At 42.0% G+C, this 134507-nt stretch overlaps 2 protein-coding genes across 3 annotated transcripts; both read right to left on the bottom strand.

Annotated features, from left to right (window-relative positions):
• Positions 1–30503: 30503 nt before the first annotated feature.
• Positions 30504–78332, bottom strand: TRAF3IP1 (TRAF3 interacting protein 1). 2 transcript variants are annotated; one of them, XM_082483565.1, is made up of 15 exons: positions 78195–78332; positions 77295–77363; positions 71844–72005; positions 69796–69933; positions 69165–69635; positions 68159–68236; positions 60933–61008; positions 53836–53934; positions 47547–47637; positions 46713–46796; positions 45964–46081; positions 45788–45824; positions 44834–44910; positions 33619–33842; positions 30504–30936 (listed from the first exon to the last, which is right to left on the bottom strand). In XM_082483565.1, the coding sequence occupies exons 1-15, from the start codon at positions 78315–78317 to the stop codon at positions 30771–30773; spliced, it is 2013 nt and encodes a 670-aa protein (XP_082339691.1). In that variant the 5' UTR covers positions 78318–78332; the 3' UTR covers positions 30504–30770. The 2 variants fall into 2 exon arrangements, with proteins under 2 accessions (XP_082339691.1, XP_082339692.1); XM_082483566.1 differs by lacking the exon at positions 69796–69933.
• Positions 78333–93788: 15456 nt separating this feature from the next.
• On the bottom strand, positions 93789–130288 carry USP40 (ubiquitin specific peptidase 40). The gene is made up of 31 exons (XM_082483498.1): positions 130078–130288; positions 129539–129606; positions 128446–128559; positions 127649–127813; positions 126938–127084; positions 124370–124513; positions 123294–123422; positions 122679–122780; positions 122236–122343; positions 120950–121271; positions 120365–120446; positions 119134–119305; positions 118026–118110; positions 116895–116965; positions 115414–115733; positions 113482–113608; positions 112646–112703; positions 111976–112029; positions 110211–110299; positions 109899–109985; positions 109058–109094; positions 108004–108068; positions 107333–107407; positions 101040–101166; positions 99818–99912; positions 98460–98578; positions 98035–98100; positions 97581–97791; positions 97351–97446; positions 96387–96481; positions 93789–95968 (listed from the first exon to the last, which is right to left on the bottom strand). The coding sequence occupies exons 1-31, from the start codon at positions 130274–130276 to the stop codon at positions 95860–95862; spliced, it is 3738 nt and encodes a 1245-aa protein (XP_082339624.1). The 5' UTR covers positions 130277–130288; the 3' UTR covers positions 93789–95859.
• Between the last annotated feature and the right edge of the window lie 4219 nt (positions 130289–134507).

Below are 134507 nucleotides of genomic sequence, written 5' to 3'. Positions count from 1 at the left end.
CCCCGAGCCCGAGCACTGAGCCCGGCGGAGCTCGGTCGCTGTTAAAGGGGGCTGGGGGCTCCCTCTTCCAGCAGCGGGCAAATACGGGGCCGACAATTTACAGTGCTGTCCCCATTCGCTGGAGCAGCCTCACGGCCACCACCTGCACCTCAGCAGGAGGTACGTCAAGTCTCTGAAAGCTGGTATAGCGGACAGCTTTGCTTTTCTTAGGCTAGACAAGGTTTCCCACAGCTAAAAGCTGCAGAGGAGGTTTTATGTGTTCATACTGTCCTGTTTTCCCCTGCAGCACGGCTCCCGGGGTCTCAGGTGCACACCCCGTTTGCTGTCTGGTTGCCGCTAGTCTGGGGGAGAAGAGGGTCCCTGTGAGGATGGACAGCCCTGCAGTGGGCAGGGAGCGAGCGGAAAGGCAAGGTGGTCATGAAGATGCCACCAAGAAACAGCCAGGCCTGCAGAGTCTGTGCAAAAAGCCACTGCTTTGCTTAAACACCACCAGGCAGCCTCAAATACAGTGCCCGAAGCTGCACCTTTAAAAAGGAGCAGAGGATGTGTTAGGTGCCTGCATGGGCACAGCGCTTTGGGAGTGCAAAGGAAAAACACGCAAAAGGTCTGCGGGGAAAGTGATGTGCACCGAATCCAACCTCCTCCCAGGGCAATGCTCACAGGCGAGCTGCTGCTGTAGCTCCTCGTCATGTTGGCGCCCTGGTGCGGAGTCACTCTCCAAGCGTTTGAAACACACCCTCAGCTTCTGAGTGCACGTTTTTGAGTCACCAGTGCCAGAGGGGAATGGTGGTAATCCATCTAGCTTTCCTGCAGCTCCACTCCTGCTGCTCCGTGGCAGGATGTCAGTCCACAGACGCCAGACTCTGGCTGCAAACACGGTTTCCTGTAACTGTTATTACTTGGGCTCGAGCAATCCGGAGGAGAGAGGCGCGATCTGCAAATTGAACCCATTCGCCTTGCCTGGTGGAAGATCAAACAGGGAATGGAGTCGATGGGATTTTCAGAAGCCATTGGTGCTGGCTAGCACTGCCACCTTCCCCTGCCTGCAGTCCTTATGCCATTAGATGAGGCAGACCTGGGGCCAAGAAACGTCCCCTGGAATGAATTGGCTGCCGATCTGGAAACCTGACTTAGTGTCTGTTTGGCCTTCCTTGAGTCAAAAGGACCAGATCTGGAAAACAGACAACGGGGCTAGGTGGAGCTTTAGCCCTCAGCTTGGCCTGTGCTCCCCCACGTTTGTGAAAGGCTTTCTAGGATTGCTATAGGCTCAGGCAGGGCTTTCTGAGGTGGGCTTGCCTACCCATCTCCCACTCTTTAGGAGATACCTTTGCTGAGTTTACAAGCATCCCGTGTTCCCTGAGACAACAGAGCAGACCCACCACCCTTCAATGGGCTCCTGCGCGAGCAGCACATTCCTGCCTTGGTTTCTAATCCCAATCTACAACTGCATCCAGCTACAGAGGCTCTGTGTGATGCCCTCTGCGTCTGCTCACAGGCAGGGAAGCAGCCATTTACATCTCGGTTCTCTGTTGCTGTGTCTGATGATAGCACAAAACATAGCAGAGCAGCTTTCTAGGTATTGCATCGTCTGCAGCTCTTACAGATTTAATAGGACTAGATTTAATGAGCTCCTCCAGCTGCAAAGCGTTCTGTTGGACTGCTGGCCAGCAATGAGGTCTCATCCAGAGGAAAAAGGCATGTTAGTCCGTGGGCTTTCATACACCTGGCCCCTGACCAAAAGCCATAATGCCTGTGCTCACGAGGGGATAGTTACTGCAAGGGACAGAAACCGTTGTACTTTAGTGCCTTCCCAGCAAGAATGCAATGCCGTTTTTCAAAGATCTTAGGAATAGGCCACTCCTGCTCAGCATAATTTTTCTTTAAAATAGATTTGTTTACTTACTCTGTCATTTGGAGCTGACTCTTCTCTCTTCTCCCATGGGTAAAGTGTAGACAGGCAGGAAAGGGGAGCAGAGGACGCAGCAGTGTTTACTTGCAATATGGTAGTTGTCCTCATGGAAAAAGCAGAGCCCCAGAGAGGGGCAAAGTGGCTGGTAAACAGGACAGATGAGGCTGGAATGCCAGTGTCTGGATCGCTTGTGATTCAAGGTTCATTCAGTTCTTCTTGCAGAAAAAGCCTCTGTTTAACCACTCACTTCTCTCTCATCCACATATTTATACGTATTTATGTACTTACAGACATGCTGCAATGAAAGGCAGAAAGTTTTTACATACCATATCCCATTATGCTTTCTAGCAGAAGTTTATCTCCTGAACCAGGCTTTTTTCCTCTCTTTTTTGTTTTGTTTTGGTTTTTGTTTTCCTTAAATGCACGTGAAATCCAACCCATCCCAAGTTGACCTGACAAGTTCTTGTACAGGGGTAGTGGAAAGGGAGTGACTGTGCTGTCTAAGCCTTGGAGATGGCCAACCCTGGAAATCCATAGGTGTTTAAGAGAAATCCCATGGAGAAATATGCTAGGATGTGCATCTGTATCACTCTGAGCGCAATGGGAAAATGTAAATTTGCAAACAGGTTAACATTTGGCCAAGTCCTTGGAAATGCTTTTTCCAAGTCTGGAGAAATAATTTTATGTCCAGCATACCTGACTGTTCCTACCAGACATATCTTTTACAAGCTGAGGGCATAGGCTGTGAGCAGCCCTGGCTGCTGTTCCAGCCTGCCCCACCAGGAGGTTGGACTAGATCACCTCCTCAGGTTCTTTTCAGCCTGAATTATCCCATAATCCTAATAATAATCAGAAAATGCTTCCTCTAACTGGAACAGTGCTGCAGTTCATGAACTGTTTCTAAAGACTTCAAAAGGCAGTTGCTGCTTGTTTGAGGTACATCAGGCAGATCCTCCACTGGCACAAGACAGCAGAGTTCCAGAGGAATTGGGATCTGCTGGCTCACTGTCTTGGGCATATTACCTCTAGAAACTTGCCCTGGCCAGGCCCACCACCAGAAGGGAGAAGCAGCCAGGGCAGGTGAGCTCCCTTGGCTCCTCTTCCCTCCATGGTCAGCAGTTCATTATCTGTGGGTGGTCTTTCAGACAACCGCACTGATCCCATCCCACTTGAAAACCAATCCACCCAGCTACTGGGGCCCATGACTCGCTCAAGGAGAGCTTCCAGTATCTAAAAATACCCAGTAACCGAACACACACTGACTCACTCATTAGGCAAGACCTTTTCTCCAGCTCCTAACACTGAAGCAATGAAAAAGAAAAAAGTGAAAAAAGCTAAGAAAACTCCTTCTGATTCTCTGGAGGAGCCCTCAGCCATGGGCAGCTAGCTCAACCACGCCTCCACATTCACTAACATTTCCCACTGCCTCTCCTGAGCAGACATCCTCCCATTTGCCATCCTCTCCCAACCATGCTCCTCATTCTCCAAGTGAAACAGGGAGTTCACCCATCCTGGCTCCATGCCGCTCCTGAAAACGGGGTGCTGGATCCCCATCAAGCACCACTCAGATCAGAAAGGGATCAGCCCATCTATTGGGGCACCGCTAGAGTGTCCCTGCCCTGCGGGACCTGGGCGTATGCCCTCCAACCTGTTCCTCTCTGCATAGCCCACCTTCCCACGTCCCTTGCCACCAGCCCGCACAGCCCAGCAGTGGTCTCCCTTCTGCAGGGTGGCAGCCCCTGTGAGCAGCATGCCCTTGTAAAGCTAACAGCACGACGCGAGGACATACGAAGACCTGCAGCTTAACCCTTCTTTTTGCACTTTGTGACTGGCATTATGGCAAGCAAGAGTTTCCAGTTTCAGGGCTGTGAAAGCCCCCTCTGTGGACCTAGAAGGTCTGTCTCACCTGAACATGTTGGAAGAGAAGAGAGGGGGAAGGAGTGAACTCCTGTTAACCCACTGCTTTTACTTCCTCAAATTAAGCCAGCGGTTGCATTTAGTGCCAAACTGCACAACACAAGACTGAGAAACGCACCTCCTTCTCTCTCATTTGTGGATTAACAAGGACATCTTGAGAGTCTTGCAGCCAGGCAGGGCACTCTCTTCTGTGATTGAAAAGGACAATTATTTATACCTGGTGCTAAAACGAGTGGCTAGCCCCACCAACACCTCCAAAACCCTTTCCAGAGTCACCACCTTTTAAATCCCCCAGGGTTCCTCCCAGACCTGCCAAGCAGCACAAGAAAGCTGCATTATGAAATACTTAGCAATTGTAACTACTTCAGTGCCAGAGTAACTGTCAAGCTGTTCTTTAAAAAAAAAAAAAAGAGGAAGAAAGAAAAGAAAGAATGAAAGAGTGAAAGAGAGAGAGAAAGAAAGAAAGAGAAAGAAAAAAGAAAGAAAGAAACAAACAAAGAAACAAAGAAACAAAGATGCCGTAACCATAACTGTAATTCACGCTTAGCTCAGTCTATAAAACTTCTCCCTTCCTGGATCTAAGCCAACAGCTTGAATTTTTAGTGAACTCTAAAGTTAAGTTGTCCTGTTGATAAATGCATCTGTGAAGAAAGGGGGGAGGGGGGGAGGGGGAATCCCCCATCCCCCCATTTTTAGCACAGCACAGCATTTTTCTGTGGAATTTGTATAGTTTCTAAAGTGGACACGAAGACGTACATTAACAACAGGCTGCAACAGAAAACAGGAATGAGAGATGGGAGGAGAACTTAATTCCAGCATCCAGGACTGTCATTATGACTGGGGCTGTAATCACAAAGATGACAACAGATCAACAGTCAATAGTCCGGTAAGTTAATTATGCTGCAAATGTGCCTTGACATGCATAAATATGACTTTCTTTAGGGAAAAGAGGCAGGACTGATGCATCAGCTAGCTGTATTTTGACCTTCCATCAAGCGTCCAGGACTTTGCTCCTTCAATCTTGATCATAAGAAAGTGGAGGACCTGGAGTGGCAGGTAACACCTGTATATACTGTAACACCACAGAAAAACAGAGACTAGAAAATCCCACTCATCTGTCATCTTCAGCATGGCACAAAATGAGACAGAGATGAACAGTAACCCTGCTGCTCCCAGAAGACCGGTACAATCAGTCCTGTAAGTGATGAAAGAGGGTTAAAATTGAGTAAAGAACCACCAGGATAAACACAGCTAAAATCAGTAGCCTGGATGTGAATTCTGGCAGGTCATGAACATCTCTGCATGGGGGATTACAGTCCCAATGTGGTCCCAAAGGAAAGTTTACACTGCCTTCACCATGCAACAACACCATCAAGGAAAAATGGCCAAAAAAAAAAGGTTGTATTTCATACTGGTTATTCCCAGAGAGGTGTGGGTCACACCGCATCTCTGATCTTGGATGCTTATTATTTAGTACTTTTAGCCTTGACCAGAGGATGCCTGTTTATAAGAAAAGAGGACAATAATTGTCCTACGTGCCCCTTTCATTGCTCCAAATAAAATTATGGGACCACTTGAGAAATAGCAGGATTTCATGCTTTTTTCTCATTCTTTTCCTAGCATTTACTTTTGTTAAGGGTGTGAAAGGCTCCATCTCTGGAAATCCTTTCTCAGTAGCCCAGTACTGTCCTGCAGGAATTCCTCAGGAAAGCCTAGCTCAAAGCACGAAGGACCCAAGGGAAGACTTGCATCAGTCCAATCTCTCAGACGTGCCCAGCACATGAGAGAGGATGCAGCCCATACCTTGGCCACAGGTCCCCAGTTCATGGAGCAAGTGTGCTTGTGGGTATTTACTCTCCCGGGTACATTACTGTAATAGGGCCATTATCATCAACAGTTTGAGGCAGCATCAGAGACATCCCCAGCATGAAGCAGGGGAGGAAAAAAACAGTGGAGTTTTTATCGCCGTTTTCCAGGAGAAATGGCCATGTGGAGCTGCCTTCTGATGGCAGATGTGGGAATATCAAAGGAGAAGCAGGCGCCTTCTTTACCTCAGTCAACAAACGGAACACCTCCTTGCAGGCAGGTTAGAAAATAACATTAAATCTGCTGAGGACAAGTTTCCATTGACGGCAAAGAGCTGCCCAGAAATGAGTCACTCAGGAACATTTCGGTCAAGCCTCCCCCACTCCCACCAGGGGATTTGCAGACAAAGGGATTTATTTATATTTTTTGCTATTTTTTCTCTTCAGAAAACATTCAGATTTTGATGGGAAAATAAAACTGGAAAGCTTTTTTTCCCCTTCGTTTTTGCCCTTTGAACAGTTTCTTTCACCACTTGTGTGGAATTGTCAGAAGAAATACCTCAAGGAAAAGCAAGAGCATGAAAAAAAGAAAGGAACTGTAAGAGCTGAGGAGGAGAAAAGTTCATTTCCAACATACACAATGAATGTGCAAAATGCTTCTCTGCAGCTTTCCGTGTCCCTCCCTCTTCCTCTGATTCTGGCCATTGGCCACTTCATCCCACTGTCCTGAGCAAAGCCATCTTCAACCCCAGTGTAGTGAGATGTGCACCCTCTCCCCAGGGCTGGACCCTATCTCTGGCAGAAAAGAGGTAGAAAGGGTCCACAAAGCAATAAGATGGGGCAGGTTTTGCCCTCAGGCAGGTGGTCTCTCTTGCGTTTACTCTCAATGTTGAAAAATGCCAAAGACATTGTGCTGAAGAGTAAACCAAATGGCTAAAGCCCCCCCCCGAGGGTTTTCCATTTATACCGTCAAGTACGCAAAGGGAATGTTAGGAGCAGTATCCTGGCTGTTAAATAATCAGAGGAAAATAAATCAGTTAGGGAAAGTATATCTGTGTGGAAATGGGGAGGAAAACTGCTGTCACCAGTGAGAACTATCCAGCAGCACGGGTTATTGATTAAAGCAATAAGCAGAGATGATGTGGGCTGGTGTCGTGGTTTTGGCTGAGATAGATTTAACTTTCTTACTAGCAGTTGGTATAGTGCTATGTTTTGGATTTAGGATGAGAATAATGTTGATAATGCACCAGTATTTTCAGTTGTTGCTAATCAGTCAAGGCCTTTTCCGCTCCTCACACCACTCCACCAGCGGGTAGGCTGGGAGTGCACAAGAAGCTGGGAGGGGACACAGCTGTGACAGCTGACCCCAACTGACCAAAGGGATATTCCATACCATATGATGTCATGCTCAGCATATAAAGCTGGAGGAAGAAGAAGGAAGAGGGGGGACGTTCAGAGTTACAGCATTTTGTCTTCCCAAGTAACTTACGCATGATGGAGCCCTGCTTTCCTGGAGATGGCTGAACATTGAACACCTGTCTACTGATGGGAAGTAGTTAATGAATTTCTTGTTTTGCTTTGCTCATGTGTGTGGCTTTTTCTTTACTTATTAAATTGTCTTTATCTCAACCCACAAGTTTTCTCATTTTTATTCTTCTGATTCTCTCCTCCGTCCCACCAGGGAGTGGTGAGTGAGCAGCTGTGTGGTCCTAGTTGCCAGCTGGGATTAAACCATGAGAGATGGGAGACCCAGCTCCATCAAGTGCCTGATGCCCAGCCTCTGGTGTTTTTTACCTCAACTGTTGGACCCACAGCTCTGATTCCTTTCACCAAGCAGATGCATCCCTATGTAAACCTGACAATGGAAATCCTTCCCTGTTTCGTACATTTCCTTCAACAAGCCAGATCAACTACTTGTAGTCTTAGGAACAATTTTTAAAATGGGTATTTCAGTTAGGCTTAAAGAAGATTCTGGCTCTAGTGGGACCAAAATTAATCCTCAAATAGGGAAAAGAAAAGAGACCATGACACAAATTGCTGGATAATATGGATGTTTGTCCTTCACTTTGCTAGCACCATTGCTGAGGGCATTGGAAATGTAATCTCCTACACAAAAATGTCAAATGCAAGGCAACTCCAATGCTTTCATATAAGCCACAGCAAAGCTGTAGACTCTGTGTGTAGCAAAGGAAAAGTCCAGTACAGATCTGAGGCTTTCTGTATCACAAGAGGAGTGTTAATGCAGAGGAGACAAGTCTCATCTGAAGAGCTTTCCTTTTATTAAAATGATAAACAGCAACAGACAGGATCAGAATTTTTGTTCAAAGTTATAGTTAGTCAGTTGGTTTCACCCTCTCTTTTTCTGGACCAGAACCTCCTGTACTCCAGGGTGTACCCACCAGAGGGCTAACACCAATTTACCCAACAGCTCATAGCAATCTGTCAATGGATTAACACTCTTTCCAACCTGCATCATACTGTCTCTGTCCTTGGCTGAAGGGAGAAACAGCTGCCATAATGGAAAGACTTGGTTGGGTTTTGCAGATCAAAATGAAGGAGAACCATATCTGAAAGAAGTCGCTTCCATTTTTTTATAACCATCAAACATTTCCATCAGGAGCAAAGTGGGAAGCAAATCTAACTCAAAGCAGCAAGACCAACTCATCTCAAACCAAGGCTTCAGTTTAAGAAGCTGGGGGCAAGACAAGTAGGAAGAAAGCAGATTACCATTCATAGGATCAGGGTTCCCACCCCTGACTCTTGCTTTGTGATCTTTGGCAGGTCTCTGATGCTTCCCGAGCAACCGTCCCCCCCTCAATGGGAAGATGGATATTTCCTAACCTCCAGGTCATGGAAAGCAGAGCCAGGAGACAGAGATGCTGAAAAAGTCTCTCAGCTATAATTCAGAAGTATGTTGTGGGCTTCATCACTAGGTAGAAAACTTTGAAGGTGTGAATGGGAAGGCAAAAATGAAAGAACTAAATACATGGGTTGTTTTTAATCTAATGGTTTGCAAAATCAATTTCAGATCAGGAACTAAGGGTCATGAGAGACCTGACTCCTTATGTCCCAATGCTTATTGCTGGCAATGCTGGCATGACATTTCCTCTGTGTTATGGCTTTGGCTGAAGGTCTCTCAGGCAAAGGACATAGTTTATTCTGTGAATGTTCAGTGCCAAGCCCAAAGGGAACAGGAATCACCCTGAACTACTGGCATTTGAATGCATCTGGCTTTTCTGCAGTAGTCCATCCACACTGCACATTGCGAGGCTTTCATACTTCACTGCAAAGATGCAAAATGTCCCAAACCAGCATTTGTCTCCTGACACACAGAGAAGTCAAACCGTGAATATTTCATAGAATTGTAGAAATTTTTGGGTTGAAAGAGACCTTTAAAGATCATCTAGTCCAACCCATCAAGACATTTCAGGCAGTGCAGAACCAGGACCAAGGGTGCAGCTCCCAGTTACTTGGAATAGGACTGCTCTCTCAGATGAGGTCTGCCACGAAATTTGGTCTCACCAGCATTGAGCAACAAACTCATGAACCTGCATTAGTGATAAAATGCTCACTGAGTCCCTCATGGCAGTGTCTATGCCTTCACCTTCCTTCAGAGACTGTGCTTTTGGAGATGCCTAACCTCACCACTGCATCCAGCTAGGAACAGGCATCAGGATCTCGATGGTGTTGGACTTCTATGGAGAAAGCACATTGTGAAAGTGGCAAGTTCTGGCAAAAGCTAGAAAATGCCATTAACTCAAAAACAAGCACTGGACTATGCAAAAATAGGAGACCGTTTCATAATGTGCTCACATAAACAGATGAATTAAGCCAGCTCTCCAGACAGCTGTAGCTATATCTGCCTTGCAAGTGCTTGACTTTCCCACCTTAACACTGTGCTCTTAGCATGCTTTTTTTTCACCATGCGTTGTATATAGAAAATACAGCCACCCGCCCGCACCCCGGCTCTGTAGTAAGAGAATCCCAGTGTTGAGTGAGTGCAGGCACTTACTGGCTGACACAGCGTCCACGCTGCAATCACAAGGGTCTCTTTATAGAGCGGCTATCCGGGCACACAAGACCTGGACCAGCCTAACCGAATCAGCAGAGAAAAATAAACATCCTTCTCTTGGAAGTGCCTAGCACAATTTCATTAAGCCAGACTACGACCGCGAAGGAGCCGGATGTATATTTATTGAATTGAGCCCTAGGAGAATAAAAGGGGAAAAGAAGCCCTCGGCTGTTATGGTGAGGGGGGATTTAAGGAAACTAAACAAAGCAAGGACTACTCCCCTACTCAAATCCCACTGCTAAAAAAAGAAACTACAAAGTCATTTTCAGATGTGATTGCTGCGGAGGGTAATGTGAACATGCTGCGGTTTTAAAACAATTAAATGAAGAAAGGTGTCTTTTGGAAAGAGGGGCACAAGAATTACGAGCGTGTTTCCAACCAGCGGCATTCCTGCCTGTTTTATAGCACGCTCTGGACGCCGGCCTACCTCCGAGGTGGAGTGTGAACATAAAACATTTCCCCAATTGTTTTCCCCGCTCAGATGCGGCGATGATGAACAGCTGCTAAGCGACATGCGGGCAGCGTTCCCTGGTCTGGCTTTCACTTGTGGTGGCAGGGCGCAGGGGGTTAGAGCTAATTAAGAAATGAAAATTGACTCTCGACTCCACACATTTAACCACCTCCCCTTGCTCCCAGTCCTTCCCAGGGAAGGTGTTTCTGTTTCGAGGTATTTCAGATCAACCACTGTTCATTTTTCTCTGTTTCTTTTGTCTTTTTTTTTTCTTATTGGAAGTGGCTCTGGAGAGGCTATTTAAAATGTTTTTGTTACCAAAAATCAGCTTCCAATAAAGAAACAACATTGACAGTTCTGACAATCCTCACAGAATCTCCCTCAAGTATTAACAGCAATGCAACAGTTCTTTTAACAAATGACTCCAAGTTCTTACCTCTTCCCTCAAAAAGAGGTCCCAGACTGGAGATGCATTAGAAATGTCACCCTGCTGTGCTTGAGAGGGATACAGAAAATATGACCAGTTGTGCCTGAAGGACATTGAAATTTTTTATTGGTGATCAGAGCAGCAAGATAGCTACAGCATTAATAGCAATAAAAAACATTTTGTAGTTATAAAGGTGTAATTTTGACTTTTATCTTATATCCCTACTAAGAAAGAATAAAAGGTGAAGTGAACTAATCAAATAAAAAATAAAAGGTACCCAGTCAGATATGATAAATGACAAAGCAAGAGATGGCCTGCTTAAGGAGCACGCAGAGAAGAGATGCAGGTGGAGATATTTCTTTGCTGCTGCGCTGATTCCCTCCTGCAAGAGCCCAGCAAACACTTCCCCTGGGCCCTCCAAATTACTCCCTGAAATGACAGAGCAATGACCGTCTGCCCAGCTTCACCGAGTCTGCAAGGGCTGCAAGAGCTGATGGGCAACATCGCAAGATGCCACAACATGAGCAGCATCTCTAGCACGTCAGGCTATCTCAGCCCACTTTTAATAACACCAGCATCCCTTTCTCAGGTCAGGAGTATCACATTACACAATCCTTCTGGTGTGAGAAGTGGGAAGGAAAGACAGAATAGCGTTTCAAGAATATTTTAGCTGGGCTAGAAATACTGATGAAGTAGGCTGCCTTCCGTTCCTGCTGCTTCACAAAGCTTCTCCAAAAACAGGAAAACACACGAGGAAAAAGCTACCCCCCACTTGGCATCAGGCTGCAGCATCTCAGCATCCTTGAGGATTTTTTTCCAGGCAGAAAAGGGGTCTTGTAGCCTAGGCACTTTGTAAAGCTGGGTGAGTAGATTTGCCACACATTGCTAGACTGGGGCAGTGGGCCCTGGGGTGTCCAGGTGGGTGGGCAGAGATAATTATTATCCCTAATTATCTGAGCAGATTTGGGAGCACCAATGCGCCCTGCTCAATGCAGAGATGGATCAATACAAGCCTCTTAACGCTTGTTCCTGAAAGCGTGGAAGTTAAACTCTAATACAATGCAGTTGCCTCTTTCTTTTTTTCTTTAAACAAAAGCTAAAAACAAAGAAAATGGCAAGAAAGGCAGAAAAAAATACAGTCATCAGCACCTGGTTATTACCAGAATCCATGGGGTATGGAATCTGATACCCATTGACTTTATCGGGTCAGGGTTTGACAAGTAAAAGAAGTAGATTATGGTAGATTTTCAAAGCCCTTTTAACAGTGCAGACAACTGAAAAAGCTGAGTACTCCAGTCTCAGCCTTATTAAAAGCTATTTTCATAACCATAAACTAACAGAACAATGTCTCATTTTATAATTAATACATATTGTTATTAATAGATTTAAACAAAGCTGGCTTTCATTCCTTTATTTAGTGGTGCATTTGGTGAAGCACTTAAAGGGTGCCATTCCAGTGTACACATATAACTGTTTTAATTACATCCTGTGAATTTATTTTTCCAGGGAGAAATATTTCTCAGGGAAAACGTCTATAAAAGTAACTTTAGAAGCAATGTAATTTTGTGTGTGTTTCCTATAGGAAATCTGTTTAGTTTAAGTCCCAGGTTCTAACACTCTCTTTTATGCAGCATTGCGACCTGAAGAATGCTGCTGACAGCCGTGTTAAATCCTTGTATCTCTTCTGAAATGAAATTGCTGATGGATTTGTGAGTCATATCTTGATGGGACTCTGCCTTCTCCCCCTCGACTGGATTTCACTTGCAGGACGACTCCTTCACAGACAGCCCCCGCAAAAGGAGGCACCTTACCTTAACAGGCACTCCAGGCATTGATTTACGTGCCCATGTTGGTGTTGCATTTGTGAGTTATTTTTACCATCACTTATTTAACCAAGGACAGCCCCAGAGGAGCTTGACTGTAGTTTCCCAGATATAAGAAAAACTTTATGGATTTCACAGCCATCAAAGTGAGAGTTCCCAGGAAATGTATCCTCCAGGAGGGGCTCTGTTCAGGCTTGAGCGTTTATTTCTTTTCCCTAGGAAGCAACAAAGACAGCTGGAACCTCTAGCCCGCGGCCACTTTGTCACGCTTAAACTCCTCATTTCTGGGGCTTGCACCTATCATTTCACCTTCTGACTTCATCCTGACCTTGTAGAGTTAGCAATTAGTGGCGTTTCATTCCTCTGCCAAGAAAGAGTCCATGTTCCTCTGGGTGACCGAACACAGACTACAGTGACAGGCACGCTCTGGGCCCTAGGCCCTGCCTGTCTCTTCTCTGCAGACCACAGGCTGCTCCCTATTTGGCACAAGTCTGTCTCTGTCTGGAGACTTTGCTTGGGTTCTGCTTGTGGTTCTGGTCTTGGGCAGATCTTCAGCAGCTTTGACTTCTAACACAAGGTGATGGAAAAGATGTTAGCTCCCTACTGATGGAGCCTGCAAATCAGCTTTTTCTTCTCTGATAATTTACTCTATAGCACTTAGCTCATCTTCCTCAGGTTTTGCCCTATGCCTCATCATCATGGAAAAGCAGGCATACACCAGCACCCCAGTGAAAAGACTTTGTGATGTAGCAGCACTGGGATGTCCCGCTTGGAAAGCCTTTCTCTGCCTTACATCTACTGGGCACTGGTGAAAGGAGTTGTACCAGGTCACCTTGGAGAAGAGACCACCTTTCCTCACCTGAGGAAAAGGGCCCAGCATCTAAGAAAGCCAAAGGAAGACAAAAGCAGCTTTTCCTCTAGGTAATGACAAAGAATTGGACACTCCAGAGTGGCCCCATGCCAGTAAGGGATTTCTAACACAGAACAAGTGTGACCCTGCCTGACCTTCAAGTGCAGTTTTGCACTTGGTTTACTTCTAGGAGGCTTGAAACAAGGGCTGCTGCTGGGCACCCAGATCCCAGTGCTGCAGCACAGGAAGTTAATTAGGATGTGCAACAGCGACAGGTGGCGTCCAAATAGGCTCGGGTTAAACAAGGGAAGAGCCAATTGTCCTTCCCAGACTCTGGGCTCCAGAAGAGTGGCCAGCTGTACGGCTGGAAACAGTCCAGGTTTGTGCATGGTCCTTAAAGGAAAGCCCACGTGGCTGGAAGTTTCTGATGGTAACAGCTGTCCTAAAAAAAGATAGTCCTTCAGCTTAAGAGAAGACAGTGTCTTCAAGATTAGTTACATTCTGCTGCATCTTTAGTGCTAATTGCCTTAGGCTGATTGGCCTTCAAATCAGCCCTACCTTACATGCTGTGTTGCCAGATCCTTTGTCAGAAATGTCCTCTTCCTTCCTCTCCACCATTAAACCAGGAGAAGTAAATGTAGCATGGGTTCTTGCAAGTAGGTGTGATCAGCTCTCTGCAAACTTATTCAGCTCCTGCTGCTCTGAGGTTTCACGACCTTGAAAATTACATCCTTCCAGAACACGGAGGAAAGGGGTTGAATCATTTTAGACATAGGAAAAATAAAATAAAATACAGAGAAATTAGCTTTCCCGTATGCAGAGTATGGTGGATCAGCTTTGCCAGCTATAAAAACCTATCCTGGTTACTTATTGCGGTGACAGGATATTTCACTTGAGGTAGTGCATTAGCGGTACCACGAATTAGTCTGTAAGGACCATTCTTTAACTCTGAGAAAGCGAGTCTTTCAATGCCACAAAATGTGGCGTGCCATTTCACACTTCCAAATACGCTTATGAAATACGCAGAAAGTGCTGTAGGCCAATAACACAGGAGGAGAAAGACAGTTGTACCTGATCATATAAGAAAGCAAGTCTCCAACAGATGGAGAAATAGTTATTATTAGCCCCTATTAATTCTTCTCTATCATTACTATTTATCTCTCTTGGCACTATTGCAAGCCCTAGCTTGCAAGCCCTTGTTGAAAAAAATGCACAAAGATGGTGCTGTGAGACATTTAAATCAAAGTGATGGAAGGGAGATGCCTGCCCCAGACTGACAGAGATCTGTTGCAGAACTGGACAGGAAGCCAATGTAGTAAATGCTATTGTGTTCCCATGCCAGTACTCTTATTACTTTGATCTGCAAGTCTTTGGCAGGGCTTGATGTGTGATCTAAATTTATCTGGATTTTGGACTGGTCTGGATCAAGCTGTGTAATCCAGCAGCCCAGCTGAGCGGCATCATGTAAAAAAGTCTCATCTGCTCCTACTTACCTCTAAGAAAACCTGGATGGTGGACTTGAAGTCATCTCGAAATGCTGCACCTTCACCACAGCAAGTGATCAGAAAGTATCAACTCACCTAATTAACTCCTAAAACTCAAAAAGAATGGAAGATACTGTGTTGAACAGATGAAATGCGGAACAGCAAGGCTAGCAGTTCCTAAATACTTTCCATTTGGATAAGTTTAAAGGAGACAGCCAAGCTTGGAGCCAAGGCATGAATAAATGGCCTGGATCTCTGCAGAGGGATGTGAGGTCTGAGGCTGAAATGGAGCTTCCCATCCCCCTGCAGCCGGCTTCATACTGACCTCAAAGGGATACTTCAGGCTCACTCTTTCTGGGATTTTTTTTTGCCAGGCTTGGACACACAAAGAGAAATCCCAAGTGGTTGGACAGTTACTTGCACATCGGGTGCTGTACTATGTCTGTCTGGGCTTGGAATGAGATGCTACTCTGAGTCAAAACTAGGTGGCAGAACAAGACCCTCCTTGGAGAGGCTGGTGGAGAAACCTCAAGACTCACTTTGCTTCACAGAGACTGAAAACAAAGCTGTGAGGGGTCAAAGCATGGGGTCCTGCATTTCAGTCAAGGACATGTGAAGAAAGAGTAAGACAATAGGGCAAAACCAGATTATTTTTGTCTCCTGAGTGCATAGGAAAACAATCTGCTTTTGTGAGAAAATGGCAACCTTACAACTTCTTTCTTGCTAGTAAAGCTCCAGCTTTTGTCCTGATGAGTGCCATGCTTATTTATTATTTTTTTCATGGTTTGACTGTGAGAGGTCCAAAAGAACCCCTAAATCTCAAACCTTCTTTCCACTGCTACTCAACCATGCAAACTATACTTTACAGCCCAGACACTTGATTACCCTACCTACACCCAGGACCCAGAGGAAGCCCTCTCATGGAGCCCATCATCTCTCGGTCACTGGAATTTCCAGAAAGATGCCAGCACACAGTTCTTTACCAAGGCAAAAAGCACAGAGCCTGCACCCGTGCTCTCATGAGGTGAGAACCACAGAGAAACACTTTTAACCAACTTCCTCTGTGGATGATTAAAAGATTTATTGTCTAATGTGAAAAGAAATAGTGGAAATGCTTAGGACAAAGTGCTGCAGGCTGCAACTCTTTGCCTTGGTTGAGTTCTTCTTTAATGGATTCCATGCACCAAAGAGTTCAGGCAACAGGCAGATTCTCCATGACTGGTATGCCCCTCCTGGCTCTCCTGACAAGGCAAGGATGCCCACCTGCTCTGCGACAGGGGAGAGAGGAGAAATTAAGGCTTCATCTCCCATTGTCCATGCTAGTCTCTCCAGCCTCTGGTTCGCCTCTCCCTTGTTTTATCCCTGGGCAATAACCATCCTGTGACAGTGGTGGGAGTTAGGTCATTTCCTTCCCTCTCTTCTCTCCAAGGGGTTTTAATTAGTATTGCCATTGTACTCCTAAATTGAACTATACTCCTGGCTTCCAGTTTAAGCTCCCCTTTTTTTTTCTTGTTATGAGCCCTTTAAGACACAGCTGTAAAACTCTGCAGACCATATATCATAACACTTCATAATCACACTTACATTTTAGTAACATGACAGAAATCAGCTCATTCCTAGCGACACAGGGATCCTAAAAGCAGTAAGCCAGTGTGCATTAATAACGAAGCTGGGAGCGAGGCATCGAGCTGGAGCACCATTGCCCCCACACACACACTGTCCTCAGTGGTCCTCTGGGGGGACCTCAGTGGGACGAGACTGAACCCAAGGGAGTCAGGGGACTGGGAGCAGCATCTCATTCCCTGGCATGTCCTTGCTGAGCTGCATCAGGTCTGCATGAAAGTGAATGCTTCCTGGTGTGTCTTTTCTTGGTGGGGCTCTGAGGCTAACCCTTGGGATGAACTGGGCTCCCAAAGGCACGCTGGGGAGGTCCTGCATTTCTGTGAGGAAATGTGAAGAAAGGATAAGACAATAGGGCAAAAATAGATTCTTTTAATCTCATGAGTGCATAGGAAAACAATCTGGACACGTGAGGACAATGTTCAGTCTCCTAGTACAGAAAATGGAGTCAAGCATCCTTTACAGGGTATATACACACGTGTAGGCATGTTCATCCACAGAAAAGGAACTTTCACTCACAGATAATTCCATTAATTGAACAAGCAAATGTATTTTCTTACTTATTTTAACTTAATCCACCCAGAAGACACATTTCTGAGGCCCCAGGCTCCAGCAGGAACACAGTTCATCACACAGAGGACAATGACAGCTACACATTGTGCTCATTGAAAACCATCCAGGTAGCGGAAAAGCACTGCTACTTCTTTTCTGTGCTGACAACCAAGATCAGCGCAGGATGGGATCCCTCTCCTGTCATGTGTTTATACAGCACCTTGCACGCAAAGCCTTGATGTAATTAGCTCCTTTAGCTGCAATGATACCAATAACAGCTGTAAAGCCTTCCCTCCTGATCGCTCATAGCTGCAGACCTCCAAATCACTGTGACTTTCTTCTCCCCGGGACCCTATTTCCACCTTCAGCCGTACGTCCATTGGTTTTCATGGCAAAGGGCAGTGCAGTTCTGGCTGTCACACAGTGCCAGCCCTTCCTCCACCATGCAACGTGCTGCAGCACAGTCCTTGCATGTTTTTCCTCCTGGCTGCATGTTTAAGGCCCTGATCCAAGACTCAGAGAAGTTCACAGAGCACTCGCTGTTGACTCAAGCAGGTTTTGGATCAGGTGCTGCAAGTAAAATTTGTCCCAGCTAGATACCAGTCACTAGGGTGTAGTTTTTGAGACCGAGTTTAAATACCAAAGCCCGGGCCTGTACTTGGCTCTCTTGCTGACCTTTCAGAAAGCCTCTTCTCATTTTGCTTGGCTTCTTTACCAGTTATGGAGCTGCCTGTGGGTTTGGTAGTGGTTCAGGTTACTTGCTGATGGCCTGTTCTTCTACCTCTGCCTTTCAAGAAGAGTTCACTCCAGGATTTATAACAGCTTTTTGGTAGCACCCTCTGTACTTAAATCTGTAAAACTATTTCAGTTTAACCACCTGTTTTCACACGCTCATAATTTCACAAAGCATCCACCTTTTGGGATAAAGTTTTCCATGCTTCAGTTCTTGCCCAAGGCGCTATATTTTTTTCTCTTTAAATAAAATTCCAAAAGGAAAAAAAAAAGGTTTGATCCAAATCCATTCCACATTTCTGTGCTTGGCCTGAGGCATTCAAAACAAATTCTAACCACACTTCTTGTTGTGGAGCTCAAAGGAAAGAGCTGATGCTTGGGAGCTGCCATAAACACTTGAGGAAGACAACTGGAGCCAAAAACCCTGAAAGACTTGAATAGGAGGTGCCTCTCCTTCCCTTGCTGCCAGGCAGTGGCAAGTACATAGCTGATGCAGCTTCACTGGCTTGCGGTGCAGCCAGCAGTGATGGCATTATGAAGGTGGCTCCTCCATCACCAGATCCCATGGTCAGGCTGTGACCCAGCCTCTCCTGGAGCCAGTGGAGCTTTTCCATCAAAATGGACTTTTGGTTACCCTTACTAATTAGAGGTGGGTGCAAAGCCCCCTGAAGTCAGTAGGAGCCCTTCCAGTGACCTCAGCTATCTGAGCAGCTGTGGTTCAAAGGTCTGATGGGGTCTGTGGAAGCCGGCACAGCTTCTAAAATACATACCAGGTCTTTATTTTATTTTTCACTCCCTGCTTTTCAGGACGTCCTAGGAAATGAAATGCAAAGAAATAACACCAGGCAATACACAGGCTGTAAGATCATGCAGTCAAAGTAATCAGGAAATTGTTTAGAAAAACCTTATGTTGCTCCAGAAATGTCTCAGCTTCCTCGAGCCGTTTCTGTTTCCCCAGTGTTAAAGGTAACATATCACTTGTCTTATTTGAATCTGTCCTTATTCCTGTTACTGCAGCACACTAGTCCCAAGCCACCCCCAGTTCCCCAGACACGGCAGAAAGAACAGTCCTGACCCCGAAGCCTAGCTGCCTCCAACAACATTCTGCTCTTCCTGCCCTGTAAGGGCTGCCCTGGAGAGTTGTCCAACTCATCACCCCCACAGATTAATTTCTAGTGACGCAAGTCTTTCTTTCACTCTGAGCCCTGGCTTGGAAACCCAGATGTCCAACTTGCAGCTGCCAGAAGACAGGAGAAAAGGATATGGGAGCAAGAGATCCCTGGTACCACCATTGGACCAGAAGAACTGTGAGGCGGGAACATTCATGGATCATGAACTAAGGCTGGGGTGCGGCAAAGAGCTACCTGAAAAGCTCCTGTGTCCCTGGCCATCCTATCAGACTGTCCTTCCTCCAAACCTAAGGCTTGCTGGGGCAGCCAGCTTTCCTCCGATGTGCTTACAAGATGCACAAGGTCCCTGCCCCACTATGAAAGCTGCTCTCAGCAATCAGGAGGCAGCTTAGCCACTCTCCTAGAAGATGTGTTGACACAGTCCTTTGACTCAACAGCAGCTGTATCACCATCCCTCTTTAAAGCAACGTTGCTGGTTTGGACGCCTTTTCTGTCAGGCAAGGCAGTGTCCATTGAACAGCCTCTTCTGCACTTTTCTAAGGATGGCTTAGTCCCTCTCCAGGATTCCCTCCTTGTGAGTCCAATAATAAGCTGCTCTTCCAAAGACTGAGACTTTGGCTTTCTGCTTTTGGATGTCTGCAGAGATGTTGTTCTTGGCCAGATAAAGCCTAGCGCCATACCTAACACCTTGTTTCCTGTTACAGAAAAACTAAACAAAACAAAACAAAAACCTTCAAGACCCCGAAGACAACCATCCCAGAAGAGTCAGAGCCAATCACATATAAATGTACATGTCAATGTTGATTAATCCCTGCTTTTGAGCCCTAGGAACACTCTTGGAATGCTCCATTTTCATCTCCCAAGGCTTTGGAGAAGATATAGCTCAAAAGAGGACAATTTTTTAAACTGCTACAGCAGTATCACAGTACTGTAGCAAGTCTTTACCAGCCAGGGACTTCAGAGCAAGCAACAGGACCATCACGGAGTGGAAGCATCAGTGGTCAACCTGCTTGACCTTGTAGCTTTCCAGTCAAGTGTGTCTACAGCCTTGACAATGAGTGCAAATGTGTAAAAAGAGAGCCAAACTCCAGGAGACAGTCAAAGCAAGTACTGCGAGTATATGAAGGTGTGGGGGTCCACAGTAGAAGAGGCAAAGGAATGGTAGGAAAGCAAACTACATCTTTGACATGAGAAAAGGCACTTTGCCCTTGCACAAAATAATTGAGGACAATTTTTTTGGCCAGGCCCCTGGGAGTGAGCTGGAAGAGAACTCCAGTGGACATTAGACACCTGACGCAACCCCCCCCCTCCCTTCTCAGCAAATTTTAACTTTAATTGGGCATGGAAATCTGCACTTAGTAATCCAACACTTTCCAAATATGTTGTTGTTTCCTTTAACAGTGCAACGAAGCCTCCTGCTTCCCCAACTCCTTTTCTGCCGAAGCACCAGCAGGTGACTGGGACTCAGGTCTGCATGGCCATCATGGCCCCCATGGAGGGGCTTTCTGGAGGGGTTCCTTCCCTCTCTAAGCACACTTTTCTCCCACTGGGGAGGCATCGTCTCCCCTGCATCATAGTGTGACTTTCCCACAAAGCCCAGTCACCAGCAGAGCCAGCCCGGGTGGCAACAGATGCAGATGCTGAGACCAGCAGTGGAAGTTCACACGTCTTCCACCATGGGCTATGACCCCTCTGTGGGATGTGACCCCTCTGCGGCACTGCACTGGAAGCAGCTGGATGCCTTCGGGTGGTCCTGTGCTCCAGTTGCTCTCTGCAGTTGCATACTGAGAGCCCGCAAGCCCCGTGCAAATACAGCACATGATACTTGAGAAAGTGACATTTTAACGAAATAACACATTTAACGCGCATTCCCACACAGCTCCTGGTCGCTCCTACCAGCAGATATAAAGCACAACACAATAGAACAGTATTTAGCTGTGAGAGACCCTGGGGTCTCACCCTCCATTTTGGCTCTGAAAGACAAGTATCCTATTAACATGGGCTCTGAGTTTACAGCCCTCTGTCTAACAGAGTTAAACATAAAACCAGCCCTTTCTTGACACTTCTGTGGACAGGAATGGAAAGCTGAGAGCCAGGGAGCACTAAAATTGGAGGACAACACCTTTCCTTCCTCCCAGGCTACCTGATCAGCACAGGGCTACCTACAAACCGCAGCTGTTGGGTGGCCCGTGAATTCCTCCTGGCTCCAGGGCTGGTCTCCACCACGAGGTGCTCCTCAGCTGAGCTGCCCCTGCAGCCACCAGGACCCCACCAGGGATGCTGTGGCCATCAAGAGGGCTTTTCTTGCTCTCCTCTGCCTTGTTCAACTCCACCCGTGCATGGGGACAGCCACAGTTTCATCACACTGAAAACCTGTCCCTATTGGAAAATCTGCTCCGTCTCTTCTCTGCTCAGCAGCTTCCCTGCAACCAGGTTGCTCAGGATCACTTTAAATCAAGGTGTCTTGGTGCATCCTCCAAAACAGGTATCCCTTTCCTCTCTTGTCAGGACGTTTTTGTGTAGACCTGTGGCTGGTTGCTGAAGAACCAAAGTGTTGGGACAGAGAGGTACTTTTATTCAGCTCCTGCCCTGCCAGGAGCAACAAGAAGCATGAATAAAACTCTTAGTGTAACTAGAACAAATAAAGCTTCCTGCTACATCAAGCTGCACGCCCCAGGAAGTACTATGCATCTTTGTCCAACCTAAATAACAACTATCCCTCCTTGCAGTCCTCTTCTCCTCCCACCTCCAAGTGTAACTCTCAGTGACCTGCAAGAGGTGAGCACAACAGAGTGAGATCTGCAGAGGATGCTAAACAGGGGGCAGGAAGAAAATCCCTCCTGCAAGTACTGTAGAGGAAAATCCAAGCACAGTTGGATTTTACAGCTAAATACAACACAGCAAGGGTCATCCTGAAAGACAGACAAACTCCACATCAGCTGCAAAGGATTTCTAGATCTTAAGTGTTATGTAAAAAGGAGCCGTTTTTTCCTCTCATGTCCTATCTCTTTCTTCCAAGTCTCTGCAGAAACAATACCCAAAGAGCCAGGTAAGAGTCTGCAGTTACAACAACCTGAAGAGATTTGGTAGTGCAGATGTACGTGTTGCACTATACAGTGAATCGGTGATGATGGGGTCATGGGTGGCCATGAACCAACATGGCTATAAAACCAGTGTGAAAAGAAATGAGGTCTCAGCTTGCTCCAGTAGAGACTGGAGTGAGATATGCCAGGTGAGCGCTCACCAAGCTCACTTTTGCCTAGCTTTACATCTTTCTAAAGTCAGAGCCACCATTTCCCAGTACCTCCTAGGACTTTCCAGATACAAGCACCAGTGGGGCGAGGACATCTTTAGCTATTTCTGTCAGTATTGATGCAAAGTCAAAATGCTCTATTACAGTGATTATTCTCAGGTTAACATATATGTTGAAACACTTACTTTTACAAGCATTTTGTTCCAGTTGCTCAAATTTACAGACTTTAATACCTGTGCAAATGAAGGCCAGGAGAAAGGAGTTCACCGTGGCTTTTTTATACTCACTATTTGTTGTCAGGCTGTTTACTTTCACCTTTGTCCCCATGATACAATTTATGTACACTTTTGTATATGCATTTAACTATAAGTGCTTTGTTGACACTGTCTGTTTCAAACATACTTGATTCTAATGCCAGTTTTCTGATGCGAGTCTGATGACTGGACAAGACGCTTCAAGATGTTGGAGAAGCCATTCTTTGTTCTGTGCATCATCAGACATTATAGTAGCTCAGAACTATGAAAACAGCTCTCATTTCTTTCCCATCTGTCCTTGCAATGTAGCATAGAAATCTGTGATGGTCAATGGAGTAACTTGGGTATTGTAGAGAGGAACATCTGGGGCTTTTTCTCTTCCCACTGCCATCTCACCAGTAAAAAAAGCATCATGCAAATGGTTAAAGGTTGCTTGTCTGCCTTTAGGAGAATGTGATGAACCAAAGCCCAGCATCTCTGTGTTCTGGCTACTCATTCACAATCTATCAGTGTCACTTCTGGTTCTTACCTGTGCATGCCTACTCTCCATGCACTGATAATGACCCAGGACCTACCTCAGGTTGATTCCAGTTTCCAGCTTTGTAACGTGCACTGGAAGTACTGCTGAGATTATTTGAATTGGACTGAAACACTTCCTCTCTCCCTCTTGAGGTTAAAGCCAGACCAGCTTGGAACCTCCTGCTCAGAGCAACTGCTTCTTATCCAAACAGCTTCTCCTTCCCAGATGTCTCTGCAATATGCCATGTATCCCCAGCTCCTCCCAAGCAGAGGACTCCAGCACTTGGAGTCCTTGGAGAGAACTAAGCACTTGGTCTCCAGCATCAGCAGATGCTGTTCCAAAAAGCAGAGAAACCTGAAAGCACAGAAGAAATTAAGCACCTCTTGCCACCAAGCTAATCCAATGTAAAGCTGTTAGCCAGAAAACGGTCCTTGTGGCTAGGCTGCCAGCCCAGGAATTGAGAGATGCTGTGCAGCTCCTCCACACTGCTCGCCTGTACCACTTCCCATCTATTTCCTTGTAGACCGAGTCAGTCTTCCGAAACAAAAAGACCTCTGTTAAAATATGCCTTTTCCATTAAATCAATAGAAGTCCTTTTGGTTTATGTCCTGGTCATCTGGAACAGGCTTTTCTGGCCTTTTGGGGAGGGAGGAATTTACATCCATAATTAGCCTTCCAAACCAAAGCAGTTACACCAGATGGAAACCAAGGGCCATTCCCTTCCACAGCATTGCAACATGAGGCTTCCCTAAATGTGGTTCAGCAGGAGACAGAGAGAAGACAGGTCCTGGTATACCCTGGTCATGCAGTCTATATCTGCTGTTGTTCTCAGAAAAAAATGATATTCCTTCTGTTTGTCTCAGTTTTCGGTTGTATCAGTCATTTTAGGTATTTAAGTAGTTTTTCCTGTGTAGATTCCTTCTCTGTATTATTTATGCTATTAAACTTTAACAAACTTTGCTGTAATGATGGGCACATGGGTCCCCCACGGTAGACTTGTTTCGGTCGTTGTCTCTACGACATCCTCTTGTGAGGAAGGAGAGAGCAGGGTGCCTCCCCAGCCTCACATCCTACAGGACGGTCAGTGCTCGGGTCCCCACGCTCATCCTGCTCCCCTGCTCCAGCAGCCGAGCCCCTCGCCCTACTCCTGCATGCCTCCGTGTCCCTCAGAAGAGCATCGTGCCTCAGCATGCAACTGTGAGCCCATGGAGTTGTAGCTGCCCTGATTTGCAGAAGGGTGTTATCTAAGTGATGCCCCACACACAGGGATACCACATCCTCTGCCATCTCTGGAAGCCTGTCACCTGCAGGGTGTGAGACCGGCAGCAGTTAACACCAGCCCTGTCCTGTCCCTCTGCAGAGCCAGCACACGTGGCGGTACTTCCAGTACTAAAAAGGACAGAAATCATCTGGCTTTTTCACATACAGGAAAAAAAAGTTGTAAAAAGAGAAAAAGTAAAAGAGATCCACTAACATTTTTCTTTAAAATAAATGTCTCCTTCTTCACTAGCTTGAAAAATACATTCCTTTTCCTTGAAGAGGGAGACTCATTTGCAGAACATGTCCATTTTTTTCCTGGTTTCAAGGAGAAGGCTGTCACCATGCATGTTCAGGTGCTGCTTTCCCTGTAAGGTCAAAGATGGCATTTCCACATCACCTTTGCCTCCTCTACCTGGCCCAGTGCAGGGCAGAGTAAGACTAAAACAATGCAGCAGGTGGAGTCCCTGTTCTCCAGGGCTGAATGCATTTTCAAAGGTGGCATCTACACTTCATTGCATGTCCCATGGTCTGTTTCCAAGTGCTTCACTTTGGGTGAAGTACAGGGCCTGGAAATAGCTGGGCACCCTTCCCCATGTGTCCCGGCTGCTTCTTGTGGAACATCTGGGAAGAATGCCTTGAGCACATTTGCCACCAAATGTCAATGCTACGGTAGGATTAAAGGCTTTCTAGGATCACTGGGTCATTTGATCTGGCCTCACATGCCTCCTGGCCAACCCATTTAGATCCTGCAACATTGCTTCCCAAACTTCCAGTAAATGGAGGCAAACTTCATCCCAGTTTCAGCTCTGGTGATCAGCTTACCCCTTGGTGCAGAAAGAAGGCATGACTGTGTGACAGGAGAAGGATTCCCTGCGCCACCTCAGAGCAGGGCTCCCATCCCCACTTCTTGCCTTTGAGTAAAATAAACAGCACAACCAAAGATAGTCAGCACAACTATGCTTTTACCATAAGTCTTCCTGGTTCTGCTGAAGTCCCGAGATGTGCAAAGATTCCCCAGAGATCATTTTGGGGCAAAACCACTGGGGCTGGGAGGGTGCAGAAAGCTCCCTTGCATCAGGCTGTGCCACAAGCCTGACAGATCCTGAAGGAAGAAGCCACATCTGGGTTCTTCCCCTGAACAGTGGATGTCTGCTTTAGAAAGCCTAGGATAGAGAAGGGCTGGAGCAGGGACCACCAGGCAAAGCATTTCTCCTATGCACCAGAACTTGCCACCCAACTGGCTTGATCGGGGCGGGGGGGGAAACCCTCTGATGCCAGTGTCCCTGGGGCCAGACCCTCCCATTTTTTTCTGCCTCATGCTCACTAGCCAAAAAAGTGCCAAAAGGGGGAAATCGCCTGGGACAGAAAAAACTCACCTTGCACGGACAAGCACATGTTCCCCCCATGTCTGAACACACACACACGCACTTTGCCACATACACACAACCAAGAACCTCAGTGGCTCAAAATAGCACCTGAGCACACAAGTGACCTGCAAAAGCAGCCAAAAAAAATCAGTTTTCAGTCCATTCCTGGGCACACAACAAAGTCAAGTCTGTGGGACCCAGTGCAACATAAAATAAGCCTAACCCATACAACCTCTGCTTCACAAGTCGTAAATCTGGGGTGGAATTTCTCTCCCTTTTCTTCTTGGTAAGTGTTTCCCTTCTGTGGCTGTTGGATGCAATTGGAGGCCAGGTTGCCATCGTCTCAGGCTGGGATTTGGATAGGAGGGGGAGGGAGCTAATCCTTTTTTCATCACATTAAATTAAGCTATAAACTATACCTTTTAATTCCTTCTAATTAAATTTCTCACTGGAAAACGGAAATGTTATTTCTTAATATTTTTTCACAAAACATGGCAAGAAGCACTTTGGAAGAGGCATGCCTCAGCGTTGTAGGCAGCTATCCTATGCAGGCATTGTGGGACACGCCTGGGGCTCTCCAAGAGCTGAAGACCACTCCACGTCAGGCATCTCCCCAGTCCATCACACGTACTAGACTGACTCACTTCCACACGTGCATTCAGCCTTGAAGAGGGGAGAGTGCACATTCAGTTGAGACAGCATCCAGCCATTTAAGATATGCAAGGTCCCGGAGCTAGCCCACCCCCTTGGACTCTTGTGGTGGAGAAGGATGCATTCCCAAAAGCCCTTGAAACACTCAAGCAGCTCTGCATTCGCTGGGCTTTCTGCAGCCATGGTCCTGCCGCCTTCTGTAACCACAGCACCAGTGTCAGGCTGTGGTGGTTGCCTCCTCAATGGATGGATCCAAAGTGCTTTGGGGAAAAGAAAAAAGAAAAATCATTAGGGCTTTTTAATTTTTAAAGCAAAGCTGTTTGGGAGCCCAGTTTCAATTAGCTTTCAATGGGCTGCATCCCCTAAATCATATAGGGGCTGGCTGGCTGGCTTACAAATGCCAGGCTTTTCTGTACCGACACAGAAATATAGCTAGTGCTTTGCAATTCTGAAGCATTTAAAAGTAATTGGCGTTTTCCCCTTTACGTTCCAAGATGTGCTCATGGGAAGTAACCCAGTAGGCAAGAGACTGTCTCCAAGGCCTCTGAACTATTCTGGCTTCACGAAGGAAGAAATCCAATACAGCAAACTGCAGCGAGGAGTCAGCTGAAAGCAAGAGCAGGCTACAAAGGAAGCAACGTGTCCCTCTCAGTCCTCCTGGCTTAGCAAGCAGAAGGAGTTTCCATCTGCTCTTCAGATCCCCAGCAGCACAGCGACCCAGTATCACTGAGCCAGACCAGAGGTAGCTACAGCAAGATCAGGCACTAGCTCAGTGGAGTGGAGAAACCCACATCTGACTTGTGGACATATGTGCCAGGACTGCATTGGAGACAGTACGTCCTGGGTTGCACACACATGATCAGGACTTTCAGATTTCAAGGTAAAAATAATGACACTGGTGTTCCTTTTGCCCAAGCTGGTGAGGATAATGAGATGTGAACAGTGGTCGAGCTGTCCTCCCGGGTCAGCAGGCCACCTGGAGAAGAGACAAACCACACAGCATTCACCTCCGAGGCTGAAACACAAACACTCCAGGGCCAGCTCTGGTAAAAGCTGCTTGTTTGCAGAACTGTTAATTCCACATCTACGTGCCTCCAAGCATAACCATGTCCCACCAGGACAAAAACAAGAGTAAGCTCTACCCCTGAGCGACCTGGTTGTATCAGATAACCCATCTCCATCTGCAGGGTACCAGTGAGGAGCAAGAATTTGGGGGAGAAGGAGTTTGCAGAGCCTGCTACCCCAGAGCATCTACCTATGTGATGGGTGAGGAACCCTGGCAGATAGCCTCCATGAGATAGGAAGAGACACCTGATCTTGTAGCTAAGGTGTGGGATCTGAGACTGAAGGACTGGTAAACTCATGGGTGGGTAAGATAAATCTCGCAACTTCAGACACCAGCAAAGTAAACAGCCTTACCTGAGCTTTCTTGCTACTCTTGCAGACAACACAGAGAAACAGGCTTTCCTAGGAAGCCCTATTTTTGAGCTCAGCCTAACAATGAAGTGAAATGAAGAATGCTGAAGAAGTGGGCTGAATCTAGAAGCAGCTTAGATGGCCAGAATATTTGTACTCTGGACACCTAGCACTGGTGTCTCTCGAATTGAGAGGTGAGGTTCCAGGCAAACAGGGCGTCCCTCACAACCACAGTTGGACCCTCCAGTACCTAAACTCTACCCGCCTCCCATTTCACACACCTCAACCCTTCTGGCTTCCTTTCCCCTGCACCGCTGAACACAGAACTAAGCCTCTTCCATTCCCACCCTAGGGAAGCGTCCAACACCCAGAGTACTCACTGATGTCCTGAGATAGAGACCTCTAAGCTCACCCCACCATCCCCTTCCAGCCTCCTCTGCTCCTGGACCCAAGTCCTCCTGATCTGGGGAGGTCCTGTTGCTCCAACGGTGTCCCTCGCTGGCTAGCCACTGTGTTTCGGAATCCTGCCAGCAACTCTACCTTTTCAGCTGAGAAATATTCCGCAGCCTTAACCCAGAGGGGCTGGCAGCCACCTCCTGACCTGCACGAGAGAGGAATGTCAGGCACGTCGTGAAATACAAGTCCTGCTTCCCAGAACTGTCAGGCTCCATTAGCGCCAGAGGGGCCTGACAATGTAAGGTTTTTAAACCCCAAACCGCCACACTAGCAAAGTTTCCCTTGCTAATGAACCACCCACAAGCTGAAACACAAGCCCAAGGCACAGGCAAGGCAGCGTGCAAGAGATGCAGGCAGACGTGCACGCAGAGACATTCTTCTATATCCATTTTCAGAGAGGCTCTTCTCCCCTACATAAAGCACAGCTGTTTATTTGCTTTTTCGGTGCTGCATCCTCAACCTGCCTTAAAGTCAAACCAAGCCTCAGCTCCAAGACAGTAGCTTTGTTCCATAGTACTGGAAAACAAAGCAAACCTAGACAGAGGGCCAGCTAAGACTGCAGGAGACATTAGACATGTTATTAAACCCTAACACTAACCAGTTCTTGTTTGAAGTGGTATTTGATGCAGAAAGCATAAGAAAACAGGTGCATAAAGATGCAAGAAGCCATCCTTAAGGTCTCCCAGGAACCAAATCAGTGCCTCCAAGCCCCAGCTTTATATGAGCCCTAGGGCTTTCCACCCTGACTCAGGGGATAGTCACTTATAACGCAAGGACAGATGAGTGCATGGGTCACATTACCACGCGAAGAGCGTGCAGCACCCATCAGCAGGTGGAAGACAAAGAGAGGGGGTCTGGCGAAGGGAGTTTTGTGAAATGGAGTAGCTGAGGGAAAGGAAAAGTCATAATTTAAATCCTGTTTAACCCAGGACAGACTGAAATCACTTCATGTCCCTGAAGAACACCTGAAACACCCTGCTACTGGTCTCCGCTTACTGCTTTCCTGCCAGTGCCGTGCTCCAGCAGCACTGCGCTGGAGGGAGGTCTTGTCTGTGGATGCAGACAAGATGCGTGGGAGAGGCACCAAGGGGGCGGCAAAGGCTGGAGGACTGGTAACAAATCTCTGTGGTTTTAAAGGGTGGCTTCTAGCTGTGGCAACAGAAGCACCAAGGGACAAGGGGCTCATGGGGTCACACACCAGCTAAGCAGGGGTCTGAGCAATCCAACCAAACCAGTATTTTTTGATGCAAGTATTTAAAGGGAGAAGGGAGGGAGCATTCTGAAGTTATATATTGACCACGTAGGCTTTCACCATCAGTTCTGGGCTCTGGGGATTCTGGTGGACATCCTAAACCCCTTTTCCTTTGTGTGATGAGACCCAGGATGCAGTGGACAGGCTCCAACCCTGGGTAAGAAGCAGTGCACCACAGAAGAGGGTTGCAATGCAAGGCTGGGTCACTGCAGGAGTCATGCCTCTCTAGACCCTACTCAGAATATTGCTTCAGCATTTAAGCTTAGATATTTAAATAATAAAAATAAGTGACAAGATCATAGTGTCATGTGCTGTTAAGAATAAATCAGAATATTTCTCCTATTCCTTCACAAGTCCCCTACATCCTCTCCACCCCCACCAAAACCCCACACAGCACAGCATCCTGCCCTTTAAAAGGTCTGTATTTAACATACTAAATACTCACGCTATTTGCTGATGATCCATTTGGTATGTTTTTCAAGGTCCAGATACTGGAAAAAGAAACCAAATAAAAAAAAAAACCCACACAGATTTGCCAATCAAAGATGGAAAAAAAAAGGACACTAGCACTTCATACACAATCCAAACAACATGGGAGGAGAAGATGTTCTCGCACATCATAAAAATCTTGAGAGAACAGCCTTGCAGGGGACTAAAGCCTTCTGTGCTCAGTGCAGTATCAGAAAGTTGTGTCTATGCTAATATGCTTTGCAGATTTAGGAATAAGTGAAGCTAGACTCTAATGTGCAGTACACTCAAGAGGTCATTAGGAAAACAGTACAGACATCTGCAGTTAACTAAAAAAATCAGTGGAATTATTCATGTACAAAAAGTTACAGGAACGTGCATTTGGGAGGAAACAGGTACTTAAACTAATCCTTTCCAAATGAACATATGCAATAAAAATGGAATTAACACCTGTGCAGATAAAATACTTCTGCTCCCCTACACGGTGATGCTCGTAGTGCATTTTCAGTTGCTCCTAATAAGATTCCTGATAGCTCTGAAAACATGACATCATCTCTGTAATGGTGCAAAGAACTGCAAGTTGGACAAGGCTTTACTTCTTGATCTTGTGGCATTGTTTTGTAGATAATTTTCCCTGTTAATAACAAACAGGATTTAGGAACCTCCTGACCTGCAGGAGTTTGGAACATTTTTTTAAGGGGGCAAAACAAGTATCTAATACCCATTTTTCATGACAGCGTGTTTAAAAGTAACCTCAGTGGAAATGAGAAGGAGATGCAGAGAAAACTGGCTCAGAAACTGTGCTCAACAAGCAGCAGAAGAGGGCTGTGAAGACCTGGTGAGTAACAGTGGTTCACATCTAAACAAACAAGTTATTTTAATAGCTCAGCAACTTGAGCATTCAAATGAATATAATTTTATCCTGGGTAATATCAACATCTAAAGATCAATGCAATAATGGGGTTTTATACAATTTTTAGGCTTCTGGTCCCTAAACATTTTATATCTAAACAAGGCATATCTTAGTTTTTCTCTTCTATTTTGTTTTCATTTGGTAGGAATGTCAGTCAGTCCCAAGGCTTTTTTTTGTCTTCCTCTTCTTCACCTTCTTGAAGACAGGTTTATGCTAAGAACCATCCTCCGGATTTTTTCTTCGTTCTTTAAAATATTAGCTTTTACAGCACAGATCTTGTCTTGCTGGTCTTTAATCAACTGTTCCAGTTCAGCCAGATCAGCTTTTAATGGTTCTACAGCACTGTCTGTGATGCTGAAAGAAATACAAAGAGCATGATGTTATTGGAAACATTATACCGCTTCTGCCTCTAAGAAAGTATATTCAATACCTGAAAGTTTGCAAAGAATTTAAATTGTGCCCACCCTTCCTGAAAGAAAGTTTAGAAAGAGAACAAAGGCATAGCTAACAACATGGACAAACAATAATACTGGTCAAGAGAGATCACCCACAACTCAACAGTAAAGTCACTTCTTGGCTAATCTATCTTTTCCGCTAAAATCTCTTTGCTTTGCAGTTATTTCACCCCAAACTATGTATACATCAAGCACTACTTTCATGTTACTCAGCCAAAAGCTGCAACTGCCTGGCCTAGGGATGAAGCAGCACCTAACTCTGCGGGACAGAACACAACAAGGACCAGAGAAGCTGCGGATGCTCCATCTTTGGAAGTGTTCAAAGTTGGGTTTGACGGGACTTCGAGCAACCTGATCTAGTGAAAGATGTCCCTGCCCATGGCAGAGGGGTTGGACTAGATGATTTTTAAAGGTCCCTTCCAATCCAAACCTTTCTATGACACCCACCTTTTACAGGGGGCCCCAGGTCCTACCATGATACACATGGTAACAGCCATGCCTCCAGGCCTCGTCACAAGAGCTTAAATGAGAGAAGCACATGGCAGAGGAGGACAAATACAACTGCTGTGGAGGTTGCTGGCCTGCTACCAGCTATTTCTTGCAATAAACCAGCAAGCCAGCAGCAAGACACCAGCAGCTGCCAGCAGCACCACGCTGCAGCAGGTAGACATCTGAGAGGAGGCAAGGTACATGAAAACTGTCCCATCACTAGCTGTTGACAAGGGCAGGCAATCCCACACTAATAGGAAATTTAATAAATCCCATGCTAATAAACCACAAGTACACTGATACATCTTAAGTGAATGGGGTGTTTGGCTTTAAAACAAATGTGCCCCCTTTCTGTAATGCTTTGCTGATCTTCAGGAACACTGCACAGCCAGGGAAATGACAGACTGAACTAGCTTGCTGTCATTCTGAATTACCCAGTCAGTTTGAGGACTCATTTGCTAAAGTATGCATCTCAAAATCATTTAGCTTTCCCCTCCTTTCTACCACATTAGCATAAATCACAAAAAGCTTCGCTAGAAGTTGCGCTAACATTTCCCCAATGGGATCCTTCAATTGTCTTTCACAGAAGCAAAGAAAACAAAGACATGCATCCAAATTCCAGTACATATGGGAAGCATTGTTTTCTTCATGTCTGATACTCTGTAATTCTTTCCCGAAGCACTGGACATGCCTTAGCACTACACTGATCTGATTAGGATCTCGTACAAAACCTTGTGAAGTGCTAGGATACACTGTGGCAGTCTTAGCTTGTGGAAGGGAACTGAGTGGCTCTGCTGAAGGGATGCTAGCCTGCTCGCAGTCTCACATGAAACAGCTGGCCATTGTAACTCTTGGTTTGACATAAATCTGCAAGCAAAATCAACTGGGCAGTTCCTTCTTCCCACTCCCTCTCTCCCTCTGCACCAATGTCAAGGAGACAGTCTTGTCCTCAGCACACTTTGCCTGGGAACTCAGGGGATGTACGAAGCCAGCGAAGCATGTACAGTCACTGGGCTGGGAAACCAGCCGAAGTATAAATGACTTGTTTGGCAAAGTCCAAGTGGATCCGCTGAGTAAGAACATGCCTGGAGAAAGGCCTGAGACTTGCTCCCTGTCACTAGGTGTGGTGAAAAGGCTAGTGACTCAATGCCTCAGTTTCTCCAAGCGTAAAATAAAGCCAAACACCATTTCCTTTCTCTTTGCAGGCTTTGTATATTCAGAGCCCAACCAGAGTGTTAAAGCCTGTCAAGGTTTTGGGATAGAAGGTGCTATGTAAGTGCAAGGAATTAACATCATTACACTTTATATGTGAACCAAAGCCCTAATTCCCACCCCAGCCAGTGGACTAAGCCAGTAGCTGTAAATTTCCAACATTTAACACATTGCTACCTACCAAGATAGGACTTAGCTAAGAATACCACACACACTTGCTGCTGCATGAATGAAGCACGTGGATTCAGGGAGCAGCAAATCTATCTAGGCTGACTGCGAATTCAAGATCGGTATCTAGCTCATGTTTAAGATCAGAGGACACACAACTGGAAGGGACATTCTGTTTTCAAGGAGCATAAAGACACATTGGTGAGACAAGTAAGGTCAAAGAAATTTTTTCTAGGCTTGACCTCCTTGTTTTTATTATGCACGTCACCTCCACTCTCCTGGCTTTCCAATGTTTGTTTTTAACCTTGCACAGAAAACAACTGTTACTGACACCACTGCAGAACACTCTGAATTCAGTAGCATAAAGAGAGAAGGTTGCGATTCAGGAATCCACTTCTAGTCCAGATTCAAAACCTAGTTTGTTTATTAAGGTCTTCACCCATTGCTCCTTATATATTTGTGAGAACAAAACATCAAACCCTCTCACCTCACATTAACATTTGCATCTCTGCTGTCACATACATCTCATGAAACTGAGATGAAAAGACCTTAAGACTTTAACACTTCAAAAAACAATTCAGACTGCAAAAAACTCTCCCCAAACCACAAAAATGACTAACAAATTTGCTTTGAAAAGTGAGCAAAACTCTCCCCTCTCCTAAAACCAGAAATCTGTCTTGAGAGATAAATCAAACTCCCTGATGACACTCACCTTTGCTCTTTCTGTAGAGCTTCTGCATGCTGTCTGTTCTCGTGCCGCCACATCTGCAACTCGTTCTTCATGGCATCCATGTCTTCCTGAATGTAATCCATGATTCTGCCAAGCGTAAGGGCACTCCGGCACAGAGTCTGAATAGATACCTGAAACTTCTCAATTTCTTTGGCTACCAAGTCTCTCTCTTTCTTCCTAGCTGCTTCCGATACAAAAGGCTTCTCCTAATGGAAAGGATGAATAAGAAAGCAAGTATCAAAACTAGGAAAAATGCTTGTTGCGCATGAGGTATTGAATGAAGAATGCTTTAAAGACTGCTAACTGAAGTATCTGGAGAAATGTTTACGACAGTCTGCAATAAAAGAGAAGAAATGAAGCAACAGCTGAGCAGTAGATAAGCAGAAAGTGTACCATCTCCAGGTCACCATTGCTACAGAGGACTGCTACAAAACTGCAATAGCATCAGCAATATGAAATTGCTTTTCAGATCACAAGTGTACAAAAGTAAAATTAGTCTTTGATCCCCAAAATGATCCCACTGATGTTCTCATTCTCAATGCAATCTTTCCCAAAGCAGTGGGTGTAGAGGGGCAGGAGGGGAAGAAGCTCCTTCGCATTCAGTCATGGTTTACTTCAAGCTATTTCTATATATTGAAAGGGAAATTTCTGTGGCTTAATGTGGTATCATCATAGAATCATCATAGAATGGTTTAAGTTGGAAAGGACCTTGAAGATCATCGAGTTCCAGCCCCTCTGCCATAGGCAGGGACACCTCTCACTAGACCAGGTTGCCCAAGGCCACAGACGTGTAATAGTTTTGTTATCAAGCTGCTGCTGCCACTGGCAGGGACACCTCTCACTAGACCAGGTTGCCCAAGGCCACAGACATGTAATAGTTTTGTTATCAAGCTGCTGCTGCCACTGGCTGCCAACGCAATCGCCGTGTAAATCGCATATCCATCCATCCATCCTCCCCTGTGCACTCTATGGGGCAAGACTGGACTGTCACTGCCATCACTCCCCAGAGCCCTGTACCAGGACTTGGTGGATTGGCATTTACTCAATACTGCAAGTCACAGTGCATAACGACGCTGAAAAAAAGGTCATATTAAACACCAGAGGAAGATTATTATGAAATCCGAAAGACAGTAATTTGGAGAAACAGAAGCATCCCCACTCGTCATGTTATAGGCTACCGTGCCATGAACATTCATTGGACCTGCTCGCCAGTGTTTTGCTGTTACCTGGAAGTTACAGCAGATGCTGAAGAGCACAGCCTCCTTCTAGTTCTCTAAATCACTGCCTTCAAGATGCTTCTCTCCCTCCCCTGTGTGTATCTGGATTTCCAGCTTCTAATGCTGGTCCTAATAATAGCACTTCATGCTGCACAGCTAAAATAGACGTCGGTTATTCCATGCCTTGTATTTCTGTTAACAGTGGCTGTAAAATCATGCAGGCTGCAGATGTGGCCTCAATAAACTCCACTACTCAAAACTAATTTGGTCTTGTGCACACTTCCCTCATGTGCAGCCAGCAGAGTCTCTGTGGTCAATCTCCTGAAGCCTACTAGCTTACTGCAAGTTGAATAGAGGGAAAGTGTCTGCGAAAGCGGCAAAGTCACGAAGAGCAAAAAGATGCCATAAAAAGAGCAGCGATGCCACATTACTGTAACAATCTCATTCCAGGAAAGCCTTCCCTGAAAACAACAATCACCATTAAAGAACAGTCTGCTGGGTTTTTTCTCCCCCCTCAAGAAAAACAATCTAAGTTTTCTTTCTTTCCAAGAGCCCTACAGGTCAAATTCCCAAACTGAGTTTTTCTTTAAGACACACAAAGCTTTAAGTGAAGTTTATTTAAAATCATTTTGGTCATTTAATGTATGCTGGAAAACTAGAAAGGTCTTTCTCTACCACCTCAACCACAGGATCAACCAATTCCTAAGCACAGTTCCTAGCGGCTATATAAACACAGAGGTGGCAGTGTGCTTCTCTCTCGTGCTGGGACACCAAATCTACCCCGCTATCCCCTCCTGCCCTCCTACCCAATTGGCCTGTCTTCCTGTGCGAGCTGTGGGCTGTTTGTTCAGCTGCATTTGGAGGCAGCAGGGACTACTGCCAAACACATTTCAGCAGCCCTTGGCTTACTGATGAACTCAGATATATATATATATATATATTTTAGAAAAATACTTCTAAAGATTTGAAGGCTGAGATTTACTTATGTCTGATGCTTGTGTTTTACCACACACGCAGTGCATGAAAACTGTGGGACTTCTGAGTTTACTGCGATTTTACAATGTTAAAGTTGTTTAATTAGGAACTGGGCTGAAGTGACAAATGCTGCTGAACTTGTGACCTTCGCTTCCTAAGTCAATTCACGAGTGCTGGCTAAACTGTTAAAAATAACACTCATCCTAATTCCTTCTCACTCGATGGATACCTCTCTCACAGAAGCAGGTGTTTCATTATACTACATTACATAAAACATGTTATTTAGATACTTTCTGGAGCCATCCATGTGTTCGCTATCCTTTAGAACACAAAGACAAAAGCACTGCTTCTTGACCCATTTAATCCCCCCGTGAGCTGGTAAGCACCCTCGTTCCAAGCACAGCTGCTAAAGGTTGAGCAGTTCTCCCCTGGGTCTCCTCCTCAGCCAGCCTCTGAGCACAATAGCCAATGGTGTTCCCATGGACCTTGTCAGGCTGCTTTTCCCTACTGATCTTGCAGCTCCCCAGAGAAGAGAGCTTTTGCTTGGGTGCCCTTGGAGTCACAGATGACAGGACAGGGTCCTGCACACCAGCCATTTATTAGGGCTCAGCACACATCTCAGGTTGACAAAAGTTTCTCTCCTGGAAATATTTTTTTGCCTCACTGCCTTGCTGCAGCTAGTAAAGGTGTATGAACAGATCTGCATGCTCACAGTGTTTCAAAACCCTTTGCTCTCTATTCTGTTTTCCTAGTCCTTGCTACATGTTCTGCCGCACCAAAGCCATAGGGAAACCTTAATCCACAGCACCATACTTTGCACATGTAATTGGGAAGTTACCTATAAAGACAATCACCTTCAGTTCAGCAGCAGAGTTGTATCATATCCAACAGCTTCCCAGGATGAAGTTCCATTGCCTTGTTTTTCATCTCCTGCTAAGTGCACCAAACCCTTACCACTTTCCCCCAGTATAAGAAGCCACAGCCAAAAGGTTGTTGTATTTAAGGGTAACGAAGCTGGTGAAGGGTCTTGAGAATAAGTCTTATAAGGAGTGGCTGAGGGACTTGGGGTTGTTTAGTCTGAAGAAAAGGAGGCTGAGGGGAGACCTTATTGCTCTCTACAACTACCTGAAAGGAGGTTGCAGAGAGGCGGGTGTTGGTCTCTTCTCACAAGTTACAACAAAATCCCACAATTCTGTAAACAAGGAAACTGGAACTGTATACTTTAAAACATAGATCCAGCTAATAATTTGAAATATTCCATGCTAAAATACAGAGCTTCTTGAAAAGCTCAAGTGAAAATAAACCACCATGGAGTATTTTTTATGAATCGGGCAGATGCCCTTAAAGTGTATTAGTAAATATTCAAAAATAACTTTAATGTCCCTGTAACTCCAACATACTCTTTGTACAGTTCAATTCTTCAAAACTGACATAAAAAGGACAAAATATTATCCCATCCAAAGTAATTTCAAGTATTGAAACATACTATTACTAAAAATCTATTAAATACTATTCGGACTTAAACAGGTACATCAATAGGCTTGTTAAAAAAAAATAAAAACACCCATGTCTTTCAAACGCATACTATATGATATCCACGTGGTGTAAGAACATGCAAGAGTTTTTTAGTGTATCTCTCTAAAGGAAAAGCACTTAAATTTCAAGCTCCCAAGAAAAATTTCCCAACACCTGAAGGTGCAGTAGCTCAACTGCCATATTGTTGTCCCTCCTCACACGAGTTAAAAAATAACCATCAATTCTTTCTTTCATGTCACTAACACTTGTACTACCAAGATGCCATCTTATTTCTCCTGCAGTCTACAGAAAGCTGACCTCAGGACAGAGAATTATCACCATGAAGCTCTCAAGCACTATCAGCTATTGCTTATGATAAGTAATTAAGGTGGTGGGGAAGCCATACTGTCTGTGCTCAGTTTCATAGTTACAGTTATGGGTTAAAATCTACGTGGGACACTCTTTTAAATCACTAAGAATTATAGCAGATGGTTTATTACAACAGGCAACGTGGGTGGTAAGAGTCCTGAATGCCACCTTTCCTCATTTTACACAAACATGTAACAGGATATATTCAGTTTTAAGAAAAATGCCAGAATCAGAATTGTTCCAGTCTATTTAATTAGGCCATACACCTCAATGAACTCTCCTTTCACAAAAGCTCAAGAACCAATAAATTATCCCCATATAAAAGACTATATCACTTCTGTAGGCCCAACATGCTTCCTTTCCTTCGTGTTTTTCATAAAGCACCAAGATAAATGTTTATTTTGGATTCCAGGGAAAAAATCTGCCTTTCCCATTACCTCAACGTGAACAGAACACAACACGGCCTCGGATGCAGGGACCTGAGAAATTAAAAAGGAGGAATTTTTTTTTCATCAATAAAGGGGAAATTATCAACAGGGCTCCAGAACCCACCAGAATTTACTTGTGTTTAATTTACCCTCGCTAAAGCAATTAGTATAAATATTGCAGTGTGCACAGCTCCATAAAAATGGATCATTCACAAGGCATCCATTTCCGAGAGCTGGGCTGTTGAGGGCATTTGAAGTGTCTGACATCTACTATGCTAAAGAGTAGATGTTTGAAACCCACTGTTTGAAAAGTTTATTTCTAGAAACAGTATTTGCTTACTTTTATATAGCTTCTCCTTTGTTTCCATTTTTTAATTGACAGTTTTAAAATAGGAATCAAATTAGAACAAACATCCATCAAGCACTTTATAGTTTCTACAGCCCCTTTTAACTATTATATTGTGTCCTATTATGAAAACAGACCCAAATAATCATAGTTTTATTGACCTATACCATTTCCCCCCTACCTCTTTCTATAAGACAGGACAGAAACTTCATTTTGGACAAGTAATTTTGATACATTCAATGCAAAAACAACAAGGTGGGTTTTTTATTGTACAAATTATTTTTTGATCATAAAGATTGTTTTCTTTTCCTGGTTTTTACAGAGTCTGCATTTTAAGTAGATTGTAACTATCCACTAGGGATCACCGTAAGAAACTCTTTCACAGAAACACAGGGAAAACAGTAAATGTTAAATCATTTCAAATGAACAGGATGCTTTTTCTGCTTATGCCAGGTACCAAGTTCAGTAACAGGCCAAGGAATTGGAGACACAATGTTCTTTGCTGTTAGATTTACCAGAGTTAGTCTGACCTGCTTCTGAGTTGGAAGGCACCAAAAGAAAATGAAAGGATAGCTCTTTAAAAGCAGCGTTTTTCTTCTTTTTAGGGGGGTGGGGTGGTGTTTTTTTTCCCCAGTTCACATTAGATTCCTCTAAAAAGAGCTGATTTTTTCAGACATACATAAACACTCCACCTCAGCCTCTACAGCGAGTCTGCCTTACTTCACATTCAGTCTGCATTGGGGAGAAGTCAGCTCATAAAGCCTCACATATTTGGTGCAGTATTCAGCATGCTAAGCAGAATCCTATAAGTCTGACCACACACACGCCGAGAGACAGCTCTAACGGTAATTAACGACAGCAGATAGTATTAATTTAGCCATAATGGCATACTGGGTGCCAGTCCTGCCCAGCTTGCGTTTTCTGCTCACACTTCTGAAACTCTGGGTCTATGACATCCTTCTCTTGAATCAGCCGCCTCTTTCCTGTTCAAAAAGGATCTGCAATGAACAGGTTCCTTGTGTCAACCAACTGCTTTCACACTGATCTATGCCCCAGAAGAATATCCCAGCCAAATCCACTGATAAGCTTCTTGGAGTACGTGAAATTCATTTGTACTGTGTCCTAATCACATTCCTGCTACACAACTGATGCACTGCATCCTCTCCTAGGGACGGAAATCACAGCTGTCTCAATGTCCTTTTTTCTGTTTAACATATCCATCTGCTGTCTCATGTTGTATTTTTACTGTACCCACAGGAGAGAACATTCTGTGTGCAAAGACCACAGCAAAGGAGCCATGATATCAGGAATATCACAAGAGTGACAGAAAACCTGTTCCTGTGTTCACACCTTGTAACACAATTACTTGGGGAACACAGTTTTTTCCCCTGAGAGCTGGTAGTAGCGTAACAAGGACACTCACACATACGTTCACGCAAGTTAAGCTCTTACGGTGCTTGCCCATAACCAGACTGCTGTGTACAGTTATTTTTGAGGAATTGCATGCTTGCACCAAAAATTTCTCACTGCAGCTTTATTCAGATCACTGCGTTAACATCACATCATCATAAACAGAGCTGTCACAAAAAGATGAAAGTCCTTCTGCAGGTAACTCCTATTAAATTTTACTGTCAGCATTTCTTATGACATATTAAGCTGGCAGGATGCTGAGAAGCTATGGTCTTGAGTGGTGAGCCTCTTCAAAATACTTTGAATACCCATTTGGTGGGGCATATGAATACATCTGGTTAACATGACACATTACTAATTGCATTGACTGGAGGGGACACCCAATGTCATGCAGCTGATGTATTAATGTAAAAATCAATGACCTGAAGAACTTTAAACAAACAGAATCAGCAATGACTGTATTTGTTCTAAGCTTAGAAGTACATACTTAATTTATCACATTTGTAATTAAAGTTAATATTATCCAGGTGCTAAGCTATTTAATATCACTTGTTCCTAGTACAAACCTCAAAGCTGTTTCTTTTCTGAAGCCTGTGAACTGTATTTGGTAGTGCAAAGATGGGAATTCTGTGATCCCACTTGCTTAAACTATTTAATAACCTGCCTACATTTTCCACACATCAAATAAATGAAGTGGAATACAAAATGTAACATCTGTTTCTTTCTCTGTTTAACATTAGAGGGTTAGATTCTAAACAAATACATTTAGGAAGTCTTTTTAGGAATTTGTTAGGCTGAACACAGCTAATCAAGGCAGAAAAATCTTGTGTATTTCCAGAATGACCTCTTTGTTTGACCTGAAAATTGTGTATATTATTTTAAGTTTCTGCACATGCAAAATCTAGATGATGAAAGTCCCAGTCTTCTTTTCTTTCCTCTTCTTTTTCTTTATTAAAGTGTCTTAAAAAGCAAATGCATGTTTGGGAAACGCAGCTCATAAAAGGTTTCAGAAGAATGCTTTTAACACAAATAAATGCTCCTCAGCACTCAGCAGTTAGAAGCAAAGGTGTGAAACATCCCCAAGAGTTCACCAGTGTTACATTTGGATTAAGTGTTAATTCACCAGCTTCACCTAATTTCTAGTTGATTAATCCACAATAAATCAGGCAGATCCATTGAACATTTTTTTGGTGAATACTGGATTCAACAATATATTAGCCAAAAGTTCCAGCACTCAGACTACAAACATTTTTTTTCTCCCTTCGTTTTCGCAGCTGGCAGAAGAAGGTGTCTTTAAAGACTAATGAATATAACTGGGAAAGTATTTCATTTATTTTGTATGTACTGAATAATTCAACAAAATGAGGGAAGATGAACATTCTTACTGACAGACACAAAGATAACCTTAATTTCATCAGATGTAATTTCCCAAAGCACATATTCTTTCAAATTTTCACTGGACTTTTGGTTACCTTACTCCAAAATACAATTGTACAATTACATTTTACTCTCCAATGCATAATACGTTTTGGAATACAGTTGCATACTGATGTAGAAGATATTTCTTTTGGACAGTTTGATGGAAAACAAATTAAATAAAAGAGCTGACAGTCTGGGGAGAAATGGTCAAATCCCAGACTGATACTACTTCCCAGCAGACTGCAGAGCTAGACCTGGCACAAAACCTACGGCCATTTGAACACAGCACACTGGCCAGAGTTCATTGACCCGTTCTCGCAGTCCCATCAACATAACAGGACGTGGTTCCACTTGCCTGCCTAGACCATTTGGCTGGAATAAACCACTTGAAACTCTTCCTTCTTTTTAATTACTTTTGCTGTGTCTCTCCAAAGAGATTCCACAGACCAGTAACTATTCCTCCCAAAATTGCTGGTCTGCAGTCTCGCAAGAATAAATCTTGCTACTGCCTTCCTCGTGATGTTAGGAACATCCCTCAGAGATGAGACATGCTCATGATGCTGGGGCCACACGAGCCCGCCAGACCCCGACCTGCTCCCCTCTGCATATCTGGTCCCTGAAACATTCCCAGAGGCAACACCACCAAGTAAAAAATGTATTTTTTATTTTTACTGTCTCCTGCGTCACAGTGCCTCTATCCTCTAAAATAAATTCCCAGGATTCAGTAATGTCTCCAGCTCATGTTTTCTGAACTACATCTCTCAAGTCCCAGTCACTATCTCCGAGCACTTTTAATCATCTCTTCCATTGATTTTTTCCTCCGCTAGCAAGAAAACTACACTTCTCCTCTCTGGATCATGATGACTTCTTCAACATAATTTGAAAAGCAGTAGCAGCAAAAGAAACCTACTGCAGTAGCAGCCAGCTGCTTGGATATGAGATCAGATGATATTCCAGGAGCTTAGTGTTGCATGCAGGTTTTCACGTGATGGACTAGGAAGTCAGCATGTTTTTTTCCAGAACTAGTTGTCTATTATCAGCGCTGCTAACACAGATCAGTGCTTGAAAAGATGCAACAAAAGACAAACAAGGACTGAATGAATGTTTTAGAGACTCAAAATAGGCAATGGAACTAAATGGTTATTATAAAAGGACACAATTGCCCACATGAATTTAAAAAAAAAATCTAAAGGGTTAAAAGGAAATCGTTTTAGTTAGTTACTCTTATTCAGAAAAAAAAATAAAACAAAACAAAACAAAAAAACAGAAGATTTAGCACAAACACCAGAGGAAGCTTCCAGAGCATGAAACCCATGCAGTTTTGTAAACCCTCCCTCATTGTCCCTTTCTATGTTCAGTGCTTAATTTGACAGGACACAAGACTGAGCAGTACAGCTTACAGCACAGTTATGTACTGGTGGAAGACATTATTAAATGAACGACTAATGCTGTCCCAAAACTTAGTCTCGAGACTGATGATTCAACAGCACCACCTAGTTATAAAACCAGGAACAGGAACAGCTGTATCTCTTGTTCCTGCAAGTGCCAGCTCAACATGCACTCTAGTAATGAGCTTTAGAGCTACTGCATAAACAGAGTAATATTAACTTTTAACCCTTCTTTTCTCCAAATAGTTCTATAAAGACAGAACTTATTCAAGCAGGCAAATTTTCACATCGGACAAATTCATTAGAAATAGCCAACAGTGTTTCAATGATCAGTATGCATACGCTAAAAGCTGCACATTTATAATAAACAGTATATAATCCAGCAAGTGCAAAAAAGCTGTAACTATTCGTAACAGATTACAAACAGGAAAACTAAGGGTGTTTTCCTATTTTAAGAATTCATTTCCCTCTATAATCTCAGCCCTTGCAATACATAAGAGGAATTTTTTTTCCAGCCAAGCAGGCCCGGATCTCAGATAGTCCCAAACTTCAGACAGGAAGATAATCCCCCAAGGGTCTGAGATCTGCCAACCCAACTTTTTCAGCTTGCTGGGGAAGGAATGAAAAGGCTGGTCTGTGTGGCAGCATAACCCATTACTACTGGACACAAAAGCATATGGGAGTATCTTTAAGAGAATTATTGATTTTACCCTCCCAAAATTCCAATCCTAAAAGTTAACACTGTGTCACTTTTGCTGCAGATTGTAGAAGCAATTATAGTCATAAAAGTTCTAGGTAAGACCAGGTTTTTAAAACAGTCTACTATCTACCATAGTTTTAGTCCCTCAGGGACTTTTTTTTTTTCCTGCTGTACACTTTGCTCATAACCTGTCATAATATCATCACTCATTGCCAAATTACTATAGTTGATAAAGCCAAAAGAGGCAGTCAAGTGGTCAAGGCTTCAAAAGTTATTACTGATTTCAACCAGATATTTCAAAGAGCTTCATGCTGTGTGAAAAGCTGAACTCCTGAGGTCCGTGTTGCATCATCTTAAAACAGTATGCTGAAATATAGATCATTCTTGAAAAAAAAAATATATTGTAAAAACCTACAATACTGAATTAACATTAAAAAAAAAGAGAGAAAATGTGATTGGAATTGAAGATTTAAGAGTTCATAAAATGCGCTCCCCTTTCCAAAACATTATGTACCTGTCTGTATTTTTATAATAGCACTCTGCACTGCATTCTTCAGTGCTTCCTCACCAGCATATCAAACTAGCTCAGTGATTTAGAAACTTTCCAAAGGACCAATGGATCAGAAAAGTCCATCTAAATGCTCTGCCTTTTGCTGTTTCTTGTAACATGAGCTTTGCAAGGCTGAAAAAGTGAGAGCTCTCCAGTTATCACAGGAAGACATTGAAATCAGGAGGGTTCAAACCTTTTGCTTTTGGTTGGTGGTCACTGCTAGACTCTCTCTAGACCTTTTATAAGCTGTGAAAACCAAAAAAAAAAAACCCACCCCAAAACACCAAAAAAAACCCCAGCAACAACAAAAAAGACTTTCCCCTTCCCAACTGACTGTGGAAAAAATTAAATCAAATCACTTCATAGATTCAGACCTGAATTCTGGGGTATGCTAGGATATTACTAGGGAAACATTTGGTGATACAAAAATACTTTATATAGTTAACTGCACCAGAGATCCCATTTCTTTTAAAGAATGATAATGATTGCTGGGCAATAGGATACTGCTCTTCAAATGCCCAGAGTACAGCAACAATAATGGTGCAGCTGTACAAATGCACAGTGTGCCCTACTACATCAGGACAAGGCTGAAATCAGCAGACTTTGTTCTGGAAAACAAAAGAATAGGTTAAAGGCTCCCTGAAAAATTGTACTGAAATACTGAAAAAAACCCAAAACCACAAAAATTAAAGGTGAGAAAGAGAGAGCAATACACAGAGAATGTAACAATATCTGACAGACTAATGGAGAGGAAAAGCAGCATAATACATGAAGGAGAAAAGCTTGATCATAAATGGAAAAAACACATTTAAGGCAGAGAAAAAGGTCACAATTGCAATATTTAATATTCACAGATCTTTGAAGGCCATTACCATCTTACCATCTCTGTCATCTTTGATGATTTCTGTGATGCCTCATAATCTTTCTTTGTTTCTAGGATTCTTTTTACAAGCCCACCTGTTGAAAAATCAGTATATTTCTCAGCATTGGTTGGCACTAAAATGTTGTTGTAAACATTCAGACAAAACCAACTGCTTAATTTTTTTTATGTAAACAATTTTTAAAGCAATGTGAAAAGCATTCTATTATGTATTTTAATTACTGAGATACAAGGTATTAGTTATTTGATCTATTTTCTCCGGTGTCCTCTAAATCAAACTTTATCATCAGTAGCGTTTACTGAATGACTTTTGGTACAGAATCAGACCTTTGAGCTGTATTAACACAAAGGCTTTTCCTTTGCACTCCTCTTTTGGAGGAATTCAAGAACTGCACATGACAGGTATAGATAGAAATATACATATACATTCGTTTGCAAGGAATTTTTGGATGCCGACAAGTATATCTGCCTAAATCACATCCAGTGTAACCATAACGGAAGCCCCTTAAATCAGAGATCTGAGGTCAGGAGTAAGCATAAATGTTAAGAAGTGGTCCGTCAATTTTTCTAAAGGCTTTTCTATAACTTGCCTTGAACAGCCAATACCATCTTACATCTCAGAGGTGACAAGCTGTACCTGACACGCTAAGAAAATTTATTACTTTTATGCAGAATTTTAAATTCTGCTGACATTAAAGCTGCAGAGAAAATTTGTGCTTAACATCAGTTGCAAATGCAGCTGTTCAAGTAATCCAGACTACATTTGATAAATAATTTCTGTTTTGCTTGCAAAGGTTGCAAGCTCCAACCCTCAAGAAGGTAGTCTGCTTTATTCAGCATTTTCAGTGTTCAGCATTTGGTTTAAACCCATGGTTTTATTAAATATATATATATATATATATATATATATATATATATATATATATATAAAAATATATGTAAAAGCAAACATACCATGCTTTTCATCCTCAACCAGCTCCACTTCTGGCTCCTACACATGCAGGAAGAGAGCTTTAGTTGCAATAAATTGATATTGCTATAATATACAACTATTCAAAAACATTAAGCTATAATCTACTTAAACAAGTAAGTTACAAACAAAGCACGTAAAATTTGTAAAATTAACAGACCATTTCCATTTCTGGCATTTCAGGCAGTGGCAGTGCTGCCTCCACCACAAACTGATCATCATCATCAGAAATCTGCTGGTCTATGATCACATTTGAGACTGCTTTACCACCACCACTCCTGAAAGAGATACAACAAAATGAAAACTTCAGATCTGTCCAAACCTACTAAGATCCACCTAGAAGAAACAGCAATTCCCACCCTTCCTCCCTCCCATAAAATAAAGCAGCACCAACTAAGAGCACATCAAACTGTCATTTCCATTCACAGCCCAACTCTGAAAATAGATATCCTTCTCTTGCAAAAGAACATATATTTTCCTTCTAAACACACTGCTTTAGTGATTGGCGCTTACCAAAGATCACCTGTAAGCCATTTTGGCCGTCGTTTCAAATGGCTGTTTCAGCCTTTTTGGAGCATGGGATATTTACTGCATGTTTCCCAGATATATTCTAGCGGTAGTTTAGGCTAATGTCCTAGGGTTATCTGTTTCAGAGTTCCCAAAAGCAAAAATATTAAATCATATTTTTTAACTTCCAGATGGGACTAGCAACCATTACTTCTAGATATTCCACTTGATTTGCAGAAACAATAAAACAAATAAAGCAGGCTTGAATTTTCCAGTCTGAATCAACGAGCAGTGAGGTGATCCATCCTAAAGCTGCTGAGCAGCAGGCAAGGCACAGAAGATATGAGAATACTGTGGCACGAGTGTTAGAAACATCTGCTCTGCATCTCCCACATTCCTTACCTTTCTGGAAGTAAGACCTCTGCGCTTTCTTGACGTTTTACTCGGGGTGGTGCTGGCCTTGCACTGCTAGGACGGGGAATACGTCTGCAATAACAAAGAGGCTTTTTCATTTATACCATAAAAGGATGCCTCGCATGTCCCCCAAAAGAACAGACATGTAAACATACATGAGCTGAGTAAATTAGCCAATGCATAAAAACACTGAAAACATCCCCAGTATACAATCCAATATTGCAATATTTGCTATCCTAGTAGGAGTCTAGAAAAATCTAGAAAGTGTGTCCTAAAACAAAAAATTATGATTCTGTGTAGAACGACCTCGTGATTTGTCTCACTAAAAAATAACCTGTATACAGCACAGTTGTTTACCATTAACAACAAATTTAGCATTAACAGTATGCGCTGCAATGTAAACAGAAAAAAAATATTTACACAAGTGATACAATTACATAATACTTCACTGGGCAAAGAAAAGGTAAATTGGGATTTAAAAGGCAAGTTCATCTTATCCGTTACATCATACTTATGAAAGTCATGTATGTAATGCAATGTTCTTCTCATTAGACTTTCCACATGTCCTCATATTTTAATAACATTACATCGAAGCACTTTATGGATTAAGAAAATAAGTCCAAAACACTTCACAATGTTAAAGATTTTTTTATAGAAGGAAATGAAAGTGAATAAAGGGAACCATACAAGGGATAACATTTATTACTTGGTACCACTAGCAGAAACATACTGCTCCAAGTTTCCTTGATGTTTTCAAATGGACTGTACTACCTCCAGACACATCACAGTTTGATTCAAACAGAGTAAAGGATAGGAACAAACCTTTGGATGGGCTGAGGTGGAAGTTCATTAGGTACTTCACCATTTTCAGATACTGCAGGCTTTTCAGGAGCCACATTCTCCACTTCTCCTTCTATTAAATGAAACAAACATACAATTTTGGCTTAGCTGGCAAGGCAAGTCTAACTTTTCTTAAAACAGTATATTGAATCTTATCAGCAGTATATTTGAATGTGTGCTCATGAAACACATCACATGACAAACTTTTAAAATTAGAAATAAAATTCTATAAGCTTATATAAAGTTAAACATCTTGTGAACTTCCAGTTTTTAAATATCTCAGAGCATTCACAATTCAAAAGGGACATTGAAAAAACATTTGAACTTTATTTTTTATTTGTTTCTTAATATTGTGAAATTCCCTCATCTGTGAAAATGACATAATCTCACTCAGTTCTTCCACAGTTGCACAGTAACATTTGCAATATTTCAAGCTGCTCATTAGACAAAATTGTAAGAGGAAAAAACATTAAGAAAAACCCCCATATACGCTGGGGTTTTTTTTAAACCTTTCTTTTGTTTGCCTTAACTTCTTATTTTCCTCTGCTAGTATTCTTAGTCGATCAAGATTTGAGAAAGGGGTTGGACTGGCTGACCTCCATCTGTCTGTCCCTTTCAACATCAAGGATTCTATGATTTGAGCATGAGGGCTTCTTCTGTAATCCCAGTTATGCTCTCCATAGAGTTCACCCATTTGCAATTTAAATCAGACAGAACCAGTTTAACCACTCCTACCCAAACGATCAGTTTTCCACCGAGTTATGCTGACCAGTCCACTGCAGTTAGCAGCATGAACCCACACCTACCAAGCTCAGGTTAGACCACTCTCTATAATGGCAGAGAACAAGATGAATGACATCTTTGCCTTGACAATCTAACTGTGAAGGATTACAGACATAATTTACCACTTTCTGCTTTAGCATTTCTACAAATAATTTTGGTAGGTAGAAATCATTTGATGTTCTTGGATTCCATCTAGAAAGCTTCCTCGGATGAATAATCTATTGGTAAGCATTTCTTCCATATAAAGCCACACACAGAAAGGATTCCTCTAACACTATTGTTGACTTCAGTGTCCCTCTGCTCCAAAATCACTGAAAGAAAAAGGCCAAGGCAGTTGGGCTTTTACCAGCCCAAACTTAGGCAAAGAAATCCAAGTATCTTTCCCGGAGCCTATTGCATTCCTCTTTCCTAAAGCATTTGTGTGTATTCACAGGTAGGACCTTCTCTTTTAAAACTACTGTACAGAACATATACTACATTTTGAAGGGGGGGGGGGGGGGGGAATGTTTATACAGTGTATTAATTCTACTGGAGAAAATAAAGAAGCAAGAGAACGAGTCTTATGAGGAGCAGCTGAGGGAACTGGGGTTGTTTAGCCTGGAGAAAAGGTGGCTCAGGGGAGCCCTTATCACTCTCTACAACTGCCTGAAAGGAGGTTGTAGTGAGATGGGTGTCAGTCTCTTTTCCCAAGTAACAAGTGATAGGACAAGAGGATACGACCTCAAGTTGTGTCAAGGGAGGTTTAGATCGGATAGTAGGAAAAGTTTCTTCACTGAAGGGCTTATTAAGCACTGGAACAGGCTGCCCAGGGAAGTGGTTGAGTCACCATCTCTGGAGGTATTTAAAAGACCTGTAGATGTTGCACTTGAGGACATGGTTTAGTGGTGGACTTGGCAGTGTTTGGTTTATGGTTGGACTCGATCTTAAAGGTCTTTTCCAACATAATTGATACTATATGTAAATACTTAACCATAAACACTATGTTAAGTTTTCCCTCAGTCTTACTGGTACAGAAATAACCACCATGCATCAACCAGTCCTACGGTCATTAGCACATGAGCTGGAGTGGTCCCTATATTAAGACTGAGAGAGGTCCAAGTCAGAAAGCTGCGCTCAGCTTCTGGCTGTACCATGAGTTTCCTGCACTTCCCTGGGTACCTGATTTAGCATCCCTGCCTAACAGATACGATAGGGATTTCAAAATTCTCCTTCCACACAGCAAAAGGTATTTTCCCACACAATGGAGATTACTCAAGTATGGAGAAATAAAAACCAGAGGTCTGCTCCTTTATAAAATATTAGATTTTGCATAAAGGCTCTGCTTGGGGCCTGCATATACAATCACATGAGCTGACACAGCCCACTGGTGACTGTGGGTACCCCCAGTTAAGTCAGACCAAACAAATAACTCTTTGGCAGCCTTTATGCATAAAGGCTTGCAGAGGTGAGTGAGCATGTCCAGGATTTTTAATTTTTTAGATGCTACATTCAGTCTGTTAATAGTACAGCTTTACTTCTACTGGAAAGCCATCATTGATCTTTGGCATAACAGGTTTCTGCAGGTTTGTGGGAACCACATACAGTCCTCCCTTGCCTCTATACACACCCAGCTCCCAGGAAACAACGCTTGCAAGAATCACTACTTTTGTTTTCAAAGAAACAGCTACCATCAAGCAACGAGTGCAGACTGCTAAAGGAATTTAGCTTTTGGAGCAGTTATCAACCATAGTCAAAGTCTCAGCTGATTTCTTGCTCTTGCTACATCCTGACATGCAACTACACTGACATAACAGCTGCTCATGAGATAGGAAGTCAACAGTTGCAAGGAGTCCTGCAAGCATTCATTTACTCTGTGTGAAAAATGGGCATCTCTAAAAATCTCACTTCCCTGGTTCATCCCAGCCCCACAGCACCAGTGGAGACAGGACAGTGATGGTATCACAGAACAGTGCTGTGACACTTGCACAGAGCAAACTGAGATGCTTCAAGGGACCTCACATATACCAGACTTTCAGGAGATTTCCAGATTCACTGTCTGTTACTGGCCCAATCATCCAGTTATTTGAGGAATGGTTTTGTGGATCACTTTCACTTTTAAAATTAATAGAAGCCACAAACACAACAAGTAATACAAGGAAGGAAACAATGTCCTGTACTGATATTAAGAAAATGGGGAATGTACGTTTTATTCATCTGGTTGGCTGGTTGTTGCAATAACTACCTGTAATATATTGCAAGAAGTTCCCCACAGGTTCTCCTTATTTTCAAGTTAGAACCCATAAAGTGCTCATAAACTATTACTTTTTTTTTTTTCCTAAGCACTTAACCCAAAGCACACAAAGCATTTTCATAGATGGCTTTTTGGTATTCTTTTAAATAGAAACTACTTGAATAAGGTCTACTCAAAGCAAATTTGAACATAACTAAATTATGCTTTGTTACAGTTTAAAAATTCTTTAATACATAGCATAAAAGGGAAAAAAGCACTAAACTAGAGAAGTCCTTTATTTATTAAAGAGCACTGTTTTTTTATTAGAACCTTTCAACTATCATTAGTATGTTCCGTGATGGTCTACTGTCATTATAATGTTTCCGAGTCACTGGCAAATTCACCTGGAAATAACAAATCAGTTGATTTTTCAGAGAAGTTATACAAATTCTTTAACAATAATCTGTCCAAGTTAAGATATGAAGCACACAAGAAATGCAGCTAGCTTCTTACTTGGGAATGACTACTGGGCCTGGGAGAACAGGGACAAACAGATTAAGGAGCATTTTCAACACACACACTTCCATGCTAAAGACATCAATGTTCTGGTCACTAAGATGAACACGCTCATCAGAAATGAAACATTTTTTAAAAGCCGAAAGACACTGGACAATCAAAATGTTTGTTGTGATAGAATATCCAAGTAGACACTCCTGACAGTTAAATAAGATCTGTAGAAGATACAACAGATTTGAGAGGCAAAGCCATGCCAATGTACTTTGAACTACTAAAGCACAGGGACTGCTCACCCCTCAAAGTTAAGTTTACACAGTCTGCAAGTATAGGAATAGAGGAAATTCAGAAGCAGTATGCAGAATGTAATATTTCTTTTCAAGTAGTCTCAAGTACCCCCCTAAACCCTGGAAGACCTTATGGAAGAACTGTCGTCATCTCCTCTCTGACTAACCTACTCCAAAGGCAGGTTTGGAGTTGCAGAAGGACAGCAACTGTGATTTTCAAGCAGTTTCAACACCCAGTTTCCATTTAATTCCACTAGAGTTAGCTAGAGTATAAATCTTAATGTGCAATTAACCAACCAAACAGTATCACGAACCGGCTACATAAGCAGACAAGACAGTGCCTAACCATCTTGCAAGGACTGTGATTTCTAGGATGCTTCGAAGGGCACTGGCAAACCAAGTAGAGTTTCCTAAACCCTCCCACTAGCGTAAACTGGCACTGCCACCAAATAAGCACTCCTGACTTCACGCTCCCCATTCCTTCCCATTAGCACATGCATTCAGACACTGCCTGAAGAACTGGATTAGCGCAACTCAGTTTAAGACACTGCCCTCCCAGACCCTCTGCCAAGATGGTAGAAAGGATGTTCATATTTTGTGTATAACCTTAGTTCTCTGCCCACGGGTGGCAGGTGGCTGTGATGGCTCCACTGAATGACTAACAGCATCTTAAGGTTAATTTGAGATAAACTTTAGAATGGAGCCTGGCATTACTCCTCCCAGAGAAATGTACCTCAATGTAATTATCAAAACTGTGAGAAGATAAACTCACCAGTGAAACCCCCCAAAAAGCTTATTTTAGAATTTAACAAGGTTCAGAAAAATTTTACATAACCATCAGCTTCTGAAAAAGCCTCATGCAGGCCTACACTTAATAGAATTACCATGAAATCCACTGTTCGTCCCTTCTTGCCACAATGGGTGCATTTATGTGCCCACGTCTAAAGAAAGCGGAACCCAGGTAACTTCAGGGGTGTATGAGCAAATAGCTGAGGCAGGCCAAAACACTCTTTTGCTCGAAATTTTGAACGTATACTTCTTATTTAAGAGGCTGCCATGAACTAGCCAGTGAGGATTCCTATAGGAGGACACAAAGGGAGAATAACTGATATGCTGACAAATCCTCATGTTTAAAGAAAAGAAACCAAAACACAATGGAAAGGTTCAGAGCCTTAATGCTCAGAAACAGAATATAAGATTGAAGCAGAATGCAGAAATAATACTCAAAAAGATCCAGGAAAATAAGTTTATTTCATCAGTTAATGTTGTGGGTTTTTTAAATCCTATAAGTGATTCTTCCTTTGGAAACTTTCATAACTTTCATTTACAGTTAAAGACACAAGAACACAGCAAGAAGAGACGTGATCACTGACTTGCAATTTCTGCCAAATAGCATCCAACTTCGCTATCTGCAATGACTATTCTTATCGACTGTCATAACTGATTTCGCATTTCAACTGTGAAAGCTACTAAATGTGTGGATGACAATTGCAACTCTGTAAGAACTTACAGAAAATTAAGGTTCACTAATGCACTACTATGTTACACTATCTTATTAAATAAAGTTGAAAATAAAGAACAGTCAATACCATATCTGGTTCTTATACCACTTGAGAATCCAATCTAAATCAATAACGAACCTGAGGGTACTCCTCTTTCATACGTTAAAATTAGAAATAGAGGAATATAAAGTTATATTCCGTAATAGATACATTCAAATACACAAGACAGCTCCAAAAGATTAAAAGGAATTAGCATGGAAGCTCTCCCAGTTGTGTAAGGTCACACAAATGTCTTGGCCAACTGTCTACATTTCATTAGACTGACATAACTATGAGGCCCTGAAGGCCACAGGTGGACTGGGAAACAGCCCTTGACCTCCCACATACATGATATCAACTCTCCTAACTAGGTCAGGTATCTGGATCTGGAGAAAACAAGAACGCAGCTTTTTGCTTAAATCTCAGTTCTTTCTCCTACATTTTGCTTCTATGCTTCATGTATACTGTAGCCGGATACAAATACCTCATTAACAACATATATCTTGGGAGCTATATACCAAAAAAAATGGAGAAATAAGAATGCAGAAATTTAATTTTCCTCTAAAATCCTGTAAAATGTAAACAGTAAGACTCCCGAATACATGTACAAAAAGGCAACGTGCAATGATTCTGTTCTTACGTAGAACAAGTCACCAATGGATTCAGGCACAGCAGCCCTGCATTTTCCCTGGGACATTGTAAGCACTGGCCTCTTTGAAAACTTGCATAAGAGTAAGGAAGGACAGAATATAAAGTAACTGTTTTATCAGGGAACATACATTTTTCAAATTAATCACAAGATGTGACTAAAACACAAGGCAGCAGCTGGATTAAGTGTAAATCACCCTTCTTAAATCATTTACCTGTGCGGATTCAAGTTCAACCCCAAAGCACTCAAGTTATACTTTCCAAGGCAGTCAAGTTTTTTTTCTCCCTACCTTTTTGTTTTATTGCAAGTCCTGGTTCAGCTTTCTCTTGCAGTTTAGCAACATTGTCTTCTGAAATCCTATCTGCCGTGCTCTTCGTTTCCATGGTTCCTATAACAAAACAGCTTATAGTCAAATGAAACCAAAGATACAATAAAAATTTAAAGTGAAAAGCTATGCTAAATACCTGTTACCCTTACTAATTCTTTAAGGGCTATCCTAGTTTAATAAACCATCTTGAGTGTAAATCAATAACGTTCAAAGCTCACAAAGATTTTTTACATGACTGCTGATTGAACTCCATATGTTACTGCAAACTAATGGCAGCTTCTTCAATTCAGAAATGATTTATAGATATTGTTTATTAGCCTGATAGCTGGTGAAACAATACATTATTTACCTAATAAAGTCTAAGTAATTGCATTATGCATTCCAAGTAATATACAAACAATACTGTGTATTTTAGCACTTCGGTTTGTTTCAAAGGCTTTAGCTTTAAACATTTTTCATACTAAAGCCATTAAGAAATTTCAAGCAAGAAAAGCTGGTTTCTGGTAGGTGAACTCCACAACTTCATGGTAATGCCATAGAAGAATCTAGTCCCCAAATGCTGTTCACTTTTGATGCTACCTAAAACAATTTTATTTTTGCATAAAAATGAAAGACCATTTCATCTACCAATTATTGTGAATTAATTCCCCCAGTACAATAGGAAAATGTTGACAGAGGCAAAGTAACACACAGTGGAAGAAAGCTGAAATATTCAGGTATATATCCGATTTCTAAATTATCTGCCCAGGGAGAAGAGACATTCAGGGTGGAGGGACGCAAAGGAGAAACAATTCAACACCATTTGTACATCATTCCTGAAAATATACCTGTGCATTGAACACGTGGTCAAGAAAAGTTGAACTATTCATGCAGTTTGTCAAGATATGTACAGAATGGGAAGAATACTTAGCTTTAATCTTATCATTAAAAATATATACATACACACCCTCTCCCTTTCATTTGGAGCAATACACTCAGTTCTCACACTCTTCAAAATGCAGCAGAAGCAGAACAAATTCTGAAATAGGCAAGATTACAGATACAGAAAGAGCACATGTTTAAAACAGAGGTACCCCAAGCGCTGCCCAAGAATGGAACACAGCACTTCCAAGTCTCCTTATCTGCAACAGATAACTGTAATGCAAAGGTAAAGAACAGATTCATTCACAGGGCCCTATCTATAGCCAGGACATCTCAGGTACCTTTTCTACAACCAGAACAAATCAGCAAACAGTTCTGAGCACACAGGGAAAGATTTACCAGATAGAGCCCTGCCTAATGCTTGGGTTGAAATATCCAACACTTTCAAAACGAGCCATGGAACTACTGCATGCAGCATAAGGCTGAAGCTTTGAGGACGTACAGATCAATAGTGGAGGATCTACTCCTCCACCCACGCCACGGGAAGCATACACAAAGATATACAGTCCACTGCAGTAGAAATAGAATTCTACTAGTTTAGGAGGAGATTAACATACAGCGGAGAAAGGTCAACCAGTACTTTCATTTACCTGTGCTGCTTAAGGCCAGGATGAGTTGTCATTTAATAAAACTGAAACAAGCATTTAGACATTCATCACCAACCTATACAGCAGTGCTACAAGTTACCCATAAGGTCTGGAGCTTAGCAGAAAAGCCAAACCAGCAGTGGAAAGTGAAGCACTTTACTCCATTCTTATTTAGAAACTATTTCAGTGTCTGAAAGGAAACCTATTCAGATCTCAATTAAGCACCACTGCAAGTTTAAAAAAAAAAATTATGTTCAATGTATGTGTCAACTTTTAAATTAGCAAAACCAGTCTCTATTGCATGATACAAGTTTTGCTGCAAGGCATGTTGCAACTATACAAGCAGTCGTTGCCTGAGTAGTAATAAATGTAACATTAACTATATTTAAAAAAAAAATAAAAATCAAACCCCAAAACATTTGCTCCAATACCATTAGGAATTTGTTCATAATAGAGATGAGCAAATGTTGGTCTAAATTAATTACTAGGATAGCAAATATACCTGGTTTTGCTTAACTAGTCCTCCATTCACCACTTCAGTTTTATTTATTACAAGTTTTGTCATGACACTAGCACTTGTGTGTTCTCCTGTTTAATATTATTTATGTCCAGTTAATATTAGAAAATACAGAAAGCTCTGATCATCATCACCAGTAACTAGAGACCAGTACGCAACAGGCATCAGCACAGCTCCAGAAGGTTCTTACTACCTTCTGGATGACTTACTCAAATGTCTCTGTGCCTAACTCATCTATTGCAGCTCTGCTGTGTTAGAACAAAAGAGGGCTAATCCCCCAAAGTATTTATCACTTAGGTAAACTGAAATTTGAGCGTGCTGGCCTGCTGCATCATAAAAGAGGAGTATTTTAAAATATTTGCCTTAAAGCCAAAACACAGGATAAGTCATTAACCATATTTAATTTATCAGAAAGACTGGATCCTAATTTTAAAGAAGGGACAATCCTATAAAATGGGGTGTGTATGGTCACTGTATTTTAGTGCCAGTCCAGGCTATAAAGCAAATATTCAAATCTTGGGAAATAAAAAAAGTTATAGGATCAGCTAAGGATCACTAAGTAGTAAAATAAGACTACATTTAATTGAATCCAGATGGTATTTTCCAGCTGCAAAATTATTAAAACCTCACAGCACATAAGTACATGATGAGATGTGACGTAAAATTTTCAATTTTCAAGCACCAACTTGAATCAAGCTCTTAAGTCAACAGACATTCCTATCCAAACTGCCGGATCTTTTCCAAGTTATTTAAGGTGCCTAAACATCTTTTTATTTTTTTCCCCAATTCCTTTTGAAAACATGACTATTGATTGTTCTGAAAACACTACCCAAGCTCTGATATAACTTCAGTATTTTGCCTCTGACAAATGGAAACCTTCTAAAGCAGAAACCCAAAGAAAACACGGATGCTTGGGAAGACACACAGCAATACACAATCTCTTTACATAAATTAATAATAGTGAAATGGGCAGATTAAGCGTATGAAGATGTCTATGCTTCATTAGTCTAAACAGTACCAGTCTTTAGCCATGATTGGCTATTTTAACAGACATCAGTTCACAGGTGTTATTTTATCTTCTGAACTGAGATGTTGAACTGATTTATGTACAGTGGCTTCTTCATTAGAAATAAAATATCAGCACCCAGGGCACAAAACCATAGAAATAAAACTGGAATGACAGTAGATAATCAGGTCACTGAAATAAGAATAGGGGAGAAAAGGCACTTAAATACAGACAGAAATTGCACTTTATACAGGTCATTATATGAGTTCTGGTTAGCAGCCTGTTTTATTCCTTACCTACATGTTTCTCTAGATTCTTCCTCTTTGCTAGCAGAACTAAGTTTAGATTCCTTTCTTCCTGATGTGAAAGTATTAAGTACTTGGGATATTCTGACAAGAATCTAGTTTCCAATTAGTTTGCAAATACAATATTTAGCACACTTACCGGTGACATAATCAATTGCAATGAAGCACCTTAAAATGTAAAATAAAATCATTTCCTTATTTGCAAAGTCTGGCACAACTGTCTATTAAACTCAGTTAAAACCACCTCGACTAAAATCTTCACTTAAATCTTGTCCAAAGAGACAAAGAGAAATGACTAATGCAGGTGCAAGGCAAATGAGGAGAGATGTTTATTGATGATTGAATCCCACCCTCTGAAGGCAAAGGGGGAGGTCTGGAGAGTGGAAGATTTTCCCTCAGTTGAGGAGGACCGGGTCAGAGACCACTTGGCCAAGCTGGACATTCACAAGTCCATGGGCCCTGATGGCATGCATCCGCGAGTGCTGAGAGAGCTGGCGGATGTTATTGCTAGACCACTCTCCATCGTCTTTGAACGGTCATGGAGAACAGGAGAGGTGCCTGAGGACTGGAGGAAGGCCGACATCACTCCAATCTTCAAAAAAGGCAAGAAGGAGGACCCAGGGAACTACAGACCGGTTAGTCTCACCTCTGTCCCTGGGAAGGTATTGGAGCGACTCATTCTGGATGTCATCTCCAAACACGTTGAGGAACAGGAAGTTATTGGAAGTGGTCAACATGGATTCACCAAGGGTAAATCGTGCTTGACCAATCTGATAGCTTTCTATGATGTTATAACTGGTTGGCTGGATGAGGGGAAAGTCGTGGATGTCATCTACCTTGACTTTAGCAAGGCCTTTGACACTGTCTCCCATGACATCCTCATTAGGAAGCTGAGGAAGTATGGGCTAGATGAGGTGACAGTGAGGTGGATTGAGAGTTGGCTGCGGGACAGGACTCAGAGGGTTGTGATCAGCGGCACAGAGTCTAGTTGGAGGCCTGTAACCAGTGGTGTCCCCCAGGGGTCAATACTTGGTCCTATTTTGTTTAATATATTCATTAATGACCTGGATGAGGGGACAGAGTGTATCCTCAGCAAGTTTGCTGATGATACCAAACTGGGTGGGGTGGCTGACACCCCAGAGGGCTGTGCTGCCATCCAGCGTGACCTGGACAGGCTGGAGAGCTGGGCAGAGAAGAACCTAATGAGGTTCAACAAAACCAAGTGCAAGGTCCTGCACCTGGGGAGGAAGAATGCTAGGCACCAGTACAGGTTAGGGGCTGACCTGCTGGGAGATAGCTTGGAGGAGAAGGATCTGGGGGTTGTGGTAGACAGTAAATTATCCATGGCCCAGCAATGTGCCCTTGTCGCCAAAAAGGCCAATGGAATCCTGGGCTGCATAGGGAAGAGTGTGGCCAGTAGGTCGAGGGAGGTCATTCTCCCCCTCTACTCGGCACTGGTGAGGCCACAACTGGAATACTGTGTCCAGTTTTGGGCTCCCCAGTTCAAGAGGGACAGGGAACTGCTGGAGCAAGTCCAGCGAAGGGCAACTAAGATGATTAAGGGCTTGGAGCATCTGCCTTATGAGGAAAGGCTGAGAGAGCTGGGACTCTTTAGCCTGGAGAAGAGAAGGATGAGGGGAGACCTTATTATGGCATACAAGTATCTAAAGGGTGGGTTGAAGGAGGATGGAGCCAGGCTCTTTTCATTGGTTCCAAGTGACAGGACGAGGGGCAATGGGCACAAGTTAGAACACAGGAAGTTCCGTTCAAACACACGGAAACAGTTCTTTACGGTGAGGGTGACAGAGCACTGGAACAGGCTGCCCAGGGAGGTTGTGGAGTCCCCTTCCCTGGAGATTTTCAAGACCTGCCTGGATGCAGTCCTGAGTAATGTGCTCTAGGCAACCCTGCTTTAGCAGGGGAGTTGGACTAGATGATCTCTAGAGGTCCCTTCCAACTCTGATAATTCTGTGATTCTGTGATTGTACCATTTGTTAAATAGCTCCAGTTAACAAAGACTCAGAAGAGGTTGTCATCCAAAGGCTGGTAAAATGGCCTATAACCAATACAATTACAGTTTGAATCAATCCACTAATGCACAAGCACAGATACCAGAGATCTATTATCGCAAGTGACAGTCTTGACAGACTTAGCACGGACGCAAGGAGGAAATGACTACAGAGCTACCTCCTCATCTGCTGTCAAGACTAGCGCAGCCAGGATTCAGTCCAGAGTCCTGGCTCTGCCCATCCATTTAGAGGTTGTGGCTGCACTGCTATCAGGGGTGACCCCTGCCTGGCACAAAGAGATGGGACTTTTACAGCTTCTCATTTCCTGCTGATAATTCCTCTGTAACAAATAAATACCTGTCCTTCCTTCCGCAGCACTCTCATCAGAAATGCAGCGGGGCTTGGTTCCTTACACCTGGTTGAGCTACTGTGGAAGATGACATGGGATAGGATTCAGTACTGATGATACCCAGATCACCTTCCCTGTTCCAACTCAAATCACAAGGTCCTAGCCTGACACCAGTCCAGTTGCAATACTGTTGCCCACAGCTGTAATGACAGACATTGAAGAAAGTGAATGATCTACAAACACATGCTGTTGTTTCAATACTCAGAGGAATCTTCTATAACATCAAATGGGCTGCAAGCCAGAGGTTTTGCTTAACACCTTATCTTCACCTGTTCTCCAGCTTACACCTGCACTAATGTAAGTGTCTCAAGCTATTGAAATCACTCAGAAAGGTTTGCCAGGTCTTGAATTCACTCAACCATCTTTTCACTGAAGAAACCCCAGCAAGTGTAACAGAAATGTGAATGGTTTAGTGTACTGCATATCAAACAAACATCCAGGGAAATTCCTTTTTGCACTGGTCGGTACTCAGTTAATCTCAGGGAATACACCGTTTTTGTTTTGTTGGTTGGGTTTTCTTGACAAATATGATCTTTTCATTTATAAACCCAAAATTTCTAAAGACCAAAGACTAAGATTTCAGATCCTTGAGAAACAATTGAAAAATTCAGAAAATAAGTGAAGTTTGGAGTCCCTCACCAAATTTAGGAAGAGCACTAACATTAGTAAGTGATAAAGTTACAAATTCAGGGTTCGTGGCTGTATGATTTATCCCTACAGGAAAGCATATCTTGCCTCACAATTGTCATTCATCTTACTAAAACAACCTTAAACAACATATCTTAAGTCTTACTAAAACAAAAATACTGTGCTGAATATTGCCGTGCTGTAAACATTTAACAAACCTTTACACGTGACTTTATTGAAAGGTAACATGCAATAATTTTATCAACTCAGACATACTGTCCACTAATGCTCACTGATAGAAAAAAAAGAACCCAAAAGTTTTGCAAGGCATATTTGTGTAAACTTGCTAGATTATTAGGCAAAGAAACAGTTCTTGTGAAGAAATATTTGTAGACAAACTAAAAATGCCCATTCAGAGAGAACACAATAAATATCAAGAGCAGGCTTGAATTTATATCTGCAATTGGGCACGAGGAATGCAAGCAAACTGAACCACATATCACTTTCTGTGTATCAAATCCATGCAGAAAAATTGCCTATTTGATTCATAAATGCAGACTAGGAGTATAAAACAAGTATAAAACAAACAAAACCCAAAGATATTTAAGTATTTATGCTATTCCTATTCAATAACCTTCCAGTACATTTAATAGAAATAATATCCTGCCTCTAGTTACCTTCTCCTCCGGGTCTGGCGCGTTGCCTTGATCCTTTTGTTGAAGGCTGCCTTGATATCCCTGCAGGACTTTCAGTCTTTTAAAAAAAAAAAAAAATCCCATAAATTTATATAATTTCATATACAAAATATATATTTATATATAAAATTTACTTACATATGTTGCTTTTTATCTATATGTGTTATACATAAAAAAATATTCACTTACAAAACTGACCCACATGTATAAGATTATGTGAAGTCTATCTTCCTCAAAGCCTGCAGGTATTCTTCCTGGATACATGCTAGCTGTTTTCTTTTAAATGAACATATATGATTAGATTTCATTATTGTAAAGACAACCTCCAAATGTAAACTAAGAGTATCCAAGGCAGAGGAACTTGTGGAACCTGTAGAGCACCTATGATGCCACTACTGGTCTTGGGATACAATGTTTAGCTATCAGTGAGCTACCAAAAGGAATAAGATGCTTACTTACATTCCCCTGTATGTTTCACCTACATCAGATAGACAGTTTTCTCTTTAACCTTCTGGTAGGTCTTTTAAATTTCATTCCAAAATAGAAGCAAAGACTGAAAAACCGTGCCACTAAACTTGCATAGTTCTTTATTCAAATGGCAACTTCCTGGACAAAGAGCCTAAACAAACTAAGAAACAGTTCCTGCCAGAAAGTCCAGCAAACAAGCAATGGATGATCTGAAGGTGTAACTGGTACAAGAAGGATGATAAGAGATCAAAAATGGAAAAGATCAAACTGGAAGAAAAATCAGGACACTTCTGAGGACTCTGTCCTTAGCCTGAAAGTGATTCAGAGAGTCCAGGAAATGAAAGCAGGCACACATACATGAGAATTACTTTGTTTTCTCTGGATATAGCTTGCACTGCCTGAAGTCAAGAACACCTGACTGACAATACTTTCTTCAAAGGCACTATGTTCCACATTTCAATGGTCATACGTCTTTGGAAAGGAGCAAGTTAAATCTGCAGGTCCACTTGGCTGAAGGTTGGGAAAAAGACATGCATAAGCAGCAGTCTCTCCTGAGATGAGATCACCATTGGTCTCAGGAGACAAGGCTACCTGGACTCTGAGGTCCCCTGGGTGCGAAGGGATAACTGAGCCTATGCATAGCTAGCACTAGAGAGGCTGAAGGCAGCTACAGCACTTGCCTCTACAAAAAGGTTCGAAACAACATACTGGCAGGAGCAGGCAGAGGGGCAGGTCCATGAAAGCTACCACTACTACAGGCAGGGTATACCACAGATTTACTACTTTCTCTACCTGAAGCACAGCTAGGGCCTAAATGCCTCCAGAGAAGGTGCAAGGTGTAAAGGAGGACTCCTGCCAGCCCAACAAAACTCCGGAGTATGGGTGGGAAGGAGGCACTCCATCCCCAATCTTGGCTAGCAGAAGGGGCAGACTTGGTAGTGGTGGACATGGTAGTGGTGGACATGGTAGTGGTGGACATGGTAGTGGTGGACATGGTAGTGTTAGGTTAATGGTTGGACTCAATGATCTTAAGGGTCTTTTCCAACCTAAATGATTCTATGATTCTATGACTTCTGCTTACATGTAGACCAGAGAATAGAGCCAGCAATGGGACCTGGCCCACTATGCACACATACAGGGCTCCCCAATTCTCGCAGGACTGGACACACTAATAAACCAGTAGCTTCCAACAAGCCAAACATGCTTCTAAGAACTTTCCTGTCCTTTCATCTAACTCCCTGATTTTATTAGCAACTGATGAAGTACAAGTGATTTATAAAATATCGTTTTAATATTTCTATGCTCTCTATTCCTATAATACATCTCTGCATCTCGTTCAAAATCCTGAAATATGTTTAGCACCTCACAGGATTTCCTCCTGATCTGCTTTTTTGAAGTTTGTGTGAATTAACAGTCCATCCAGTTTGCATCCAAGATTCATTGCCAACCCTGCTGATAACGACCATATTGATAACATAAATGAGAATTACAAATTCTTCCATTTCTATGCAAATGTTAACATTATATGTTCCAATAACCTGTAAGAGAAAATTGTCAAATTACACAATGTAAATCATTCACTTTCCATAATATCTTGTATATAGGACAATGGACCATACATGTCATAATGAAAAAATAGCATTACAAGATGTTTAAAAATATAGGATACTGGTAAGTCTTTTTAGTCCAACTACTTTAGGTGACCATGCAAGAGAAACTTCTCATCTCTACAAGCTTACAACAATGTACCCACTGGCCCTGGAGACACTGCTACATGGAAGGGAATGAAAGTGACATGTCAGGAACAGGGTGATAAGTTTACTTTGAAGGCAAATATTGATTTTTTTTTTTTTTTATATGCTGTAACGCACTACCAGCTCAACAGACATTCTTCACACAGGGGAAATGCTTATTAACAACAGACAATCACAGTATGCAACTGTGATAAACTGAAAAGTTGAATTATTTGGACGTGCTTTATAAGGAAAGCCAGCAGGCTATGCAAAAGCCAGCTTCAACAGTTAAAGTCCTTGAGAAACTACATCTCCTTCACCTCCATGATTGTAATCTAACACACATGCTCAGAATTTCAGGTATTTGATCAGCCAAAAAAAAGCCCTACATCCTACGCTTCATAAAAATCTAGGCAAATGGACAGTACACTTCCCTGCTCTGACATAAACTAGTCTTCACTTGCACTATCTTCACTGGATTGTTACTATTATTATTTGACCCACAACCAGAGCTACCAATATTTTTACTTCACTCTTTAGAAAATGCTGGCGTGTTATAAAGAAAAATAGAAAGACGTCCAAAATGCACAGCTAATATTTAAGTGATTAATTTTAATCTTAGTTCATCTTAATTACTACCATCTTTCACAATCACAAAGCTATTCAAGGAGCAAAAGCAAAGCTCGCATACCATCAGAGTCTGGCTCTACGGGCCCACAGGCGACATCTGGTACACTCAAACTTCAGCAGCTCTTTGGCTGATGTAATTATTAGCACAGGTGGGGAAGAAGTTGAGAATAGGTGCCGAGGCTTCTGGAGGAGTGGATTCAGTCATTTATTTATGTCAGGTAGTAACTACAAACACCACTTAACATCTTTGTTGAGCCACATGTGCACACTGGCAACAGGTGCAAAGTAAAAGCTAAAATTTAATCACTATGGTAGCACACAAAAACATAAATCCCACAATATTTAGGATTTGAGTCTTTCCAAAGGGAGATAAAATTCTTCTTACAAATTCAGAGGCTCCAAGACTTTGAAAAACAGTTACTGGAGCCATTAAAAAGAAATTTTACACTTCATCTCACACCATCCTGGAAAAAACATATTAAAGTGGAATCCTAGATGGATGCATGCACACTTCCCAGTTTTGAGGAAATTACATTTCTATTTGGAGACGATACAGCTGCCTGCTGTAAAGTGTCCAATCTGCTGCTTTGTCCTCATTCCTAACTTTAAATAGGTTGACTTTCACTTTAAGACATAAGAAAACAATGATTTGTAATGTTTCAGCAGGTCAAGAAGAAGAACTCTATATTCATGAAAGGATATCATGAACAGTTTCTATCAATGACTTTTGTACTGCTTTCATAACAAATTCTGTACATGCTTACATACATCTCCTCTAGCCACGGTCACTCCATGCCTCAACAAAGGCAGAAAAAACACACACACCCAACCAAGGGAGTGGGACAACTCATTATATAAATTGGCCACAGGTATTTTCCCCCTCTAATTCATCAGATCCACTGATATTTCACTAATAATAAACAAAAATCAAGTCTGTGAATAGAAATCTAATTCAATTAACCCTCCACAATACATTTCTAATTAGATCCACAGTGCCACCAGGTATATTTGTATGTATACTGTAAATACTGTGTGTGTGTGCATAAGCATATATGAATCAAACTACATATATGTGTATATATATGTTTTATATAAATGCAACTACATATATAAATACATTTTTGAATTTTGTTGAGGAATAGTCTGTTGCACAAATAAACACAGCTCATTTCTAATGCTTTTACTGAAAACTATGTATCCCTCAAAGACTTTCTTTGCTCTTTCCCTCAAACTATCTGTTATTTCCAGTATTTATTCCTAAAACAGCTCTCATTGTTAACAGGCAGAATTTATTAGTGTGCAGGAGCAACAAGGAAAGATCTCTACTTGCCAAGGTCAATTTGAGTGCTGTGGTGATAAAACTTATTATGAAACTATCGATCAATTATCTTTTCCTAGAATGAAGGCTTGCAAGATGGTGTTCTATTTGTGTTAGCTTCTGCTAATTAAAACCTTTCAAACACAAATAGGACTATTAGTGTTTTTAAAATATAAGTTTTAATGATGGATTTCTATTATATGAGCCAGTTATGAATAACTGACCCCAAAAGAGTGGGTCATTCACAGCACCAGAACAAAAATATTTGAGCCACGTCCAGCAGATTTCCATGGAACGATTCTCTCTGCTGTTCCTAGGGCAGTCATGCCTTTTTTTCATTCACTAGTTGTTTCATTATATAGTTGAGATGAGTTACAACAGAAATCAAAGTTCATTAGATATGACTTAGAGGCTGATTCAAGCGACCAGTTCCAGAGCAATACAGTTTGTAGGGCAAAAATAAAAGTCATTACAGAGTGGCCAAGAGTGACAGGATATTACAAAAAGTTTTAGCCAAGAGTTTCAGCAGCCATCTGTAAAATGGAAGAGACTTTTCCAACATGTTTGGCCTTACGGGTAAATAACATACCTGTCCTGCAGCCACTTTCATATAAACAGCACCATACGCTCAGGAGCTCTATGACCTGAATAACCTCTTGTCAAAGACAGTTATCTTTATTATTTAGAAGGTCAATCAGTTACGCTACAAAGCATCCATTTTAAACAAGACTTTTACCTGAGATGGATTGAGAGCTAACAGAATACAACTCAACTCGCTCCGATCACAAACAGTGTAGTATGCAACAGCTAGCCTTGAAGCAGCAAGTAGTCTTCCTCTGATTACCACGTGTTAGCCATATGTTTCTTCTTAATTCCTACTTACACTTGCTTTCTTTTACTTCCAGAAAATTAGATACCCATATGATGACTACTACATGCTGAATAACATATAGAATTTCTTTAGTACCAGAAAAATAAATTAAAAAAAAAAAGTAAAGCTGTCCAAATCTAAGCAGCATTTTAAAACTGACCTCCAATAAGTAGCAGTAAGAAAAATTAAGATTTGTATGAATGCAGGTAGATTTTATTTAGACTCCTAATCTCATAGGAGCAAAGCTAGGAACTAAATTTTAAGTAATAGCTTCTCTGTACATGCAGAACATGAAAAAAGAAACAAAACCCAAAAATCTAAATGAGCTTGTTCTCTAAAGTAAATGCAGCATAGAAATCCATCAGCCTAAATATTCCATAGACATGTCAAATGAAATAAAAGTTCCCATTATCCCAATGCGTTTCCTACCGCTGTTTTCATGTCCTTATGCTGCCAAGCAGTGTGTCTGAAGAGATTGTAATTTAAATATGGAAGAAACAAGATGACAAATAGCTCATTACAATTTGAAGCCATGTAAGACTAGGCTTGGAAAGAAAAGGAAGCTGTGGCTAGGAGCATGAGGATAAAGAGAGCAGGACTAGGAGCCCGGGTAAGCGAGCAGGACAAGAACAAACCAGAAATAAGAAGAGGTTTCTGCCTCAGGGCAGAAAGGTGACATGTTAGGTACTGGCATATCAGCCACAGCTTGAGAGGGGCTGCTTCAAACTGTTTCACTTGTACTGTATTTACAAAAAGCTAAATACAGATGCTGAAGATTTATTAATTATGCAGCAGAGACTACAAACTATGATTCAATACTCTTCATGTGCAGAAAGACATAAATTGTTTCCCTTCTTTCGAATACACTTGTTTCACTGCCACATGACTTAGATAGAGTTACAGTAGATTAGATCAGGGTAAATCCCTGGAAATAAAGGCATTACTGTGCTGTGAAACTACTGAGAGGACAAAAAGATCAACCTCAGTCCATTAGATGCACTTTCCAATTAATTCATGCTGGAATTTCTTCTAAATCACTTTGCGCAGCTCTCCAGCTCGAAAAATTCATTGGGAACATTTTCATTTCATTTCTCTATTCCACAGTCTTAAGAAGATGACCATTTGTCATGCACTGGTCTAAAGTGTACGTTTTCATCACCTAAAATCTAAGCACCATCTACTGTTACGCAAGCAAGTAGATGAAAAGCATGTCATCCAGATTTAAAGTAATAAGTCCACATGCCTTGGAATCCCTCCCAAAAGCACTTAAGACAGGAAATGAAACTTTACTGCCCTAGTGTACTATTGTGGTGCCCGAGAGCACTACGATAGTTTGGGATGAGGCTCAGAATTTCCATTAGAGACCCAATTTGCAGGAAGTTTAACTTGGCTATGAACATTTGCTTCAGGCTAAAAACTATTTTATAAGTTCTCCCTCCAAGTGCCAATAATTTAAAAAGTTTGGTTGGATTTCAGTCTAAGAATAGCTATAAATTTGCCATATAATGTAGAAGACACGATGATGTCAGTGACCCACAGACTCTCAACAGAGACTCCTGTTAGACTTGGGATCCTGGCCTATTTTTTCCTAGTCTGGGCTGCTTTAGGTTAATCTATTGAAATTTCACTCTTTAAACATTTATCCATACGGCTTCATAATTCCCCAGACTGCCTCAGGTCATCAGGAAGCAGCAGATGCAGACACAATGGCATCACAAGCAACAGCTACTGTTCAGAGGCAATCAGCAATTTGCTATTCTGTTCTACCATCATCCAGCTGCAAAACACAGGCCCACACACCACATTGGACTAATTTTCTTTCCAAAACAGTAACTTCTATTAAAGTACCCCCCCAAAAAATAACAGCTTTCCAGGAAAGATTCAGAGGAATAGAAAACTTTGAAAAAATAGCTGTTTTTCCTGAAGTACCCAATATATCAATACACAGAAATAAAATCTGGAAAAAGAAATAAACTGAGTAGACCTTCTTTTGTCCAAACTCAGAGAAATTTAAAAAATACATAAAACCACCCAAAACCCAAACAACCAGACAAGCATCTATTTTACAGCCCTAAAACTTGTCATCAACCTATCTTTCAAACATGCATTCCTTTCATGCAGATTCCCAAATCATTCTGAAACGCAACACTTTCAATATTCACGTTCCCAGAACTTCTACGCTACTAACCTCATTATCTGGCTGGTACTTGCTGTCTTTAGTTGGCCTCTGCATTTTTCTAAGTGTGGATTCCTCAGAATCTGCAGACTGAAAATAAATTAATTGCTTTAGATTCAGTGTGCTGAGAAACGAGCTACTTACCTGAATGATGCGAAAGGCAAAATTAGCATAGAGTAGAACTGAGCATATTACAATGGTATTCTTATCCATCTACCTGGCCTCTTTACCTTGCCTCCCCCGCATAGGAGACTAATCAAGCAAAATCAACAGTTAAACTTTGTTCTCTGAGTAATACCAGGAAGGCAACAATCCTTAAGGCCAGCAGACAGGTACTGACAGAAGTGCCTTCTCACATCTAACAAAATTAAACTACCCCTTAGCAGAAGCACCTTTAATGCCCATTAATCCCAAATTTCTACCACAAACCAGCATGCAACAGAAAACAAGAATAGGAAATATTTAGAGGAGGAAGAGAGAAGATTACAAGAACAGCAAAATCAAAGGCAATGAAGAGACGGCTCTTCAGGAAGTTTAGGCCTTTAGTGTGAGAAGGCTAAAGTATGGGGAAACAGTGGATGTGTTGATTCTCGAAGATGCAACATGATGTGCAGAGTCCACTGCAAATGGAGCACCATTCCAAGAGGGAAACTATTTGATCCACATGGGCTTCCCAACAGTTCTTTCAACAGGGGGAGTGTGAGGGGTGGAAATCATGCAGAGTTCAGAAAATAAACTGCTTATTAGATGTTCAGGAAGCACAGTCCAGTAAGTCTTATGGGTCAAGTCAAAATATACCATGACAGAGATATGAAGTTACACACACGGCCTCATTCACACTTTTACCAGATCAAATCCACACCAACACTTTCACTTCATGAGAGTAACTGCTGTTAAAGAAAGTACTTAATTGTTAAATGAGCAGAGAATACAAACATGCAAGGTCATTATAAAAAATGTTCGCTCCCTACCACAACACGCCAAAAGTTACTGCTCTCTGAAGTAACATTTCAATTACCTTTTTCTCTGCTTTATCCTTTCCATGTTCTCTTAAATGCTCCCCATCTTTTTCTCTGTCCCTTTGTCTATCCCTTTCCCGATCTTTTCCTCTATCTCTGTCTTTCTCTCGTTCTCTGCCCCTAGCCTTATCTCTGTCTCTTCCTTTCAGTCTGTCCTTTTCTCTCCCTCCTTCATTTTTTTTCTCTCTTTCCTGCCCTTTATCACGCTCGAGATCATCTTCTTGTTCTATGTCTCTTTTTCCCTTGTTTTTTTCTGTTTCTTTTCCTTGTGTGGTTGTTCTGCTTTTGTTTCTTTCCCTTTCTTGTTTTTCTCCTTCCTTAAAGGTGTCTCTTTCAGGGTCTTTGTGCCTGTCTTCATTATCCTTCTGTTTATCACTTTCCTTTTCTCTTTCTTCCGTCTCTTTCAAATCTCCTTTTGGTTTTCTGTCTCTGCTTGAGCTTCTGTCTTTAATTTCAGTCTCTCCTCTACTCTGAAAACAAAGTAAAAACTAAAAATTAATTCCAATACATGGCAACTCTATCACACAGTTACTTTCCACAGACAAAAATGCAAGCTAAAAAAAAACCCCAAACAAACCAAACCATAAAAAGCAGTAGTCCCTGTACCCCACAAAAGTTGCAAATGCCTACCTCTTTATCTCTATGGCTTTTTTGTTCTTCTGTTTTGGATTCTCTTTCTTTATCTTGAGATTTAGAGGATGGAGGCTTCCCTTTAGCATCAGCTCTCTCCCCAGCTAAGATCCTTTTTACAGCAACATCACTGGACAGCTGCAAGGAATACAAAAACATCATTGAAATGAGTAAATCATTTGATTAAATATCTCATTTCTTTCTAACTCTGTAATCAACATGACTTGGGTTTTTTGCAGGGAGGGGATTGGTTGGGTTTGTTTGGGTTTTTTTTTTGGTTGGGTTTTTTTTGTTTGTTTGTTTGTTTGTTTTTTTATAAAGCTTGTATTTCTATTTCTGCTCTTTTGGAAACTTTCTTTCAGAGAAGTAATAATGTGCTTTTATGTCAAACACCTCCCTGTAATTCTTGTAATAATTTGATTATATGTGCCAGAGCTACATAAATATGTGGTGCTTGTTATGTATTATAGCACAACAGCAATTCTCATTGCAACAACTTAAGTATTTTTTCAAAATAAGGTAAATGACTGTCAAATCCTTATACCATGACTGCTAGATTGGTTAAACACTCTTAAAACCACATTATGTTGTATTTGCATCCACTCTTAGGCCACTCCACTTTCAGCTAATACTTGCTCAATCAGCAAAGAAAAGATAACTACCTTAAGAATGAGTTTCAATAAGCTGTAGTTATTCTGTTCAAAAAGCTTTTGCATCTAGTTCATTTGTTAAGACAACAAGCAATTATTAATTAGATCACTTAGACAGCAAGTCAATGACATGTTTTCATGTCCAAGTGGCAAAGAGTTTGACTATGTTAACAAAGAAAGAGAAAACATCATCACATTGCCAGGGAATTCTTCCTGAAACAGGAACAGCTTTTAGATCACTAACACTGATATTGCCCTGGGGGTTGACTTCTGATTCTCTCCTGGTTTGTAAATGCAAAACTATGAATTTTTGTGTGTTTTCACATTTGGACACAAACTTCTGCACATTAGCAACATTTACCTGAACTACTTAAGTCCAAGCAGTGTGCTCAGTTTAGCACTAAAAGTATCAAGCTAGGGACTGAAGGAAATCTTTTCCACAATGCACATTAAGTACAATAAAAGCCAAAGGGCTAATTATCTTAGTTCAAATGGGTAGACTGTATCTTCTGGATATTAAATATCATCACAGCATTCTACAGAACTGTTCCATCATCAAGCACATTTTCTAACTCATTCAGTCTCTGTGCATATGTTTGTCAGCTTCCCCCTTCCTGATCTCAAGCAATTCATACGGAAGAAGCTCACAGCATTCAGCTAATTAAAACAAAATAACATAAATTTAAACGAGTAGATTATCAAACAAAGATAATCTAAACTAAACTTCCAGACAGTCTTATAAACACTGTAACAGTTAAATATACATGATTTCTTCAGTGATTAATTCAAGGGGTTTAGATAATACCTTTGCATTTAAAAAATCTCTGTAACGCTTATAAGCAAAGATTCCCCATTACTTTTAATGCAGCAATTACTTCAAGAACTGCCCCTGCAGTTATTTTCAACAGGTTAACAAATTTCTCCTCACTTCCAAATTCAAAAAAAGTTAAAAAAAAAGAACACCAAAAAAAAGAAGGAGGACATTGGAAAAATTACTTTCATTAAAAAATTAAAGACTTCACTGAAATTTTAGAGGAGATAAAGTCAAAGGTGGCAGTATCTGGTCATATAATTAATGTGTCTGAATGCAAAATTTTTAAAAGTTCTGAAGCTTCGTATTCTTCTTCAGACCTAATAAATGTTACTAAATGACCAACGCATAAGGTGAAAAATAAAAACCAGTATACATTAAAAGCACTAAAATATCCAGAATGTATTTGCGTGGGGACCTGACTCAAACTCTGCTAAGGATCATCTACTCATTGTTGTTATCATTAGCGGTGATGCAATGTTTATCTTGTGTAATTAAAAGTAGCAGATGAGTGTCAATAACGTCTGTTGCAAACATGCTCTGATAATATATCACCATGTATATAAAATATATATGTGATGTCATACCTTATTTAAGCAACACTTCCCAATTGCTTGAAGAAATTCATTGGTTTTTTCAGGTTCATGTCCAGCCACAACACGCGCTGGTTTTACTGACAGTGGCTCTCCTGTTACCATTACAACAGCATCAATTGCCTTCTGAAGGAAGCTGATTTTGGCATCTTTATCCTGGTAAAATAGCAATTAAGAAATAATATTGAGACTCCAAAACAAATCCACACACCACCTAAAGACTAGAAAACTCTGATGGGATGAACAGTTGCAGAAGGCACCTGTACAAGAGCAGCACATCATTTGTGAAGTCAGGAAAGAGGACTCCCCCTGATTTATAGTTAGTTATTTAATTCTGATTAAGAAGTGACAGCTTTGATAATGGATGAACATTGAAGTGGAATGACCAAAGTGAAAAGTGTAACTTTGCCTTTGTAATACATTTATCATTTAGCTCCAGTGCATTTTCAGACTGCTGTAAGACCCTTGGCACTCTATTTTCTAGAATTACATAGAGTTTTGTTTAAGAAACAATTGCAAGTATTACCAAAAAAATCACTAAAGAGTTATAACAAGACTGTTACAGCTGATATTGCTCAGGACAGTTCCTGCCCTGAATATTTTTCAGCACAGTGTCACAAATTTATGGAACTTACAGAAGTCTAACCTGTGGGACTTACACACTTGTGCACATACTTTACAAACCAGACATAACAGTGAGTAAAGAAAACATATGAAAGATGGTGGGAAAGGGATACAGGCACATATTTTTATCTCCACAATTACCAGATGTGTTTTAGTTTTATAATTATACTTTACAGACAACTTTGCCCAAGTGCCCTTCAGTAGAGATGATGGCTTTTGGAGATTATTTGGAGAGCAAGACAGAGCTCAGAGGGTTGTGGTTAGGGGCACAGAGTCTAGTTGGAGGTCAGCGATGAGTGGTGTTCCCCAGGGGTCAGTACTTGGTCCAGTCCTGTTCAATATATTCAAGGACTTGGATGAGGGGATAGAGTGCACCCTCAGCAAGTTTGCTGATGATACAAAGCTGGAAGGGGTGGCTGACACACCAGAAGGCTGTGCTGCCATACAGAGAGACCTGGACAGGCTGGAGAGTTGGGCGGAGAGGAATCTTATGAAATTCAATAAGGGTAAGTGTAGGGTGCTGCACATGGGGAGGAATAACCCCATGCAGCAGTACAGGTTGGGGGCTGACCTGCTGGAGAGCAGCTCCATAGAAAGAGACCTGGGAGTCCTGGTGGACAACAGGATGACCATGAGCCAGCAATGTGCCCTTGTGGCCAAGAAGGCCAATGGCATCCTGGGGTGCATCAAGAAGAGTGTGGCCAGCAGGTCAAGGGAGGTCATCCTCCCCCTCTACTCTGCCCTGGTGAGGCCACATCTGGAGTACTGTGTCCAGTTCTGGGCTCCCCAGCTCAAGAAGGACAGGGATCTGCTGGAGAGGGTGCAGCATAGGGCTGCCAAGATGATTAGGGGACTGGAACACCTCTCTTATGAAGAAAGACTGAGGGAATTTGGTCTCTTTAGTCTGGAGAAAAAGATGGTTGAGGGGGGACCTGATCAATGCTTATAAATACTTAAAGGGTGGGTGCCAGGAGGATGGGGCCAGGCTCTTTTCAGTGGTGCTCAGTGACAGGACAAGAGGTAACAGGCACAAACTTGAGTATAGGAAGTTCCATCTTAACATGAGGAGGAACTTCTTTACTTTGAGGGTGGCAGAGCACTGGAACAGGCTGCCCAGGGAGGTAGTGGAGTCTCCATCTCTGGAGACATTCAAAACCCACCTGGACGAGTTCCTGTGCAACCTGCTCTAAGGTGGCCCTGCTCTGGCAGGGGGGTTGGACTAGATGATCTCCAGAGATCCCTTCCAACCCTATGATTCCATGATTATGCAAATTTATAAGAAGAAAAAAAAAAAAAAAGACAAAATAAACCAACCCCCACCAAGTAAAAATTTGTTGGACGGTTCCTGGCCCAGAGAATAAAATCACGGTGTGAAGTCTCTGCAGCTGCAGAATACTCGGGGAAAAAAAACCAACAAGGTTTTATTAATAAAATATAATAAAATTCAAGGAATATTTACTAGGCCCAGCACAGAAGTCTACTCACTCATCCTCTACAGTCATGAGTGGAGATAAGGAAGTATTTTACTAGCCTGTTAAAAAGTAAACTGGTGTGAGAAGAATTCTGTATGCGTGTTTTAATAGGCATTGGTTCAAAAGAATATAAACTACAGCTTTCAAACTGATAACTGAAAAGTGGACCACTGCCATTTCAGTTAATTCAGAAAAGGAGCAGTTGGAATTATCCAGTAAAACAGACAATTTTGCACTGCACAGACAGTAGTCTGTGTATCTCAGGCACAGAAATCCAGAATGACCTGGATCTAATTTGACAGACATACCGATACAGAGGAAAGCCACAGAAGCCAGTATTTCCTCAGCTGAGCAAGGCCAACACTCTTTACCGGCCATCTGGTAGCACCATCTATTCCTGTGGCACTGTGGCTTAATAGAGCTGTTCACGTATTATCCCAAGTCCCAGAGCCACTCTCCATAAACAAGAATGTTCTGCTGCAAGCACGTAAATGATAGTTAAACGCGTAGGAAGACAGTCTCCAGAGTCAGGGTACTTCCCATCTTTGACTATTCCAAAAGGACTAAAACAAACAACTGCCACATAGCTGGGATTTTCAGATTGTCTCAATTAGCATCAGGAACACTTCACCCTCACCAGTTCTTCCTGCATTCACAAATAAAAAAGGAAAGGAAGGAGACACTGCAACTATTAAAATAGTTGTCCATCCTTCCCGGGACACATGCAATCTATTAATTTAGGGAAAGAGACAGGACACTATTCCAAACCAAATAAGTTTTCAAATAAAGATCCAAAATTTTCTCCTACATCCTCATCATTTTCAGCAGTTACATTATCAGTGTGTTCTGTCCATATACGAAATCCTCATGAACCCAGTGAGAAATCTAGGGCTCCTACCTGCATCAGTAAATAAAAATTCCATCAAAGTAGAAACAAATATCTGAAACAGTGCTGTGAGCTTAAGAAAATATTTTTTTATTGGGTAGCTTTCAAACAAAGGTATCTCCACTATTCCAAGTGGTAAGACTTTAATATATGTATTTATAAAAATAAAGACTTTTCTGTGTGTGCGTGTGTATATAAAGCTGATATGGAAGATTAAAAGAGCAAGCCTGATATCCAATCTCCATTTATAAGAGAACAACTTTTTACTAGACCTAATGAGACAAAATTCTCTGATAAACATGCACACAGCAATACCATCCAATGTACCTGTCCTTGCACATTTTATTTCCCTTACATCTCTCTTCCATCCCCAAAACAAACTACAACTCAGTGAGGTTAATGTTCATGCTCTGCAGGCCAAATTTGGTTCATGGGATGCTTCCAGCCTGCCTCCCACTTCTTTCTACACAGAAGGAGGGGACCAGCTATCCATGCAGTATGTGTTATCCCAGCAGTGGATAGCACAGAAGAAACAGTGGGTACTTCAGGATCCCACTGCTATGTACAGGTGGGAGAGGTGAGTTGAAACTAGAAACAAAGACAGTTGCTGCATGTACATATGCAAGTGCATGACACTGTGTAGCATGTAAGGGGATGTCTAGACAAGGAGCCAGCCCCAGCCACCACAGAGGCTGGACCATGAGCTTTGGGCTTTCCTAAGTTCAGCCTATGCACCTCATGATCTGCAACAGCACAGCAAAACCAGCTTGCAAAGACCACCTGTCAATTTTTCCCAGCCAGTGGGATTGGCTGTTAACTACAGCATCGGGACTATTTCACAGTGGGTACAAACCTTTTCTTTTTTCTGAAAGCATCCCTCCCATTCCAAATCTGGGAGTGTATCCACTCTCAGATCATCACACCAGATAAGTATAATTCCCTAGTGTTACATAAAGCAGATCACCCTTGCATAGAAATATATACAGCTATTCACAACATGGACTCTGGCTGCTGCTCTCAGCCTCTAGTTCTCTATGAGTAGTTTTGGTCTCTGCATAAAGATTACTCTCCTGATTTTCTACAACTCCAACAGAAATCACAATAAGGAAGCATCCTGGGAGACCCAAGTCCTTCTCCTGACCAGTGTTTTGAAAAGAAGAACACAAGCTAGCAACATTTTCCTTCATACTACAGCAATTTGATCTCCTCTGCCTGAACTCTTGAAAACCATGATCTCATGGACTGTGAAAGAAATTCTCAGAGAGGTATTCAAGATTGGTGTAACTTCACAGCTATCACAGTATGTAGATACAAAGACATACTCAGGAGTTGCTAGGAAATCTGCTTTTTTGATCGAAAAATAAAATGCACAGTGCTCTCCAAGAAAGAGGCAGTATGTGCTAAGCTGCTCTTCATCACAGAACCTACTGACAAGCTTCAACAGGGAAAGTACCAACAAAAACAATCAATCCATTGTATAACTAATTTAGTTTTGAGTTATCCCAACAACAGTCACAGAAATAAACATATATATTAGACTGATAATTAGCTTCAAGAAGTGCATAAAACATCCATGTAACTGGCTGTATGGATGACAAGCCAGGTTCACAGACCTCATACTTTCAGTTGCTATGTTAAACAATCACCAACAGATGTAGCTGTCTAACTAGCAACATACAAACACTGTGTTATTTGCCATGACTGAGAGATGAAAATTTCCAATCAAGTTAGTAATTGGACAAGTGAGCATCCCTGGCTCAGCAAAGAGGCAGACAGTAGAAGAGCAGCAGAGACTGAAGTTACCCTTGTACTTAAGGAAAGCATTTTTCAGTAATAACATTAGCCTCCTCTTTCAGTAATTAGCCATTTGTCTACAGTAATAAAGCTATTGTGGAATGCATATACTAGAGGAGTGCCTCAGTAAGTCCTGGGATTCTAAGCAAGAACATTTAGTGTATATATGTATACAATATATATATCTGTATACATACATGTGTATACACACACCATATAAAGCAATAAATATAAAACCATACATTCCATTGAGAGACCCCAAGACTCTTTAAAAAGCTGTGTGTGGATTTCCGGTGTTTGTGATTTATTATCAATGCCCAACTACTACTTCAAGGCAACCCTGCTACATAATAATTCTTTTAATCTGTAATACAACAGTATTTTGGAAACCTAGATCTGGTCATAGATTAACGCTCACTGTTTTGAGATCTGTAGAGAAATAGTTCTCTACACACAACAGCTTATTTGTGTCACATCCACAAATGCAATCTATAGGTGTTCACCCCATGCATTGCATAATATAACCAACAGTCAAAAGCTTTTACCATTTCTCCACAAAGCTAAAGACAGGTACTTGGCATTGAACACAGAAATGACCAAAGTACCTTGTGGCAAGTTTCAAAGAATACTAATATTAAAGCTAAATAAATAAGGAAGTTTCATACCCACCTTAACATTATCTGATTTCAATTCAAAATCCGTGTAAAGTCCTTTCATAAAACCTGTCACTCTAATTACCTTCAAAACAGAAAAAAAGGAGTAAGTTAAAAATACTTGAAGGCCTCTATTCAATAAAGCGTGTGTGGCAATAGGAAATGTATTGGCCTTATTTGCTTTCAGAGATGATACCTCATTTAGAACTATTTCTAGAGCAGGTGTGGAAGTGTGCTGTGTCTCTGAACACGCTCTGGAACAACGAGACTTAATCCTTGCTTACAGCTCAGGCCTCCCTTCCTATTTAATTCCATCTTTAACCTTAATAGTTGATGAATCCAGGAGATTCACAGTGTAAACACCAGCATATGCTTTCTAAATGTAGCTCTGCATTATTCCCTTATTGGCTCCTTTACATAGGACTATATATAAAAGCAGCAGCTCAGTGGATATAAAAATTAAGATTGGTTTGTTTTTAAATGGTGGAAAAACAACCTACTAGCAGGTTTCACGAAAGATCAAATGCACAGAAGACCGAGGAAAAGAGTCAGACCCCTCGTCTGGTCTTAACCACCACCAGCCACCCTAAAAACTCTGAGATTTACCCACTACCCTAAACCCTCTGAAATTTACTTGCTGCTCGGAGCGTAACCCCTGCAGCAGTGACCTGCGTGCGCCACCCAGCTCTGCGCAGGCCCCGGAGCCCCGGAAAGGTGACGAGGTCCCTCCTCCCGAGCGAGGGAGCGCTCAGGACCCCGGGTGTCTCCCCTTTTAGAGTCCCCCCCGCTCGGGCGACCCCCTCTCCCCCACCCCGCGGCAGCAATACCCCCGCCCGCCAGAGGGCGGCGGAGCCCGCAGGGAGGCCCTGTTGCCTAGCAACAGCGGAGCGGGCCCGCAGGCCGGTTCCCGGCCCACCTCAGTGATCACGTCGTGCAGGTAGCGGAAGGGCGGCTTACTCAGCAGCCGGTCCGTCAGCGGTGGCTTGCGGATCACTCGGCCCAAGGAATCCTGCGTCCGCCGCACCACCGCCTCGTTCATAGCGGCGGCGGGACCACGCCGCCGCCGGCGACTCCAAGCATTCCCGGCCTGCCCCGCGGCGCAGGGAGCCTCACTGCGCAAGCGCACAGCGGCCGTAGGCGGTTGCTAGGCACAACGCGGCCCTAGCAACCGGCCTGGCGCCTGGTTAGGCCCTGCCCTCCCCCGACGTGGGCCGGAGGGAAGAATCCCTGGAATCAGTCCCAAAGCCACTTGTCCCACGCAACTAGTCACACCCCAGCCCCTCCTCTGAATAATCAGACGATAAACAGTGCTCATAATCGTCAATTGTATCTTTTGGGTTGGGTTCTTTTCATTTTTCATGAAATAAAGAAGTACAAAGTAAGGGTGATGAATGGGGGAGAAGGAGCCAGCGTCAGGATTGCCCGATCCCCTGTCACACTCCCTAGCAAAGCCAGGCCACAGCCATTAAAGAACAGCACAAGACCCCCAGGACCACCCTTGTCATCTGAAGGCCCATTTCTACCAGTCAGCGTACTACACCCTCCCTGCAACCCACTTTGTAATCACGCCATCACAGCCTTCATCGGCAAGCAAAAACCTGACCATGCCCCAGCCTCCACCTCACTGCCAATCTCCCTAACCAGGTTTGGGAACCTGAGAAAGAAAATACTGCTTTTCTGCTTGGCCAGTCACGACTATTAATGTTTGAAAGCTGAACTTCAACAGGGCTGCATGGGGGCTGTGCTGCTCTGCTCAAACTTACAGCTCCAGCTTGTCTGCCTGGCTATACAACCTTGGAAGAATTAATTAGATCTGGGAACAAAAAGAGACACCTTACTGTGTGAGCTGACACAGGCAGGACACAGGAACAACCACAAAACAAAGGCAAAGAACAAATTTAATCTGATACTTTGAGGATCGAGGGTTCTCCGAAGCAGCGCCTGGGCAGAGGCACGCAAGCATGGGATGCAGGCACTGCAGAGCAAGAGTGTCCTTGATAGTAGAGAGTGAGAGAGAGAGAGTTTGAACCTGTTGTTCTCACCTGTATATGAGGAATTCAAGCAGGCATAGTTTTCCACTATGCTTTGATCCTCTCTGACAGCAGGGCAGGAATTTCAGGCTTGTTCGATAAGGTGCCTCTGAGTCCGTGCAGATGTTCTACTTGTTGAGCACATAAGACTAAACAACGATTAGTGCGATATATGCGTTTTCCAGCACCCCAGGTGCAGGTCACTTGAGCATATTTACAATCCTCCTTGCCAATCTTCCATTACTTTCCCACAGTTACCAAAGCACATTTATCTGGTACTAGTTCAGGCAAGGAAAGAGATTATTTTTTCAGCAGAGGAAGAGAAGCAGACAGCTTTCACGCTGATGGGGCAATTACACCTGGGCTCCTGAGAGCTGGTGGTTGCGGGGAAGTGATTTCTGTCTTCTCCCAGCCCAGCACACTGGTGGGTTGATGAGGTTCCCAGACAGGCTGTGACTGCAGGATCTGGTGAGCCTGGGAAGAAGAGGAGGTGTTGACAGCTTCTATATCCAAGGGCATCAGAAGAAGTCTCAGAGGAAACAAGACAATTGGGAAGAAGCTGCTCTGGGGCAGAGGGTTGTTTATTTTGGAATCGTGTGGTTTATCTGGATTTCTGCCACTGGCTCTCCATGAAGAGTCTGAGATGCCTGAGAAGGAATCTTGGGGGTTCTGTTAAATGTGTCCTTTGGCATGCTTGTTTTGCTGAAGAGGTAGTACCCTGAGGAAGCACAGCTCAATTTAACTGAAGAACCAAAAGCTAGCAACCCACAAAGTCTCCAAGAATCCCTGTGGACCTAAAGGGAGGCACTGGAATTGAAAGAAGTACCCTAAGACCATAAAACATTTAGCTTTTAGTCTGGAGACCTAGTCTTTTGGAGGACCTTGGACTAGAATTGTTCACAGAGACCAATCCTCCTGAAGATGTCAGCAGAAAATTCAGCTGACCGCATAGCACCAACAAGAGACAAAGCGGTGTACCAAGTGGATCAAGAGAAGATTCACAGATCTCTGACATGTGCCAAAAGCCGTCTTAACACCAAAAGGGTGGTAGAGAAATGTGCTGTTTTGAGCAGTTCACCACTGTTACAAGGAGGATTAGACGTCAACACACACTGCCTTTTCCTCCAGGGTTTACCTCCTCCCATGACGAGGGACTGTGACCTTTCCAGCCACTAGTTTGATTTGATACAGCAGAACGTCTTGGCAGAAATAGACTGGAATCCAGCAAGAAAGCACCATGGTGCATATTGCTGGCCAAATATTTAAGGCTGAACTGCCCAGCATTAGGAATGTAAAGCTCCCTACCCCTGTTTCTTTTTACATACCACGAACAGCAGGATACTATCTCCAGTCTCAAATAACCTTACGAACTCAGTAGCTTCAGTGCACACATGTATATACGCAGTTTCCAACCCCTATCAGCTGAGCTACCAAATGCTGCTGTAAAATATAGATGCAGCTTGACAACAGAAAGCACCTTCTGTCTGTCTCAGTCAAAGACATCTAGTTCAGAGCTGAGGATACTAGTATCAAGACATCAGCAACATGGAAGGACACACAGACTACATTATTTTAGAACAAAATTTTTGTTGCTGACTATGATAAATATTAGCAGGTTTTCGTGCTTCACTGGGTTTCTCAGCTTTAGGACTTTTAAAAAAGGTAACAGGAAACCAAACAGTTTGTAATTGTGCAGAATTCTAAACAAAGTGGGGATTTCTCCAACAATCGCCACGGTACAAGATTTGGGAAGTTTACATTAAAATCAGGTCCTCAGGCAGAAATAAACATTTACACAGTACCCCTTACCCGAATGTCAAGAACAGCAACCAAACCAAGTCCACAGAAAGAGCCCAAGACATGGACACAATGGCATTTGCTTGGTAGACAGCCTTCTGCTCTCAACGTGCTCTTGAACTCTGCAATCCACTCTCCTCCTTTAAACAGCTGTGGGTTTGTTTGCCTTTTAAATTCCTACCACCCTTTAAAAGCCATGTTTTGCCTTTTGAGCTGCTAATCAATGGGGAATTTGGAATTTTGTCCAGCGATGCCACACATTTCGGATTACTATCAACCGTCAAAATTACTCCCAGACCATCCCGTAAAGCTAGCAAATGTATAGTTCAATTCACTATGAAGACAGTATGGTTTTGAAGATCAGCAGGAAACTGGTGACACACAAACTACTGTCGTGCTGTATTGTCTTTGCTTCCAGATTATCTGAATTAGTTGTATTTGGATGCTGCACACGCTTGAAATATTTGGTTGGCAGGTTCTGCAAAATGCCTTCAAAAATGTAGATTTAAAACAGCCTATAGCTGCCATAGAGTTGTATTGAACTCCATACTATCTGCATCTCTGGATATGCTTGATTCTGTGTAGGATCTCTTTCCTATCCTATTGCCACCAACTCCAGAAATGATACCAGCTTTGCCACGCAACATCTCCACATGAAAACTGTGGTCGTTAAAGCTATAAGGAGTGTGCGCTGCACTCCTTGAGAGCAGCTTATAGTCTCTTACAAGAAGGCTTATTTACATGTATTTACTCTTTACCATAACTATGGTCTCTGGATTCCAAAATTATTCCTAAAATTGGTATCCAAGTCTAAAGTACTAAGCTAGGTTCTCCTCATGACAATTATAAGAGTTTGCTTACCAGACAAGCCATAAGGGCTCATCTATACACCCTCTTAGGTTGGGAACAGTCATGGTCCACCAGCAGCTCAGGTTTATCTGACAAATAAACTCAGACAAATTAATCCACATTCTGTGCTACACTGGCAAATTTTTAACCTTGGCATGGAAAACTAAGGGTTGTGACTGTTCCCCTCTCTTCCCTGCTGCTTTAATAGCACATCTCTACTGCAGTGGAAAACTAACCATTTGCACTTGGAATGGACATACCAGAGGCACTTTGATGTGGCATCATCTTGTGAATGTTTCAGAAATCAGACCTCAAGGATAGGCCTTCATAGTAGCAGAGCTCTCTTCTGGGACCACTTAAGCAGTCCCAGTGTGCATACAGTTCCCTCGTCCTAAAAGGTAATGGCACAAGCCCAGCACCTGCAATATGGAAACCAGTGAGATTTTCCATGTGTTCTATGTCATTATGTAGCTGTCCTCCCACCAATAAGCCATGAAGAAATTGGTGACTATTACTCCGGGGCTAATGATTTCTCATTTTCACTTACTAAATAATTCTAATTGCAAGAAAAGTCAATGATGGTGAACTTACAAAGTTTGGAAAGGAGAATGAAGCTGGCATTTGACAGTGAAGATGTAAAATGGTGACAACAAAGATGTTCCTCATGGCTGGCTCTCCATTGGAAAAATCTCCATAAGAAAAATCATTTTATTCTATGAAACTTCTGACTTGCAGATTGCATAATTCAGGTTCAGCTGCCAATTGCTTGAACCCACTCCTCTCCTTTCCCCCGTCTGCTGGATAGAGATCTCCAGAGCACATTCACTCTTCTCCAAGGCAGCTGAGCTCCATCTCACCAGTGCAATGTACTGAGAGAGGCTAGTGACTGCTTGGCTCCAATCTGGTACTGTAACCAATCAGGCAGACATTTCAAACTGCTCTGCATCTCTTCTGAAACAGACTTCACACTTCAAAATCTGAACCACGTCCAATAGGATAAAATCTATGGCAGAGGGAAATTCTTTTTACCAGCCTACCTTCTGACGAGTAATATGCAGTCATAGGCACCTTCTACACCTTTTTAGTTTTCTGAATACAGGATGAATCTCCACAAACATTTTTTCTGCCAGCTGAGGTCCTGGCCTCCTATATACCTCTTTTGGGGCTTGGCATATCCCCTGGGATTTGTTTCATTTCCTGACTGCTTGCCATAAGATGTACCTGTAGGTCTTCCAGCTCTGCAGAGGCTCTGTTGCCCTGCCTCTACCATTCAGCACCAATCTAGCTCATGACACATGTCCCAGAGCTGCAGATGCAGCTCGCTGGCTGGTCCTGCCTGGATCAGGGTGAAGCGGGCTTGCTGTGGCCTTCCCATCCTCAAGGTGACAAAAAGATGCTGTGTCTCAGGAATGCTGTGTTGTGGAAAGCAAGGGAGAAATGAAGTGAATTGCTTTTGTGAGTTATTTTTTCAGATACCAAAGCAATCAATTGATAAAACACATCTTAAATACATTTTATGTGGACATAATGACTAGACAGAGCAGTATGATTTCCTAGATAGGTATTTCCTCCGGGTTTCAATCATTTCAATACAGATTTTATACAAAACTTTTTAAAATATTTTGGTTTTCTTACCTTTACCTGCTTAATTTATGTAATGGAGTGACTGTTCAGGGATCTGGCATAAATTTGGTTTGGCCAGGTGTGTTTGGACCCAAACCACAGTAAGCAGCCTGGAAGTTGCAACATGTTTACTCCAAGGAGTGTTAATGGACAACTTTGTTTGCTTTATTCTGTTAAGTCAAATAAAAAGAACTTAGCAATTAATGGGTGTGTATTGCACAATCAGATCTATTTGATCAGGAGAAACAATTCCCTTTGGGCCGATTAAAGTCATGTAATATATCATGCTTGCAGTTATGTTGTGGACCTCTTCTATCTGCCTGCCATAGCTGAAATTGAAAACAGTAAATTCCACGAGAGTTAGGTCTCTACAAAGTGTCACTTCATTCTCTGGATTCCCCCATTCCTCTTTTTTTTTTTACATTTTGTCTGTCTGCTAGTTTCCATTCGCCAACCTCTGCTAAAGCTGTTCATGCTGGCTTTTATTTCTCTTGTAATCAGAAAAGCTTGGCATTCAGAACACAGCAGCATACATGTGTTTTTATAGCCTAGTTTTGCAAATAAGCAGAGCTTTTGAATTTTACTGAAATGACCATCCATCTTCCTTTGTACAACTCAGCCTCCCATGCAATTTATATCTAGATTTCATGCAGTACCATTCTGGTTCAAGAAACATGTGATCTTTGCATGTTTCGGTGACTCTCAGGCCACTGTCATTCTCCGCCTCGAGCTAGCAATATACCATAAGCCACTGGCAGTAAAACACCACGTGAAGTCTAGGTGGTGCTCCTGAGCTTGCCTTGTGACACTCCATGTCTGGATATTGGCTCTTCACCCTGTGAGTGAACTGGAGATAGAAGAAAACCACTGGTGATGTGTGAGAACATATATATGACACTCCACACTTGGGACCTGGTTCACTGGCTCAATGAAAAAGTATGAGGAGGTGAGAACAGAGCACAAGTCAAAGGAAAGAAAGGATCTCTCCTTTCCCATGATCTGTGCTGGCTCCAACCCCTCTTTTTGTTCATTTTTTTTGTATTTTATTTATAGCACTTATAAAAAAAGGGAACAAAAATAGTATGTCTTCCTTTAACTACATTAAGAACAACCAAATGCTTTGCCTCCTTTTGCACTGAAGACTCCAAAGAAGAAGGACTTGCCTCCTTCTGTTACCACAGCCATCACCAGCCCCAAGGTCTAGCTGGGAAACAGCCCAAGGCTGTTGTCCTTTGTCGTTCAGGCAACAGAAGCAAGCACTGAAGTTGAAAGTCCAAGTCCTGCTGGACCTTAAATATAGGTAAATGCTGTTTCTTCAAAAAGTGCCAAGGAAAGGCATTCACAAAAAACAGTATTGGAACAAACATTCCTCTGATTGAGAAACCAAGCTATGGAAACACAGGGGACACAATATTACCAGCTCTTCTAAATCCCTATCCTGACTTCCTGGGCCCATATGGTACACTAAAGCCCACTGTATGGAACACCAAAAGGGGGTCCTCACCAGGAGCCCTTCTCTTACTCAGCATAACAGAGCAGACAGAAACAGAGACCACAATATGACTGCATACAGAAGCAAAGCTAGGATTTCCTAACAGACCAGTGGCTGGTTCCGCAGTGGAAATTATGGTCTTTCTCGCTTGACGTACCAGGCACTTTGCAAAGACCTAGCAACCCTCAATGGAAAGCTGGTGTTTCACTTCCTTAAAATTGATGATGGGAGAAAACCATCTCCTTAGGTTGCGACACAAGTCCTAGTTATTCCATAGAGTTATGCCTCTTATCTTTGCACGACCCTCTCCTTATGCTGCTGTTCCCTGTTACTGTTATGGTTCAGTTCATACCACGTTATTTACATTGTCATTTCTTATTTTATTATTTTTTTTCCTCACAGGAATGTGCTAAACCTCTTCTAAGAGCAGTGCATTCTGTACCACTCTTGATGTGAAGGGTGTCAAGAGAGGTGTATGCGTCCTGTCTGTATCTCTCAGTTTGACTCTGGTAGACTTCATCCACATGGACACCCATGCCCAAGGAAGTAGGTGTGTCTCGCATAAACTCTGCATGAATACTTTTGTAAATCAATATACTTCAATTAAATGCATGTTTCCAGGCTGACTGAAGAAAGCTTTTTGAAAGGTTGTTCTGCGCCTTGGCGGGAGCAGGATATCCTAGAATTTCAGCTAACGTCCATACCCAGCTATTGTGAAAATACAGAGGTATAAAAAGCCCTTGCCTTACCTGGGCTAGAGGGGAGAGGCTGCAGGAAGGACACCCCTGTCAAGACGTCAGCAGGAGCTGCCAGGTGAGAGACTACTTCCAAGTAAATGGCTACTTATGAGACTGTCTTCTCTGTAAGGAGGACCATGCATTTATTTTCTGCCAGGGTACCCACTCCTTGTAGGTGGGCTTTTGCTAGATGTGATTGCTGGTTATTACACCACTGAACTGTACCCAAGTGAGGAGGACTGCTTGACCAAAACCAACTACCACGCATAGAGATCTCAGGTGAAGAAAGGGGCTGCTGTCAGGACAGAGGGTATCTGCTTCCCCATGGCTGCATTTTCCAAGTCACTCACCAGGCTCCAAGTGCATTCAAGCTTTCAGATAGAGATGACCTGATCTGTATTGCTTCTCTGCCACCTTATCTCCCAACAAACCTAACTGAAGCTCTGGCTGATCCATGTTTGGCTGAAAATATAGACCACTTCATAGTGGATTAAGCAGTTTATCTCTGCATCTCAATGAGTGATAGGAAACATGCGAACAAATGTTGGAATTCAGCTGCAAGGCAAGCTGTGGAGATAAGTGCAGGCAGATACAGCTGTTTTTTCTTGATGAAATCAACCAGCTAGACAAACTCAGAATCACTCCAGAGGCTCCCCAAGCTTCTGCTCAACTGTCAACCTTGATGTTAGCCCACTTCTAACAGGGAAATTAATGTTTCTTGGGCATCTCTTTTCTTTGCCTGAAGATTTGGGTATTTGTTAAGTTCTGCCTGCCTGAGTTGATCCTTTCTCTTTCGGTCTTTGCCAACCAGAAGCATGCACGCCTTTCCATTCCTGTGTTACCTCCTTCTCTGCAATGGTGTAAGGGTGGCTGCACAGATCCGGAAGCTCCCTGATGAAGAGGAAGAAAGCCCGGCTCAGATACGGACCTTTCAGACTCTTCTGAGGTGAGTTACTGGGATGCTTGAGGCAGTCCTGAAGTACCCCTATTGCTCTCTGTCACAGTGGCTAGTACACACCTCCACCCATATATCCAGGTAGGGATATATCTGAGAGCAGTGGCTGGGAGATCCACCCCTGTGTTGCCATTGAGAAGCAAAAGCCCAAACCTACCTTTCACAGGTACCATTTCCACAGCAGCCAAGAGCACCAGTGCATTCAGCAGGGGAGAAGTCCTCATGCTCTGTGCTTGGGCATAGGTACATGTGCTTTGCTCCAAACCTGGGCTGGGGATGGAGCCAAAACCCAGGCTGCTACACTGGCTGCTGATCAGCTGCTGGATCAGCTTTTCTGCCCCCCAGCAGCTCCCACCCCTACAAAGGCATGCTGTGTACACAGGAGACCATAGTCACACAGCCAGGCTGCAGCCAGCTCAACCCCTCTGCTGTCCGCTTTCCTGCCAGCATTGCAGGTCAGGCACAGGCAGCAGGTACATCCTCTTCCTTCCTGGGGTCTCCTTTGGGTGATGCAGGGCTCATGCAGGGTGCTGTAACCACTGAAAGGGGCTCCAGACTGAGGTCCAAGCTTTGCTCCGTCAAGTAAGATCCAGGCACCTCATGCCAAAACCACTCTTGCATCTCCACCCTCCCTAGCCCCCAACCTTACCGCAGGAAGCCATCCGCAAGCAGCAAGCCTGGTTCAGCTCTTTGGGAGGGTGTATGAGCTCCGGGAGGAACCCTGGGCTCCAGTTTTCCAGTTTTCGAGTGGCTGGAAATACCTGTCTGTAATCCTAATCCACCACCTGAGCCCTAGCAAGGCTGGGGTTTCCTTATCAGCTGTTTGTTTGCTTGGTGTTTTGTTTGTTTGTTTGTTTGGTGTGAAGCCTTTGCAGCACATGCAGGGAATGGTGGAGAGAGTAAATCCTTTGGGGACCCTTGAGAAGAGTTGAGGAATAAAACAGTTGTAAAGTTTTTCTGGGCAGTAATGTGTGCTAGGTTAAAACTTCCCTGGCGGAGACACATGGCTGTGGAACAGGCTGGTGGACACCAAGCTTTCCTCAGTTATCCTCTTTCCCCCTAAACTCCTGTTAATTCTCCTTCCTGCCTACTCTCAACTCCAGTCTTGGGCCCCAGCAAACATGCATATATATCAGCGCGTGTAATACCATGGCTTTGAAGTTACAGGTATCTTGCAAGCAGGGAGAGTCAGACACCAAGAAAATTATCTTTGCAGCCTCATATTCACTGATTCACAGGGACTGCAACGTGCCTTTAGTGGCACATTTTCATCTGCAGACAAGAACCTTAGAAGTGCAATAGTTTACAGCATTGGAAAGCTCAAGTCATCTTCTGGCCTGCAAGAGCATCTGCTACTATCTGTTTTATACGCTTTCGTCTTACTCTTATGAGGCCCAAGAGTGTGTCAGACCACTCACTATCACTTGATAGCCTCCTAGGTTATCGAGAACCAAGTGAGGTTTGTCAGGGAGGTGTCTCCCCCCCATTTCTTATGAAACTTCTATAAGTATTTGTTCCCCCAAATGCATACAGCATAAATTGTGAAGATGACTCCTACGCTCTGTAGTCCAGGGTCACAGATGGCCGAATAAAGCCAAGGTGTATGCATTCATGTTCAGCCACTGGGTAGGAAATATATCTGTACACCAGCATTTCAGTTTGTCAGGGACCAAATGTCTTTTGCATTTTACTTTATGAGAATCAAGTCCTCCAAATTTTGTGTGACGTATGCATGTCAGAAAGCAGTGCCAGTCATTTACTGGTGTATTTAGAATCAATATAAGAAGATGCAAAACCAGGAAAAGCAGCGATCCAGATTTTTTTTCCCACACAAATAATGTATTTCTCTTTCTTTTAGCTTTAAGGAAAACATTTGCTTCTAACCCAGAGATCCAGCAGATGGGTCAGGAGGATTTTATCATGCTCAATCTGGTGGTAAGTCTGAATATTTTAAAATATTAATCAAAATGTTCATTGGGCTGTGGAATAAGCCATATTAAAAGCAGAAATTGATTCAATTTGCACAGGTTTGAAGCTGTATTTGAAATTTTCTTTCTTCTTCCACTTCTCTGGGGATGTACAACAGGGTTTGCAAAACACCAACACAGTTCCTCCTTGGAGAAGGGACAGGGAGACATTTCCATACACATGTACACATACTTATTGGTATGGAAATACCATTTTGTATACTCCAACAACAGGTGGTATTCTGATACAATGAAAAAATATCCAGTCATCAGGCTTTCCAAGTTACCTGCCTGGGGTTTCTGTCCTCATCCCCAAGCATCTAGCACAGGACAACTCAGACACAACAGGGAAACTCCGTATCTGACCAAATCAGAATCGTTAGCTGTTGGTAGATGAGGCAAGCTCAGCTGATTCAGTCCATTTCTGGTGCTGAGACAGTTTCCCATCACTTAGACACTGTCTAACTCTGACAGCATTCCAGCAGTGGTGACAACATGGCATCTGACGGCCATTACGTCCCTCGGATCTTCTTTGTGGGTGAATCTCTGGGGTCAGGGAAATAATCAAGGCAGCATTTTTTCTACGTGGTCCCCATTAAATTTATGGTGCTCTAAGTAATAGCTCTTATTCGTTTGACCACTGAAACTGCAGAAATAACCCAAACTTTCAAAAGAAACAGCTTAACTGGAAAAAAACCCAAATTGTTCAGCAATTGAAGCTAAAGTCAGGCATCCAAAACCACCACCATCTTTTTAAAAACCATGACAGTCTTATTCCACTGGTGGAAATGAACAGTATGTCATGGCTAACATATATCCCTTAAGAGTTTGGTCCTGCCTACGTGACACCATGCCACAACATCTGAATACAAGCCTCTTTCTCCAAGCCTGTCCTCAGATGAATTACAAACGCTCCATCCAAGGGCAGAGCAAAGGCCCATCACTGACTGTGACCAACAACTGTACAAAAGGCAAACTTACCATCAAACTGCTGGGTACAAAGGGGAAAAATTAGCAATAATCTTGAGCCACCAGACAAGGCTTACATGTAGATGATCTACTCCCGATGGGTTTCAGAAGCTGACTTCCTTAATTAATGTACAGCTGCTGAGAGCCTGGTGCTTCCAGATGTACCTTTCCGGCTAATCAACACCATTTTAAAAGGCTTTTATCCTCACAAAATTATTCACCCTGCCCCACTTCACAAAGCCAGAGTTGCTGATGGTCTTGTACTTTTTTTCCCTCTTAAGATCCTTCTACAACAATTCGAGATGATCTAACTGGCAAATATGGGAACAGGATGAACACTTATGAACCAGAAGATATTTAGACCTGTGAGTGAAATGGGCACTTTACTGATCCGTTTTTAGCCATCTCAAGTTTATGCAAAATAAATATGGTTGAAGGAAGAGGCTATAAGAGAATCTTGAGAAATGCTCTATCTATTTCTGCAGTAAAAACTTCTTAAAGCCCTTTATAAACATGAATGAAGTAAATTTAGTGTTAAGTGACTTCCAGGAAAAAAACATTGCCAAATATTTCTTAAGAACTGTGCAGTAAAGTATGGGAAGAGTTGTCCTCAGTTTCTGAACTCTGCTGGTGGGGTTTCCAAACACCATGTAAGTTTGGCCCCAAAACCCCAAATGACAGAAGCTGTTTCAAAACTTCTCACCCTAGAGATAACCAAAGATTAAAAATACATATTCCACAAGGACTGGAATTAATTCCTAAGGGTTGGTGTCTCTGCAGTCCCCTCTCTTGGCTACCCACTTTAATGACACTGAGAGAACTGTATGTTTCTAAGGTATCAATCATAGCAAGATCATATAGCAAGATCATAAGCAGGATCTCGATCATAGCAAGTTGGGATGAGCCAGATTCAAAAGCTGCAGGTAACAGAACACACCCCTTCCCACAGAGAAGCCAGCTAACAACAATCCTGTCATTAGGGTTCACAGTCCTTTTTTCTAGTTTTTCCACTTCAGCAGCACACAGACTTTTGTCTGACACTCCGGCAAAGCTTTGAACCTCAAGGGACACCTGCAGAATAAAGAAAAGAGCATCTGTACCACCCACAAACTCCACCAGATGAACTGGCTAATGGCACTCTGTTGCTGGAGCCCTGATTAAAATACAGCGTTCTATACATTTCTGCCACCAACAGGAGTTAACGAAATCATCCAGTGAAAGGGGAAAAAAAAAAGAAAGAAAATAATTTTTCTCCCAAATCAGTGGCTTAATATTTTCTAGAAACTAATTGCTAATTGCAGTCAAAACCCGTTGCTGACACAAAATAACTAGTTAAAACTACTCATTAAAATTGAAAAAAAAAATATTTAAAGACCTATTAGAAGTCTAGCTATCCAAAGTGACTTTAATTTCTGACATTGGCGGTGTAGATGTAGGAAACTTTACTGTTATCTTTAGTAACTTCATGCTTTCTCCGCAGTGATTGAAAATATGAGACAAGCAAAGTTGCTTCTGCACACAGAGCTCTGAGCAAGGGGCAGCACCGATCCCCACGCACAGACTGAGACAAAAGCCCCGGGAGTGCCGAGAGACACAGCACGGCACACACGTGCCCTCCTTGCATCTTCCCTCGCAGACCTCTCATAGAGAAGCCACAGTCACGAAAACTCAGTGCACCCCACCATGCAATAGATACCCAGCATGAGGCACTGCTCACTGATTTTTAAGTTTAAACAGTTTATCTTAATGACTTTACAATTACCATTAATACAGAAGAATTTTCTTTGCTAGTACAAACTCGTCTTTATTCCAATTACCATCATTCCGAAAAGGATACTTAGATTATAAATATGTTTTCTAAGTTTGTCTTGTGTGCGCCTAGCTACCTTGTACTTGTTGCAGTGAGTTTTCCACAGCAAAATTTCTTTTTTTATTTAAGCCATATCTCTTTTAGTTTGAAAGCCTTTAGTTTGAAGCACAAGGGCCTAAGGCCCGTTTTGTTTTCCTTTTTCTAAACACGCTTCTTCCCAGTGATTAGCAAGAACATTTAGCAAAAGCAGATGGTTAAGCCCTACTGGTCATCATCTGAATACAACCACTGGGAATCAAAAACTGTTTGGGCTGCAGTTAAAGTTTATGGAAAAGCTTTGTAATGCAGTATTTTATAGATTTGTTAACCATGAAGCTGATACTCTCTCAGCAACAAACCCACAACCTAGCAAGAAGATTGATGCTCTTGTATGGCATGAACACATAGATCAAACAGGAGCAGAAGCAGCAACACGTGCAAACCACATTCAATAAACAGAGCTGATGGGCCTCCACTGCCTGACTGTAATAAAAACCCATGGAAAGGGCTGTATCATTATCATGTCTCCTGCATTTATCAGCACAGGGAGCTGCACTGACCAAGGATCAGTCAGAAAACAGAGTATCAAGTTGAGCTGTTAGCTTTCCAGCCAGACTCGAGGGCTTGGAGCTCACACCTCTCAGTCTCTTTAAGCTTGCTTGCAAACTCAGATTAGTTACCTCCAGATGTGGTGGCCTTGACAAGGCAAGGGCTGAAGATGAACTCCTCAAATTACAGGCAATGGCAGCAGAAGTACTGGCAAAATCCCAAAGCTGCAGCTAACCACGCTGGAGGGCACTCCCGGCACCCCCACCCTTCAGCACAGGGAAACAGCCAAAGCAGCCAGTGAGCCCCAGAACCATGGAGCTTCTCCCCAGCACAGGCTGCAGCCTCTGTGCCATTGCTCAGCTGTCCCAGTTATACCTCTCCACGCCATCGTGCTTCCTTCTTGGGGGTTTGTACCTGCAAAACCTTTCAGAACGTGACCACCCTGTGGTCACGTGGGAGAATTAAAGTGAGTGAGAAGGACTTTGCTTTTTAACAGGTCACTTCCTCCTATTCCATAATCACTTACACAAACTGGAATGAGTTACGAGGAAACGCAAGCCCACTATTTTCTCATAATAAAATTCCCAGAGCCGAACACTTGCTTTTACAGGTACTGCACCAGGAGCAGACACAAAAGATAACTATTCCTCAGCAATCTGTGTTTCTTACTCTATGCAGAGCTACAGTTCTCTAAATGATTTATGTGAATTCCCTTGAAATACAGACCAGATGAATACATTTGTGCACAAACTGGGAGTGAAAATAACGAGCAGTTGATAGTTGTCCTGGTTTGAGTGACACAGGACTAATTTCTTTTCTAATAATTGGGAAGACTGCACTTTTAGAAGACACTAGTGTCTGAATTTGTGAAAATATTTACTTTATAACCAGCTATGGTATGTGGATTCCAACGTCTTGGTGTTTTCAAGCTTGCCAGATGCAGGGATGAAGAGGAGCAAGACCTGGGCACTTGACCCAAGCTGGCCAAGAGGATTATTTCATACCACGAGCATCACATTATATATATAAATATATATATATTTATAAATTAGAAAATTTGCTGCAAAGTGTTCTCTCCCTTGATGGCTGCCATCCTGAGAACTTTTTGCCCCAGTGCCGGATCCCTGAGGCCCTCCCTTCCTCCCAAAGCCATAGCGCTCAGAGGGTCCAACATTTACTGTGCACAGCTTCCTACTGACAGAATTGGCTGAGTATAAGCTTTGCATATTCTGTATTGGTATAAGGATCAATATTGGTTCTTTAGTGCTATTAATGTTAATAATATAATCTTATTCTATTAAATCTGTCTATATTTCAACCCCCAGGTTTGCTTGTTTTTTCCCCAGTTCCCCTTCCCAGGTAGGGAGGGGTCATTGGGTGATAGAATAATTGTCTAAACGACAATAAATTGTTATGGGTTTCTCAAACCATAACAATACTATACCATGCTTTCTGAAAAAGGAAAAACACAAGCTAAAAATCACTTGAACTTGCATCATAATCCCAGTCGTCCAAATGAACACAGGTCTTTCCACAGTGCAACCCCAGCCAGGCTGGGGAAACTTCTTGCACAGAGATCAGGATGCTGTCTTAGGAAAAGATTTGGAAATTAAAGCTTAATGAAGGTTGTGCCCTGTCCAATCAACGTGTATCAATGAGACATGCATAGACAAATCAAACAGACATATAGAAATGACTTTTTATTTTGTGAAGAACACTTGAAAAATAAAGATGAAAGCTTTTTCAGGCTTTGGAATATAACCATCATAAACTGTGGAATCACAAAGACTCCGTTTTAAAAAGGTGTTCCCTCTACCCACCCCCATTTTTAATGAACTCTCTAATTGTGGAATGACCCACAATAGTTTTAAGAAAAAAATATGCACTTTGAGCCAACATTAGAAATAATCCAAGACTGGATCAGTGCAGGCGCTGCTACATTACACTTTAACAAAGGCACATACTCAAATCCCCGCGTCAGTACTTGGAATCCATATTTATATTTCTCAAAACTTTGCGTTTTCAAGAAGGGACTAGAGTTATTAAAGGTAGGTGGGAAGGTTGAGCTTAGTACAGCTGTCCAGTAAGGAACTGGAGGAATTAAAGGGACAGCAAAGTAAGCGCAATGCAATGGAACAATCTGCAAACACAAACCTTTCTTGCTTACCTTAGTGATCAGTATGTGTGATAATTTCTGTAAACCCTGGCTCACAAGAACACTTGTTGATATGGAAGAAGGCGATGCAAAATAAGATGGGGAAGGCAATTCGCTGCCCTCACCTCAGTCAGAAAAATCTATCCATAAAACTAGGATTTCAAGGTTCAAGTAAAGACTACCTACAACCAAAACAGTGGGGAAATTTAAATATCCCCTTCTTGAATTAATTGGCCTAAGAAAGCACAGAAGCACCTGCTCAACTTTAAAGATATGCAAAGAAATAAATACTAATCATATGCTTCAAGGTGCTTTTGACTTTTTTTTTTCCTGATAGCGGAGAGTGTCAGCTTTTGTCTCGAAGCTGTCTGGAATACCAGAATACTGTTAAAAAGGGTAAATGAGAGATGTTCTCATATTAGCCAAATTTTTAGAAGTCTGTTGTACTGGCATCTTCTACTACAAAATCTTCTACACATGTATGAAACAGGTTAAACATTTACAACAGTCCCTACAATTGACTGGTATTGCGTCTTCTCATTATGACAGTTTTAATTAAGGGTACTTCAGGCTATGTTCAAAAGCTATTTTTGAACAATTACTTTGCTCATTTCAGAACAGGTTTCAGAACATTTGTGTAGTTCAACAAGGCTCTGCAGTGTGTTTGATAGCAGACTTCACTTGATACGGCAATCCATTTGCACAGGTTCCCAGCCGCAGAAGGCAAACACGTTAGATGCCGCCAGCACATTACTGCTGCACAGAAATGCTTGCGTGTTATCTTCCACCATTCCATTTTCACCTTATCATTCAAAACATGTTTGAATGAATAAGAGTACTGAATATAAATACAAGCCTTTTTCCTGAGTATAATAAAACCCATTTCAGACCAGACATCAGCTCTACCAATTTTTTCCATCCCTTTTGTTTGTTAGTTAAGCTTAAGGACAACAAAAAAGCCCTCAAAACTTTATATTTTAAAGTTACCACACAGTTGCTTCGTATCACAAAAGGTCTTCAGGTTTTAGAGCTTGACAAATTCTGAACTTGCCCTTTTTTGAACCAATTTAGTACACTTTGTGCAGAGATTTCCACATTTGCTTCTTTCCTGAAATCTGACTCAATTTACTACAGACTGAAGATTTTATAGAGACAAAAGCAAATTCTAATATCGCTAGTAACTTCAGTGATCAGAGACAGAAAAACATTTCTAAAAAGAGATGTTTATGACTGCATTAAAAACCCCAGCAAACTGTAGTGATGGTGCAAGACATCAGCATCTGATCAACACAAAAAAAAAAAAAAAAAAGCATTTAGGGTGATTACAAAACAGTCACCAAAATGTTATACAATACATTAATCCGTTTTCTCGTGGATAAAGTGCATTTACCTAGCCTGAGAGTAGGTACCACATTGATAAAGGGATGCTAAACCACTTCCCCAAGAGAGATTAGAAGAGAATCAGGGTTATCCTGAATCCTATATCCAGTTTGTCTCGGTGATTCCTGAAGACACTTTGGGACAGACCCTCTTTCTGGTCCAGCTGAGGTACTCCATTCCAATTGAGTACATCGGTAGTATGGTCTGGTCAGCAAATCATCTCCAGGTGCTATCTGAAAACTCCCACATTGATAGAAAGAGCCACTTCTGGTTTACGGTGCTTAATACTCAGCTTCTCCTCAGAGAAAACATGGTCTTGTAAGCGTTCGGCTTGCCGACTATTAAAAAAATAAAATTAAGATGCCTAATATTAGTGTTGAGCCTTAGTACTGACAGCAGCATGAGCCTGGACTGGAACCCAATTTCCACATAGTTGTGACAACGCAAGCTCGCACTTACAGCCTGTACAGGGCCAGCGCAGCCAAGGGGTTCATTTTTCATGTCCAGAGGAAATGACAAATTCTGCAGTGTGTTGCAAGAGGAAAAACTAAGGCTCAGTGTAGGAACATGGCATCTAAAGCCATGTTTGAATTTGAATTACCTGAGCGCTTCCTTCAGGATTACTAGAATTGTGTACTCTGACAATACCCAGCTAGCACTGTCCGAAAAAATTATCCAGGTATCAAGCTAGTCTGAAAAGCAGCAAAGAACAGTTTGCATTATTTCTAAAGAAAAATAAATGTAAATACTCAATACCTTTTCTTTTTTTCTAATGCAAGCTGCCTTTGTTTTTCTTTTCCAACATCATCTCTCACTGTGCTGAAGTCCTTTATGTCATCAAGGAGAAGATTCTGTTGTGAAAAAGGATTGAGTGTATTAGCTTATAATTTTTATCTACCAAAGCTATTTCCAACAAGTTACTCAGTTCACACGTTTAATTTTCAGTGTGTTTCCTCAAACTGGTTCTATAGCAATTAACTTCAAGTTAACTAGGTGGCAAAAATTCGAAAAGGCAGAAAAAATTTTTTAGACTTCTTTCTATGTTTTGCATTTAACAGTGAATTTGTGTTAGAGATTTCTCTCCACAGTCTAATACATCAGGATAGGACATCAGACTTTTTGCCTACTGCTTTAAAACCCAGTGAGTATGTTCTTTCAGAGATCTCCTAGATAAGCCTTATTGCTAATTCAGAGTTCAATATGCTGCTCTGTAACTCTTATTTAAACAATGAAATAGATCTGTAACAATTCTTTGGAAAAAATGTACTGGGTTTAATCTTACAGTAAGGGTTTTAAAGGCTGCAGTTCTTGGATTTTACTCAGAGCTGGGAAATAAAAAAAAGTCAATAAAATGAGGGCAAAAAAAAAAAAAGATCCAGTTTCTTCTGGATAGTGTTCAAAGGCAGAACAGAAACTAACTGCTTGCATTGGCTGAGAGCGGCCAAGAGCCTCTAAGGTATTGCCCTCTAGTGCCAGTACCAAGATATAAGGGGAAAAGCATGAAACTTCCATCAAGTTGATAAAGAACAGGAGAAAAAGAAGAAAAACCACCAATAGCAACAAATTTCCTATCCACACAATGTATTGTCCAGAGTCACATACCAGTACTTTCATAGAGATGTAGCAAGATGCAGAAAAACTAGGAAGAAATTCAGATACTGCAAAGTATACAGTGCGTGAACCTAATCCTTGTGCAACAATTAAAGCCAAGTTAATTTACCTTCACCCCAATGATGTCACCATCTTTCAGGTGATAAGGCGCTGACTGTAAACTCTCCTGTTTTTTCTTCCGTTTCTTCTTTGAAATTTGCTGTGTCTGAATAAAATCAAAACAGAAGATTTGTACATGGCAGATTTTGGAAACCTGCTTATATATGTTTGCTCAAGAACTGCAGCATAAAACATACTTCTCTCAGAACAATGGTTGGATTCGGTCATACTAGATCTTACCCAGCTAGATATTGGCAGCCACTCAAATTTTTCAGGGAAGTATTTGGCTATTTCAATTTTATCTACAGGGAGACAATAGTGAGAAGCCACTCGCTGTCTCAGTGCCCCGGTTGTGCACTCTTTGGAGATATCCCACACCAAATCCGTGGAGTCATAGTAGTCCCTCTCCCCTGGTATGCCCATCTGGACTCGAAGCAGCAGTTCATGGGGGCTGTCATCAGGAAGAGAAAATAGACCATTCTTGTGAGTCATACTTTCAGAATCCAGAATTCCCAGTTTTCACTTGCTCTTGCCCTCTCTTCTTTTTGTTTGTGGAAAACAAAAAAAATAACCTCCAAAGTCTTCTCACATACCATTATTTAAAGTCCTGACAGAAAGTATTTAATTTAAAGCTGCTCAATTAAGTCTTATCTCAAATGCACTGCTGTAAAACATAAGTATCTTGAGATCTTACCCCAGATGCTCTTCTTTTTGCAAAGCTTCTATGCAGATTTCCACTCGGGCACCCATCTTATAGTCACTGAAAACAAAACAAAGATTACACACATTTCCAGTCACATATTCTAAATTTCTGAGAAGAAAAATCAGTTTTAGTCAAGTAGACCCATGCTTATCTAGAAAAGCAAAGCAAGAGGTTATTGGAAGAAAAAAACAAAAAACTCAGAGAAGTACAAAAATGGCATTTAAAACCACCTAAAACAAAGCTTAGCATAATAAGCATGGTAGGATCGACTTATGCTCACACTTTTCACTTCCACAGCTCTCGAGTTAAAAAACATGCTCAGTTTCTGTTGACATTTGACTGAGCTGATTTATTTCTCCACCAATCCACCCCACAATCAAATGTAATGCTACTTGTGCATTCAGAAAGAAACCTACTTGAGTTGTTGCTTGTTGTTTCGTAGAAGCTTGCCCGGGCGCTTACTGTCCACTGTCCATGCTCTGAGAAATGAGGGTAGCGGGACAATCTGCTCCTGGCAGTATGGTAGGGTCATAGCCTGAAAAAAGAAACATTTCTTCAATAATTTTAGCAGCCAGTCTCATTGGAAAAAAGAAAACCTCTTGATTAATTCTCAATGCAATACTAAAGCAATCATATATAGGGCAAGGTAGTTAGATTTATTCCACACAAGCTTTTGCTTGTGACTTACTGGTAGTGGCTATGATGGACATATTTGCTTTTCAATCTCAAAGCAAGTTGGGACTTCAGTCCCTCCCAACATTTCTCAACTTAACTTACATTTCAAAAGTACTGAATTTCTTTTTTTAACCAAAATTTGTATAACTGGGAGGGAATGAGGCTGACACAATCATGACCCCAATCTCTAGAGAAGTGCTGAGCAAACTCCTTTAAGTCCTTGTCAAGGACATAATATTCTTTCCATGCTAAGACAATTCTCCTTGTTCAAGATGAACACAAGATGCAAATGGTCAGTTTTGCATAGCAGTAGTTTGCCAGAGACTGAAACTGAAGTCGTACCCAAAATAGTAAGTGTTGGTATGGCTCAGAATCAGATGAGATATCCTACCCCATGCAGTTTAAGTAGGACAGCTAACTTGCTAAACAATAGCGAGCCTTATTAACAGGACTGTTTTATGTCTTTTTGTGGGTTTGGGGTGGTTTTTTTTGTTGGGTTTTTTTGTTTTCTTTTGCATTTTTTTGTTGTTGTTGGTTGGTTGGGTTGGGTTTTAGTCTATTAAATTAATACATTTATGGTGAAAAGAGCATAAAAAGGCACCTTAGTTTCTGGCCAAAGAAACTAAGCTATACCTTCCTGAATGACGAACATGGCCTTCTGTGCATCAAATGCAATTCTTTATTCGTTAGATTCAACACACCAAAAAAAAAACCAATGCAGAAAACTAATACAGGAACAATGTGGAAATGGAAAGTAGCTTTTTAGGAAGTGCTTGTATGTGTGTGCTTCTCATGAATAATTTTTACATTGTGAAATAAAGATAGGGCTGCAAGCCAAAGTTCCAAATGAAGTGCAACAAGGCTTTTGCAGGTCAGGACACATGACAGGTAGAATGGCAACTGCAGGAGACATACTAAGGAAGTCTCTGAGCTACATGCTCCAACTGCCTCTTGGTACTTACCACTGAACATGGCATATAAGCAAATGCCATATCAGAACATACTGGAGACAAAGGAAAAGGAAATAAAAAATATGTATTAATAGAGCTCAATTAATCACAGTGTTGCTGTACAGTTCCAATACAGGAGAACATCTAACCTGCATCTTCAGATCTTCCAAAGAAGCTTCTCCCGCTATTTCTATACTGCCAGCATAACAAAGATCCATGTCTGTGTGGAAGTATTCTGGTGAATCTTTAGATGGGGGGAGAGAGGAGAGGAAGAAAAAAACAACAGAAGAGTCAACGTGACTTTGTTTATCATCCTAAGAGGTAACAGTCACTTCAAGGTGAGATTTCTCTTAGAGAAAGGACCTGACCTCAGGTTTTTTTTTTTGGAGGACAGTTCAAGAAACGTAACATCCAGTTGATAAAATACATTCTGTTAGTTGCCAAACAGGAAGAGTTCCAACTAAACCTATACTGCAAATTTTAAAACTAAGACCAGTTATTCACATTAGTAAATAGTATTAATTATCGGTTAGGACTCTGAAATGTAGAGCGTGTTGCAAGGTAAGTTAAATCTGCTCTTACCTATGCTACTGAAATCCTCATGGGAGAAAGTAAAACTCAGAAGACATTTGAGAGAAAAGGAGAAAAATGTAAATAAGTCTTCTAAAAGGAGAAGGGTCCTGCTCTGCAACACAACTCAGTAGCAAAGGGAGAATATTATTTTTCCTGTAGAAAGGAAAATCAGTTTGTTTCCTATTTTCCAATTTGCAGTTGTCCCACTTAATTTTCTTCTTCCTTCTCAGCCCTCACTAGATTTTCCTACCCTAGCTGTTTTTTCGATTTGGATTTGAATTTTAGAAGAATAAAAGACAGGTTAAAATACTGAATGTAAAGTCTCTTATTGTATGTAAGATTTACTCATCACTCCATTTTACAACTTCTCAAAAGGCAACATAGCCTGAAGTGAATTAAATTTGATATTAGGAGACTGGCATTTGAAGCCAATCACGTGTATGCTCATTAAGTAGATGCTTTACAATACTGCCACTGCTTTCAGGTACGGAGAAGCCTTTTTATTTACTGAGAAGTAAATTGCCCTGCTTCAAAATTTAGTGGAGGTCTTACCCTTGACCAAATATAGCTAAGAAACATCAGAACAGTACCACCCAGCACTCATGGCCCCATAAAAACTTAAATCTGTCTCCAAAGTAGCTCCTTTCACCATAAACTTGCTGAAACTTGTACAGCGACTCATAGGTTTTAGAAGAATTTTAAGATTTTGGATTAAAACTGTGGTTTTGACTCAAAGTCCTCAGTGCGATCATGGACAACCAGGCCATATGATTCCTTTAAAAAAATGATTAAGCTAACCTCCTGCAGGAGACACCTGCAAAGCATCCATCTTGCAGGTCATCCCATTCACTTGGTCTCGTGCATTCTCTCCGTGTTTCATATGAGTCGAAGACTTGAACCACCAGATGGGTATTTTAAGGAAACCCTGAAAAGTGAACAGGAAATACTGGGTAGCTCATGTGTTTCAACACAATGAAAAATTTTACCTTCATCTCAGGAAGAAGGGAAAGACTTGTTCAAATCTGAGCTTTTATAAAGGCATTGACATTCATCTAAGATCACACATCATCAACTTTTAGAGGGACTAAAGTGAAAAAAATCCAGCCTCATGCAGCCTAACATCCCCATCCTGGCATCCAACATTACCTATGCAACTTGGTGACACTGTTGTCTGAAGATTTGGACACAGATATGGCCTTGCCAGAGGAAGCCAGATTTGTCTAATCTCAGCAACTGCAATGCTGCTCTGCTGCTTCAGAAACTCCTGATTTTCTTACCTGCTCTGCGTGGCCAGGACAGGACACTAAGTTGATACCTCTCTCCTTTCCTGAACAGGAGAGGCTTGCTTTCTCTCAGATGCAGTTCTGAACTGGCCTGTTAACACCCACTGCATTGCTGCTGTGAGCTCTTAGCCTACTTTTTTTTTTTTTTTCTGAGAACAAGTACATTAAAAATATCTGGTTTTACTTTACAAAGCATTATTCACTATGGACTTGCTAAGATCCATGTTGTCTGCCCACAGATTCTTGGAAAGATTTTTAGTTTTCCGTTTCAACTTACAACACCCTATACTTGGGGGGTAGAGCAGGGGTAGAACGGGGTGTGGTGGTGCCAGGGGCTGGTGCTCAAGCCACAACCAACAGCGGCAGTCAAGGTGGCTGCGGATTTTGGGGGATGGACAGCAACATAGTAGCCAAACACTGTCTGCAACAGGGACCCAGGTGTCCCACTGGTAAGCAAATACGACTACAGGTCAGTCGTCTTACTCTATATAAATAGTGGATAGCCTAGATCCCTGGGAGCTCTCCCACACAGCAGTGGGCTGCATGCTGGGATCTCCCCCTGAGTAGAAACACCTCTCAAGGTTGTATCTCGAGATTCAGAGATTCCTTGCTGCAACAAATCCTTGGTTAAGTGGTTAATAGCATACTAAACTTTGAAATCTTAACTAAGTGATACATAGGATTGATTGCAGATATATAATCCTTTAGACATGAGCCACTGACCACGGCTGGGACTAGGATTGGATCCTGCCGTGCCTACACTCCTCCCTGAGAAGGAGTTTAGAAAGCAAGGGGGTCCCCCTCCGAACCTCGTGATTCAAGGGGGGGGATCCGCCTTTGTCTGATCGAGTCCTCTATGTAGTAAATAGCGAAGTGTACCTTGCCCTAGAATCTTGTTAAAATACCATCTACTTTATTATCAAACCTTGTGAAATCATTATTTTGTATCAATAAATATATTCCTGGTTCTCTCTTAAAACTGAAGTGGATCAGTCCATCCACCATACAGGTGCAAACCCATGTTTTTCCCTCTCTCTTGTATTTGGTCATTAAGACAGCAAGTATGGTTATTTCCCTCCTCCCCCTCCACAGCCATAGCTACGTCACAGCCTAAGGAAAATATGCAGGTGGAATGGCAGTCATTTATATGAGATTTTTGTCCATGCAGGGCAAAAATCTGAGCTTTAAGTAATTCACACGCAGGTAAAGATTGGATGCTTTATGAACAGTATTTGTGAATAACTCCAAAATTTTCTGGATAAACAAGAAATCTTGTAACACCACTACATCTCTGCAGGAAACCTTTGGCATGAGAATCACAAAAGCACAATCTATATGAAAACACAAGTTCAGAGGGAAAGGGTTGATGGAAATGGAGACAGGTATACCACAGCTGTCAAACTAGATTAGGAGTGTAGCTAGTCCTATAACATGCCAACAGGAATAATCTGTATCAGTGGTCTACTGTAAATTCCCCTACAACCATCCGTAGAAGATAACTCTTGGCAATGTTCAAATTGGTCCTAGGACTTGACTGATGTTATTTTTGAAGATACTCACATGCAAAGAAGCCCTCCAACAGGCTCCTTGCATTGCACCAGCAGCGCAGCCCCAATGATGTCAAGCCCTCTTCTGTCCTCTCCCTCAGGGCTCAATACAGAATAGATAGCATCTCCACGCTTCAGGGCAGGGGATGGAGAAAAAGCACCCGTGCAACACCTGGCAACCAGCAATTCTTTTAGATAGTGGTGGGAGACCTTCTGCAGGACAGCTGTGTCTCCCTTTCAACTGCCTGCAGGGTGTCTGGATGCTCTGCCTCCCCTTAGCCACTGTTGGGCATGAGGGGCCTGCGCCACTTGCAGCGAGCCGCATGGGCAGAAGGTACACCGAGGACCCCCAACTCCCCTGGAAAAGTCTTGCGACCATCTCATCCAGGGCACCCCAGCATATGATGAAGAGGGGGCTGGAGCCCAGGGCACACAAGGGAAGGTGGAAGGCAGTCCCTGTGCCCAAGGGGCAACAGAATGGCACAGGGGAGTGATGCCCAGAAGAGTGGCCCTTAACCCCCCTGACCCACGTTAGGGCATCTTTTAGCTCACAGGGCCCCCAAACTCCCAGAACAGCCATATTTAGCCACACACATAGCCATCACAGTGGTCCCCTGATGCTACAAGCCACCTCTGTTCCAGGCCCTATAAATACAGGGACCCTGGCTACCGCCCCACAGTTGAGCTTAAAAGCTCTCTAATCCACTCATGCAGCTGATGGTGTAAAGCCCATAGAAGTGGATCCACCCTAAGACCAGGAAGAGCCGATGGAAGTCGACTGCCTTCCAGCATAGCTTCCGTGGCACCACTACGTCATGCCAAGGCTCCCCTCCATGACACCAGCACAGAAGCACCCGGCCAGCACCCAACTACTGGCCCAGCCTCCGCACCTGGCATTAGCTGGGAGCTCCAGTCTCTGTGCCCAGCCATACCACAGGCTCACTCATTCCAGCTCCCACCAATTAGCAATTATTTTGTTGATTGCCACAGGTAGTGTGAGCCCTTCTCTTCCACTCCCCTACCCCCTCCCCTTCTGAAGGGGTGCCATCTCCTCTGCTTTGAGCCCCAAGAAAAGGGGACCAGACAACCTGGCTTCTGCGGGGCTGCTGTGCCGAGGAGGCAGGATTCATCCCTCAGAGGGCCTCCGAGTTCCCTGGGGCCTGGAGGTGGGGTCCCTTCACTCGGAGGATGAGGGTGGTTGAAGATGAAGCCAAACTCTCCTTGGCAGTGCATGAAGAACTGCAACATGTCAAGCAAAGAAGTTAGAGAGACAGCTGTTCCTCTGGAGAAGCAGAAGACTACAGGTCTCCCAAGAAGAAGAGCTGGCCTTGGGCATTAAGGTCCCTTCTAGCTGTTTCATTAGGAGTTCTTTTCAGGATTGATTATTACGTAATTTTAAAAAACCCAATAAAACAAGAAAGAGAACAGTAAAGATGCTTTCCTTGACTTTAGCAAGGTTTTTGACACTGTCTCCCATAACATCCTCATTAGGAAGCTGAGGAAGTACGGGCTAGATGAGGTGACAGCGAGGTGGATTGAGAGTTGGCTGTGGGACAGAACTCAGAGGGTTGTGATCAGCGGCACAGAGTCTAGTTGGAGCTCTGTAACCAGTGGTGTCCCCCAGGGGTCAATACTTGGTCCAATTTTGTTTAATATATTCATTAATGACCTGGATGAGGGGACAGAGTGTATCCTCAGCAAGTTTGCTGATGATACCAAACTGGGTGGGGTGGCTGACACCCCAGAGGGCCGTGCTGCCATCCAGCGTGACCTGGACAGGCTGGAGAGCTGGGCAGAGAAGAACCTAATGAGCTTCAACAAAAGCAAGTGCAAGGTCCTGCACCTGGGGAGGAAGAATGCTAGGCACCAGTATAGGTTAGGGGCGGACCTGCTGGGAAGTAGCTCGGAGGAGAAGGATCTGGGGGTCGTGGTAGACAGTAAATTATCCATGGCCCAGCAATGTGCCCTTGTCGCCAAAAAGGCCAATGGAATCCTGGGCTGCATAGGGAAGAGTGTGGCCAGTAGGTCGAGGGAGGTCATTCTCCCCCTCTACTCTGCACTGGTGAGGCCACAACTGGAATACTGTGTCCAATTTTGGGCTCCCCAGTTCAAGAGGGACAGGGAACTGCTAGAGCGAGTCCAGCGAAGGGCAACTAAGATGATTAAGGGCTTGGAGCATCTGCCTTATGAGGAAAGGCTGAGAGATCTGGGACTCTTCAGCCTGGAGAAGAGAAGGCTGAGGGGAGACCTTATTATAGCATACAAGTATCTAAAGGGTGGGTTGAAGGAGGATGGAGCCAGGCTCTTTTCAATGGTTCACAGTGACAGGACGAGGGGCAATGGGCACAAGTTAGAACACAGGAAGTTCCGTTCAAATACACGGAAACAGTTCTTTACGGTGAGGGTGACAGAGCACTGGCCCAGGCTGCCCAGGGAGGCTGTGGAGTCCCCTTCTCTGGAGATTTTCAAGACCTGCCTGGATGCAGTCCTGAGTAATGTGCTCTAGGCAATCCTGCTTTAGCAGGGGAGTTGGACTAGATGATCTCTAGAGGTCCCTTCCAACTCTGAAAATTCTGTGATTCTGTGATCTAAGGTGTAGCTGGGGGGCAGCCTGCACCACCACAATTACTGTCTTGCTATTTGGTGACTCTGTGCTTGTTGAGTGGTTGCATCCTGAGGCTGCCAGTGCCCACTACTAGGTATAGAAAAAGTCAGAAAAGACCTTAAACATAAACTAATATTCAGGGCTCAAAATGGGCTGGGGCGTCATGATACATCATGGCAGACCTCCTTTGCACAGGAGTCCAGCTAACTACTTGGTGCTGTTATTTTCTACTGCAGTTTCAAAAAACAGGTACTTCAGTGAAGTCCAAGAAGGCAGTCCCTCTCCTCCTCAGCCTGTCCCCATTGCAGTGCCTGATTCTCATGGACAGCCACTCCTCCTGCAAACTGTCCAGGACCGATGGCAACTGTTGCTTTTCATCCGCCTTTCCCTCCCCTTCTCCTGCACCCGATAACTAGAAGGACATACAGCGTGTCCCCATGGTGTGTAAGAGCTGACCTGCTTTTAAAATGCAGCTTTTACAGCTCCACACGTTCCTGAAGTGACAGCTCTGGCTGTCCCAGCTGGAGACAGGTGACAGCACTGCCTCTGTGTAAAGTTATGCAGTGACTCTGGAAATGAGACCCAGTGAGACTTTGCAGTGCCCACCATGCCACCAACCACGGTGGTTTCAGTCATGTCTGGGCATGAGACTGGCTTCTAGAAGCTGTCTGATGCAAAAAACACTTAAAATGCCCTTACAGAGAAGTTCTCAGAGTACCCTGCTGCAAACAGGCTCTGGATCCAGTGAACTGATCTCTAGATGATCTCTAGAGGTCCCTTCCAACTCTGAAAACTCCGTGATTCCGTGATTCCTCCTCTCTTATTTGGAACTCTAGTGACTGCATCTGGACTCCTCTGTCGCCTCCTGGACTCCCCAGACCAGGACAGACACTGATAGGTGGGGTGTGGGCCCGGCCCAGGGCCTTCAAGATGGTGAGGGGCAGGGGTACATGGCACAGGAGGGCAGGCTGAGGGAACTGCCTCTGGTCATGAGGGCAGTGAGACACTGGAGCAGGTTGCCCAGAGAAGTGGATCCCCCATCCCTGCAAGTGTTCAAGCTCAGGTTGGATGGGACTTTGAGCAACCTGGTCTAGTGAAAGATCAGAACTAGGTGATCTTTAAAGGTCCTTTCCAACCCAAACTATCCTATGACATTGCTTGAGGTTTGTTAGCAAAGAATCCTTTCATTTGTATAACCGTCGCTGACAAGAAGGTCTCCCAATAGGGCCCTCCATTTTCAAATGCCATCCTCAGTACAAATCTGAACTGAAGGCAAACACTTAAGTTCCTCTATCTTTATGATTATGTGAGAAAGTAGTAGTATAAGAGTTGTGCCTTCACAAGAACATTGCATGCCAGAAAGACTGATTTCCTCCACATTTGTCAACTTTAACATGCTTGTAAGCAAAGAAGCTGCAACAGGCCAGCCTTTTACTACAGAAGTTGAAAGAAGAATAAATATAGACTAAGAACATTATAAATGCTGACTGAGATCAAAAAAGCTGTAAAACTACAAAAAGCTTTATTCATTATTGCCAACCAGAATTTTTCAACTGAAATATTTTTAAAATAAGCAAGAGAAAAAAAAAGAAACTACTAGCATATTCAAGTATCCAGTCATGGTCAACTGCTTAAGAACAATCTCTTTCGTTTTACCTGTGGTGGAAGCTTTCCTTCAGTTATAACCAAAGTATCTCCTCTGCAAACATTAAGTTCCTTCAGAGTGGCATTCTGTAGAAAGAGAAAGCACAGTTTACTTGTAAGTCTATGTGTTCTTGTGCTTCGTTTCCTAAAGTATACATTGGTGGCTTTTTAAGCCATGCATGTCAAAGGTCCGAGGCGGTTTGCTTTTCCACCAAAGAGCACAGAAATATCCATTTAACACCCCCTGCTTGGAGACAGCTTTGCAGGGGCACACATGTATTGCACCCACAGGAGTCTGCCCTGGAGGGGTCCTTCCAGAGTATCCTGTTGAGCTGTGGACTTCCTTTGCACCTCCATATCTCACCAACTGAACACCTTGTGCTTCTTTATAGATATATCTTTAAAGTATTGTAAACCTAGACTTTAGAAAAAACTATGTGGATATGGCTTAATCCAAGTCCCTGAAATAAGAGGCAGGTGCACAAGATTCACATTTTAACCATAGGTGTCCCAACACTGCCTTCCTAAGGCACTGTGAAAATAAAACAGGGTGTGTACTGGTGTAGCACGCGCAATACCACCATGCATTTGCTTTAATGCAGCTCTCTTCAGGGAAAGTCTCTACAGAAAAATGGAGTAAATACACTATTGCATGATTCAGGTCAAAAATAGGATCCTCTTACTTCCTGACTTAATGCTTCCCCTGCTTCATAGCACCAGTCAATCCTTCTCAAATGCCAGTTGTCACCTACCAAAACACAAAAACATACATACGGAAAACTAATTAGCCAACAACGCTGTTTCAAAATAATCATTACAAAACTCTTATTAAGTGTTAAGGGGTTCTTGTGCTTGGCTATTGTTTGTTTGGGGTTTTTTTAAACACAACTCTGACAAATTGAATGCAGTACCACTTTCATGTCCTTCCCCAGACCCTAGAAACACCTTGCTGTTTGAAATGGTCTTCTCTTATTTGTATAAACGCCTCTTCCTCACCTACTTAATTGATTTCCCTGGTTTAATAGGAAAGCAAAGGAATTGGGTTGACAACACTTAGCCAAAAAAAAAAAAAATACCTTGCAGTCTTTTTAAACAGCAAATCAACTGACGTCTGACATTTCTTTGAATGAGAGAAGTCAGATCACAAATTTCCACACAACACTAAATTCAATTTTTCAAAAATGATAATATGAAATAAAGCAAGAAAAACAGAACCATTGTTTCTTGGCAGTAAACCTGTTGTTTGGCCGGGAAATTTGTGTGTGATGCTAGCACTGTCTTGATCTCTTCCTTAATCCTCATGTAAAAGCTTTGTAATGAGAACTGCTACCACTCAGATTCCCCAATAATGGCCAAACTGTGATCTCATTTTGAATAACTTGCTTTTGCAAAACAACCAAAAACTATTTTTTACAGTTCATGTCATGAAGTGGTTCAAACTATGATAGCAAATCTGTCAGAACAGCCAAACATGCACTCAAGCATATAGTCTAGGAACTGTGAATTTTGCCATATTTTGATTAAATAGAAAGCTTGAAACTGATTTTCAAGAGCAACTGCACAGCCAGCTTTTAAAAAAGCAAGACTGCTCTTTCACCTCCTCACAGTACAATGACAATGACGCACATATCATTGTAACACACTTATGACTTGTAACTTTTAGGGTAGCAAGAGCTATCTTAGAAACCTGAAAATTCCTTTAAAAAGATAATTAAATAACAATACAATACAACTAACCTGATAATCCAGATTTTTCCAGCATTAAATTTAGACACTGAAAAAAGAAACATACAATGAGATTTATCTCAATACATTGGTTGGGAAATAAAGTTTTCATCAAATCTATACTAGAATTTTTGAACATAAAAACTGAGCGACTGATTCCTAGTCAATTCCTAAAAACAATATAATTACATAAACATGGTGTTTTTGAGCTATATATTAAACCTTTCAAGTATGAGAGTAAATTTCTTGGCTGAAAAGAATGTCAGGTGAGTCAGCTTTTACACTGTTTAAAAAAAAAAAAATAAAAAAAATCTGTGTTGTCAGTTTGTTGCTTTATTTGAATACATTCTCTCCCAGAGTTTGAAAGTGTACCTTTTAGAAATCAACCTGCAAATTCAACACTTTCCAGCCACTACTCGTAGATATTGGCACTTTGTGCCAGAAGTCTGGATTGGCAGTACTGAGAACAGCTTCCTTCACTCTGTGCAGAGTTCTTCCTGATTCCTCTCACTCCAAATCTGTGCTTTCAGAGTTTGATGAACTACAAGAGAACTGTGGCAGGCTCTGCCGTGATTGCATATCATGCTGAGGACTGCTGCATATAAAAGGAGTGGCTAGCCAGGCACAAAGCGGTCAGGCTATGTTCACCCTTGAGGAAAAAGCAAGGATGCCTCTGTACTACTTCGTGAAAGATCAAGGCATTCTTCCCCCTGGCTTTTTGGAGTCGAAACACTTCCTTTGCCTCAGTGTCTCTTGGTGGCCTGAAGTGATACGTGGGTGTAAGGCAAATTTCTCCAGAAGCAGCAGACCTGACCCAGGCATGGCAAAAGTTTTCAAAAGCAGCTAGACTTACCTCTTTGACAGAGGTAGTCTCTTCCACAACTATCTCCATCTCAGGGTTTGTGTTTTGGTCACTCCCAACAATAAAATACAAGAAGAGCTAAAAAAGCAAATATAAGCTATCAGAATACATAAGTATGTATGTAAATACTGTGAAGCAACACTTCCTACTGCACACATACACCAGCTATTGCAAGCCTGTCATCAGTCAAACAGCACTGAAACTCCTTTGGGCTAAAGCAATTTAAGCAGGACAAACAGAGGAGCGCTGTAAGCAAAGCATAACAGTGGCACAAGGCTCTTTTTGGTCATAGCACTACTATACCTGAGTGGAAGTTGGAGCTTTCCCATGACACAGCCCTAGCAAGCTTCCCATTTTCAGTTCCGCTTCCTTGACAGTATAATCTTCAGGTACTTCAGGGAGGACAAAAACACAGAGAACATCATAAGCTGCTGCTTCCTGAAAATATCCATTCTATTATGCTGTTCTTTAGAGTAAGATAAAAATGTTCAGGGACAGTTAGAGAACTTTTGCTTCCACTGTGCTGACATCAGATTTGTAAGCCTCTTACAACTAAAGCAAAGCAATATTTGTATAAAGGTTCCACTCCACCACTTCTGGTATATGGGATGACAGAAGATTTTAGGTTGGAAGGGGGTCTTTGTAGGTTTCCTGGTCCAAAACTCTGCTCAAAGCAGGACCAGCTCTGAAGTCAGATCACTTCATTCTGGGCTTTTTCCAGTCAAGCTCTGAATACCTCCATGGATGGATATCCCCCAGCTTCCCAGGGTTCCATGTCTATTGTTCAGCCACTCCCAATGTGAATTCCTTTCCCCCACCACCACCATACCCAGCTGGAATTTCCCTTGCTGAAACTTGTGTTTGCTGCCTCTGATCCTTTCCATATGCTCCCCTGAGAAGAATCTGGCTCTGTGTTCTCTACAGATCCATGTTAGGGAGTTAAAGACAGCAATTACTCCTCCTCCCCCCAAGCCCCTTCTTCCCTGGGCTGGAAGAACCCAGCTTCCCTCCTATCTCGTATGTTCCAGCTCCCAGGCCATCCTGGGTGTTCTCTTCTGGCCTGGCTCTAGTTTGTAAGGGCTTCTTTCTCATGCTGGGGAGCCCCCAAAATGGATACAATACTCCAGATGTTGTCTGACAAGTGCTGAATGGAGGGGAATTAATCTCTCCTTGGCTTCCTTGCCATGTTTTACTGATGCGATATATTAGCAAAATAGCACAGACGCAGAAAATGTTTCCCAGTAAACGCAAAGTTGATCCACTTAGTTTCTTACCACTGCCCCAAACAATGGCAAAAGCAAAGTTGGGGGTCCTTTTTTACTGAACACTGGCCATTGGGAGCACAGTTATATAGTGACAAATGGCATCACATGCTCACCCAAATAAAAGAGCAGGCTATGACATGAACAAGTTCCTCCACTCTTATGGAAGCAAAAATCCACACGTTATTCAGTGTGCTTCATAAACTACAGACGCAAGCTGCCTTTTCACAGTAATCAGAAACCTAACAGTGCTTCCTCCATAACCACAGGACTCAAGGTTGCTGCTCAAGCTGTTCTGAAATCCAACCTTGCACATCAATACTGTAACTCATTTAGTCCATTTTGTTTCAGGAAATGTAAGTCAGAAAGACATTTAACAATGACTCTGCTTCCTGGAATATCCAGCAAGTTGCTCTGTAATGTATGAAATATGATTCAAACCAGATCATTTAGAGACTTTTCAACTTATAAAATAAGTATGGGAAATAGAACTTTCTGCTAATTCCCACAGTCTTGAAGCACATGGCCAGTAGTCAATAAACAACAGCAGGTATGCTAATCAGTATTATTTATTAAGAATGCAAGTAATAAAACCAAGCTAAACATAAAAGTTTAACCTTGAGCTCTGTATTGGTACTGTTAAGAAACAGTAAAACTGGGAAAAAAAACCCACCTCACAATTGCTTCAGTTAAGCCTGGAAATTAGTGGAGTTACGTGTGTGTACTTCTCCCAGGAAAGGAAAAGGGAAGCTTAAAGTCTCCCAATTGAACTTCTCACAGAGCAATGATTAAATAAATAAATTTACCTGGAGAAAGAAGTTTCCCATTTCTGCTAACAGGTCTAAGACAGCTGTCATTTGCTGTAACAAAAAGGGCAGGAAAGATAGATGTAGTAAGTAATTCAAATATGAAGAAATTTGGCTCAGAAGTTTAGACAGATAACATTTAAAATTAATGACAACAACAGGTTTATCTTAGAGGTCTCCATCTGGAAGTATTACATCAAAAATACAATTAGAGAGAGATTCCTAGAGACTTTGTGAACAGTCTTATTTTAGTGAGAGAATACTTTCTCTTTGAAGCCAGCTGTTAACCACAATCAGTAAAATACTATAAAACTGACCAAGTGCTTCAAAAGGTAAAGACACAAACAAAACCTTTAAAGAAAAAAAACTGGAGTGTCTTAAAAAAAGAAATAAGGTTAAAAAAAATCTTCTTCAATTCTTAGTGTAATAGATTATTCTTACTGAATTTTAATATTTTAATCAAGACTTACATTGATTTATTTAAGCTGAGGAAAATATTAATTTTCTTCAAAATTAGATGAATTTTAAGGCCTTTACACCCTCTTTCTTCCCCAAAATACTCCTAATAGCAATGGATTTGCTGTTTTGAATAGACTGATGCAAAAAGCAGGAAGCCAGCCACTAAATTCTAACATTATCAGATCTAGAAGTAAAGGAGCTGAAGACTTACCTAGTTCCTCCTCTAGCTGAAGCTCCCGTATCGCTTTCATTTTGATATCTGACATCACCTAAAAGACAGCAATATTAACACCTCTAATACAGAATGACACTGATAATACATAACGCTAGTAACACATCTGCTGTTCAAATGCCAGTCCACGAAAGGCAGCCTTCACTTGAAATGCATCATAGTTATGTTCTTATTCTGGTTAACACTACACATAGCTGCAAAAACGTTTCCTTAACATTATCATCCCAAATACATATAATAAATAAATGTAATGATATCAGAACACATTTGTAGAAATTTTCCTTAAAAACAGTATTCCAAAGAAAATAAAGTGTTATTTAATTTTTGGATTTATCAAAAGACTAATATTCCACAAATAGTAATTTTGTGAGCAAAACTAAGTAGTACTTCACATTTTCTCTAACAGGAAATAATTTAAAAGGCAGAAAAGGTATCAGAGAAGTCCAACCCTAGGGGAAAAACAGCATTTTTTCCTATCCTATATTGAAAGCAAGAAATAATACTTTACTCCTCTTTTAGCTTTTGTTTACTGACATAGCCTCACCAAACATACATTTACAGGATGGTACAGGATGGTCCAAAAAGAAAATTGTTTCACACTACACCACACTAATGTAGACTGCACTGGTTTAAGTTACCAGCATTCAAGTCTTATTACACACCAAAGTATCCCAGTAACAGTAACTCCAAATTGCACACTATTTTCATCACAGAAAAACTTCAGCCCTGAGGCTAAAACCACTCCTCATTAATTCGCCCAAGTGCACTGGCCAAGCTTTTCACAGAAACAGCCTGTGTTATGTCAGACTTCTTACTGTTTCAATAGTGGCAGTAATTTTAACGTGTTTCTCTTCATCATCCATTCTGCAGAAGTTTTTAACTTGGAGCCAGCTGATGTCATAGGTAAAAGCAGTCAAATTGCCACTTGACACATTCACAAAGCTGTAAAAATGAGCAGTGCAAAGATGGTCAAAGACAGGAAAACTACACATTGTCTGGTCTAGATTGCCAAATACCAAAGCTCTCAAATAAACCAATAATGCCTAGGCCATTAGTAGCGATGGCATGTTGCAGAGTAAGATTCAGAGGCCTCAGGCAGCATCCAGGCACCTCTGGGCTATGTTTTGGTAACTGGCTTTCAATGGGATTTGAGGTCCTAAAAGTACTTCAGAGTCTAAGTCACTTTCTGAGGCTGGATTTAAGGCTTCTGGAAAAAATACGGTAAACACATACCTAGTCATAACTAATATTTGAGATTTTCTCGGTCTCTCTGCTACTATATATAAATACAGAAACAGTTGTTGGTGAAGAACCCTCTCACTGATTGATTTAACCTCAATTTTTCAATACTGTTTCAACTACGAAGTCAGAATTTATGTAACAAGCACATATGTGTCTGAAAACAGGAACCTAACCTCAGGGCTATGGACTGGGAAGTGAAACGAGACCAGAAATTTGCCCCTAGCAACTTTAGATTCAACTGTGAGATTCGGCAGAGCTGCATACCCTTCTGATACTCCTGTGTTCTCTCATCCCACCAAGTTCCTCAGAGAACCATTGCAACAGTCGACTTGCAAATTCCCTGAAACAACTGGTGAGAGATGAAAGGGAGAAGGAGGTCCTCCGAGACTCATTGAGGAATGTCTTAAACACTCGCAAGTACCCTGAAATGTAGCTGTAGCCACAGGGTGAATAATGCAGGCCTTATGCACAAAGAACTGATAAGGCTGACACCTGCTTACTCGGGGAAGAAAGAAACTCCTCTGAAACCCCTGCATATGTTAATGAAGATTACTGAGATCATGTTAAACATAAAAGACTATAGCACTCATCACCTGGCAGAAGGGGGTGGGGGGAGAAACCTGAACACTCTAACAGTGTGCGGGTCGTACTGATACCACGAAAATAAAAGGGGAAAATAAGTGCCCCTAGAGATTTTTTTTTTTCCTGGGGAGGTTTTACACAGAGGAACGCTTCTACAAACCAGACACCCCCGTTGGCTGGACCAATGCTGGAACCAGGACTGGTGATCTCTTTCTCTCTCACTCTCTCTCTCTGTCTCCTTCTCTATCCCTCTGTTTCTCTTTCTTTTCTCTTTCTTTTAAAGTTGTTAAGTAAGTAACACAAGGCATACCTTACCACATACCATAATTCGTTGTATATCTGTATATCTGCCATAATTTGTTGTATATCTGTTGTCAAGTAACACAAGGCGTACTTTACAGCTTGCCATACTTTGTTTTACCGTTTGCCAAAATTTGTTATGTACCTAACCAATTATCATAGACCTAGTTAAGATACATATTAATCACTGTGGGAATCTAATAAATGCTTTTGTATGGACCTTGAGAGTTGTCTCACCTTAGCCCGCATCACTGGGGATTTGCGAATCTGAGTCATTTCCTTCCCTCTCTTCTGAGCGAGGCATTACAACCACACAACTCAAACCTCAGAAATTCAGGTTATGCCAAAGATGTGCCAGCACACTGGGCACAAATTGTTTTCACTAGATTTTTCCCTTTACAAGTGTGAGTCAAAAGATGTGACTGCATCCGCACTTCAAGAGCAAAGAAATATCTAACAGTTGACAAGTACCCAATCCCCAAAATTTAAGATTGCATTATGTTAAATTAAAAAGCTCAAAGTGACAATTAGTTAAAAAGAATATACATAGCTAGCATAATTTAAGTAAAGATTTTTCCAAAATTGATTTTTTGTTTAATTATACTTGTTATAAAAATGTTTACCTTTGGTCATGGCTGTCTAAGATTAGTATTGAGCATCCATCCATCAAACCAACACTTTTGACTGTTTCCTTCATATCTTCTTCAAGAAAAACTTCCCAGTTTTTGGCTTCTTTATCTAGTCCTGAGCCATTCTTTAAGATGATTCCTCCTGACGGTGCTAAGGCTCTGCGCAGATCACCTAGTTTTGTGCTGCATGGAAAGACATGCTGCGATTCTGTGAAATGCTGACCCTTCCCTCCTTCGTTATACTCCGCTAAACGAAGAACATTTACAACCACAGGTTCATGATCAGGGCCTGTCATCACCTTTGTACCACCAACCTGAAGTAAAGAATGCAAGATTTATGCAGTGGTCATCAATAAAACACAGAAAAGACTGGACAGCAATAAATGACAACAATAAAATTACTGAGATGCAAAGATGCACCCTCTCTCCTCATTAAAAATAAACCACCTGTGACCAAAGGTCTACTGAACAAACAACTAGAGTAACTCACAGGTGTTGTGAAGAGAAGGCATAATGTTGAGGTCTGTTCCAAGTCTGCATGTACAGTAAATATATCAGTAACAATAGGTGGGAAAGCAGTGGACACTCAGTCTCCATCAGATTAAGAATAGAGGAATTTAGAGGAATTAGAACAGAGGAATGACATTAAAGAACTACCCAAAACTGATCAAAAGAGTTATATTTTTAAATCTGTCCTTTCTGATATTCACCCTAGGCCAAAAATATAGTTCCTTGACAAAAGCAATTTGATCACGCAGGAAGCTGGAGTAGCTAAGACCATACCAAAAGTACAACCAAGACATGAACAACTGTTTTACTAGATGTTTTCTTTGGGGTTTGAAGGGTGTGGGGGTGTGTGAGATAAATCACAAAGAAAACATATAGTTTTATAGCAAAAATCTTTTAAAAGTAAAATTATTCCATTACACAGATGGAATAAAATGCTGTGTTGCGTAACCACTGAGGCAGGTATTTGAAAGTTATGCAGAAGCCTTAATATTAAAATTAAGATGCAACACTAGAAAAGGAGCACAATATATTAGGGAGACCATACACAAGTAGTCATTCACAGGTCTGATTTTATACATGGAGTGATTCGCTACAGGGCATAAGTTTTTGTTATCACATTACTATCACACAATCTCCTTCCAAGATCAGCAGATATTTTCAGAATACACTCCAACGTAACTGGCATTGGATATCTACAGGCACCTATCAATCTGACCGTATCATGCTCTGCATAGTATAATTCTATTTATAATTTTATCAGGCAGCACATTGTACATAACACAAGGTATGCTGACAAGCTGTAAAATTGTAGTATCCTAGATGAGGCTGAAACGGTGTCCCCAGTGCCAACACTGGTATGTCAGAAGCGCATCTGCAGAACATATCAACTTTTCCAAAACTGTGTCTGGAGACTGCATCTTATCCCTTCAGGATCGTAAAGGAGAGAGGGCGTTTGGTTCTTTTACCTCCTTCCCATTCCACACGAAGATGTCTGCTCCATCAGCCAGCCCAATGCCATCCAGTGTCAGCTCATCTCCTAAAAAGGAGCAAATCATCAAGTTCTTGTCCCCCAGAAAACAGACTGGCAGGGTCAGCAACCAAATTAAACATGCTGGCACATTCTACTCCGGCTCAAGTGTAGCATTACAAAAGCTGCTGTGTGATCAGCATTTAGAGAGGGTAAGTTAGGGTTCACTCATGTAGCAAGAGCAACACAAGCAGGTACACACCTCCACAGCACTCTCACTGAGTAAAGAGAGCCACAGCGCAAAGGTTTCAATTCAATTTTCCTTGCAAACTGAAGCCCAAGTTAGCACTTGGCAAAGCTGCTTGGTCAGAATTATCTACATGAGATTTAACAGTGAATCAATAGGTTTAAAATAAAAAGCTTGGATTTAATAAATTAGTTACATACTGTACGTTCCAAGCCCATTCTTTGCAATACTAATGCCCATGCCGCAGTCCCTTTTACCTTCCTACTACAGGTCAGATTCAGATATTTTAAAAGTCATTGTCATTTAAAGACCTGTACTAGCATGTGGAAGAATATTTACAGCAGCTATGAGTGCCACAAACACTACAAAATCTAAAAATGACTGAATAGGCTTTCGAAGACTAACACCTAGAATTGCTGGAGACAGAAGTCATGATTTTAAAATACTAATGTACTTTTAACAAATTAATGTACTCCTTATGCAAACATTTTCCTACTTCAGCTTAGGTTTAACTATATTTTTCTTTTATGTCACCCTGGCTCCTCTCTTCTATACTATTCTCTACCTACTAGATAAATACCATTCATAAGCAAATCAAGGTCAAAATACAGACCGATATATTTTTGTCTGCAAATGTGTTTAACTTGCATAAGATCTGCAGTTTTGCTGCACTTCACAACAAAGATTACATATAAAGGTCTCAAAAACCTTCATTTCACTAATAAGAGTGTCCTAAATAATGGCAGTGGACTTGCACGTTGTTTGAGTTTGAACAGTGTTCAGTAATACACATCTCCAAGATGTTTTACATATGGAATCCTCAATGTCTGCAGTAAATACAACATATAAATAACATGAAAGCCTTGTATGTAGTAGTCTTACCATCGAGCATCTGGTAAAGATGCAGTCCTGCTGGTAAAGGCCTGGCAATACTGAGAATCATGTCACCTTCCCAAGATTCCAACATCTAATTCGGAATAATAATAATAATAATAATAATAATAATAATAATAATAATAATAATAATAATAATAATAATATATATATATATATATAAAACAATGGCAAGCAATAACTCACATCACACAAAATTACAACTTTGCTGAAAGCTGTTACAGCCTGGCTACCAAGCTCACTTTGACACTTAACAAGTCACAGCTATTTACTTCAACAAGTCTAGTAACACAGAAAACAGTCAAGCATTTAGGACTTGACATTCCAGACTAGTCACCAGATAGACAAAAATAAAGTTTCAACTGGACACTAACCAAAGGTTGTGGGGTACAGGAAAAGCAAGCAGTGTTTCCTGATATTAAGTTAGGTTTGATTTGGGTATCTGTGAAAAAGCATTTTACCAATTGTCATATTCCTGTAACATAGTAGAGAATAAATGCAAAGCTAAGTATTTATTTTAACTTATTTTCTTTTTTCTTAAACTACTCTGCTACACTGCTAGGTGTTTAAGAAAAGGGTAGATGAGCGGCTTAGGGACATGGTTTAGGAGTGGTGGTGTTTTTATCAGGGTAGGTTAATGGTTGGACTTGATGATCTTAAAGGTCCCTTCCAACCTCACTGATTCTATGATTCTATGATTCTACTCTTAATTATTTCTTTTTAAAGCCAGCTAGCTCCTTAAAAACACAAACACAAATCTGTCACAAACTTAAATGTTAAGAATAAGCCTGGAGTTTTGCAAAGCGTCAATCCATGCCCATGAACATGCTGCCCAAATACAAATAATTCACTTATGAGGGCTTTGAAGTCTACATAGTTAAAGTTTCATCAATTTCATGGCTTCTTCAGTACTTCCAGAACAGACCTCAAACCAATGTTTCCTTCTGCGTAAATCCATATAGTTTTTAGCATCCTAAAGTAACAATTGATGTTGAAAATTCTCATTGAGATAAAAATTGCTGCATAAATACATATTATATGTTGTTGTTGCTCAAGTAAAAATTAAGCGTTTGAGTTCATTTAATATAGCAAATACCTGGAATACTGATTGTCGAAGGTCTCCTAGTGTTTTTCTTCTATCAATAGTCAAATCCACAACACTCTCTTTCCAAGTAAGTGAAGGATGCAAAGCCCCATTGTGAAATTTATAACACGAGCTCAAATGGAGATGTAAATCAATGCCATTGTTTGCTGAGTCACATTCCGCTCTTTGAAAGAATAACACAATAATAAACCAGTGAATTTAACACTGACAGATGGCTCGCTTATCTCAGAGATGCTCCTGTGCAGTTGTCCTGGAACCCATACCCTCATGGCTAAATTCACTGTCCCATCCCTCCTTCCATCAAGGGGTGCAAAGAGGTGCTCAAAGATGACAGTGATTTTACACGTCGTACAATACAGAGCTAGCGTAGACATCCTCTACATAAGCACTATAACAGTACATTTTGTGTGTTTCTACGCCTTGCTTCTACCTTTCTAAACAAAATGGCAAACTTCATCTTTAGGAATGTGGAGGTTGTAGGTTTTATCAGGCTGTGTTCCAGATCAGTACTCTCTTGAAATGCAGAGAGAGAAAAACTGCACAGAAACTGAATCAGGACAGACACAGCCATGCTTTCCAACTTTATACCTCTATCCAGTTCTATTAGCTAAATGTAGCAGTGAATACATCATTTAAAAAATAAAGCAGTAACATTTGCCCAGTATGGAGATATCACACGAGACTTATGTCTCTCGTGTGTGTCTATATTTTGGTAGCTTAGCTGTGATTCAGGCATATCATCAGATCTGTGTGTTCCTCAAGAGAAGGAAAAGAAAAAGTTTCAAGCAACCTGAACACCACTAGCTTTTTCCTCCATGTTTCTAGCAAAGGACACCATTTATCAGTTGTTTCAGAGTAAAGCAAGTCATTCCCCCTTCTCCCAATGGAGAACTCCCCTCTATAAACTTAATTAAGATAATGTATTCCATTCTCCTTCCAGAATTGCACTGATTTTCACCAAAAAAAATGGTGCCATTTTAAACTGTAATTAAGTGTCCCTTGAAATTCTGTAGAACGCCTAATTACACCACTAACAGGGAGGCAGGGAACCAGTAGAAGGCAGAATCTGGACCTACAAGTTGTATTCTTCGATTAACCTCTATGACATTGAATCATTTTAGTATCTGGTTCTACTCAATGAGTTTCTTTCATTTTAAATCACTTTGGAGATCTGCAGATTAAGAATGCTGTTTAAGAGACTGGTACATTTACATTAATATACCTCTTTTTTTGCAGCTCAGTATTAGCAGCATTCATTTCACTCAGAAGGTGTTCAGGAATTTGGTACCTTGGATTTCCTCGCGCTGCAACAAATAATATAGGCTAGTTTGGCCTCAGCTGCTTAACGTGTTTTGGCAAACAAGAAAAGTGATCAAGATGAGACATTACATTACAGTAATCATTGAAAATTCAGAGCAATTTGCATTCTTTTGTTATACAGGAAATTAAACTGCAAGATACAAAGAACAAGTGCTTTTATTTCTTCCCATCAATCTTTCCCTAAGGGAAACTGATAGATGAATGCTGTTAGCAACAACTTGTATTTGTTTCAGTAGGAGATGTTCTGGTCATATTTGTGAAGCATACTAGGAAAGAATTAGTGTCAGCCACAGCAAATTAACTGGTCACTACCTCCTTGGACGTAACCTCCGAGTATTTTAGTTAACCCTTTTTTCAAATGAGCACTAGAAAGAAAACTGTATCTTCAGGTCTTGGGAAGGACAGAAAAGCCCAACAGCCTCTGCCCTCCAGAAAACTAACTGCTGATGAAGGAAACCCCCAGAATATCAAGATGAGCTTTTTGTACCTTCAGGCGGTCTTTTTAACTGAGATTTTCGATAAAACAGCATGTAGGCACTCTCTTTACCCTGAAATTGTTTCTCAATATCCTTCTCCTTGATTGGCTGGACTTTTGAATCGTTCAGATCAAACCAATGGCAACCAGAAGAACTGTCCCTTAGCCTTGCAGGGTTTTTTTCTGAATTCCACTGGACATCATTCTTCTGAGGAGGGCTTTGGAGATCTTGTCCTTGAGAATCTGACCTAAATGCAAGCTTGTGTTTTTCCTTCAGACCAACCTTATTTTCATCAGGACTGAACTGAAATATCTGAGGATGATTCTGCAAATACTAAAAGGAAAGCAAGGACAAGATAAGATACCCAGTTTTAAATATAGCAGCCTGCATTAGCTACTTCACCTGATTCATCTGCAAATTGATACACAAACTCCATCCCTTCAAACTTGGTTTTATGATGCTTCCTTATGGATTTCCTCAGTTCAGACAGAAAAATGTAATTTTCCTACCACCACTTATCTGCCTGATCTTTTATATGCTGTTGCTGGCTTTGTTTCTTATCTAACTTCAAACTATCACACAAGACATTGCAAAAGAATTGTTTTTAACAGACATGGATCACTAAGAATTAAATCAGACTAACTTCTGAATTTCAAGCATTGTTTGAGACACTGGAATCTTTTTAAAACACTTCTCACAAGTCCATATGCTCTGTCCCTGGAAAGGTAGCATAGGGAGTGATGGATGCTCTAGGCAATCAAAAAGCTTCTGCTTTTACCATCCCAATCAGTTTAGCCCTCTAACACTGGTACTTTCCACTCCCTAGTCTCCACAGAAGCGCTCCCTTCTATATTTACCAGACAGGGATCTTGAGCTCAACTCTGGTCTGCTGAGCTGTACCTTACCGAAATTAACACTGCCCATCGTGGCATCTCAAGAACTTAAAACCTACTCGTCCAGTTTCACCCAGTTTATCCACTCTGTTTTCTACTTTCATTTTAGCAGCATCCAGATACTTCAAACAAGCTTGGTGGCCAAATTGCACAAAACAAAACCATGGCTCTTGAGAGATGGGGGGGGACATCAACAATGCTGCACTTTCAGGCAGACAATCCCTTCAGAATCTTGTCCATGTTCCCCATTTTACTAACTTACCTTACAAACCTCTCTTAACATGTGCTCTATCTTGCTAGTCCCAATTGCCAGTATTTTCAATTAACTGAACTATTGACTATTCAATATGAATATAAATGTAAAGTTATCCTAACAGTAAAAAACAAACATACATGCATAGTACCTTTCGTAATGCTCCACATTGTTTTCGGTATTTCTTATTCCAGGACACACCATTTTTCTCCAATAATTTCTGCCCTAATTGATCCACAGGAATTTGTTTAGATTCTTCCTATAGAGAAATTAAAGGCTACAAAAGTCAAGGGAGCAACACAAAGGAGCAGATTCTGAAGTGCTTAAATCATTCCTGTTTGTTAACAAGCCAGGATAGCATCACATTGTACAACAGCTTAGGTAAGCAACTTCAGGAAATGCTCAACAAGGGCTGTTTTCTCTATTAAGAGCCACGATTAGTATTAAAGTCAGGCTAAAGTTACAAGTTTTATATGCTTTACAGTAAGTTCAGAATAGTTCTGTACAGTTACAACTGCCTACTCTTGCATACACTAACCCCTTCTAGGTTCCTTAATATCAAAATCAAAGCAGCAAACTCCTTACATACCATACCTCTGATAAAATCCCTTTCAACACTGCCAATGGATTTTCTATTTCTTTGGCATTCTCAGTATCTTTTAAAGCCTTATCTTCAATGAGTCTATGCTCTTCTTCCTGTGTAAGAAAAATAACAGACTCACAAATACTGTTGCTTCACACACAACTAACGGTTTTCTATGATATTCTGTACTAATGTTAGCATATACAATTTAGAAGTATGAAGGCAGTTCTGATAACCTGCCTCTGCCACCTGCTATGGACTGTATATTGTCATACAGAATATCCACTATCAGGTTTTTTAACAGTAAAGGCATTTGCATTATTTACAAACAGCCAGCCAGGGTCATCCATTAAAATGGCTGTGATAGTCTTGAGCTAAGATATTAATTAATTTATAGTTGAGCCTGGTAACATGAGATAGTTTAGCAGGTCGGAAAGCTAAAATTTGCTAAAAGGCCGCACACTGTGGAAAACTAGCCTTCTCAATGAGGTAAGAGACAAAATGCCTCACTAAAATATTAATTAGTAATATTAATTAGTTTGGATGTACATTTTATCCACTATCTTTTAATACTTTTCTGAAAAATGAGACATATCAAGCAAGGAAGAAAAACCTTCAGGACTTACTTGTAACTGCCAGTTTCCTAATTCATCCACATCTCTGATATAAACATGATAGTGTCCTCCATAGCAGCCACCTTTATGTATAATAACAGAGAAGAGCTCATACATGTACTCTGAATCATCCATTTCAGTCTTTAAAAAGAAAAACAATAATAACAACAATAATATGTATCAGTAACTCTTTAACACAAGGACAGTTTTACACCATCAGCATAGCTTTGAATATTTCTCAGTATACATTCACACGTGCAGGGACTGAACTGGCTTTTCAGTGCTGGGTAACACAAGTATGGACTGACACAAACCACGGACCAAGTCACAGACGTATAAAGCAACTTTTTAAGCATGATTGTGAACAATACTGGAAATTTAAAATAATGACATATTGACGCAAATAATAGAACAGCTCAACCTGTTTGTTCATACCCAGGTTTATTTTGTTTAAAAGACTAGAGAAAAAACAAGCAACACATTTTTATACACAAACCAACTGAAAAAAAAAAAAAAAAAAAAGTTTCCTCAAATGCAAACATTGAGAAATTTCCAAGCTTGCACTGCAACATTTCAATAAGAAAAATGGCTTTTTCAATAACAGTGCCTCTATTAAGTATACTCTTTATATATTTTAAAGATCAAAAATTGTCATCAAGCATCAGTATAGCTCAGTTTATAATCAAAATACATACGGATGAATGCAAAGACAAATTCCTTATTAAAATTAAATAACTACAGGCACATAAAAAATATATAGGTAAATTTATACAATAACAATACAAAAACAAATTTTGTTTCAATTTCCAGCTGATAATCTTCCTTTCAAGCATATGTCAGATTCAGTTTTAGGTAATTATTATATCCCTTCCCCTTGTATAGCTACAAGGTATCTCCCATTCAGTAGAAAGTGATCTTTTGGAAAGAAATTGGAATTCCAAATATTTGGAATCGGGGACAGAAGAAAACCCCACAAGATTTCTCAAATACTTTGCCCTAACAAAACGCAAAATAAAAGATAACTTGTCTTTGAGATATCGGTTCTGTGCAGAGTACATAGAAACTTTAACAAATATAACAGTACAAACCTGCTCACAAAAAGGCCTCAGATTTATCTGGATAGGGAATGTATAGCAGCTTGTTTCCTTGTATCGTTCGCACTTCTCAAAGTCAAAGTTAAATCTCAGGAGAGAAACAGTGAGAAAGGGTGGCAACTTGCGTAGTTTAGCAGACTGTAAAATGATTTTTAAAAATTGTAAGCACAGTTATACAGAATAATGTTTCCACCTTGCTATGGTCAACTATTCACTTTCCCAACAAAGCTTTGTTACAAGCAGGCAGACATGACCAGTGTTTTAATTTTTAAAATGTCTTCCTTAATTCTCTATTTCCCTACCAACTAGACATCCTAAAAGCAGTCAAGATTCTTCCCCTCTGTGAAGCCCTACACCTTCCCTGAATGGTGATCACAGTCCCATACTTTATCCTCCTACACACAACAAAGGAAGACAGAGCTGAAATGCTAGTCAGTAATTACATTTCTGTAGCCCACATGTTCTTCATGAGAGCATTTCCCTGAATTTTATACTAAGAAGCAACTGCTTCAAACCCCAGGGTTTGTGCTTACACATGAAGTCAGACTATGCAATTTTACTCTTGGCCCCTTGCACAGCACCTGCCACCAACAGTCCCACACAGACCCTGGGAGCCCAGAGAAAAAACACACTCAACTGCTGCTGAACAGCAGGTGCTGCAGAACAGCAACACATGGTAGTTCACCATTCCCAGATGAACAGTGGGGCATTCAGCATCTGGCATAGGCCCTGAAGCCACCCCACCCCCCAAAAAAATAGCTATGAATGAAGCTCTACCTACAAACATAGCCTACACGCTCGCTTCTGCTGTAAGGAAAGGACCTCAACTGAGGCTGGGGCTCTTCTGACCCCTCTGGATCATCTCCTCCAATCACAGCATTTGTACTTCACCTGAGGTTTATTCAAATAACCCTTGTGGAGTTTTCCAGTTCTTTGGGGTTGTGTGGTACCAAGTACAGGTCAGGGCTCGTACAGGCACAGTGTTTTCAAATATGAAAGTCACAAATTATCCCATCTGTAATATAGGGACAGGTGTTTGTTGTCCAGAAAAAGAGATCACTCCCACATGTATTGTGCAGCCTGCTGCTCAGTGACTTGTTGGGCTGCCTCCAAATGCAACAGAAATGGTCTGAAAAATGTCACCAGAATGTATCGTGGTGGCATTTTGCTTAAGACCTGCCAGGCTGCTTGAAGAAAAGGGCCTTGACTAAGATCTGTGGGCTATGGTAAATAAGCACAACGCTGTGCCTGAGCAGTATAGGGTAGGCATATCCTGGAAGACCCTACAGCCAGCCACAGAACAAACAAGCGTTAGTCTCCCTCATTTATACAGGGGAGGACCTTCAAGACAGGAAAGCCAACATAATCCATTTTAGTAAGGAAGAATATTAATCAAGATCAAACAACTTGGTGTGTGAGCACATCAGGAACCCTGGTGTGAAGCAAAACCAACCATCTTGTATCACCTCTGCATGTAAGCATAGATTCAACAGACACGCTTACAAGCCTTTGCAATGTCTCCATCCAACTCTCCATTTGCAGAGCTGTAACAGAGAGCTTCCCAGAAACACACATAGGGTTTAAGAAACCTCCTGAATTAGGCATTTCATTTGCATCAATTGCAAAAAAATTGCAGAGCTTAGTGGCACAAAGGATTTTGCAAGTTCTTCCAAGTTTAGGGTGAAAATCAGACTGTACAATTAAAATTTGATAAAGTTCTGGAACATGAGATTCTTCAACTACTACTATTTCTAAAGGCCAAGATAAAAAAGGGGGAAGAATAACATCCAAAGACCCACTGAGTACTGAAGGGAGGGAGGAATGGAGTGGGTAGGTATGGGCCATGTTGCCTTTGAAACACGATAGGTGCGGGCAGGTGGTTGCATTGTTAGGCAGATGCCTTCCTAATGCTGCCACCAAGCCTAGAGTGACTCAGCTGGCCCCTCACTCGCTGCCAGTGTTGACTCTCACTATAGTCTGCTGTAATCACATACATCATGCTTGCAGGGCTACAGAGCCACAAGCAGCAGTCATGCTGACACAGTGTCCCTCCTTCATGCTGCAGCCTTCTAGCACAGTCCTGCTTCTTGAGGTTGTCCATTCACACCCTGGCACCTCCCAGCTATGTGACTTCTTACACAGTATCGGAGCTCCCACTGTCTTCTTTCATGGATGAGCACATTTGAGAGGTAAATAACTCTTACCTCGCACTCCCTTGAACCCAGAAAAGTTTAACTCAAATAAACCCTTATAATCAAGCTGCAAGACGCACTGGCAAATGTTTCTGAACTCCTGAGTCACTGATTAACTTCATCTGTCATCAGCTTGCCTTTGCACTCGTTTCCACATTAAGGGTGCTGCAAGGTTTGGACTGCACTTGATGTGCTACAGAGGAGAGCCACCGCAGTAGGCCAAAGAGCTTCGCTGTTGTGAAGTTGGCAAAATATGTCAATGCGCTAATAGCTGTCTGTGTCTGGTTTGGAGTTAGAGGGCAGCCACAGCAATGTAAACAAAGTTCCTAACTGTTAGCAAAGTGAACACTGAGAATCATCAATGCATTACCTTCGAAGCTTCAACAAGTTTATCACAGGCTCCGCACTGATACAAGTTCTCATTTTCAAAGTACTCTTCTTCTACATACATGTTCCATAAGGCTTCCTCCAAGCCAGCAACACCTTTTACCGCCACTGTTAGGTCTAAGAAGTCTTCCTATTCAGAAGTACAACAAAAAGTAAGGTAGTAAGTGGAGAAATTTCATGGTACATTAGAAAGATACTCATCCCATTCACCACAACAGATATAAGCATTCATTTTGCTTTCATTGCTGATGGGGAAAAAAGCCCATACATCCAAAGAAGATAAATTAACTTAAAAAAAAAAAAACCACAGACTTTTTTAAATGACGAAGAGCATAAAAGAGTGTAAAGATACATTTGACTGTTGTTACCCCACTGTTCAGCTCTCTGCTAAGTACATCTACTAAAGGCAATGTTTGTCAACTCAGAAGATGCGATAACACTTGTTTTTTTACCTCTGAGTCACGGCCTGATGTAGGTGGTTTAGAAAATGCCAGCCAAGACTTAACAACAGTCATGTATAATTTTCACGTTTTCAAGTCTGCAGCGCTCTAATCAATACACACCACCTAGATTCAACAAGGCCACCAGTGACAGCCAAGAAATGTCATTACTTTGGGAGTTTTAAAAAAAGAACATTTACAGTATCTTCAACAGACTGAACAGAAATCTATCCTGGAAAATCATCTGGCTTTACCTGTCTCTCACTGATATTCTTGCACTCTTTACAAACAATCTGGTTGACAACAATCCCATGGTACAATCGGTTAATAAGGTCATGACCTGAAGTCCCCACGAGGGAAGTTTCCAAAGCACTGAACAGAATCCGATTTAATTCCTGTACATCATGCTGCCTCATTTCCTGCATGACAAAAAAACCCAAACTTGAAGAAATAAAATAGCGCCACCTGCTTTGCTTATTGCTTAAAAACAACATATATTAACTGTGACAAAGACAGCTGCCTCAATGACTACCCATACATTTACTACCTTGAGTAGTATCTTTATTATTATTTGTTATTCTTAATTTAGTTATGCTCTCTGAGTAGCTACAAGTACATAAATTATAAGCGGCATTTTCAGTTGGCTAGATTTAGACTAAACAGTAAGATGAGTTACACAGTTCAATTTAGATAAGAATCAAAGTATTTGAATGACAAGAACTCTAATTACTGTTGGAAAAACATTCCTGTAAAAACAAAGGAAAATCTACTGAAACTTTATCTAACAGAACAATTTTCTTCTGTTGCTCACTGTAAACAATTGGCATGTACTTCATGTGGAGATACAATAGTATACAACAATAGCTGACCCAATTCAACGCTATCTCTGCAGCTTGAAGTATTTTAAGGTATTTCTTAAATGTCAGACCTCCAAAAAAAAACCAAACCCAAAACACACACAAAAAAAAACCCAACCCAAAAAACCCCACAAAAACTTTCTCCATACAGGAAAAAGTTTATCAATGATGGCATCACTGATAGCGATTTGTACCTCATGGCTGTTCCACCCGAAGCTCTCAGTAAGGTCTGTTGTAGATGCAGCCTGCTGGTCCAAGAGCAGAAGCTGAGCAAATAACCGTTGAAGTTGTAATGGAATTATTCGAACCTAGAAATAAAAAACAAAATATACCCAACAGATCAGAAAGAGTCTTCAAACCAATCATTTAAATAAAAAGAAAAATAATTTACTACAAAACTTGTAATAAACCACCACTGTCTATGGCTTTTTATAACACAGGTTACTCAATTCACACCAGAACATCAGTCACACTTGGTTCCCAAAAACCTACAGTGCCTCACCTTACTCAGCCAAATACAGTCACGGAACATACATTTTGTGATAAAGCAAAACTGTACAGATTAAAATTAAGCCATCACCATAGTAAAAAAGGGCAAGTTTCTCAGCTACAAGGCATCACAACATACAGATTTAAACATGCTACTCCTTGCTCAGTATAGGGTGCAGTGGTGGGGTGGAACAAGACAGGAAGGAGACAAGCTTGATCAGCTACCTATATTTATCTTTGAAGTACAAAGAAAAAAATTTTCCAAGTAACCAGTTATGTCACTTTAACATGAGAACTAAAGAATGAAATTCTGTAGGCAACTTTAGTAAGCACTTTTTAAACAAAGATTATATACCAGTCCCATACCATCTTGTGCATGGGTGGGCTGTTAAACCTTCAGACAGCCTCAGTGCAGTCATCTAGGCTGCACACATTTACTTTTTTTTTTTTCCTGGTGAAAAATAAATCGTAGCACTGCAGCTTTCCTCTCCTTATAGAAGAGGAAAATCTAAGAAAGGACTGTACAGACTTTGAAATTGTTCCCGGTCCCCCAGAAGACAAAGTGATCTCTGTTATCAATTTCAGTCGAAATAGGCTTAATAGCTTACTTTTGAAGCAAAAGCTTATGGCACTGAAAACTTACAGCTGTCTGCAAAATCAAGTATTGGCTAATCAAACTGCCTTTCAGCATCAAAGTTAGGCTTTCATTCATTCTCACAAGAAGTTTCATTCAAACTGAAACAATATTCTTCCAAATCAACATTCAGCAGTGATTAATGACAAGAAAAGTTTAAATACCTTTGCATCAGGTTTACTGATATCACCCAGAGTCCCAAGTTCTTCAGGTCCTAGAGAGAACAGTGCCTCTGTAAATGTAAAGAAAAATGCCTATTTAAAAAAAAAGTCTCCTCTTTAAAGGTTTATTGTATTTTAACTGCCAAGCATTACGATGCTATTCTTTTTCGCAAATTAAGACATTAAATAACATTTCTGAACATCATTAGTCTTTTTTTTTTTTTTTTTTAGGAACTGTAGTTGCTGCATTAAAAATGAATGACACTTTATGGACAGCAATAACCTCTCTTATTTACACACGCTGTAGACTGTCTACCTGTAAGAAAATGTAATGTTTATCACACGTTTTGTGCATAAGTGACAATACTAATTCTACAGACCAACAGCTCTGATTATTCTGTAATAACTTATTTGAATTGAACTGAAATAAATTGTTGCTGAAACAATCTGTTTGTGGTGTTTCTTTAATAAATAACTAGAAATGCATGTCACTCTAAAATATCAATTCCAACATTACTGTAAGAAGATTTTGAACACATTACCTCTAAATTCGGGTGTGAAAAGCAGAGTCTGCAGAAGGGAATTAAGGTAGCAGGTCCCACCCTGATTTTTGATACCACTTAGGTTGGTGGAATCCCTGGGAGCTGGAGGCTCAGAATCTCTGGGCTTTGATTTCTTCCCTTTTCCACAATGATTGTTTGAAATAAAGGAAAAATCCTCTTCAAATAAGTCCCCAAACATTGTGAAGGCAAAACAGTCCTTAAAAAAAATATAATCTATTTACTATAAAAATGCAATTGAATCAATCCACCTCTAATCCTCCAAGATAAACCTTTCAGCCCTGACTGAAGCATTTGTTTATAACTTTTTTCATCTTATTCTGTTCATTCTAGAAATGAATGTCCGATCCATACAGAAGTGTGCACTAATGTAACAAAATGGGGTGAATTAAAAGCACAGATATGAAAAGAATTTTAACTAGAGTCAGATAATGACACTGGAAATTTGCATAAGCAAAAACATGCATAGCAAAATTAATAGATCCTTCTGAACACCTATAACTAACTAGTACTCAAGTTGCCCAGTTTCCTGCAGGAAAGGTATGTAAGGCCTCTCAAACTCATTAAAATCCCTGCACTGTCTCTCAACAAATCCAGGTGCAGAAGTAACCTGTCTCTAATAGTAGCCACTTGAGATGGGAGAAGTGTCATAAATAGTCAAAAAAACAGTGATATTTTATGAAAATATTATCTCTGCTTCCAGATGCTTGAGCCAGAAACTCAATGGCAACTAAGTCTTCTTATGGAAATTTTTTCAGTCCTTTTCGGAAGCCTTGCGACCTCTTAGCATCTACCAGGACTCCCAAAGCTAGCTCCCTTTTGTTTTGTAATTGTCAACCCATAATTTCATTTGGTATGCTATATCTCTTGCATTAGCAGTGAGTAATCAATGAGTTATACTGAAGCAGTGAATAATCACTTCCCTATTTACCTTCATTCTGCATTCAATTTTGCAAATCTTTATCATATTTCACTTAGACATCTCTTCCAGACAAAAGCTTCCAGAAAGATGTATTAATTCCTACAACTGAACTTGATGCCCTATCTTCAATTACCCTTATCCACCTTTTATAAACACCTTAAGCTTCTCCTTTACACGTTTCTGAGAGGACCACATCTGCCTACAATGTTCAGACGTGTGCAAACCACACCTATCTATCTATATATAAATGTTATTTTTATATATCATAAATAATTTATATTTTATATATATAATTTATATTTATAAATAATAATGCTCTGGTTTGATCTCTTTTTGTACAACTACTGAGCACTAGACTGTTTTTTTTTAAGATACGTCTATTATTACCCAAAGGTCTCACTCCTGTGTATTCACTTCGATCCCAAATATTACATATACACTTTAAATAAACATGTGTATATAGACATAACAGTAAAGTTGTGATTGTCTCTGCCCCATGCTGCATCTCTTTGCACTCACCTACAGTTAGTACCATCTGCTACTGCATCATTCAGCCATCCATGAGCATAAAGACTTTAAAGCTTCACTGATGGCACTTGTCTTTACTGCAATGTATCAGTTTATTTCACAGGATAAACTAGTCATCTCAGCATTCACTGTTTTTTTCCCCTGACAGTTTATGTTTATGATATGTCCTCACAAAGATACAAAAAAATTCCCCCTCACTCCCCTCTGTGAACAGCTGATCCTCCGTTTCCCCTCTTTTAGCTAATTATTAAACAAAGCAACTATTTTCTTCTCCTGTGTCAGCTTAATTTCTTTAGAGACTTTGGTGGCAAATCTTGTTGAATGCCTGTGTTGTGCTTTCTTGTTGAAAGCTGACTGTGATGCAGTATGGCAACGTTCATTGTGCTTGTTCAGCACTTCATAAATATCCCCCTATAAATCCTCACAAAATGAAATTATGTGGCTGAAAATCCTTCTTAATGAACAGAGAAAAATCTTTTTTATCTCTTTGCATTATGTTCTTCTCCTCTGAATGCAGCTCTTATACCTTGATCACCTACAAAACCCCTCAAAACCTATAAACGTCCAACATCCTATGCTTAAAGATGCAATTGCCAGGTTTAGCTCTCTTTCCAAACTGCCTCTCAGCCTTGGTTTACTTTTCAGTCAGGCCTACTGCACTTTAGTATTGAACCATCCAAAGATTATGAGTCTTCCTATTTTCTGCATCCAAATGCACAACAGCTAGCTCCTAATAGGTTTGTTCGCCATAAAAAAGCACGTATCTAGGAGACAGCTATCATCTTACTGACAGTCTGCTGTACCCACCCCCACCACTCCAGAGAAGCACTTCAGCAGGAAAGTGCCAAATCCTCCCTCACTCCCTATTTCTGGATCCTCAAAGCACTGCTGCTAGAAACTTTCTTCCCTTAAAAAAATCACACAATAATACAGATTAGAACAAATCACTGGATGATGTCTCTGGTCCAATGCCCTCACAAAGCAGGGCCAATTTAGATCACATCGCTTATCAGGGCCTTGCCCGATCAAAGTTGGAATGCCTCCATGAAAGAAGATCCCAAACTCCGTCGAAGTCCCTGCCTCATATTCCTTATCTCTGACGAGAACCTGCCATGTTGTAACTTGGGTTTGGCACCTCTCATCCTACCCCAGAGCACCCCCTACAAAATCAGGCTGCATCTATGCCCTCCCAACAGCTGTACGCTCGCCTCACCTCCCCTTCTTCAGGCTGAACTCACGCGGCTCCTCCTGCCTCTCTCCACCTCCCATGTGCTCCAGCCCGGGAGACCTCACGGAGCTGGGCCCAGCCTTCACCCGCGGTCCCAACGGTAAGACGAGGAGCGGTACCCTAGACCTGCCGCCCGCACCGCGGCCGGCGCGCAACGCCAGGGCTGGCGGGGCACGGGCTCCCGCCGCCGCCTAGCCCGACTCACCGCTCAGACCCAGCACCTGGAGCCGGGCCGGCGCCTACCGCCACGGCCCCGCGGACGCCGCCATGTTTGTTGTGGCGCCGCGCAGAGCACACTGGGACCCAAAGGCCGCCGCGGCTCCGGCACTTCACGCACCTGGCCCAGCCCCGGAGAGAGAACAGCGGCGCCCCCTCGCTCCACCGATCCACAGAGCAAGGGACGCCTCCTGCAAGGGGCAGGAAGGAACCGCGGGGCGCGGGCGCCGATGCGAACCGAAGGCCGGCCGGCAACGCGGCCGCGGGGTGGGCGGGCGGGCCGGCTGTCGCGCACAGCCTGCTGGGAGTCGTAGTGCGGCGCCGGAGCGTCACCGTACTGGCGAGGGGGAGCCGCACTGCCTGCTGGGAGGGCAGGCCTCCCCGCGAGGCCTTCTGGGGGCTGTAGTTCTCTGCCAGCCGCAGTGCATGGTGGGAGTCAGCCTTCTGGTGACAACTCCCCGGCGCAGGGGTGAGGGGACGAGGGTTGCCATGGAGACCCCGGGGCCAGTGCTGTCTCGCCAGCCTCAGGGTCTGGAGGAGGCTCAGACTTCTCAGGCCACCATCAGGGGCAGGCCCTGCTGAAGCCTTCTGAAAAACATCGCCATGGAATGAAGCTCAGTGTACCAGCCTTGTAGTGTAAGGGCTTCTGCTGCAAGGAAGAGCCCCCACAGAGGCTGGGGCTGCTTCTCCTCCTGCCCCTTCTGGTCCAGTTCACTCCCCGAGGTTGTGTGGCCCCACCAGGTGCAGGCCAGGGCTTGTACAGGCATTGGGATTTCAAATACAGGTGAGTCTGGCCAGTAATCAGAGAAGACTAGCTCCCTCTTTGAAATAAGAAGGTGTTCACAACTGCCTTCCTAATGCTGCCACCAAGCCTAGAGTGGCCCAGCTGGCACCTCACTTGCTGCCAGTGTTGACTCTCACTGTGGTCCTCTGTGATCACACAAATCATACCGATGAGGCCACAGGCAGCAGTCATGCTAACACAACGTGGTTTGTTCCTGCTGCAGCTGTCCAGCACAGCCCCTCGTCCTTTGGGGTTGTCCATTCCTCCCCCGGCATCCCACAGCTATGCAGCTTCTTGCCCAAATTTGAAATTCCCACTGTTCTCTTGCACTGGTGACCACATGTGAAAGGTAAGCAACTCTTATCTTGCACTCCCTTGAACCCAGCAAAGTTTAACTCATCAAGAAACCCCTGCCAGATAACCAAGCCAACTGGGGAATTCGCTGGCAAACTTTCCAACACTCAGAAATGCCTCTAAGGTACTAATTAACCTCATCTGTCCTGCGCTTGCTTTTGCATCCACTGCACGTTAAGGGTGCTGCAAGGTTTGGATGGCAAATTTGTTGTGCTGCAGAAGGGAGGGGAGGGTAGGACATTTCAGTAACAGCTGTTTACCTCTCTTCAGTAAATCGGGGGGGTGCAAAAAAAAAAAAAACAAACAAAAAAACCCACCACCACCACCAAAAAAACTCTTAAAAAATAAAAATAAACCTTTTCATGAGAAAATGCTGTTTA

The sequence above is a fragment of the Vanellus vanellus genome (assembly GCF_965231255.1).
Source record: "Vanellus vanellus genome assembly, chromosome: 5".
NCBI lineage: Eukaryota > Metazoa > Chordata > Aves > Charadriiformes > Charadriidae > Vanellus > Vanellus vanellus.
Note: the sequence above shows the minus strand (reverse complement) of the source record. Positions and strands in the feature narration are given on the sequence as shown.

What these genes read in the sequence shown, in the direction of transcription:
- TRAF3IP1 (XM_082483565.1), bottom strand. Translation starts at nt 78,317, where the DNA reads ATGAACGAGGCGGTGGTGCGGCGGACGCAGGATTCCTTGGGCCGAGTG. An exon ending in AGGATAAAGCAGAGAAAAAG is followed by an intron (nt 68,237 to 69,164) that starts GTAATTGAAATG and finishes ATTTATTTTCAG; the next exon opens with TCTGCAGATTCTGAGGAATC. An exon ending in AGTACCAGCCAGATAATGAG is followed by an intron (nt 61,009 to 68,158) that starts GTTAGTAGCGTA and finishes TTTTTTTAAAAG; the next exon opens with ACTGAAAGTCCTGCAGGGAT.
- USP40 (XM_082483498.1), bottom strand. Translation starts at nt 130,276, where the DNA reads ATGTTTGGGGACTTATTTGAAGAGGATTTTTCCTTTATTTCAAACAAT. An exon ending in TCGGGTGGAACAGCCATGAG is followed by an intron (nt 127,814 to 128,445) that starts GTACAAATCGCT and finishes TTTGTCATGCAG; the next exon opens with GAAATGAGGCAGCATGATGT. An exon ending in AGAATATCAGTGAGAGACAG is followed by an intron (nt 127,085 to 127,648) that starts GTAAAGCCAGAT and finishes ACTTCTGAATAG; the next exon opens with GAAGACTTCTTAGACCTAAC.